The sequence below is a fragment of the Protomyctophum bolini genome (genome assembly GCF_963924005.1).
Source record: "Protomyctophum bolini genome assembly, chromosome: 12".
Classification (NCBI taxonomy): Eukaryota; Metazoa; Chordata; class Actinopteri; order Myctophiformes; family Myctophidae; genus Protomyctophum; species Protomyctophum bolini.
Genome location: NC_137873.1, coordinates 43,103,275 through 43,247,453, shown reverse-complemented (window position 1 = coordinate 43,247,453; position 144,179 = coordinate 43,103,275). Strand labels below are relative to the sequence as shown.

General features: G+C 41.9%; 6 protein-coding genes across 10 annotated transcripts in view; 2 read left to right on the top strand and 4 right to left on the bottom strand.

The window, feature by feature from the left end:
- Nucleotides 1–4,664: 4,664 nt before the first annotated feature.
- LOC308325369 (uncharacterized protein) lies at nucleotides 4,665–11,879 on the bottom strand. Its single transcript, XM_080777853.1, has 12 exons — nucleotides 11,822–11,879; nucleotides 10,901–11,104; nucleotides 10,198–10,343; nucleotides 9,982–10,100; nucleotides 9,747–9,859; nucleotides 9,427–9,524; nucleotides 9,040–9,182; nucleotides 8,208–8,332; nucleotides 7,949–8,094; nucleotides 6,637–6,739; nucleotides 6,275–6,411; nucleotides 4,665–4,870 (listed from the first exon to the last, which is right to left on the bottom strand). The coding sequence occupies exons 2-12, from the start codon at nucleotides 11,078–11,080 to the stop codon at nucleotides 4,735–4,737; spliced, it is 1,446 nt and encodes a 481-aa protein (XP_080633979.1). The 5' UTR covers nucleotides 11,081–11,104; nucleotides 11,822–11,879; the 3' UTR covers nucleotides 4,665–4,734.
- A 14,101-nt stretch (nucleotides 11,880–25,980) lies between these two features.
- LOC308325508 (E3 ubiquitin/ISG15 ligase TRIM25-like) lies at nucleotides 25,981–53,249 on the bottom strand. The gene is made up of 9 exons (XM_080778026.1): nucleotides 53,044–53,249; nucleotides 51,357–51,545; nucleotides 49,361–49,744; nucleotides 47,816–47,911; nucleotides 46,556–46,789; nucleotides 31,023–31,179; nucleotides 29,700–29,807; nucleotides 28,698–28,805; nucleotides 25,981–27,084 (listed from the first exon to the last, which is right to left on the bottom strand). The coding sequence occupies exons 1-9, from the start codon at nucleotides 53,137–53,139 to the stop codon at nucleotides 27,014–27,016; spliced, it is 1,443 nt and encodes a 480-aa protein (XP_080634152.1). The 5' UTR covers nucleotides 53,140–53,249; the 3' UTR covers nucleotides 25,981–27,013.
- Nucleotides 53,250–54,517: 1,268 nt separating this feature from the next.
- On the top strand, nucleotides 54,518–62,114 carry LOC308325368 (tripartite motif-containing protein 16-like protein; the record flags this gene model as incomplete). Its single annotated transcript, XM_080777852.1, has 8 exons — nucleotides 54,518–54,724; nucleotides 56,843–57,247; nucleotides 59,198–59,284; nucleotides 59,734–59,967; nucleotides 60,908–61,067; nucleotides 61,168–61,218; nucleotides 61,360–61,419; nucleotides 61,558–62,114. 8 exons carry the CDS (start codon nucleotides 54,518–54,520, stop codon nucleotides 62,112–62,114), a joined length of 1,761 nt encoding a protein of 586 aa, XP_080633978.1.
- Nucleotides 62,115–63,819: 1,705 nt separating this feature from the next.
- LOC308325612 (elongation factor 1-delta-like) lies at nucleotides 63,820–81,925 on the bottom strand. 5 transcript variants are annotated; one of them, XM_080778152.1, is made up of 9 exons: nucleotides 81,818–81,905; nucleotides 81,008–81,057; nucleotides 77,466–77,580; nucleotides 72,801–72,845; nucleotides 70,875–70,953; nucleotides 69,264–69,391; nucleotides 67,791–67,991; nucleotides 64,530–64,724; nucleotides 63,820–64,001 (listed from the first exon to the last, which is right to left on the bottom strand). In XM_080778152.1, the coding sequence occupies exons 2-9, from the start codon at nucleotides 81,019–81,021 to the stop codon at nucleotides 63,963–63,965; spliced, it is 816 nt and encodes a 271-aa protein (XP_080634278.1). In that variant the 5' UTR covers nucleotides 81,022–81,057; nucleotides 81,818–81,905; the 3' UTR covers nucleotides 63,820–63,962. The 5 variants fall into 5 exon arrangements, with proteins under 5 accessions (XP_080634278.1, XP_080634280.1, XP_080634281.1 ...); XM_080778154.1 differs by lacking the exon at nucleotides 81,008–81,057 and having other exon boundaries at nucleotides 81,818–81,925; XM_080778155.1 differs by lacking the exon at nucleotides 72,801–72,845 and having other exon boundaries at nucleotides 81,818–81,903.
- An 8,864-nt stretch (nucleotides 81,926–90,789) lies between these two features.
- LOC308325367 (vasoactive intestinal polypeptide receptor 1-like) lies at nucleotides 90,790–139,294 on the top strand (the record flags this gene model as incomplete). The annotated part of the gene is made up of 15 exons (XM_080777851.1): nucleotides 90,790–90,845; nucleotides 93,535–93,641; nucleotides 95,297–95,485; nucleotides 106,679–106,786; nucleotides 113,416–113,519; nucleotides 115,811–115,908; nucleotides 118,571–118,703; nucleotides 127,103–127,256; nucleotides 127,728–127,788; nucleotides 127,941–128,010; nucleotides 128,537–128,631; nucleotides 130,328–130,457; nucleotides 131,756–131,797; nucleotides 132,225–132,395; nucleotides 139,196–139,294. The coding sequence occupies 15 exons, from the start codon at nucleotides 90,790–90,792 to the stop codon at nucleotides 139,292–139,294; spliced, it is 1,617 nt and encodes a 538-aa protein (XP_080633977.1).
- Nucleotides 139,295–144,165: 4,871 nt separating this feature from the next.
- adcyap1r1a (adenylate cyclase activating polypeptide 1a (pituitary) receptor type I) overlaps nucleotides 144,166–144,179 on the bottom strand; it is a gene marked incomplete at its 3' end in the record, with an annotated part of 52,989 nt that continues 52,975 nt past the window's right edge. The window contains exon 14 of the mRNA XM_080777608.1: nucleotides 144,166–144,179. This exon is cut by the window's right edge and continues 193 nt beyond it. Coding sequence (XP_080633734.1) covers nucleotides 144,166–144,179 — 14 coding nt within the window.

The following is a 144,179-nucleotide window of genomic DNA, read 5'->3' as shown; positions in this document are numbered from 1 at the left end:
CCAGCGATTAGGACATACAAGTGAATAATGCAGTAGGAATGAGTGGCACGGCCCTCGGCAGTCGGTAGTGCTGTCGCCTCACAGCTAGAAGGTCCTGGGTTCGATTCCCGCTGGGGGGCGTGTTCTCTCCTCCGCGTCATCAGTGCCCATACCCGAGGCGGGGTTTGCATGTTCTCCCGGTGTCTCCTAGGGTAGGTACCTTCACAAAAAACATGCAGTAAAGCTGGTCTCTAAACTACCTCCCCATGGCCAGCCGGGGCGCCTGATGGAGGGGAAAGGAACTGGTCGGAATTACGTGTTCCTTCCACGCGCTACGTCCAGCCGGGGAAACGCCCCCCTGTCAGGGAAAAGAAGAAATTCAACTTTATAGTGGATAGAGGGACCAATCCTCGCCCTCTGCAGTATGACATCATGCGACTGCTCAGGGCATAAGTCAGGCCAAATGTCATCATGAGCAAAAAGTTATGAAATCTTGCACTCTGGAAACTGGAGGTTATTTTGAATTATCGGGAACAGAAAGCAGGCCTGTAGCAGAGGGGAAGTGTGTATGACCTTAACTCTGTATTTATTTATCCCAAATGAATATGTATTTTGGCCACAAATCGTCATTTGAAATGAAGAGATGTGTTGTTAGAAGATATGCAAGATTCAAAAATGTTCCAATTGTTCAAAAATTGTTTAACAAAATATCTGGAATCTCACAATGTATATAGCGAGTGTGTAAGAGATGTTATATTTTCAAATAGCCAACGTTGTCATTAAACAGATTTTGATGCTACGTCATTTCAGCTTGTGGACCCCAATGGTAAAGATGTCAGCTGTGGACCCCCTGGAACCCAATGGAATAAAGATGTCAGCTGTGGACCCCCTGGAATCCAATGGAATAAAGATGTCAGCTGTGGACCCCCTGGAACCCAATGGTATAAAGATGTCAGCTGTGGACCCCCTGGAACCCAATGGAATAAAGATGTCAGCTGTGGACCCCCTGGAACCCAATGGAATAAAGATGTCAGCTGTGGACCCCCTGGAACCCAATGGTATAAAGATGTCAGCTGTGGACCCCCTGGAACCCAATGGAATAAAGATGTCAGCTGTGGACCCCCTGGAACCCAATGGTATAAAGATGTCAGCTGTGGACCCCCTGGGACCCAATGGAATAAAGATGTCAGCTGTGGACCCCCTGGAACCCAATGGAATAAAGATGTCAGCTGTGGACCCCCTGGGACCCAATGGTATAAAGATGTCAGCACAACCTGCTTCAAATCCGGGGAAGAAGAGGAAAAGTACAGTTACAATTACAGTGCAGTTTTAAGACTATGATTTAGGCAGCAATGCTCAAATTGTTCTTCATTACGAATGTCAAGGCTGTGACATCATCATCCGGGTGCATGTTTAACAGCAGCATGTTGCAATGCATCTGTGACTCTTCCAGTCAGGGAGGGAGGGAGGGCTCATCCATTCATATTTTCATGTCACAAGTGACTCAGATAGTTGCCCTGGAGATGACAAAACATTATGAAGCCCACAAGAGCCCCCTACTGGTTGTTTATAGTACTACTATAGCTCAGGGCGATACACACGCACGCACACACACACACACACACACACACACACCTTCTTTGATACAGGGATTTTCACAGTTAAAGAACAAGAAAACCATATGGGAACATTATTACAGGTAAACATTAGTAGTAGATGGAACATACTTTGTACATTGAATTGCTTTTAGGAATAAATTTATTTTTTTTCTTTACTAAATATACTAAAAAAAACAAAAAAGGTACACTAAAGGAACTGTAGTCGTTTATTTTTTAATCAAAAGATTTGGTACATGTCTTCTTCAGAAAGAACGATGCATGCCAACTCAACACTACTGAAAACATTCAGATCAAAGAACCACAGCAGCTTTCAAATATAAATTTCACACAAAACAAAAAGAATAATGGTAATTGAACAGCATTGAACAGGTCTGAAAATGATCGGACATTTAACAAAATCCATACTTGAAAGAACCAAATAATTAAAATACAAAGCAAACCCAATGCAATAATTGTTATACAGAGTGCAAAAGCATTTTTACATACATGCATCATAAAAAGACTAAACATGTACAGTACTGTTAGTTAGAATGACATGCTTGCTCTGTCAGCACTTGCTCTTCAAAAAAGGGCTTGTTAATTTAACCCATTCTGACCTGAGATCAGATTCATACGAGGTTTCCACTGGACCCACACTGGTCTGATGAACCCATTCTGACCTGAGATCAGATTGTAAAAATGTCAGTCGTTCTTCGATTTTTCAAAAATAGCAGACCTACAAGCTCGTAGCGCGCCACTCGGTGGCGCGCTACGAGCTTGTAGATCTGCTATTTTTCAATAGCTAAAGCATGACATGATGCTAACACCAAAATGTGTTCCCGTTCAGAATGGGTTAATTACAGGCAGCTTTACCCCATTATGACACATCTAGTGTACAATAAAAAAATAACGTTTGTGGTTTGTTCCACATTCCTGTACTTTGGGGAGCCGCCCTACACCAACCCTATAGAGCGTCGCAGTCCCGCCCCCTTTCAGAACGACGAGTGGCCCCAGGAGATGATTCTCCGTTCATTTTATCCATAGGCTTTCCAAAAAGGTATTTATTTAAAGACGGTTAAGCCGCGGTTACAAAGCCAACTCGGATCGTGAACAAATCACGACAATAATTACAATGTTTTGGGGCCGATCAAATAATTAGTAAGAAGAAAAACAAAACAAATAGAGTTGTATATCCTGCCTTTATTTTCTTCTTTCAAAGTATTTGATCGGCACAAAATATTGTGTTTGTTGTAATGATTTGTCACGATCCGAGTTGGCTTTGTCCGCGGCGTAACCGTCTTTATATAAATACTTTTTTGGAAAGCCTACGGAGAAAATGAACGGAGAATTATTTCCCGGGCCACTCGTCGTTCTGAAAGGGGGCGGGACTGACTGCGACGCTCTATAAGAGTGCAAATCATGCATGTGAGCCATGACAATGTTTAACTGAAGAGGTGCACAGGTTTATTACAACAATCCAAAAACAGTGCTAAAGCCATGAGGCGTTATCAATCCGTTTTTATCAGCGTGCCAGCAGACATTATGAGTGGTTGGTTGAACTTGAGACACTGGACATGTTTAATCAAAAGGACTTGATGACAGAGGAACCAAGAAGACTCGCAGAGAGTAACATCGTGTATTGGTAATAAGGCCAATTAATGTCATTGGGTGCAATGGAAACCTTGTATGTCCAAAACAGTTACTTTTCAAGGAAATGTAAAAACTAAAAAAGTCACGAAATAAATAAACACACACACACACAATTAAACACTATTACTACTTTTGTGCGACACAGTTACACAAACAAGTAGGGCATACATTTACAATAAAACATTAAAACGTTGACATACTGTATAGATATACAAGGTTTCTATCTGCCCAACAGTGACGACAGGAGATCTTCCTCCAAACTGTACAGAAGAACCAGATGTTACCGACCCCAAGCCCCTTTGGGGCTGGACGGTGGTGGTCTTCACACCACCGTCCCATCTCTCCTTTCTTACAGCACCAACCAATCTTCCCGTGTGGTTGGCTAAGGCTTCAGCCATGTTTCCCTCGTTTAGGTTTAACAATATGCAACACATGCATAAAGCATTCATCCCCCCCATCCGCTGACCCAACACACCTCATAGCTTTAGAATGCATGTTTTGTTGGGTTATTGTACGTTACATATTATCCTTCTACTTGCAGCACAAAGCAGGCAGCGATAGTTTGGCATCTTCTTGGGTTTGTTTGAAACTTCTTTCCCTTTTTAAATTATTTGTATGAGTCATAACTTTAAACTTAAAGAAGAGGTAACTAAAAAGAGACGGATATTAATCCATTCTGAACGGGAACCCATTTTGGTGTTAGCATCATGTTATGCTTTAGCTATTGAAAAATAGCAGATCTACAAGCTCATAGCGCGCCACCGAGTGGCGCGCTACGAGCTTGTAGGTCTGCTATTTTTGAAAAATCGAAGAACGACTGACATTTTTTTAGAATCTGATCTCAGGTCAGAATGGGTTCATCAGACCAGTGTGTGTCCAGTGGAAACCTCGTATGAATCTGATCTCAGGTCAGAATGGGTTAACACCTCAACAGAAAGAACACAAGACATAAACAGGCAAGTATGGCTGCATATATTCAGAAAGCAAAACATAACCTCCAGGCGATTTACACTGCAATTAGCAAAGGATTCTTTACATTGGATCAAACGCCAGAAGCAAACATCAATGAACTGGACAGCGTCGAAGAATGAACGACCCGACGGTACAAACATGCCTACCTACCTACCTAAACATGGAGGTGAGATTATGCCACATATATATATATATATATATATATATATCTCTACTAGCTGTGGATATAAACCATTACACACCGACGACAACGACTGGGAAATGTTATTCCCCACTAAATGGAATTATTTTAAACCGTCACGTTTGAATGCCATATCGTGTGACAATGCACATTTAAAATCAAGAAACTCAACATGTTAACATTTACAAAAGAGCCTAATGATGGCTCACCTGGATTATCTGTAGCATCAGGTACAGTATGTCTTCCAGTTTGTCATGACTTAGGGGCAGCTTACCCACAAAACCTCTCTGCCCAAGAGGTTGCATGTACCATGAAATAAGAGAGAGTGAACAAAGATTTGGCCCCAATCCCGTTCTAAACGAGTGGTTCCTCCTTGACCTTGATTTGATTCGAACGGTATTCCTTCACCATTCGCTTCATGTCTCGGTCTGGTCTGAGGTCAGTGAGTCCGAGGGGGTGCTTCACACCGAAATGAGGATCATGCTCTGACCTGAAACAGTGGTCAGTCACTGTGAGAATACATGAACCAAGTCCCTCCCCAACAGGCACGTTTAGCAACGGTTACTTCTCCTTCTCACCCAGTGAGATGCATGTTAAAGGACGGGATTTCTCCACAAACAAATCGATAATTTCAGTAGCAAGAGCTTGAAAATGTCTTCTAAATCTAGTCAACCAGGCCTGCAGTAGGCTAGTATGCACTGGACAAATGTCTTCTGAATCTAGTCAACCAGGCCTGCAGTAGGCTAGTATGCACTGGACAAATGTCTTCTGAATCTAGTCAACCAGGCCTGCAGTAGGCTAGTATGCACTGGACAAATGTCTTCTGAATCTAGTCAACCAGGCCTGCAGTAGGCTAGTATGCACTGTAGGACAAATGAGCATGACATTATTTCGATGAACTAGAAATATGAGAAAATGTGTTGGGGCGAAACGGTATCCAACTCAATCGTCTCATAAGAACTGTGGTCCAAAATAAACTGTCTCGATATTGCGATATTGTCAGGGAGGCGTCTCTGTATCGTTATATTGTCAGGGAGGTGTCTCTGTATCGTTATATTGTCAGGGAGGTGTCTCTGTATCGTTATATTGTCAGGGAGGTGTCTCTGTATCGTTATATTGTCAGGGAGGTGTCTCTGTATCGTTATATTGTCAGGGAGGTGTCTCTGTATCGTTTACGACAGTCAAGCCCAACGCGGCAACGCCTGGAAAATAGAACAGCGGCGTATCGGAGCGTCAGGCGAGGCGTATCGGAGCGTCAGGCGAGGCGTATCGGAGCGTCAGGCGAGGCGTGAACACACGTCGGACGCCGCCGGTGTGGGATAGATTCATTGAAAATAACGGAGGCGGCTGTTTTGACGCGCGGCGTTCGCAGACGGTGTGTGTTGGGCTTCAGTCAGTCATATTTCATACATTCCGTTTCTAGCGAAACTGTAACTAATTCAGCAGCAGTGACATTAGTGTTTTCCCTCAGTCAGTTGATTCTTCATATGAGTGAAACGACCGGGATAACAATGCAAATAAAAAGTACATGAACCTGTGGACTTGGCGCCCTCTACCGATATTGACGTCAGACTTCGGTGCTCTATTGAGAAGCTATTTGGACTTGTTTCAGTCAGCAGGTCAAAACAACCTGTGGTGATATTCAGGGTTGGATTTGCTGAGGGTGGGAGAGGTCGATGATTTGATGTTTTTTGGGAAATCTACACTGCCCGAGTGATACATTAGATATTTATGTTTGAAAATATATTTTTTTGTACTAATTTTTGTTATTCGTCATACAAAGTCTATACTGTAGGGTAAGTACTAAGTAGTACTGTACTGTATGTGCCCTGCAGTATGGCTGGCTCCCACAGTATGGAAGCCAGCCGAATGTGATTAACTGTTGTGTACTCACGTTTTGAGGTGATTCTCGATGGCCTTGCGCTCGTACACCGTTCCATGGGTTGTTTTAACGGGGTCGACAAACATCCTCCTGCTCAGTGGACACATCAGATGTGGGGGTGGAGCGCCGGGAGCCTGACCCACCAGTTTCTATGAACGAGAACAGAATCAAAATGTGCAACTAATTGGTCATTTTAACCCATTCTGACCTGAGATCAGATTCATACGAGGTTTCCACTGGACACACACTGGTCTGATTAACCCATTCTGACCTGAGATCAGATTCATACGAGGTTTCCACTGGACACACACTGGTCTGATTAAACAGGCTCAGTTGCTCAGTGACCTACAACGCAAAAGGAAATAACTCCTCACCTTCTCCACGTCATCGATTGAGGTCGCTGCATTGTTCTCGGTGTTGTCCTTGGCTGCTTGATCGTAGCGATCACGGCTGGTCAAGAAGTCCTCCGCCAAAATGCTTCCAAAGAGATACATATTCAAGATAAATGGCGTATTCAATTAATATAACAATTTTTAAAAGCATTGGGTTTCCTTAAAACGAGGCCACATTTAAATAGCCTTTTTAATATAAAGCACTGTCAAATGACTTTGTATAAAATGTGCTAGATACCAGTGGTTCTCAACCAGTGGTCCGGGGACCAGCAGTGGTCCTTGAGGGGGTTCCAGGTGGTCCCCAGCTAAATGATGCAGAGTTGGTAAACAAATGGACCCTTATATAGATCTTTAACTCTTGAGAGCATAAAATGAAACCAAATTGGTTTAATTTTACGCTCTCAAGGAGTTGAACATCTGCGTTACTTAATTTACAAGAAGTCTACACGATTCATCTAGAAGAAGAAGAGTCATTTTGATCAACATTTGCCTGTTCTCTATAGCCCACCACACACCGTCTGCGACCGTGTGCGGCGCGGCGCGTTGCTGCGCGGCGCCGCCTGGAAAATAGAACTGTGTTCTATCGGCGCGCCGGGCGGCGCGCCGGGCGGCGCGGCTCCGCGCGGCGGACGGAGCCGGTGTGCGTTAGGTTAATTGAAAATAATGGAGGCGGCTGTGCGCGCCGCGCGGGGGACGCAGCCGGTGTGTGTCGGGCTTATCTCTCCTAATGCTACGACGTCAATACGGCATGGAATTGTAGACAAAATCTGATCCAACGACAACAAAATATTGTTTCGTTTTGGGTCTGAGAGGCTAAATGTCATCAAATGGTGGTTCCGTGGCTCAAACGGCGAATGAATAATGGAACTTGATATGAAAAGGGTTGGAAACCACTGTGCTATTTGCTATATACATCATTTGCCTTATATGACAAACATTTTGAGGTGATGCAATGGAAAAGTGGCTAAAATAAATGTGTCTTAACCCATTCTGAAAGGGAACCCATTTTGGTGTTGGCACTATGTTATGCTTTAGCTATTGAAAAATAGCAGATCTACAAGCTCGTAGCGCGCCACCGAGTGGCGCGCTACGAGCTTGTAGGTCTGCTATTTTTGAAAAATCGAAGAGCGACTGACATTCTTTTAATCTGATCTCAGTACAGAATGCGTTAATCAGACCAGTGTGTGTGTCCAGTGGAAACCTCGTATGAATCTGATCTCAGGTCAGAATGGGTTAAAGGAACATCGATTGGTTCCGATTACATTTTGTTTTAAATCAAAGCCTTGAAAACAACCTGTCCAGGGGGTCTTCAGGCTCGGGGGCGATGAGCAGTCCATATATGGCGTCCAAGATTTCTCTCATGGTGATTTGGGCGTTGTAGTTACGGTCAAATATATTGTGGCAGATTCGGCCCACGCTGTTGATGTTGCAGTGATGTATCTATGCTTAGGTTAAGAAAGCCTTTGTCATAATAATGCTATCAACTTTAACAACTGTACTTTCAATATAATATCAGTGTGCGTTCATGACTGATGTAATGATGAGGAGGATACACGTGTGACGAAGCGGACCAGAGGAGGTTTCACAGGATAGTCAGGACCAAACTGGCAGTAGAGCTCAAAGACTCCTGTCTCATACGGCGTGTCAGGAGGACCTTCCATGGCCAGCTTCCAGAAGGCTGAAACGTTTTGAAAAGGAACATTCACACATTTGATCCGTAAGACAAGTATACCCGTCCTATAGAGCACCGCAGTCCCGCCCCCTTTCAGAAAAGCGAGTGGCCCAGGAAATGAAGCCCAATGCATTCTCCCATCGGCACTTCTAATATAATTTATTTAAAGACGGTTACGCGCGCGGACAAAGTCAACTCGGATCGTGACGAATCATGACAATGAACACAATGTTTTGGGGCCGATCAAATCATTAGAAAGAAGAAAAGAAAGTCAGGAGACAACACTATTTGTTTTATTTTTCGTCTTATAAATTATTTGATCGGCCCAAAACATTGTGTTCATTGTCATGATTTGTCACAATCCGAGTTGGCTTTGTCCGCGGCGTAACCGTCTTTAAATAAATTATATTAGAAGTGCCGATGGGAGAATGCATTGGGGTTTCATTTCCTGGGCCACTCGCTTTTCTGAAAGGGGGCGGGACTGAGGCGCTCTATACCTACCTACCTACCTGACGCTGGGTACAGATGACGGGCAGGCTCGTCTTCATTTGCATAGTGAAAGTGGAAGGCGCATGTGGCCCTAGGGCCGCCAGTTGCCCATGTATGGCCGTAGAAGATCAATTCATTTCAATGAAATTAACCACAATTTTAAACGCCGTGGAGAACCAAAGCAGTTACTGTACAAAGTCACATGACAGACTACTCTCTCGAACCACTTACTGAAGTCGACTCTGACGGAAAGATGGAGAAAAATGGATGGGGGTCACAGTGCAGACTCTTCAACTCCTCCAGGATGCGTGTGTCCTTCTCCATGAACCGCCCACTCTTACACTCCTGAATCCTCTCTTTCAGAGCACTACACGGAAACAACAATACACTTGTTAGAATGTAATGGTTGGGAGGGAGAGGGCTGTGCTTTGGGGGAGGTTACATATACACTATGTTTAAGATAATAATGTATTGTATCTGTAAAATGAATACAGAAGCAAAACATCTGTAACACTAATAAAATAAAAATAATTTGAATTAGAGTCAAATCATTTAAAATTGTAATCGATATGTAGATCGAGTTCTTTGATGAGATTGCTTCCATTATTTACTTCTCTGTTGTTGTCGCTTTGTTCTTAAACTCCTTTGGCAGTGAAGCTTCTGGAAATTCATCATAGCCATGAATGCGAAAGAGGCTCGTGAAAACCCTCTGTAAATGATAATCAATAGCATCATTATTATAATGTGATCGATCACCTGAGCTGACAAATCATCCCCACAATTGTATCCCCCCTTTTTTTTAATGCACAGAATTTAGTGAATGTTCCGAACTGAGACAAAATGTAAATGGTCCGTTCCAATTTAAGCAAGTCCCAAGATTTATCGGCCCCCTCCTCTCCCCAGCCCTGTGTAGTAGTATAGTGTAACAAACTTGATTGAGGTATTTTGTGACTTTGGGTTTCCTCATCTCCAGAGAAAGAACAGTCTCAATCTCAAAGAGCTTCAGGCCGTCGATGCCCGTCTTTGGTTTGAAACAGCAACCACCTGAAACCACACGTGCGTTCAGATCATCAGATGTGAGATAGGCTCCAAAAGAGACAATTTGACAGTAATGCTTTACCCTACAGTACTGACCAGATAATCCAAGCAGAAATACTCAAAAGTACCTGTAGCGATGCTAATTCCATGCAGCATGTTATTCTCCACGTCTCCGAGAAGGATTGCATCCACGATGATGTTGGCGTCGATCAGCTTGGCAGCGACCGGAAATGGTTTTCCGCTTGATCTACGGGGCAGACGATCACGTCGTGATTATTATTACAATAGATTTGACTCAGTATTTTCAGTAAGGAGTACAGTACAGTACAGTACAGTAAATTTACCCAGTATCATGTCCATCTGTAAGACATATGATGCGAAGTCTGCAATCTGGGAACTCCATCTTGACCTTTTCCAACTCATTCACTCCATGGTGAAGAGCATCATAGAGCTTGGTGAATCCCGTCGCCTCCAGATTCTGAATGTGATCCTGTAAATGTATGCCATAATCTATTGTTTTCAACATCTTTTTAATGTTCTAGATATTTTTTTCTCCTGTGTACTGTACAGTTCCTCTGCTAACTCCCCCTGCTGGGCTTGGGAGGTACAGACAACCACACGTCTCCTAAAATAAATAAATCGCCAGCCAGGAGCTTCACAAGAAGGGCATAAACAAGGGGTTCACACTACCTTCATGGGAATGATCAATTCAATCATTAATTGAATGAAGTTTTTGGGGGGGGGGGGGGGAAAGAGTTAACGGCGATTAACGATTAACATCCCTAGTTCCTAGCTGACCAAACACTAGGAGTCATTGAGTTCTCAAGCTCACAATCCCCTGCCACAAATTAAACTCAACAATTACAGTGAAAAGTATTTTTGTTAGAAAATAATACTGCTCGGCAATCGATTGCACCATTATCGTAGCTTTATGTACACTACAATACAGTTCTTCCAGGAGTGCCAGAATAAGGCTGATATTGCTTGTGTATCGTTTATGACGAAAAAAGGGCATATGAAAGACAATAATGGGATTGGGATTATTACCTTGAACTTTTCCAGGTTTTCTGTGAACGTGTGGACGGTTTCCACTTCCGAGTCGAACTTCACAAGGCCGATCACATGATGGAAGTCATAAGCCATGGTCCGTGTGGCGAAGTTATCGAAGAGCACTTTGACTGCATCGATCTTCCTGATATCCACACTTCCATAACATTTCTCCCGCATGGAGGTGCTTGCATCCACTAGTACCTATAGTGAAATGAGATGAATAGAACATGGACAAAAAACATTATGAGGATACACGTGAAGCTAGTTCCATCCACCAGTACCTAGTGAAATGAGATGAATAGAACATGGACAAAAACCATTATGAGGATACACGTGAAGCTAGTTCCATCCACCAGTACCTAGTGAAATGAGATGAATAGAACATGGACAAAAACCATTATGAGGATACACGTGAAGCTAGTTCCATCCACCAGTACCTAGTGAAATGAGATGAATAGAACATGGACAAAAACCATTATGAGGATACACGTGAAGCTAGTTCCATCCACCAGTACCTAGTGAAATGAGATGAATAGAACATGGACAAAAACCATTATGAGGATAAACGTGAAGCTTCCATCCACCAGTACCTAGTGAAATGAGATGAATAGAACATGGACAAAAACCATTATGAGGATAAACGTGAAGCTTCCATCCACTAGTACCTAATGAAAGTGAGATATTAAAAAGAACACGGGTTCTACTGTTATGAGAGGATAAATGTGACATCATCAACAAATAACTAAAGTTTTCTTGTAAATGTGGTAGCCTTGCCTTATTGTCATTTTGACATGGTACTGATGACCTTTGAGTAATGGGCACGCATTAAAGGTGTACGAGTGGCGCTGATTTCTTTAAAAATCCTTTTTTCAAGGACATTTGTTATATCACACCGACCCAATAAAAAATAATATTTACCAGAATCGCCTCTTTTGGTGTCCTGCTTGTGACAAATGTATGGTCCCCTCGGCTGTCTCCAGTTCTATGCGTAAAAGTTGACAAAGTATATAGATCAAACATCGTGTGTGTCTGTGTGTGTGTGTGTGTGTCTGTGTGTGCATGTGGGGGGGGGGGGGAATTAAAGATGGTCATATTATATAGCTTTCTCCAGGTTGCAGGGGTTTTCCTGGCAAGACTAAAACGAGATGCACAAACTACAGTAAAGCAAACACAGATTCATCTCTACATAACTAGGGCTGACCTTCGATCGTGTTTGTACGAAGCAAAGCTTCTAGCTCTAAAAACTAGCCGAATTCGAAGCTTCGACAAACAGGGGCCAGGGTGTAAGATATTTTTATATCTTTACTTTTATTGTTGTCGTTATTGTGATGTTTTATTGTATGGTGTTTGAAACAAATAAAAAAATAAAATGAAAGAAAGAAAGTGTGTTGGGAGAGGGGGGTGTCATCAGTGATCAGTGATTCATGAATCGTGGAGCTCAAGCACATGGGTACAGATCAATAAGCTCTCAACATGTCATGCTGCAATGCATTGTGGGCTTGTAAATCAGCTATTGTGATATAAAATAGAATATTACAATTTTGGTCAGCCAGCCCTAAACTCTAGTAGTATGGATCATGTAAATGAAGACCCTGTACTGTAGTATTAGATGCATCTAGTTAAATCTTATACAATACATTGCCATTTACAGCAGCAGTCATCTATAAAGAATCAAACTAGTTTCAGTTATTCTCTAGTAATCTTAAATTGAACGGTAGCAAAAGTGTCGCTCTCTTTAGTGACGTTGCTTGCAGGTTCCTCTCAGTGCAGTTAGGAAGTCTCTGTCCATCTGAACACAAAATAGAAATGCAGGTGGGGAAAAACAACCATGCCGTTTTCGTGCTCAGACGCAGCCACCCACCCACCCACCCACCCACCCACCCACCCACCCACCCACCCACCCACCCACCCACCCACACACACACACACACACACACACACACACACACACACACACACACACACACACACACACACACACACACACACACACACACACACACACACACACACACACACACACACACACACACACACACACACACACACACACAGTAGCTCCGTAAGGGAGTGGGTTGCACCACTCAAAAATGTGGGTGGGGTCTATTTCTTAGCAAAGAAACGCTATGAACGCAACATTCAATCTCATTAAATGGCCATGTTATACAGTTGAATTTACCTTTGATTTTCTGGAGGACACATGACCTTTCAAAGACACATGGTAATCCAGGCACTCGGACTGGGTCACTGAAACGTACGTCTTCATCCGACCTGAGATGAATCGGCGCGTAGTTCTCAAAATCGTCTGTTTCTTTCTGCCATAACAAGAGTGAAAAAAAAGAAAACAATATCAGAAGGGTGAGGGCTACCGTAATTAGGATTTTTAGCTTTATTGTTGGATAAACCAGTAAGACCCTGAGAGGGAGAAGTGACCTCGCCACTAAAGGGGCTGGCATTGGCATGAGGGGTCAGATCAACATATGGAATGAATTCTGTACTGGCCATAATAATATATGGAGTGTCTTGAGTGTACAGGGTTTGATGAGGTCAGATCAACATAATGGAATGTCAGAACCGGTCAGCTCCATATATGAAGATGGGCTGACGACCATATATGGTGGCATGACATGTCACGAGGCGTGAGGAACCGACGGCCATATATGGTGGCGTGACGGATGTAGCGACGGACTTGACAGCTTTTGCAGGTTTTCATAGTAATCTGCGACCTACGTAAGGTCGCAATAACAAGTCTGAGTCCGTTACAATTCCACTAGGTTAATAGAAATACTGAGAAATATGAACATACCTCTGCTTCAGTGAAAATATAGAAATATGAACATACCTCTGCTTCAGTGAAAATATAGAAATATGAACATACCTCTGCTTCAGTGAAAATATAGAAATATGAACATACCTCTGCTTCAGTGAAAATATAAACATAGAAATATGAACATACCTCTGCTTCAGTGAAAATATAGAAATATGAACATACCTCTGCTTCAGCGAAAATATAATATGAACATACCTCTGCTTCAGTGAAAATATAGAAATATGAACATACTTCTGCTTCAGTGAAAATATAATATGAACATACCTCTGCTTCAGTGAAAATATAGAAATATGAACATACCTCTGCTTCAGTGAAAATATAGAAATATGAACATACCTCTGCTTCAGTGAAAATATAGAAATATGAACACACCTCTGCTTCAGTGAAAATATAGAAATATGAACACACCTCTGCTTCAGTGAAAATATAATATGAACATACCTCTGCTTCAGTGAAAATATAATATGAACATACCTCTGCTTCAGTGAAAATATAATATGAACATACCTCTGCTTCAGTGAAAATATAATATGAACATACCTCTGCTTCAGTGAAAATATAATATGAACATACCTCTGCTTCAGTGAAATATAGAAATATGAACATACCTCTGCTTCAGTGAAAATATAATATGAACATACCTCTGCTTCAGTGAAAATATAATATGAACATACCTCTGCTTCAGTGAAAATATAGAAATATGAACATACCTCTGCTTCAGTGAAAATATAGAAATATGAACATACCTCTGCTTCAGTGAAAATATAATATGAACATACCTCTGCTTCAGTGAAAATATAATATAAACATACCTCTGCTTCAGTGAAAATATAGAAATATGAACATACCTCTGCTTCAGTGAAATATAGAAATATGAACATACCTCTGCTTCAGTGAAAATATAATATGAACATACCTCTGCTTCAGTGAAAATATAATATGAACATACCTCTGCTTCAGTGAAAATATAATATGAACATACCTCTGCTTCAGTGAAAATATGAACATACCTCTGCTTCAGTGAGAATATAATATGAACATACCTCTGCTTCAGTGAAAATATAATATGAACATACCTCTGCTTCAGTGAAAATATAATATGAACATACCTCTGCTTCAGTGAAAATATGAACATACCTCTGCTTCAGTGAGAATATAATATGAACATACCTCTGCTTCAGTGAAAATATAATATGAACATACCTCTGCTTCAGTGAAAATATAATATGAACATACCTCTGCTTCAGTGAAATATAGAAATATGAACATACCTCTGCTTCAGTGAAAATATAATATGAACATACCTCTGCTTCAGTGAAATATAGAAATATGAACATACCTCTGCTTCAGTGAAAATATAATATGAACATACCTCTGCTTCAGTGAAAATATAGAAATATGAACATACCTCTGCTTCAGTGAAAATATAATATGAACATACCTCTGCTTCAGTGAAAATATAGAAATATGAACATACCTCTGCTTCAGTGAAAATATAATATGAACATACCTCTGCTTCAGTGAAAATATAGAAATATGAACATACCTCTGCTTCAGTGAAAATATAATATGAACATACCTCTGCTTCAGTGAAAATATAGAAATATGAACATACCTCTGCTTCAGTGCAAATATAATATGAACATACCTCTGCTTCAGTGAAAATATAGAAATATGAACATACCTCTGCTTCAGTGAAAATATAGAAATATGAACATACCTCTGCTTCAGTGCAAATATAATATGAACATACCTCTGCTTCAGTGAAAATATAATATGAACATACCTCTGCTTCAGTGAAAATATAGAAATATGAACATACCTCTGCTTCAGTGCAAATATAATATGAACATACCTCTGCTTCAGTGAAAATATAATATGAACATACCTCTGCTTCAGTGAAAATATAGAAATATGAACATACCTCTGCTTCAGTGCAAATATAATATGAACATACCTCTGCTTCAGTGCAAATATAGAAATATGAACATACCTCTGCTTCAGTGAAAATATAGAAATATGAACATACCTCTGCTTCAGTGCAAATATAATATGAACATACCTCTGCTTCAGTGAAAATATAATATGAACATACCTCTGCTTCAGTGAAAATATAGAAATATGAACATACCTCTGCTTCAGTGAAAATATAATATGAACATACCTCTGCTTCAGTGAAAATATAGAAATATGAACATACCTCTGCTTCAGTGAAAATATAATATGAACATACCTCTGCTTCAGTGAAAATATAGAAATATGAACATACCTCTGCTTCAGTGAAAATATAATATGAACATACCTCTGCTTCAGTGCAAATATAATATGAACATACCTCTGCTTCAGTGAAAATATAATATGAACATACCTCTGCTTCAGTGAAACTATAATATGAACATACCTCTGCTTCAGTGAAAATATAATATGAACATACCTCTGCTTCAGTGAAAATATAATATGAACATACCTCTGCTTCAGTGAAAATATAATATGAACATACCTCTGCTTCAGTGAAATATGAACATACCTCTGCTTCAGTGAAAATATAATATGAACATACCTCTGCTTCAGTGAAAATATAATATAAACATACCTCTGCTTCAGTGAAAATATAATATGAACATACCTCTGCTTCAGTGAAATATGAACATACCTCTGCTTCAGTGAAAATATAATATGAACATACCTCTGCTTCAGTGAAATATGAACATACCTCTGCTTCAGTGAAAATATAATATGAACATACCTCTGCTTCAGTGAAATATGAACATACCTCTGCTTCAGTGAAAATATAATATGAACATACCTCTGCTTCAGTGAAAATATAATATGAACATACCTCTGCTTCAGTGAAAATATAATATGAACATACCTCTGCTTCAGTGAAAATATAGAAATATGAACATACCTCTGCTTCAGTGAAAATATAGAACTATGAACATACCTCTGCTTCAGTGAAAATATAGAAATATGAACATACCTCTGCTTCAGTGAAAATATAGAAATATGAACATACCTCTGCTTCAGTGAAAATATAATATGAACATACCTCTGCTTCAGTGAAAATATAATATGAACATACCTCTGCTTCAGTGAAAATATAATATGAACATACCTCTGCTTCAGTGAAAATATAGAAATATGAACATACCTCTGCTTCAGTGAAAATATAATATGAACATACCTCTGCTTCAGTGAAAATATAGAAATATGAACATACCTCTGCTTCAGTGAAAATATAATATGAACATACCTCTGCTTCAGTGAAAATATAGAAATATGAACATACCTCTGCTTCAGTGAAAATATAATATGAACATACCTCTGCTTCAGTGAAAATATAGAAATATGAACATACCTCTGCTTCAGTGAAAATATAGAAATATGAACATACCTCTGCTTCAGTGAAAATATAATATGAACATACCTCTGCTTCAGTGCAAATATAATATGAACATACCTCTGCTTCAGTGAAAATATAATATGAACATACCTCTGCTTCAGTGAAAATATAATATGAACATACCTCTGCTTCAGTGAAAATATAATATGAACATACCTCTGCTTCAGTGAAAATATAATATGAACATACCTCTGCTTCAGTGAAAATATAATATGAACATACCTCTGCTTCAGTGAAAATATAATATGAACATACCTCTGCTTCAGTGAAAATATAATATGAACATACCTCTGCTTCAGTGAAAATATAATATGAACATACCTCTGCTTCAGTGCAAATATAATATGAACATACCTCTGCTTCAGTGAAAATATAATATGAACATACCTCTGCTTCAGTGAAAATATAATATGAACATACCTCTGCTTCAGTGAAAATATAGAAATATGAACATACCTCTGCTTCAGTGAAAATATAATATGAACATACCTCTGCTTCAGTGAAAATATAATATGAACATACCTCTGCTTCAGTGAAAATATAGGCCCAGCAGTATGTGGAATTCGCAAAGACATCAAGGTCCTCAATGGTCTTTTCACCTCTTTTTCCCCCCAGTCTCGGCAAAAGTTCTCTAAAGAGTGCGTACAGGCCTTCAACGATGGCAATCTAAAAGGAGAGTAAATACATTCCGCAAGATAATGAAAGGAGTGAACCACTGGAAATTAATTATTCAGAGCCCTACATCCAAAAGTACAGTGAATCAATCAGTAATTTAACGTTGCGCAAGATTATAACCACGTCATACGATTTACCTTCTGAGTCCTCGTCACAGTCCAGGTGTCGTTCCTGTAGCGTAACTGGTACAAGGCTTGGGCCAGAGGGTTGCATCCAGTCAGTCTTCGTATGTATGCAATCACGTTCAGAAATCCATCTCCTGATTCCGCTCTTTTCTGAAGTTTGATGAAAACAATGAGTTTTATGTATCATGTTAAATACTGAATTGCATTTTTATAGCGCTTTTCGAAGTGCTCAAAGAGCTTTACAATGGTTCATTCATTCATACATTGGGAGGTGAAGCGGCGAACAGTCGACTCCAGCACTTACCAGTCGATTCCTCACTTACCACATTCACACACCAATAGTAGCAAGCTCAAACCGACCGACTCATTGGAGCCGGGATTTGAACCGCCGACCCAGGGATCAGTGGACGACCTGCTCTACCTACTGAGCCACAGCCGCCCTATAATGCTCCTATGGGATCTCTAGGGATCTCCTATGGATTCCTAGATCCACATAATATAAATCCATACATACTCCAGCTTTACTTTTATTTCACATTTTTAGGAAGGACCTGATAGTAATGACAGGAATAAGACATAAAATATAAATAAGACACTAAACACAGAGAATGGTACTCTTACAATGGCATAAAGTGCGGAGAAGAACACACTCAGTCCTTTGGGTGTTTGCTGGACTGACGGCACCACGTCATTGATGAAGACTTCATTAGTCGATGGGGCCGGTCCGCAAAATGAGGACAAAGTAAAGTACACCGTCGACTCCTCAGAGACGCCACAACTTTGCAGTGTCTCTCCACTGGTATGCTCACCACTGGAAACAAATAGAAATAAAATAAAATATATTATATATACATACAGTATATATGTGACTAAATTTGACTGAGGGACTGCCATTGGATTTTTTTGAATTTTCGTTTGTTCATGTCATATGAAAGCAGGGAATCATAATTCCCTGTGTTCAAATTGACATATTGGTTGTTCAGTTTGGCCCAACAGTTTTGGAGATATGGCTTATAGAGTAATGTCTTGCAGAAAACAGCGAGTTGAGATGAGAAAACAGGCTTGAAAGGTTCACTTCTGTGGTCTCTAACATTACACCTAGCATGTTATTTCATATTTACATGTCGATTTCAGCTCTGACACTTATTTCAAACATGCTCTAGTATGTGACGAGTCTGCCTGTGCTATTTTGGGAGAAAAAATAAATAAAAAAGTGTTTCTCCTCTGGTGAAAAGCTGTAATTTGCGCGATGGCAGTTTCTCAGTCAAATCTGGTCACATATATATATTAGTGTCTATTTATAAAAAAAATCATTCAGAGTCAGACACTGGTCTGCAGCAACGTTTGTGTGATTTTTATGGGAAAGCGTTGCTATGGAGAAACCACATCCAATATAAACAGCTGAATGTGAATCGGCCATTTGACCTCATACTGTGATCTGGTCGATTTGTCTACTCACTATATATGTATGGTACAAGACACTGAAGTCCTTAAACCAGAAACCTAACCTCCCACGGGGCAGCACACCTAAACCTAACCTTAACCCATGTCTAACCAATGACTAGTCTAAACTAAGTATGCACCCCCTCAGGACAGAGATTCATAAAAGGACGGATATTTATAGCGATCGCATCGCTAAATGTGCTCCGTTGGTGCAAATCGCTGGGCTCTCAGATTTAACCCATTCTGACCTGAGATCAGATTCATACGAGGTTTCCACTGGACACACACTGGTCTGATTAACCCATTCTGACCTGAGATCAGATTCTAAAAATGTCAGTCGTTCTTCGATTTTTCGAAAATAGCAGACCTACAAGCTCGTAGCGCGCCACTCGGTGGCGCGCTATGAGCTTGTAGATCTGCTATTTTTCAATAGCTAAAGCACGACATGATGCTAACACCAAAACGGGTTCCCGGTCAGAATGGGTTAATGGTCCTAAATACCCCCGGGTGTTCAGGGTGTCAAGTGTGTGACATTGCTTTACGTTTACGGCAATGATTTTAAAAATTACCTGTAATGGAGAACATGTTTTGGGATTGCACTTTCATTTGCAAGCTTCAGTCTCAAGGTGTTGATTGTGTCAGTTGCCAAGTCCACTTTGACTTCAAAGTTTCCCTATGGAGAAATGTGGTGGGTTAAATAAAACAAACATTCATTGGATTTGAGATTCAATTTCAAGCCTTGAATAATTCATCACACTGTAAGTGATAATTGTTTGGCGCTGTAAGGAATTGCAAAATAATACTGGAAAGAAGACAGTGCTGCTGATGCTCTATTTGAACCACAGTCCAAGTGCTGCCCATGAATCATGATGAAAAGGCACAATTAATTTTCTACTCAGTCTGTGTCTCATAGGAGGCACAGGCAGTTCAGAAACCTGTCCACCAGTGACATCATTGTTAGGGGCAGATTTATTTTTACAAAAATGTTTAGATTTGTATTATCGTGAGAACGATGGCTTCCATGTTCGCATTGCAACTTTTCAGTACTAGAAAGCCTTCGGTTTCTATTAGATTCCCCATCGGTGATGGCACTGGTGGACAGGTTTCTGAACTGCCCCACAGCCCTCCTATGAGACACAAGACTGAGTAGGAAGAAAATTGTGCCATTTTATTATTGAGGATGCTATTATAATTATGAAATTAATATAGGTTGAAAAGTGCTGAAGTGATCCTTTTAAGAATGTACCAATCAGCAGGTTCACAAAAACCCTTCAAAGTTTTCTCATTTAACATTGAAATACATTCTTCCATTTCCACTTTTCCTCACCCATCCCCTGTAGTACCTTCGTGTACCCCATTTGAGAAACAATGATGTTTAACCCATTCTGACCGGGAACCCGTTTTGGTGTTAGCATCATGTTATGCTTTAGCTATTGAAAAATAGCAGATCTACAAGCTCGTAGCGCGCCACCGAGTGGCGCGCTACGAGCTTCTAGGTCTGCTATTTTTGAAAAGTTGAGGAACGACTGACATTTTTAGAATCTGATCTCAGGTCAGAATGGGTTAATCAGACCAGTGTGTGTCCAGTGAAAACCTCGTATGAATCTGATCTCAGGTCAGAATTGGTTAAACAGAGTGGAATTTGCATTAGTCACGTCATCATCCTGATCATTCATTCAGCTCACCCTCAGCATGATGTGACATCGAACAGTATCTTCTCCCGAGACATCTGGAGCCTGTTGCCGTTGCATTGCAGGGACTTGCTTCAGGTTCTCCACTGGTGTAAATATGGCATACAATTCTGCTCCATTTTCGATGTGTCGGTCTCTTAAAGACCCTGTAGTGTAGATTATACAGTAAATAAAAATGAGCACAAAAAATAATTAGATCAAACAAACCAGGCAGGGTATCCGTGAAGCCCGATTCATACTACCATGGCTCAACACAGAAATAGCAGACCGGGTCAATAGACTAAACAGACCAGACGACTGATGTTATCATGTTAGTCTTTTTGATTGACTAGATAGTTACAGACATACAGTTACTCTACCAGGGCAGTGGATAATACACCGTAGAATGTGAGATTCTTACATGTGTTGAAGAAAGGGTCATCAGTCAATGGCATTCCATCAACTGTGTATAGGCAGACACGTTTGGAATTCCCAACGTTTTCCAGGTAGCAGATCCTTAACATCAGATCTTCAACTGTGTTTCGTGCAGGGTCCATATCTACAAGCAGAAGTGAACCTCAATGTAACCATGGTGACTTGAGGACAGTTCCACAACAAATTAAAACATATACTCACTGTAACAAAGTGCTCAAAGACAGTATATTCTAATCAGGAGGAGATGAAAAATATGAACATGCAAATTGATGATTTACTCACCCCCGATACATTTCAGTTCAGGACAATGGGGGTATCTGTACTGGATGCAAAATGGCTCCATTGATTTTTCCATTTTCAAGATTTTTTTCGGCGGCGCTCTGAATGTTTCAATTTCGTCTTTCATTTTGGAAAAACGGTTTTTCTCCACTTGGGTAAAGCCTGGAAATGGGATGAAAATGTTAAAAGTGAATAAAAGGACATTTGTTTCACTGTGATGGGGCCGGTAGTGCGAGTAGTAGGCATGCATGTAGCCTAGAGTTAAGCAATCCTATTTATAATATCTGGAAACTAGAGTTGCAATACCAACCAATCATATCTGATTGTATAGAGTACAACATTGTAGCTGTACGGAAAGCTTGAATTATCTGCAAAGTTTTTGTTTCATAAAAAGACGTGTTATGAGCTACTTTGTCAAGAACGTCTGTGACTGTGATTATTGGAGTGTTGGAACTGCGTTTCACCCATTTCGAAATAGCACATAATGCTGGAGGCAGCAGGACGTTGTGTTGTTAATCCGATTGCAAGGAGTAACTCATAATAATATTATGTCCAGGGGTCATCAATATGTCCGTAGTCGTACACTACACGGACATTTTGTCCGTGGCAAGACTTGGTCTTGCCCATGGCACATTTTAGATTCTGTTTTACACACCATTATAATGTTTTGATCATGACACTCAATTACTGAATGTCAAGTCTCGAGTTGACACTTATTTACTATGACTCAATGGCACATTATGAGTCCAACTTGTAGACTACTAGTACTCAAATGTTTTATTTACAAGGACCTCAATAACCCTGAGTGTACAAATGGGTCCACTCCATCTGGTTCCATTTGTACTCTTTCAGAGTTATGTACTACAGACCTGTCCTACAGCTACAGGCCAACTCTGAACAGGTCTATGGTGGAGTTTTAGGAAACAAAAACTTTGCTGATTAAAGAGCATAATTCAAGCTTTCCATACAGCTGCAATGTTGGTGAGTTTACATAAAGTATGTTTGCAGTAGCAGTAACTTAGCAGTCATTTCTAATGTTCTGCTAGTAGATGAGATTTATTTGTTGCCACTTGGTGGCAGCATTAAACCTGTTTTGCAGTTTAGTTACAGAAAATGTTGTGGATTTTATGCTATATTTGCCGTTTCTATTTTCACTTTGTCCCAATTATCCTTACTTTGACTTTGGTTATAGATAGTCAGCAACAGCTAGACTATTATTTGACAATACATTTACAACTTTAAACAATCATTTCTGTTTAGCACAACAGAAGAAAAACAACAATTGCCCATGATGAGTATATTGGTGACTGATGAATGATTGTCAAATATGTGCCGTTTAATGTCAATTTGAGTTTACTATCTGGCCAAAATCACAAGCAATTGGGAATTGCAAGGCATTCAATTTAATCCACAATCTCTTACCCATGCTGTTCACGTCTTCATCTGTAACACCATCAATGAAATCTCTCTCATCTTTCACACCGAACTGAATGAATTGATTGTAGTAAGACTCCAGCCTATGCTTTTCCAGTAGGTTGTAGATTGTTGAACCCATCTGAAGAAAATTACAAACAATTAATCGTTATATTTGTGTCAGCCTTTGGATCTAGACCATGCAGATGTAGTTTTACCACTGAGGGAGTCGAGGGACTCGATAAAAAAATGCATTGTGTAAACAAGACAAGTAGCCCTGAAAACATGACTGTCAACGGTCATAAATAATCGTGACGGTTGACTTGGCCTCCTCTTAGCATTATAATTAACGTCAAACACTCAAAGTATTAAAATAACATGAATTAACAGACTCACCTTGCTCTGGGCCTGCTGCGCCATGCCGATTCCTGACAAAACTTCAACTTACAGGTTCCTGGCTGTAAACCTCTTCATGTGGTGGATCATGGATGCCACTGCCATGGGGGTGGGTGGAGCTGTTTACGAGCATATGTTCGTTTTGATCGGTGGATGGGACTGAATTGAAGGGATGTGTTGAGACTTGACACTGTCCAAGCAAGAAAACAATAATGTGTTGGTTTGTTTTGTTCGTGTACAGTGGGGTGTACAGTACACTAGAGGAGGGGATGTTGAGCAGTCACATCTCACATGTGGCCTGAGTCAAACCTAACTAATTAGAGGCGTGTCCACCTCGCGTCACCATTCAACCACACTGCATGGAGGAACACTTAATTTGCCCATTTTCTAATATCTAATCTTCATGTAATTGGCCCAGATTATGCACAGTATAAAATGGCACAACTTTACTCGCTCTGCATCACATTGGTGGGCTGAAAGTGTAACCTGTCAAAATGACATCATCAATGGGGATTCAAAGAAAACTACAACAGCCTTTTAAAACAATAATAATATCTTGTTGAATTGAAATGACCAAACCAATGTTCTTCCTTCCTGCTTAAGCTTGGCATCTCGTCCTGCCCTGCGCTGCCTCCCCTCCGGTGCACATAGGGTCAGCTGGAGGCACCATTCAGGGATGTGTCACCCCCTACCCTACCCAGTACATCTCCTGCCAGGTGGGTAGGTAGGGTATAGGCAGTGGCTGAATGGGGCAGTATATCACCACTACCCCCTACCGCTGCCCCTCCTTGTGTTGTTGAACCCCAAACTCTATCCCTCCTTGTGTTGTTGAACCCCAAACTCTATCCCTACTTGTGTTGTTGAACCCCAAACTCTATCCCTACTTGCGTTCTCTGCCTCCTCTGTCAGCTCCTTGATAGCCGTACCCACACGATGCCCCTCAGCCCTGCATCACTTACGCCCATTGGCAGGGCTGTTGTTGTGGGCCGGGTCTGGGCTGGGTCTGGGTGCTACACTGGGCTGGATCTGGGTGCTACACTGGCATTGCCTTCTTCCAGATGAAGACTCCTCTTGGCAGCTGTGGACCACGTCACAACGTCTGGGCTTATCTCTGCGTGATCTCTGTTGGAAAGACTAGCTGCTTGCCCAGACCAACTCTCGTCTCCCATCACTTTCCAGGAGCAAGCAGATCTGTTGTTGTTCCGGCTGCTATACGGACTTCTGCCGGGCCAGGCCTCTCCTGGTCTGATGAAGGGAATCTGACTCACAGCTCTGCCGGCTTCCTCAGAAGCTGTGCCACCCACTACTGCCAGTGCAACATTACCCATGGTATGCTGCTGGACACAGCTGGAGGCCCGAGTTGTCTTTGCTGCATACTAGAGAACATTTGGCCTTGCTTGGAGACAGAGGGATTCGCCAGATGTTTGCCCAGCTTATGACCTGGCAATGCATTGATCACTGGTGGGCAGGATTCTGAAATGTCCACACAGACCTCCGAGACACAGAAGTAGACATAAATGGTGGCATCTTACGAGCATTAGTGATAGTGAGGACCAAATACTTGGCTGAAAATGGCTGAAGTGGTCTGCTCTCCTCTGCAACAATTCCCTCAGCTATGCAGTATTTTATATATTGTATAATAATAGCATGAAAAGCAACGTAGGCCTACTGTATGTGATCCAGTATGAGATTATCTCCATCCTTAAAAGAGGATTTCCAACCTAAATTGCAATTCACTCCATTGACAGTCCCACTCCTGAAAAGGAAATGTCCCATCTGATTGTATTAGACATTAGACAAGCATTAATGAAAGCCTGGGTGTCGAGGCTACCTCCCAGTGGGACGTGGTCCTTGGTCTGCCCCGGGGTCTCCTCCCAGTGGGACGTGATCCTCGGTCTGCCCCGGGGTCTCCTCCCAGTGGGACGTGATCCTTGGTCTGCCCCGGGGTCTCCTCCCAGTGGGACGTGGTCCTTGGTCTGCCCCGGGGTCTCCTCCCAGTGGGACGTGGTCCTTGGTCTGCCCCGGGGGTCTTCTCTCAGTGGGACGTGCCTCGAGGACCTCCCTAGGGAGACGTCCGAGAGGCATCCTAACCAGATGCTCGAACCACCCAAGCTGGCTTCTTTCCAAGCGAAAAAAGCAGCATCTCTACTTATTTGTGTAGTTTATTTATTTGAAATGTATGGTTTTTATTTGCAGTTGTGTGTGTATATTTTTAACTTTTTATGTGAACCCAAGAACGACTTGTTGCCGTCATGCCGATACTTGTAGTTAATGGCGATCCTAAATACAAAATACAAATCTTATCAAGAGGCCATAACCAACCATAACCCTATTTGCTCAAACTACAATGAGAAATGTCCAAGCAGAGAAACCACAAACCAAGTTTTTTTTGTTTTATTTCGTTTTTTATAGGCAATAGGCATGTCACAAATCACGATTATGTAACACTTGTCATTAAAGACAAATTATTGTTACTTTATCTAAAAAAAAGTAAGAGGAAATGAAAATGTAAAAGATTTTGTTAAAAAAAAATTAACTTAACTTAAAAACGCAAAACTAAATTGTAATATTACAAACTAAATGTAATATTCAAATGCGGAAATGTGATTTGCCACAGCTTATGTGATGCTTGGTTACACTTACTTTTGGTCTTTTAGACTAAGACTGAGCCCATCTTCACCATCATTTATTCATTGTCACCACTCACTCACATCCCTCTACCTCTCTTTACCTCCCACATGTGAAGACACAGGAGGACTAAACGCAAGACAACTGAACCACTCAAGCATTTAACAGCAAGTGAGTCAGACCTAAGGCAGTAAAGGCCTATTCATGCTCAGGTTTTAGGTGATAAGGTGACCACGGTGGTTAAGTAAAAAGTGAAAGTAAAGTAAGGTGGTGAGCCGCTTAACACATGATTTTTGTAGTCACCTTATCACCTAAATCTGGAGTATGAATAGGCCTTTAAGGCTCATACATAGTCTGGATTTACGGTGGTGGGGTGACCACCGAACTACAACATGACGTCACAAGCCACGGTGAAGAGCAAACCACCGCCACCGCTCCAGCCCTTCTCTCTGTTTTTACTCCCCACCGCTTAACGTTATTTCAGCTCCGGTGGTCAGTTTACCACCAGAGCGGTGGTCACCTCACCACCTAAAATCTGGAGTATGAATAGGCCTTAAGGCACACCAAAAATAACCGAAGCTCACCACGTAAATGCGTTGTTGTGAGCTTGTAGATGGGCCATTCTTATTGGCACGCGAGACCGAGATGATAAACGGTATAAATCAATCAGGGCTCAACGCGTTGTTGAGCCAAAGGAACCCTGGCCAAAGGAAACGAGAGGAGTGCACGTTAGCGTATTGATGATGTGTAACACATGCGTTTGGAAATGTCCTATTCAAAAACGTGTTGGATTTTCTTTTTGCTTCAAGGCTGCTACTTCCTTCTGGAGTACGAGCGTCTCTGGTGGGACCTCTGTCTGGAGCCGGAGGAGGAGAGCTTGGAGCCTGAGAGCAGACAGAATGGAAGTTAGCAACAAAAAAAAAAGAATATATCAAAAATGTATGAAGTACTGCAAGATATCAAACCCCCTTCATTTGATAACACTAAATTGGCTTGGGAAACAGATCTGAAACAGACGTGACGTTTTCGGACGAGTCTTGGCTTAACTGTCTAAGAAGAATTCACACCACCTCCTTGTGTATGAGACACGGCCTCATCCAATTCAAGGTTGTACATAGACTCCGCTCCACTACTCCAATGAAAAGCCAAGATTTACCCTGGTTTTGATGCTGGCTGTCCGAGATGCCAGCACAAGCCTGCCACGCTGGGTCACATGTTCTGGTCATGCCAATCATTAGTCGAGGCAGTGTCTTATGTATGTGGTGGAACGGTGGATCCCTGCCCGGTGATTTGCTGTTTTTGGGGTGTCTCCAATCGAGGAACGGCTCCACGGGTCTTCAGGCAAACGCTGTGGCATTCACAACGCTTTTGGCTCGTAGATTGATACTTCGACAATGGAAGTCGGGGAAACCTCCCTCGTTCAGACAGTGGGTCAAAGAGGTTCTCTCCATGATTCCCCCCTAGAGAAACTAAGGTACAACCGTAGTGGTTCTAAAGATAGATATACATTGTGACTTGGACCCCTTTCATGGAGTTTGTGGAAAGTATACCTTTCACTTAAACCCATATTCCCCTGTACAATCTGATACCTCACACCAAACCTGACGTTGGGCGACCTCTGGTTAGAGGCCCTCAGTAAGTAGACAGTTGGATATAGAGCAATTTACTATCTAAACTGAAAATGCTGTTTTACCCTTTTTTATTTTTTATTGATTTATTGATTTATTTTTACTATGTTCATTAGTACTTTCAATACTAGTTTACTGATTACTTTTACTGTCTTGTACTGTCTGTCTTTGTTTTATTTGTCTTGTTGATTGGGGGGGGGGATATTTACATGTCGGATACAACAAAATGTACACATATGTTTATTCATTGCTGCATCAATAAAAAATAGAAATAAAGTGTTTAAAAAAAGAATGGCAGTTAGCCAGGAGGAGGAGCAGCCTAGACAAACTGGCATCGAGAGTAGAGGAGCTCAGATATCTCAGCTATGCTACATACAGTATATGACATGCATGGTGTAGTAGTTATATGTCTGCTGTCGAGAGGAAACCTCATAACTCCAAAATGTTCATTTATCAGGAAATGAAAAATAAATAAAAATCTGGATATATATATATTTTTTTAAACAAAGCAATACAGTCTCATCAGAGTTGGTGGTGTAACTTTATCTATTGTCAATTGCTTCCATGAGAGGGGGAGAGGTGGTGGAGCTAGTTGCTTTAGCAGACATTTTGAGGGTCCAATGGAAACAGAGGTTTTGTCCAAAGCACTTTTTACTACTTTCCATTGGTTCAATATTTTCGAAACAACACACAGACATAAGGGTGTTCAATAGCACTGATTTATGCCAAGGTATCTCAAACTTCAGGTCAAAAGGGAAAAAAAATCCACTTTTTTTATTTGGCAACTTTCAAACAGTTTGAAGTCGATTGTAGAAAAATTGCATTGTGTGTGATGATACCTTTTCTGCATTAGCAAGGCTCTGACTTACCAAATGGCGAGAAGACAAAGCCACCGAATGTAGTCGTAGCAGGTCCTGGAGTGAGGAAGGGGTTGAGAGGGTTGACAGGGCTTTGGTCTAGTCCAGGTGCAGGAATCACTGCAAAGGCACAGAAGATGGACAATGTTAAACGGCAGTGAATCTTCTGGTCAAACCGTTGAAGAGACACTTCACCCTCATTTTCACCCTTTTCGCAAAAAAAAAGATATGTTAATGACGTTTAGAAGATTTAAAACACTTTCCTGGGGGTCTTTATGTGTGTAATATGTGGTTTTAGATATTTTAGATTTTAGCAGTGTACATGATAATAATAATAATATCTCAAACGTATATAGCGCTTTTCTGAGTACCCAAAGACGCTTTACATGGGGGGTCTTTACAGAGAACAACAATAAAATAATAATAATTTAATAGAAAAAAGAAATAATCACTAGAAGCTAAAAATCATTAAAAGACAGTGAAAAGGGAAGGCAATGTTGAAGAGGTGGTTCTTGAGGTGTGTTTTGAAGGTTTGGAGGCATCTCTGAGTGCTAACTCTGAGAGTGTACAAATGGACCCGATACATTAACATTGATTTCACAATATAAATGGGGATCTCAGAGATAGAAATGCCATTAAATGGGGGTCCGTAGACCAATTAATGCATGTCAAACTGGGGGTCCTTGAAATTTAATTAAATTAAATTTAATCACTGCTAGAGCCGTAAAAATCTTCTCGTATGGGGGTCCCTGCCTGGCATATCTCTTCAAATAGGGGTCCGCAAGCTAATTAGTGTCAATTTGGGGGGTCCTTGACCTTGGCATGAAAACATTTGGGAACCACTGGACTACACTTGATGAAATGTTGTTTGCTAAAACACACAACCTGGACACCCCTGGCATGCCAATACTTCAAGTTTTACAGTCTGAAAACGGATATAACTACAATCCCAGTGAAATCACTCACTTGAAAACCAGACAAAGTAAAAGACAAAACATATCAGAGAAAACTCGCCTTGAGTTGAGTCCATTTGGACAATTGTTTGTTCGGCGGGCTGTGTCGATTCTGGCTGTTCTTGCTGTGTGCTCGGAGTCGGGCAATCAATGATTGTCACCTCTCTCACTAGAAAAACAAACAAACAAACAAGCAGATCAACATGAAGAAGACAGAGTGAGTTATTTGTCAGTGTTCAGTGTAGTGTTGAAGAAGACACAGTGAGTTATTTGTCAGTGTTCAGTGTAGTGTTGAAGAAGACAGAGTGAGTTATTTGTCAGTGTTCAGTGTAGTGTTGAAGAAGAAGACAGAGTGAGTTATTTGTCAGTGTTCAGTGTAGTGTTGAAGAAGACAGAGTGAGTTATTTGTCAGTGTTCAGTGTAGTGTTGAAGAAGACAGAGTGAGTTATTTGTCAGTGTTCAGTGTAGTGTTGAAGAAGACAGAGTGAGTTACTGTATTTGTCAGTGTTCAGTGTAGTGTTGAAGAAGACAGAGTGAGTTATTTGTCAGTGTTCGGAGTAGTGTTGAAGAAGACAGAGTGAGTTATTTGTCAGTGTTCAGTGTAGTGTTGAAGAAGACAGAGTGAGTTATTTGTCAGTGTTCAGTGTAGCGTTGAAGAAGACAGAGTGAGTTGTTTGTCAGTGTTCAGTGTAGTGTTGAAGAAGACAGAGTGAGTTATTTGTCAGTGTTCAGTGTAGTGTTGAAGAAGACAGAGTGAGTTATTTGTCAGTGTTCAGTGTAGTGTTGAAGAAGACAGAGTGAGTTATTTGTCAGTGTTCAGTGTAGTGTTGAAGAAGACAGAGTGAGTTATTTGTCAGTGTTCAGTGTAGTGTTGAAGAAGACAGATTGAGTTATTTGTCAGTGTTCAGTGTAGTGTTCTTCAGCTAGTGATCTGTACCTTTCTCTAGTGTTCTTCAGCCAGTGACCTGTACCTTTCTCTAGTGTTCTTCAGCCAGTGACCTGTACCTTTCTCTAGTGTTCTTCAGCCAGTGACCTGTACCTTTCTCTAGTGTTCTTCAGCCAGTGACCTGTAGCTTTCTCTAGTGTTCTTCAGCCAGTGACCTGTACCTTTCTCTAGTGTTCTTCATCAGCTAGTGACCTGTACCTTTCTCTAGTGTTCTTCAGCCAGTGACCTGTTACCTTTCTCTAGTGTTCTTCAGCTAGTGACCTGTACCTTTCTCTAGTGTTCTTCAGCCAGTGACCTGTACCTTTCTCTAGTGTTCTTCAGCCAGTGATCTGTTACCTTTCTCTAGTGTTCTTCAGCTAGTGACCTGTACCTTTCTCTAGTGTTCTTCAGCCAGTGACCTGTACCTTTCTCTAGTGTTCTTCAGCTAGTGACCTGTACCTGTCTCGTAGATGCTGCCGAATCCACCTTGACAGACTTCCTGCAGCAGGTCTTTAAAGCTGGAGACCGCCGTCATCACGGGGCCGAAGGTGAAGCTGGTGTCAGCGCTGACCGACGGTAAGGCTTCCACTTCCAGAGGATGAAGGGACTGGCAGCTCTAGTGGAACAAAGATGGACCCAAAGACAACGACCAACGCATGGGTTTAAAGTGACTTTATCTTAGCATCAAGTAAAAAAGCAATCACACGACGCTGGTAACAAACAGGACCCACCAACGAAAGATCAATGGATGGACATTATCGAGGAACTGCATTCTATGGAAAAACTAACATTCATACTGAGACTACAAGAGGATAAATTCTATAAAAAAATGGGAAAAGTGGAATCTCTTCTCTCAGCCTAGCGATATTGCAATAGGATTTCATTGAATGTTTATTGTATGAAAAATGCAATTTACTTTTTGTCCTTTTTCTTTCCCGTATTGTCTTGTTAGTTGAGTTTTCTGTTTGTGTCTGTTCTTCCTTCAATAAAAATGAAGTGAAAAAAAGTTTATCTTAATCCATTCTGGGCGGGAACCCCTTTTTGGTGTTTTTAAGCATCATGTTATACTTTAGCTATTGAAAAATAGCAGATCTAGATCTGCTATTTTTTGATAAAATCGTGAAAATGTGGCGCACATTTCGAATATATATTCTTTCAGAGCGAACGTTTTAAACTCAAATCCTTGCTTCTTCTGGGGGTACCTGGAACAACATATTTTCAGATGGGGGTCAGTGGCCAATTACATTAGAAACATGGGGTTTTTCTGTAAACGGGGTTAATCGAAACCTCTGCGGTTCTATCATTGGGCGGCTTTCTGTTAACCCATTTTGGGCGGGCACCCCTTTTGGTGTTAGCATCATGTCATGCTTTAGCTATTGAAAAATAGCAGATCTACAAGCTCATAGCGCGCCACCGAGTGGCGCGCTACGAGCTTGTAGGTCTGCTATTTTAGAAAAATCGAAGAACGACTGACATTTTTAGAATCTGATCTCAGGTCAGAATGGATTAATCAGACCAGTGTGTGTCCAGTGGAAACCTTGTATGAATCTGATCTCAGGTCAGAATGTAAAAAATGTAATGCTGTCTGCGAGCACATGTGGCCGAGGAACGCACATGTGGGCCGGTCCCCCCCCCCCCACCTAGCCACAGAAACATCTCTGCTTTTGCATGTGACGTGACAGACAGAGACAGTGGACCTTTCATTTCCTTTTATTCCTCATAACAAAGATGCCATTGCCTGGCCCTGTATCTCAAATGGTCAAATAAATATTTGATTAAGGTAACATAATATGCATTTTGTATTCTTTCTGTACATCAGCAAGATGTAGATTTTTATGTTAAGACAGAAATGAAGATTCTCAGATCCTTTTTTTTACACCCGCCGCTTATCAACTAACCGGTTAATGGATCGATAAGGTTATCAAAACGTATCAATTATCAATTAATTAATTAACCCATTCTGGGCGAGAACCCCTTTTGGTGTTTTAAGCATTAGGTTATGCAGGTCTGATATTTTTGAAAAATCGTGAAAATGTGGCTTAAATTTTGAATATATATTCTTTCAGAGCGAACGTTTTTATTAACAAATGTTTTTGCTTCTGGGGGGGGGTCACTGGAACAACATATTTTCAGATGGGGGTCGGCGGCCGATTACATATATTTCTGGGGGTCCTTGACATGAAAATGTTTGAGAACCACTGACAGAAACATGGGTTTAACTGGCATTTGTAGAATCGTCCTCAGGTCTAAATGAATTAATTGATAATTCCCATCCCTACTCCCAAGATTCAAGATTTTTCAAGATTCAAGATTCAATGATTTATTTGCCATGTCAACAAGTTGATAGGAATTTGTCTTGGTTCATATACTCAACATATACAGACAACCATAGATACACAAACAAGAAGGACAGTACAATACAAAAACAAAAACCAGCAGCATAGGAAATTACATTCAGTTTTTTTAAAGTGCTATAATTATGCATATACTATGAGTTCAGATGTCTAATGGCTACGGGGTAAGTGAGTGCTATCCCTGAAGCGACATGTTGAGCTCTGGATACTTCTATATCTCCTGCCTGATGGGAGGAGATTGAAGAGGTGATGTGCAGGATGATGGGAGTTGTCTGGAATGTTTATATGTGCCTTCCTAATTATTCTGGTGGAATGGAGTGAGGAAAGTGTAGGGAGGCTGCATCCTATGTTTTTTGATGCGCGACGTACCACTCATCAGCATCAACAGCTAGAGCATACAGGTACTTCCATGATGAGTCTCATACTACTCAGAGTGAGTAGTATAATAGTGTGGGGGATCACTACCAATTCTGACCACTAGTGGCGCTAGTGAGCAATTTAATGCATAAATTATGCAAATGAGTAATTAAAATTCTCGACATTCCATGAATTCCATATATATAATTAGCATAATCATAAATCATAAATATCCATAAATATAAATATCCATAAATATAATTAGCATATAATAGTTTATAATTAAATAATAATAAATAATAAAAACTAATAATAGGTTATTTATAAATCTATAAAATGCATGATGTGGGGTATGTGTGTGTGTGTGTGTGATTAGCTGATCTCATCTCTCTCTCTCCCTCCATGTGCTATGCCTCCCGCATACAGAGATGCTGACTCGAAGGTGTGAAAAACAAACAAATGTAAATTTGTTTGTTTGTCCCTGGGGGTGAGGTGGGGGGATGGGCTCCCAGTCTTTGTGGATTGCCATGGGCCAGACATGCAAATTAAATGAAGCGGGGGTGGGGTGGGGGGATGGGTTCTAACCAGGTGCCAGGTGCGACATGCAAATTAAATGAAAGCGCGGGGGTGGGGTGGGGGGGGTGGGGCCCCCCTCTTTGTGGAATGCTAGGTGCCAGACATGCAAATTAAATGAAGCGGGGGGGTGAGGTGGGGGGGTGGTATCTAAACAGGTGCAAGTTAGATAAACAAGGGGGTGGGGTGGGCTCTAACCAGGTGCTAGTAGTAAAATGCAAATTAGATAATCACAAAGGTGGGGGTCCTTATCTTTGAAGTGAATTGTATGCATAAATTAATCAAGGTAGTATTTAAATTCCGTACATACATTGACAGTGGGTGTGTGATTCCACCTAGTGGTCAATATCTATATAAATATTTACACTGCAATACCATTTATGCCCTGATGTGATCTCAGTCATCTAGGGAAATGTTTTTCAATCATTGGTCTGGGGACCACCAGTGGTCCTTGAATGTAATTATTGTGTAAGTCAAGGATATCCCCCTAGTGGTCAATTTCTATAAATATATTTACAACTGCAATACCATTTATGCCCTGATGTGATTTCAATCACCTAGGGAAATGTTTTCAAGCAATGGTCTGTGGGCTACCGATGGTCTTTGAGAGGGTTCAGGTGACCCTCCCCAGCTAAATCATGGAGAGTTGGTAACCAAATAGTCTCCTTATAGATCTTTAACTCTATACTGTTCAAAATGTTGGGTCTTTGAATATTGTATGCTTCATGTGGTACTAATGTGTTGGGGTTATTGTCTGTCTTGTATTATTTTTGGTGTTTTGTGTTGTCTCTTTGAATTTTTATGGTTCATGTTGTCCAAAGGTGTTTGGGTTATTGTCTGTCTTGTATTATTTTTGGTGTTTTGTGTTGGGATCTTTGCATTTTTTATGTTTCATGTTGTCCAAATGGGTTGGGTATTGTAAATCTTGTATTATTTTTTGTGTTTTGTGTTGTGTCTTTGAATTTTGCATACTTCATGTGGTACTAGGTGTTTGGGTTATTGGCTGTCTTGTATTATTTTTGGTGTTTTGTGTTGGGATCTTTGAATTTTTTATGTTTCATGTTGTCCAAATGGTTTGGGTATTGTAAATCTTGTATTATTTTTTTGTGTTTTGTGTGGTGTCTTTGAATTTTGCATGCTTCATGTGGTACTAGGTGTTTGGGTTATTGTCTGTCTTGTATTATTTTTGGTGTTTTGTGTTGGGATCTTTGAATTTTTTATGTTTCATGGTGTCCAAATGGGGTTGGGTATTGTAAATCTTGTATTATTTTTGGTGTTTTGGGTTGTGTCTTTGAATTTTGCATGCTTCATGTGGTACTAGGTGTTTGGGTTATTGTCTGTCTTGTATTATTTTTGGTGTTTTGTGTTGGGATCTTTGAATTTTTTATGTTTCATGTTGTCCAAATGGGTTGGGTATTGTAAATCTTGTATTATTTTTGTGTTTTGTGTTGTGTCTTTGAATTTTGCATGCTTCATGTGGTACTAGGTGTTTGGGTTATTGTCTGTCTTGTATTATTTTTGGTGTTTTGTGTTGGGATCTTTGAATTTTTTATGTTTCATGTTGTCCAAATGGGGTTGGGTATTGTAAATCTTGTATTATTTCTTGTGTTTTGTGTTGTGTCTTTGAATTTTGCATGCTTCATGTGGTACTAGGTGTTTGGGTTATTGTCTGTCTTGTATTATTTTTGGTGTTTTGTGTTGGGATCTTTGAATTTTTTATGTTTCATGTTGTCCAAATGGGGTTGGGTATTGTAAATCTTGTATTATTTTTTGTGTTTTGTGTTGTGTCTTTGAATTTTGCATGCTTCATGTGGTACTAGGTGTTTGGGTTATTGTCTGTCTTGTATTATTTTTGGTGTTTTGTGTTGGGATCTTTGAATTTTTTATGTTTCATGTTGTCCAAATGGGGTTGGGTATTGTAAATCTTGTATTATTTTTGGTGTTTTTGGGTTGTGTCTTTGAATTTTGCATGCTTCATGTGGTACTAGGTGTTTGGGTTATTGTCTGTCTTGTATTATTTTTGGTGTTTTGTGTTGGGATCTTTGAATTTTTTATGTTTCATGTTGTCCAAATGGGTTGGGTATTGTAAATCTTGTATTATTTTTTGTGTTTTGTGCTGTGTCTTTGAATTTTGCATGCTTCATGTGGTACTAGGTGTTTGGGTTTATTGTCTGTCTTGTATTATTTTTGGTGTTTTGTGTTGGGATCTTTGAATTTTTTATGTTTCATGTTGTCCAAATGGGGTTGGGTATTGTAAATCTTGCATTATTTTTTGTGTTTTGTGTTGTGTCTTTGAATTTTGCATGCTTCATGTGGTACTAGGTGTTTGGGTTATTGTCTGTCTTGTATTATTTTTGGTGTTTTGTGTTGGGATCTTTGAATTTTTTATGTTTCATGTTGTCCAAATGGGGTTGGGTATTGTAAATCTTGTATTATTTTTTGTGTTTTGTGTTGTGTCTTTGAATTTTGCATGCTTCATGTGGTACTAGGTGTTTGGGTTATTGTCTGTCTTGTATTATTTTTGGTGTTTTGTGTTGGGATCTTTGAATTTTTTATGTTTCATGTTGTCCAAATGGGGTTGGGTATTGTAAATCTTGTATTATTTTTGGTGTTTTTGGGTTGTGTCTTTGAATTTTGCATGCTTCATGTGGTACTAGGTGTTTGGGTTATTGTCTGTCTTGTATTATTTTTGGTGTTTTGTGTTGGGATCTTTGAATTTTTTATGTTTCATGTTGTCCAAATGGGTTGGGTATTGTAAATCTTGTATTATTTTTTGTGTTTTGTGTTGTGTCTTTGAATTTTGCATGCTTCATGTGGTACTAGGTGTTTGGGTTATTGTCTGTCTTGTATTATTTTTGGTGTTTTGTGTTGGGATCTTTGAATTTTTTATGTTTCATGTTGTCCAAATGGGTTGGGTATTGTAAATCTTGTATTATTTTTTGTGTTTTGTGTTGTGTCTTTGAATTTTGCATGCTTCATGTGGTACTAGGTGTTTGGGTTATTGTCTGTCTTGTATTATTTTTGGTGTTTTGTGTTGGGATCTTTGAATTTTTTATGTTTCATGTTGTCCAAATGGGTTGGGTATTGTAAATCTTGTATTATTTTTTGTGTTTTGTGTTGTGTCTTTGAATTTTGCATGCTTCATGTGGTACTAGGTGTTTGGGTTATTGTCTGTCTTGTATTATTTTTGGTGTTTTGTGTTGGGATCTTTGAATTTTTTATGTTTCATGTTGTCCAAATGGGGTTGGGTATTGTAAATCTTGTATTATTTTTTGTGTTTTGTGTTGTGTCTTTGAATTTTGCATGCTTCATGTGGTACTAGGTGTTTGGGTTATTGTCTGTCTTGTATTATTTTTGGTGTTTTGTGTTGGGATCTTTGAATTTTTTATGTTTCATGTTGTCCAAATGGGGGTGGGTATTGTAAATCTTGTATTATTTTTTGTGTTTTGTGTTGTGTCTTTGAATTTTGCATGCTTCATGTGGTACTAGGTGTATGGGTTATTGTCTGTCTTGTATTATTTTTGGTGTTTTGTGTTGGGATCTTTGAATTTTTTATGTTTCATGTTGTCCAAATGGGGTTGGGTATTGTAAATCTTGTATTATTTTTTGTGTTTTGTGTTGTGTCTTTGAATTTTGCATGCTTCATGTGGTACTAGGTGTTTGGGTTATTGTCTGTCTTGTATTATTTTTGGTGTTTTGTGTTGGGATCTTTGAATTTTTTATGTTTCATGGTGTCCAAAGGGGGTTGGGTATTGTAAATCTTGTATTATTTTTGGTGTTTTGTGTTGTGTCTTTGAATTTTGCATGCTTCATGTGGTACTAGGTGTTTGGGTTATTGTCTGTCTTGTATTATTTTTGGTGTTTTGTGTTGGGATCTTTGAATTTTTTATGGTTCATGTTGTCCAAATGGGTTGGGTATTGTAAATCTTGTATTATTTTTTGTGTTTTGTGTTGTGTCTTTGAATTTTGCATGCTTCATGTGGTACTAGGTGTTTGGGTTATTGTCTGTCTTGTATTATTTTTGGTGTTTTGTGTTGGGATCTTTGAATTTTTTATGTTTCATGTTGTCCAAATGGGGTTGGGTATTGTAAATCTTGTATTATTTTTTGTGTTTTGTGTTGTGTCTTTGAATTTTGCATGCTTCATGTGGTACTAGGTGTTTGGGTTATTGTCTGTCTTGTATTATTTTTGGTGTTTTGTGTTGGGATCTTTGAATTTTTTATGTTTCATGTTGTCCAAATGGGGTTGGGTATTGTAAATCTTGTATTATTTTTGGTGTTTTGGGTTGTGTCTTTGAATTTTGCATGCTTCATGTGGTACTAGGTGTTTGGGTTATTGTCTGTCTTGTATTATTTTTGGTGTTTTGTGTTGGGATCTTTGAATTTTTTATGTTTCATGTTGTCCAAATGGGGTTGGGTATTGTAAATCTTGTATTATTTTTTGTGTTTTGTGTTGTGTCTTTGAATTTTGCATGCTTCATGTGGTACTAGGTGTTTGGGTTATTGTCTGGCTTGTATTATTTTTGGTGTTTTGTGTTGGGATCTTTGAATTTTTTATGTTTCATGTTGTCCAAATGGGGTTGGGTATTGTAAATCTTGTATTATTTTTTGTGTTTTGTGTTGTGTCTTTGAATTTTGCATGCTTCATGTGGTACTAGGTGTTTGGGTTATTGTCTGTCTTGTATTATTTTTGGTGTTTTGTGTTGGGATCTTTGAATTTTTTATGTTTCATGGTGTCCAAAGGGGGTTGGGTATTGTAAATCTTGTATTATTTTTGGTGTTTTGTGTTGTGTCTTTGAATTTTGCATGCTTCATGTGGTACTAGGTGTTTGGGTTATTGTCTGTCTTGTATTATTTTTGGTGTTTTGTGTTGGGATCTTTGAATTTTTTATGGTTCATGTTGTCCAAATGGGTTGGGTATTGTAAATCTTGTATTATTTTTTGTGTTTTGTGTTGTGTCTTTGAATTTTGCATGCTTCATGTGGTACTAGGTGTTTGGGTTATTGTCTGTCTTGTATTATTTTTGGTGTTTTGTGTTGGGATCTTTGAATTTTTTATGTTTCATGTTGTCCAAATGGGGTTGGGTATTGTAAATCTTGTATTATTTTTTGTGTTTTGTGTTGTGTCTTTGAATTTTGCATGCTTCATGTGGTACTAGGTGTTTGGGTTATTGTCTGTCTTGTATTATTTTTGGTGTTTTGTGTTGGGATCTTTGAATTTTTTATGTTTCATGTTGTCCAAATGGGGTTGGGTATTGTAAATCTTGTATTATTTTTGGTGTTTTGGGTTGTGTCTTTGAATTTTGCATGCTTCATGTGGTACTAGGTGTTTGGGTTATTGTCTGTCTTGTATTATTTTTGGTGTTTTGTGTTGGGATCTTTGAATTTTTTATGTTTCATGTTGTCCAAATGGGGTTGGGTATTGTAAATCTTGTATTATTTTTTGTGTTTTGTGTGGTGTCTTTGAATTTTGCATGCTTCATGTGGTACTAGGTGTTTGGGTTATTGTCTGGCTTGTATTATTTTTGGTGTTTTGTGTTGGGATCTTTGAATTTTTTATGTTTCATGTTGTCCAAATGGGGTTGGGTATTGTAAATCTTGTATTATTTTTGGTGTTTTGGGTTGTGTCTTTGAATTTTGCATGCTTCATGTGGTACTAGGTGTTTGGGTTATTGTCTGTCTTGTATTATTTTTGGTGTTTTGTGTTGGGATCTTTGAATTTTTTATGTTTCATGTTGTCCTAATGGGTTGGGTATTATAAATCTTGTATTATTTTTGGTGTTTTGGGTTGTGTCTTTGAATTTTGCATGCTTCATGTGGTACTAGGTGTTTGGGTTATTGTCTGTCTTGTATTATTTTTGGTGTTTTGTGTTGTGTCTTTGAATTTTGTATGCTTCATGTGGTACTTCAAAATATTATTAATACAAACAGGCGGCCTGTTGTATTAATATAATATTTTGAAGTACCACATGAAGCATACAAAATTCAAAGACACAACACAAAACACAAAAAATAATACAAGACAGACAATAACCCAAACACCTAGTACCACATGAAGCATGCAAAATTCAAAGACACAACCCAAAACACCAAAAATAATACAAGATTTATAATACCCAACCCATTAGGACAACATGAAACATAAAAAATTCAAAGATCCCAACACAAAACACCAAAAATAATACAAGACAGACAATAACCCAAACACCTAGTACCACATGAAGCATGCAAAATTCAAAGACACAACCCAAAACACCAAAAATAATACAAGATTTACAATACCCAACCCCATTTGGACAACATGAAACATAAAAAATTCAAAGATCCCAACACAAAACACCAAAAATAATACAAGCCAGACAATAACCCAAACACCTAGTACCACATGAAGCATGCAAAATTCAAAGACACCACACAAAACACAAAAAATAATACAAGATTTACAATACCCAACCCCATTTGGACAACATGAAACATAAAAAATTCAAAGATCCCAACACAAAACACCAAAAATAATACAAGACAGACAATAACCCAAACACCTAGTACCACATGAAGCATGCAAAATTCAAAGACACAACCCAAAACACCAAAAATAATACAAGATTTACAATACCCAACCCCATTTGGACAACATGAAACATAAAAAATTCAAAGATCCCAACACAAAACACCAAAAATAATACAAGACAGACAATAACCCAAACACCTAGTACCACATGAAGCATGCAAAATTCAAAGACACAACACAAAACACAAAAAATAATACAAGATTTACAATACCCAACCCATTTGGACAACATGAACCATAAAAAATTCAAAGATCCCAACACAAAACACCAAAAATAATACAAGACAGACAATAACCCAAACACCTAGTACCACATGAAGCATGCAAAATTCAAAGACACAACACAAAACACCAAAAATAATACAAGATTTACAATACCCAACCCCCTTTGGACACCATGAAACATAAAAAATTCAAAGATCCCAACACAAAACACCAAAAATAATACAAGACAGACAATAACCCAAACACCTAGTACCACATGAAGCATGCAAAATTCAAAGACACAACACAAAACACAAAAAATAATACAAGATTTACAATACCCAACCCCATTTGGACAACATGAAACATAAAAAATTCAAAGATCCCAACACAAAACACCAAAAATAATACAAGCCAGACAATAACCCAAACACCTAGTACCACATGAAGCATGCAAAATTCAAAGACACAACACAAAACACAAAAAATAATACAAGATTTACAATACCCAACCCCATTTGGACAACATGAAACATAAAAAATTCAAAGATCCCAACACAAAACACCAAAAATAATACAAGACAGACAATAACCCAAACACCTAGTACCACATGAAGCATGCAAAATTCAAAGACACAACCCAAAACACCAAAAATAATACAAGATTTACAATACCCAACCCCATTTGGACAACATGAAACATAAAAAATTCAAAGATCCCAACACAAAACACCAAAAATAATACAAGACAGACAATAACCCAAACACCTAGTACCACATGAAGCATGCAAAATTCAAAGACACAACACAAAACACAAAAAATAATACAAGATTTACAATACCCAACCCCATTTGGACAACATGAAACATAAAAAATTCAAAGATCCCAACACAAAACACCAAAAATAATACAAGACAGACAATAACCCAAACACCTAGTACCACATGAAGCATGCAAAATTCAAAGACACAACACAAAACACAAAAAATAATACAAGATTTACAATACCCAACCCATTTGGACAACATGAACCATAAAAAATTCAAAGATCCCAACACAAAACACCAAAAATAATACAAGACAGACAATAACCCAAACACCTAGTACCACATGAAGCATGCAAAATTCAAAGACACAACACAAAACACCAAAAATAATACAAGATTTACAATACCCAACCCCCTTTGGACACCATGAAACATAAAAAATTCAAAGATCCCAACACAAAACACCAAAAATAATACAAGACAGACAATAACCCAAACACCTAGTACCACATGAAGCATGCAAAATTCAAAGACACAACACAAAACACAAAAAATAATACAAGATTTACAATACCCAACCCCATTTGGACAACATGAAACATAAAAAATTCAAAGATCCCAACACAAAACACCAAAAATAATACAAGACAGACAATAACCCATACACCTAGTACCACATGAAGCATGCAAAATTCAAAGACACAACACAAAACACAAAAAATAATACAAGATTTACAATACCCACCCCCATTTGGACAACATGAAACATAAAAAATTCAAAGATCCCAACACAAAACACCAAAAATAATACAAGACAGACAATAACCCAAACACCTAGTACCACATGAAGCATGCAAAATTCAAAGACACAACACAAAACACAAAAAATAATACAAGATTTACAATACCCAACCCCATTTGGACAACATGAAACATAAAAAATTCAAAGATCCCAACACAAAACACCAAAAATAATACAAGACAGACAATAACCCAAACACCTAGTACCACATGAAGCATGCAAAATTCAAAGACACAACACAAAACACAAAAAATAATACAAGATTTACAATACCCAACCCATTTGGACAACATGAAACATAAAAAATTCAAAGATCCCAACACAAAACACCAAAAATAATACAAGACAGACAATAACCCAAACACCTAGTACCACATGAAGCATGCAAAATTCAAAGACACAACACAAAACACAAAAAATAATACAAGATTTACAATACCCAACCCATTTGGACAACATGAAACATAAAAAATTCAAAGATCCCAACACAAAACACCAAAAATAATACAAGACAGACAATAACCCAAACACCTAGTACCACATGAAGCATGCAAAATTCAAAGACACAACACAAAACACAAAAAATAATACAAGATTTACAATACCCAACCCATTTGGACAACATGAAACATAAAAAATTCAAAGATCCCAACACAAAACACCAAAAATAATACAAGACAGACAATAACCCAAACACCTAGTACCACATGAAGCATGCAAAATTCAAAGACACAACCCAAAAACACCAAAAATAATACAAGATTTACAATACCCAACCCCATTTGGACAACATGAAACATAAAAAATTCAAAGATCCCAACACAAAACACCAAAAATAATACAAGACAGACAATAACCCAAACACCTAGTACCACATGAAGCATGCAAAATTCAAAGACACAACACAAAACACAAAAAATAATACAAGATTTACAATACCCAACCCCATTTGGACAACATGAAACATAAAAAATTCAAAGATCCCAACACAAAACACCAAAAATAATACAAGACAGACAATAACCCAAACACCTAGTACCACATGAAGCATGCAAAATTCAAAGACACAACACAAAACACAAAAAATAATGCAAGATTTACAATACCCAACCCCATTTGGACAACATGAAACATAAAAAATTCAAAGATCCCAACACAAAACACCAAAAATAATACAAGACAGACAATAAACCCAAACACCTAGTACCACATGAAGCATGCAAAATTCAAAGACACAGCACAAAACACAAAAAATAATACAAGATTTACAATACCCAACCCATTTGGACAACATGAAACATAAAAAATTCAAAGATCCCAACACAAAACACCAAAAATAATACAAGACAGACAATAACCCAAACACCTAGTACCACATGAAGCATGCAAAATTCAAAGACACAACCCAAAAACACCAAAAATAATACAAGATTTACAATACCCAACCCCATTTGGACAACATGAAACATAAAAAATTCAAAGATCCCAACACAAAACACCAAAAATAATACAAGACAGACAATAACCCAAACACCTAGTACCACATGAAGCATGCAAAATTCAAAGACACAACACAAAACACAAAAAATAATACAAGATTTACAATACCCAACCCCATTTGGACAACATGAAACATAAAAAATTCAAAGATCCCAACACAAAACACCAAAAATAATACAAGACAGACAATAACCCAAACACCTAGTACCACATGAAGCATGCAAAATTCAAAGACACAACACAAAACACAAAAAATAATACAAGATTTACAATACCCAACCCCATTTGGACAACATGAAACATAAAAAATTCAAAGATCCCAACACAAAACACCAAAAATAATACAAGACAGACAATAAACCCAAACACCTAGTACCACATGAAGCATGCAAAATTCAAAGACACAACACAAAACACAAAAAATAATACAAGATTTACAATACCCAACCCATTTGGACAACATGAAACATAAAAAATTCAAAGATCCCAACACAAAACACCAAAAATAATACAAGACAGACAATAACCCAAACACATAGTACCACATGAAGCATGCAAAATTCAAAGACACAACCCAAAACACCAAAAATAATACAAGATTTACAATACCCAACCCCATTTGGACAACATGAAACATAAAAAATTCAAAGATCCCAACACAAAACACCAAAAATAATACAAGACAGACAATAACCCAAACACCTAGTACCACATGAAGCATGCAAAATTCAAAGACACAACACAAAACACAAGAAATAATACAAGATTTACAATACCCAACCCCATTTGGACAACATGAAACATAAAAAATTCAAAGATCCCAACACAAAACACCAAAAATAATACAAGACAGACAATAACCCAAACACCTAGTACCACATGAAGCATGCAAAATTCAAAGACACAACACAAAACACAAAAATAATACAAGATTTACAATACCCAACCCATTTGGACAACATGAAACATAAAAAATTCAAAGATCCCAACACAAAACACCAAAAATAATACAAGACAGACAATAACCCAAACACCTAGTACCACATGAAGCATGCAAAATTCAAAGACACAACCCAAAACACCAAAAATAATACAAGATTTACAATACCCAACCCCATTTGGACACCATGAAACATAAAAAATTCAAAGATCCCAACACAAAACACCAAAAATAATACAAGACAGACAATAACCCAAACACCTAGTACCACATGAAGCATGCAAAATTCAAAGACACCACACAAAACACAAAAAAATAATACAAGATTTACAATACCCAAACCATTTGGACAACATGAAACATAAAAAATTCAAAGATCCCAACACAAAACACCAAAAATAATACAAGACAGCCAATAACCCAAACACCTAGTACCACATGAAGTATGCAAAATTCAAAGACACAACACAAAACACAAAAAATAATACAAGATTTACAATACCCAACCCATTTGGACAACATGAAACATAAAAAATGCAAAGATCCCAACACAAAACACCAAAAATAATACAAGACAGACAATAACCCAAACACCTTTGGACAACATGAACCATAAAAATTCAAAGAGACAACACAAAACACCAAAAATAATACAAGACAGACAATAACCCCAACACATTAGTACCACATGAAGCATACAATATTCAAAGACCCAACATTTTGAACAGTATAGAGTTAAAGATCTATAAGGAGACTATTTGGTTACCAACTCTCCATGATTTAGCTGGGGAGGGTCACCTGAACCCTCTCAAAGACCATCGGTAGCCCACAGACCATTGCTTGAAAACATTTCCCTAGGTGATTGAAATCACATCAGGGCATAAATGGTATTGCAGTTGTAAATATATTTATAGAAATTGACCACTAGGGGGATATCCTTGACTTACACAATAATTACATTCAAGGACCACTGGTGGTCCCCAGACCAATGATTGAAAAACATTTCCCTAGATGACTGAGATCACATCAGGGCATAAATGGTATTGCAGTGTAAATATTTATATAGATATTGACCACTAGGTGGAATCACACACCCACTGTCAATGTATGTACGGAATTTAAATACTACCTTGATTAATTTATGCATACAATTCACTTCAAAGATAAGGACCCCCACCTTTGTGATTATCTAATTTGCATTTTACTACTAGCACCTGGTTAGAGCCCACCCCACCCCCTTGTTTATCTAACTTGCACCTGTTTAGATACCACCCCCCCACCTCACCCCCCCGCTTCATTTAATTTGCATGTCTGGCACCTAGCATTCCACAAAGAGGGGGGCCCCACCCCCCCCACCCCACCCCCGCGCTTTCATTTAATTTGCATGTCGCACCTGGCACCTGGTTAGAACCCATCCCCCCACCCCACCCCCGCTTCATTTAATTTGCATGTCTGGCCCATGGCAATCCACAAAGACTGGGAGCCCATCCCCCCACCTCACCCCCAGGGACAAACAAACAAATTTACATTTGTTTGTTTTTCACACCTTCGAGTCAGCATCTCTGTATGCGGGAGGCATAGCACATGGAGGGAGAGAGAGAGATGAGATCAGCTAATCACACACACACACACACATACCCCACATCATGCATTTTATAGATTTATAAATAACCTATTATTAGTTTTTATTATTTATTATTATTTAATTATAAACTATTATATGCTAATTATATTTATGGATATTTATATTTATGGATATTTATGATTTATGATTATGCTAATTATATATATGGAATTCATGGAATGTCGAGAATTTTAATTACTCATTTGCATAATTTATGCATTAAATTGCTCACTAGCGCCACTAGTGGTCAGAATTGGTAGTGATCCCCCACACTATTATACTACTAGAGTGGCGTCGTTACCTGAAGGAACTGAATGTGGTCCTCGGTTTGTGAAAGCTTCTCCAGTTCATCGTCTCTCGTCTTCAGCTCCATCATCCCCTTGTGGAGCTTCTTCAGCACCTTCTCGGCCTGGCCCACGGCGGTCTTCTGCTGGGCTCGGATCATCTCCCTCACCTCGAACCGCTTCAGCTCGATGTTATGGATGAGGGCGGTGAACAGCCGGTCACACTCCTCAATGGTGGTCCGCGTGGAGCGCTGGGTCGAGAAACATACGGCATCCATACGGTCATTACATAAAAAGACTTGCTCGTAAATAGATAGATAGATAGATTTCTTTATTGTTGTGTCATGCACCAAAGGCGCCCAGCCCACATGGACTTACAGGACACACCATAACATTGCTTCAATATTGCATTGTGTACAATAAACAGATTTGTTTTGTTGATATTCCATTTTTTTTTTTACACTCTTACACTCTACACTTTTTTAAAACATTCTGCCTTATTTCCCACGCCCTGCATAAAAAGTCAGCCAAATAAATCTATTATACTTTAGACATTGTGATGTTTATGTTGTGGAATAGTAGTGCTCTGTGTGGGGCTTACTTCAGAATATTGGCCTGAAAGGTGGACGTATGTATTAACCCATTTAGACATTAGGCATTATTCTACAAAAGTCTTCTAAATCCTGAGCTTTTTCTGAAAAACCCATCTTTCTATGTTAGTCGTTCTCAAACATTTTCATGTCAAGGACCCCCAAAAATATATGTAATTGGGCCGCCGACCCCCATCTGAAAATATGTTGTTCTAGGGACCCCCCAGAAGGACCCCCCAGAAGCAAAGATTTGAGTAAAAAAAGTTCGCTCAGAAAGAATATATATTCAAAGATTTGCGACACATTTTCACAATTTTTCAAAAATAGCAGACCTACAAGCTCGTAGATCTGATATATTTCACTAGCTAAAGTATAAAATAATGCTTAAAACACCAAAAGGGGCTCCCGCCCCAAAATGGGTTAAACCATTGAGACCAGATTCTACAGATGCCTTCTAAATCATGGCAGTTTTCAGATGCTTCTATGTCAGTGGTTCTCAAACTATTTCATGTCAAGGAAACCCAGAATAATATGCATTTGGCCGTCTGAAAATATTTTATTCCAGGGACCCCCCCCCCCCCCAAAAAAAGCAAAGATCTACAACCTCGGCTTGTAGATCTGCTATTTTTCAATAGATAAAGTGGTAAAAAGCTAAAGTGACACAGATGGATATTGGGAACTACTCACAGTCAGAGACATGATGGCTTGTTGCAGCTCCTTCACCTCATGGTCCATTCTCTGGATTCTGTGCTGAGAGCTTCGCTTCATTTCCACCAGCTGAGCCTAATAACAACAATATTGAACTATACCGATTAGGATGAAAACATGCTTTCGGTTCAGTCTTGCTTCTTTGTACAAGACCAGTCTGAAGTGAGTGGTGAAACAGTGCCCCCTGCTGGTACTCTAAACATAGGGACATTGCTGTTCCTTGGAGTGGTTGCACTTGCACCACTCAAAAAAAGGAACATAGAAGCAAAGTGCGGGGGAAAAAAGCAAAGCAAAATGACTTTAATTAGTAAGTTAGAAAATAGTAAATAAATGTGTTAATATATAAATGTGTACTCTGTGTAGGTGTGGGGGCAATGTCAAAATATCGTTTTATATAAATAATCCAAAGAATAGCCCATCTACAAGCTCACAACACATTGTGTACATCTATTACCATTTTCTAAATATGTTTTTGCTGCATCCCCTGGATGGACACCAGTCACAGCATAGTATAGTAAGGGCCAGAAGTACCACAATACAACAATGATCTGGTACCACCCACCTACGTATAGAACAAACATGGGTAATAATGCTAAATGCTCCGTCTACTGCACAGTGTGGAATGGCATGACACCATCCCCCATGGATTAAAGCAAAAATAACATCTCACTCAATATTTGTACTGTAGGCCTTATACACGGATCATTATATTATAATGCAGTAGGCTTTATTCTCATCAGCAGCAGTAGGTGTTTTATTCTTACTGTAGGCCTTACACGGATCATTGCGAACGCAGTGAGCACTTACTATGAGACCTAGCAGATCATGTCTGTCTGTCTGTGTGTGTGTCTGTGTGTCTGTCTGTCCCGCTATCCAAATATGGAGTGTGTTGCATCAGCAATCACTCAGCTCCATATATGGGCACAAAAGGGGCCAGGTCCACTCAGCTCCATATATGGGCACAAAAGGGACCAGGTCCACATATACAGTAACAGCGGGACAGACACACAGACACTCAGCTGCGTTCGCTTCCCGCGTTTGCGCGTCTTACTGGTTATATTATAATGCAGTAGGCTTTATTCTCATCAGCAGCAGGAGGTGTTTTATTCTTACTGTAGGCCTTACAGGGATCATTATATTATAATGCAGTAGGCTTTATTCTCATCAGCAGCAGGAGGTGTTTTGACACTCTTTATTCCCATTATTACCGATTATGAGCATTCCAATGATTGCACCAATTGTGATCTTTTCCTAAGGCAGTAAAATATAGCGCATTTTAACCCATTTTGGGGCGGGAACCCCTTTTGGTGTTGGCATGTCGTTATGATTTAGCTATTGAAAAATAGCAGATCTACAAGCTCATAGCGTGCCACCGAGTGGCGCGCTACGAGCTTGTAGGTCTGCTATTTTTTGAAAAATCGAAAAACAGAAAACTGTCAGGTTTTTTCAAAATCTGATCTCAGGTCAAAATGGGTTAAATATACAGTATCACGACATCGACGGTACACACAAAAAACGTCATACCCGTTTCTCCTGCACTTCCGTCTCCGCCAGCACGGTGTCGTGGCCCTTGTGTTCGTGCGTCAGGCACAGGTAGCAGATGCACTGCCGGTCGGTGCGACAGTACACCTCCAGCAGCTTGTCGTGGAGGTGGCAGATGGTGTCCTGGAGGTTCCCGGAGGCCGGCACCAGCTTGTGCTTCTTGAAGGCGGCCGACTCGTAGTGGGGCTGGAGGTGCGCGTCGCAGTAGCTCGCCAGGCACACCAGGCACGACTTGACGGCCTGGTTCTTCGGGGCGGTGCAGACGTCGCACGCCACGTCGTCGGGTCCCGCTACGCTCGGTGGCGCGGCCGCCGCTGTTGATGTCGTCGCTCGATCGCCTGGCACCGCCGCAGAGGAGGAAGTGTCCTGGAGATGGTGTTGATTTTTTTTACAGCAAAATTTTAGTTTTAGTCATAGTCTTTTTCCAATACATTTTTATTTAGTTTTAGTCATATTTTAGTCACCCGCAATGTTGTTTTTTTTTTGTCAAATATGTTTTTATTGAACAGATAAATTATTACAAACATTATGATATGAAATACTTTTTTTATGAAACAAAATGAAATAAAAAATAAAAAATAAAGACAAAGAAATGCCTTAACCCTCCCACCCATACTGCTCATTGACACTGCATACTATATAATAAGATGATAGAAAGCTCATGGAAAACATCTGAAAAGAAAATGGCGTACAGTCAACCATATCAATGGTATCCTGTCTATTAATCGTTTCTACTCAGGTAATGGACAGGGCGCAGCCAAATCTTATCAAACTGTCTCTCCCTGTTTCTCAGGAAATACCTTATTCTCTCAAGATGAAGTGTACTAGTCATTTCATTTAACCAGTGTCACCCGCAATGTTTTAGTGTTAGTCTAGGTTTAGGTCTCAATGTTCAAGGTTGTATTTTATTGGTACATCTTGGGTACAGGTACATAAGAGTAAAGCTCCAGGTGGTCCCCAGTTAAATGATGGAAGACTTGGTAACTAAATGGACCCTCGAAGATCTTTAACTCTGGAGTCTAAAAGTTGAGTTCATTTTACACTCTCTAAAGTTAAATAATTGTTAAACATCTGCATTAGTTAATTTACAAGAAGTCTACAATTAGAGAATGTTAAATAATTGTTATTTAGATTTTGCCTGTACCTAATGGTACCGACTACAAGCTCACAAGACATTGTACATCATGGAAATGTGGACAAAATCTTATCCAACGATAACAAAATATTCTCTAGTTTTGGGTCTGAGAGGCTAAATGTCAGCAAAGTGGTTCCGTGGCTCAACATAATGCTGATAATAATGGCCCTTGATATGGAAAAAGGTTGAAAACGACTGCTTTATTTGGTTTTTGTATTCAGTTTTCTGGGCGGGAACCCTTTTTGGTGTTTTAAGCATTACGTTATACTTTAGTTGTTGAAAGAATAGCAGATCTATACAAGCTCATAGCACGGCACCGAGTGCCGCGCTATGAGCTTGTAGATCTGCTAAAAAAAAAAAAATCGTGAAAATGTATCGCAAATATCTTAACATATATTCTTTCATTTTCGTTTTTTTAACTGAAATCTTTGCTTCTGGAGGGTGCCTGGAACAACATATTTTCAAATGGGGGTCGGCGGCCAATTACATATAATTTTTGGAGTCCTTGACATGAAATAAGTTTGAGCACCACTGCTATAGAAACAGGTATGTCGGAAAACTGTCAGGATTTCGACGTCAGGTCTAAAACCATCTCAGAGTTGCTCCCTCTCTCCTCTCTTTCAAAACCTCACTCAAAACCCACCTCTTCAAAATAGCTTTCCCCAGTTGACGTCTCGTTTATCCTTTTATCTTTTTAACCCTGTATCTGTTATGTTTTACTTTGTTTTTTTTCTCTTAATAAAGTCTGTTCCTAGTGTTCCCTTGTAAAGCGCTTTGGGTATTTAGAAAAGCGCTATATAAATCTGAGCCATTATTATTATTATTTAAATGGGTCGACAATACCTGGAGATTGGTCCTCCTGACCCGGTCCACCACGTCAGCCAGCATGGTGTTCCTCCCGGGCAGCGGCCTGGGGTTGAAGGTCTGCCGGCACTGAGGACAGCCGTACAGGCCCAGGTAGTCGTCCTGGTCCCAGTAGCGCTGGATGCAGCCCGAGCAGTAGCTGTGGCCGCACGGGATGGTCACCGGCTCCTGGATTTATAACAACGTAGGGCATTTAGCAGACGCTCTTATACTCCAGAGCCACTTTACATTAACCCATCGTGGGCGGGAACCCGTTTTGGTGTTTCAAGCATTATGTTACACTTATACTTTAGCTATTGAAAAATAGCAGATCTACAAGCTCATAGTAGATGTGCCGAGTGCCGCGCTATGAGCTTGTAGGTCTGCTATTTTTGAATATTTTTGTGAAAATGTGGAACACATCTTTGAATATATATTCTTTCAGAGTGAATGTTTTTAACTGCTTTTTTAATTGCTTCTTGGGGGGGGGGGGGGGGGGGGGTCCCTGGAACAACACATTTTCAGATGGGGGTCAGCGGCCAAATACAGATAATTCTGGGGTTCCTTGACATGAAAATGTTTGAGAACCACTGACAGAAACATAGGGTTTTTGTCAGTATTTAGAAGGCATTTGTAGAATCGTCCTCAGGTCTAAATGGGTTGCAAGAACAAAAACATGGCAAATACAACAACATCAGAGTTCACTTCAAGGGAAAAGGCTGGCTCATCTCAGGCAGTCTTTTAAAGGTTCAGGCGTGCGCTGCATGGGTGCAGATTCAAATATATAGAAAGAGAATAAAATCTGCACTCTCAGTCGTAGTAAGAGTCTTGTTTACTAAAGTAGATGATCCACAGCAGCAGTCAAACAAGACAAACGCGTTTCGGCTCCGCAGGCCTTCTGACAAATCTCTACTTTATTAAACAAGACTCTTACTACTATTCTCTTTCAATACAACAACATATAATAAAAAATAGTTATCATGAATCATACGTTATTACGTAAACTAAGCAATTAAGTAACAGTAGGAATATCTATATAATTAAACTATGCATTATACTAGTGCAGTAGTGCTATGTCTACATAAAATGCTATCTAAGTTACATAAGTTGAGCCTCTGCATAAGCCTGTAAGGTCGTCACGTTGAACGTACATTCTGTACATATAGAGATGTATTTTAATCGATTCTGACATTTTCAACCTTCGATTCTGCCCTGCAGTATCGAAGCAGTAGAAGGCTATTAGCCTTGGACCAGAGCTATATTAGCCCCTTTCGGGAACCTCGGTTACCTTTTATGTATTTTGCCGTCCAAAATACAACCCGAAAGGGGTCCTACAACTACAACCTATCTCAAACCCTCACCCTAAACCTAACCTCCCACGGGGGGGGCGTGAAAAGGGTTGCAAACCACGGTCTTGGAGAGTATAGTACAATCTTAGGCTATAGAATTAGCTATCAGCTGGTCCATAGCATTGGAGCATTAGATACAGGGTGCCGTCGTTCAAACGAATTCAAGCACAAGTCAATACAAAAACTGCTATGAAAAGCACTAAGACTATGTTTACATCAGGGTCCTCCATGGAAAAGTTGAACCTTTTCTGTATTTGGGACGTCGGTCGGTACAAAGTACAATAGGGTCCTCCATTTTCAATTCAGATCGGGACATTTAAAGACCACCACGCACATACCTTCAGCACGTCCAGACATATGGAGCAGTTGAACTGGTCCCGGTCCAGGACCACTCCTCCACCACCACCACCACCACCACCACCACCTTGGGCCATTATTATCTTGGGTTTGGGGTTGTTGTTGTTGTTGCTTTCTGTACCAAATAAGATAAAACGTCGAGGTGGAAAACAACAAATAGTGACAGCTGCTTTTCGCTTTGTTTACACCTCTGTGCACAGGAAGTGACGGTAGTGACGGACACCGAGGGGCGTGGTGGTCAGCACTTGCGCCTGCGTGGAAGCACTGGCCCCGTTTATATTTTATTTCTAACAAAATAATAATAACACGAGTTTAGAATTAGAAAAGTACAATATTATTTGGATCAGAGGTGCCGTGTCGTGGAGTAGAAGTAAAAGTTTTGGAAATTGGAAATACTCACTACAAATATCTCACATTTGTACTTATTTCCTGTGTGTGTGTGTGTGTGTGTGTGTGTGTGTGTGTGTGTGTGTGTGTGTGTGTGTGCGTGCGTGTGTGCACGCGTGCGTGCGTGTGTGTGTGTGTGTGTTTTTGTCACACCCCACGTGACATAATACCCCATATATGGAGTCACCCAAGCCTCCATCTATGGTCACGTATTGTGACATCACATCTCCATATATATGGTCACGTATGCCAGTCTGACTAGGCCCTGGGCCCTCATCAAACTCTGCCAAAACTGCCACCCTTAGATCTCCATATCATATGGACAGATCTGATCAGCTATGCATATGGACCATATCTATGCATAGCTGATCAGATCTGTTCTGACATTATGTTGATCTGACCGACCTCATCAAACCCTGTACACTCAAGACACGCTCCATATATGGCCAGTAGGCTACTAGACGGATTCAGTTTTTTCTCTTTGTTTACTTTGTTTTTGTTTTCTTTGTTTGTCATATCATTTGTAGTTGGTGAGGGTAGGCAAAATAAGCTAATTAGCTTCAGCCTACAACTTTTTTGGTCGTATCTTTATATACTGTTTCATTCTGTAGTGTACATGAATGAACTGAAGACCAAAATAAAACAGTGAAAGTGAAGTGACAATAGAAAGTGTGCTGAGCTGAGGATGTTCTGTCATCCATATCATCCAGGACACTGATTTGGGTCAAATTGTGAGTGTTAACGTATCACCATGGCGATGAAAACAATAAGACCTGTTTGTTTACATAGTATCAGTCACAACAACCTCTCCCTGGTCACTGCCTTTGATTGGATGACCCGAACGAACTGCCTGAATTTGAAACCTGAGAGAACCAACCCGCAGGTACTAGGTGTAGAAAACAAAAGCCCCGTGTTGTAGGTGTGTGCAGTGGTGGTGACGCAACGTCAAATATACTATCACCTGGCTGTGGAACGCCCATGTTGTTCTGTGTCTGTCTCACGTTATTTTCCACTTGTAGCCTATAGTATTTGGTGTGTCGGTCGGTGCGACTGCATGGGGAAATGGAAATGGCAGCGCCACCGGCTCCGACGACTAGTATCTCCATCGAGCAGGATCAGTTCAGCTGTCCAGTGTGTCTGGACGTCCTCCGGGACCCGGTGACCATTCCCTGTGGACACAGCTACTGCCTGGACTGCGTGGAGGACTACTGGAACAGGAACAACAGGCGCAACAGCAACAACAAGGGACACTACAGCTGCCCACAGTGCAGGCAGGTGGTGCAGATAGTTGCAGACAGACTGCCAGATGCAACAATAATGAGCTATTATGGTTTCTAGTACAGAACAACAAAATATCTGCAAAGCTCACAAAGCTTCGCGATGTGACGCGTTGTGAGCTTGTAGATTTGCTATATTTTCACTATTTTTTTGAGTGGTGCCAACGACTCCAAGGAACAGCATAGCAATGTCCGTGTTCACCTATGTGTTGGTTCACCTACCTATGTGACGTTAATGAGCACCAGTATGACTGAGTACCAGTAGGGGCGCTGTTGTGCCAGAAACAGAGAGAGAGAGACAGTGCTGCACTGTTGCCTGCTAATTTTAGAGAGGGGGGGGGGGGGGGGGGGAGTTGCACCACTCAGTTCACACGGGTGTGATTTTAAGTAGGCCTATCAATTAAGTTATTCAATATGCCAGTAATCTTGTTACGTTATTTGCCATATCTGCACAGTGGATTTGTTTTCGTTTAAGAAGCCTTTAAGGCGAACAGAATTCCAGAAATGTAGATTAAAACATATTTAAAAAAAAACCTTTGTTGTGCAAAGTAATTATACTAGCCTATAAGTACTCAAGTATACATGCTTTTGAGGAATGTTTTACTTTACTGGAGCATTTACAATTTACAATATACTTTAACTTCTCCACTGCATATCAGAGGAAAACTTTTACTCCACTACTAAACTTGTACAAACTTTAGTTACTATTTACTTTATAGATTTAGCTTATTATTACAAAACATAGCCTACATCAATATGATATATACATTCTGGCCATTTCACAATGCGTCACATCTGCTATTTTCCAAAATATTTTTAGACATTTGAAAACTTGTGAAATGCTACATGTTCTGCATAATGAGCATAGGCTATACTTTTGGTACTTTAAAAGTACATTTTAATGGCAATACTTTTGTACATTACTCAAGACAACTGCAGTTGCAACAGAGTATATTTCTACATAGCAGTTTTGATACTTTTAAGTAGAACATTTGAGTACTTTTTCCACCACTGGTGGTGGCAATGAATCGTCATGGTCGTGACATTAAGACCTGTAAGCTGTAATGTATCTGTGTCACCTTAGACTTTAACGTTTAACCACTTTCATTATTTTAAACTTTAGCGGTTGAAAAATAGCAGATCTACCATGGTAGATCTGCTATTTGTGCCACGCTATATGAACTGCAGTTCATATAGCGTGGCACAAACTGGTGAGTTTGTAGATATTATACTATTTTTGAAATAGCTTTCACAGCGAACATTTTTAACTCCAATATTTGCTTCTGCATGGGGGGGTCCCTGCATGGGGGGTCCCTGCATGGGGGGTCCCTGCATGGGGGGTCCCTGCATGGGGGGGTCCCTGCATGGGGGGTCCCTGCCTGTAACAACATATTTTCAGACGGGGGTCGGCGGCCGAATACATAGTCTATAATTTTGGAGGACATGAAAAAGGTTTGAGCACCACGCACTGACTGACATGATAGAAACAGGGTTTGTTTTTCCAGAAAACTGTCATGGCTTAGAACAGTGCTTCCCAAAATGTCAAGGACCCCCAAATTGATACTAATTAGCCCGCGGACCCCCATTTGAAAATCTATGCCATGGACCTCTATGAGAAGATTGTTTTGACTAGCAGTGATTCTCAACCCGTTTAATTTGTCACACCCCCAGGTGTGACATGCATTTACGGACCCCCATTTCATGGCATTTCTATCTCTGGGACACCCAATTTATATTGTAAAATCAATGTTAATTTAACTCAGAGTGTACACATTTGTACACTCTTTTGTATACTCTTTTAGTCACAGACCCATAACGCCAGGGCTCCACTGGGCGCGTTTGGGCGTGTTGCGTCTCCGACGCGTGCGTCAAAAAACGAACCGGTTCAATTTTAATGGTGATTTTTTAATTTTAATGGCGCCCAGTGGAGCCCTGGCGTAAGGGTCCATACGGTTCCAAACTATCATTTAGCTGGGGGACCCCCTGGAACTCCCTCAAGGACTCCTGGGGGTCCCCGGCCGGACCCCACTTTGGGAACCACTGTGTTTTAGAAGACATTCTGTAGAATCTGCTCTCTCATGGTCATCTCGCTGTGTTGGTTAACTCCTCCAGGCAGGTGTTCAACCCCCGGCCGGCCCTCAGCAGGAACACCGTTCTGGCCGAGGTGGTGGCCCAGTTCCAGGGCAGCGTGGCCCTGCTCCGGGCCAAGGCAGAGGAGGCCAAGTGTGGCCCCTGTGGCCCCGCGGGCCAAAAGGCCAGAGCCGTCAAGTCCTGCCTGGTGTGCCTGGAGTCGTACTGCGACGCTCACCTGAGGGCCCACGAGGGACGCTTCCGCGGGAACAGGGCCCACAGGCTGATCACGGCCCTGCCCCAGCTGAGGGACAAGCTGTGTCCTCGCCACGACAAGCTGATGAGGCTGTACTGTCGCACGGACCAGCAGTGCGTGTGTTCCCAGTGCGAGAGGGACGCGCACAGGGGACACGACACCGTCTCTGTGGTGGACGAGAGGGCAGGGCAACAGGTTTGTTCAGTTTGACGACATTGTTCACTTGAGCCAAATTCCGATAACCCCAAAATATCGGCCACTCGCTCACTCCAGCATGCAGTGGTGTTACGGTGGAATTGGTGAGCTGCAGAAATATGTGACCATCTTGTGGACTTCACATGACTTACATGGAGGTCTTTAAATAAATACTTGGCCTAAATACAGCTAGGTTGAACTCTGCTAATAAACAAAACAGCAATGATTTACATTCGGACACTGACGTTATGTGATGCCTGTATGAGTCACGAGTCCTGTCACATATTTCAGCAGGTCACCAATTTCACTGTTTTGACTGATTGAAGTATTTAACAGTTTGGAGAATTACAGTACATTTCTTTTTATATATATATATATAGTTTTTTTTATTGGGGACAGTTAAGCAGCACATCTGCCAAGAGGATCTTTGCACATAGTCACCCATTTAAAAAAAGAAAATGATCACAGAAACACAAACATCAGCAAACAAATGTACACCCCCCCCCCCCCCCACCCAACAACACATGGACAAACAGGACAAAAGTAAATAAAAATAAAATAAAACACAGGTCACATCATGGGTCACAGTCAGAGTATTGTACACTTGTGAGAGAGGCACTGTTAATTCTGAAATCCACAGTCCGCTATATTTGGGTCACACCGAGCAGTCTAATCCAGGCAGGTATGAATATTGAAGTATTCTATAAAGGGTCTCCATGCCTTAGTGAAGCCTTCGGAGGTTCCTCTGAGAGAGAATTTTTGATTTTTTTCTAAGCTTAAGAAGTACATCACATCGCTGAGCCAGATTGAGTGAGAGGGTGGATTTGGCGACTTCCAAGATAGTAATATTCTTCTTCTAGCTAACTGTGTTGCAAAAGCAATAATCTCTAACTTCTGATTTGTGTACAGTGAGGACAGGGTTGTAGTGCAGTTTCTAGCACGTCTGACTGTGTGACAAACACAAGTGACCAGAATCACTGTAGCTGGGGACAAGACCAATACATGTGTGTGAGATGTGCTTGTGTCTGGGCACAGCGGTCGCACTTCGAGTCTGCCTCAATACAAGAAACTGTGGCCGACACCATAACCAATGTAACACTGCCATGCTGATGCTGGAGTGAGTGTGAGTGAGCGAGTGGCCGAGATTTGGGGTTTTATTGGAATTCATCTTTTATGATAGGATGCGTTTTGCTTTTGTACTGTATATGACCTGACCTCTAACCTAACCTGATGCCCGTGGATACACTTGCTTCACTATCAAGGCTGTATTGGGAACTTGTGAATCAATACCGCCCCCATCTGGCAGAGTCAGGTTATGACCTCACCTAGCATCCATTGTAGAAGGATGTTGTGCTTTGTCTTGTTTTTAGACCATTCTCTTAGCACATAATTACTAATGAGCTAAATTTATATTCTACAGTATACGCCTACAGTACAGGTCTGACTCTGCTTTAACCCATTCTGAACGGGAACCCATTTTCGTGTTGGCATCATGTTATGCTTTAGCTATTGAAAAATAGCAGACCTACAAGCTCGTAGCGCGCCACCAAGTGGCGCGCTACGAGCTTGTAGGTCTGCTATTTTTTTGAAAAATCGAAGAACAACTGACATTTTTTTAGAATCTGATCTCAGGTCAGAATGGGTTAATCAGACTATAGTGTGTGTCCCAGTGGAAACCTGGTATTAATCTGATCTCAGGTCAGAATGGGTTAAGTGTGATAAAGACATCATGTCTTTTTTGCATATATGGAGCCGGCCAGCAACTCTACTGTACATCTGACCTCAAATATAATAACTCAAATCTTGCATGGGGGTCCCTGCCTGGCACAACATATTTTCAGATGGGGATACATACTGTACTGTATTTAATTTTGGAGTTTGAGAACCGCATGCTTTAAGCAGATCATGGTGTTGGAAAGAAACAAAAGAAATTATTTTGTGCACCCTCAGAAAAAGCTGGAAGAGGCCTCGTCGAGATCTATGCAGAGACTGAAGGACGCAGAGAAGGAGCTTCGATATGTGGTCAGATACATCAAGGCGAGTCCTGACAGACAGAGTTACTCATGAAGTGTCAATGCTGCACACACCACTAAAAGCCTCATTGCCTCATGCAACTCATTGCATCGTATATGACCAAAAATTATGAAATTGGCGGAAGGATCAGTCTGGGGGTTGAAATATTTGTTAAGGTTTGCTATGCATTCCATGTCTGTTATAAACATAGGATCCTTATAATTTGCTTATAACGCGATGCGTTGTGAGCTTGTAGATCGGCTATTTTCAGCATGCAACCAAGTGTAAAACCAGGCATTATGACGCCTTTTGTCGACAAAATCAACTGTAGATTTAGTCGACTAAAACTAGACTAACACTAAAACATTTCAGGTGACTAAAATATGACTGAAACTAAATTACAGTTTGTAGGCTACATAAATAAATAAATAAAACTAATTCAAAATGTGCCGTCACTGCCTCCACCACCACAGCACTCCACGGAAGCGGCCGTGGAGGAGAGTGACAGGATCTTCTCCAAGCTGATCCGCGCCATCGAGAAGCAGCGTGCCGACGCCAGGGAGCAGATCCTGGCTCAGGAGAAGACGGCTGTCAGTCAGGCTGAGGAGCTGCTGGAGAAGATCGAGAAAGAGGCGGCCGAGCTCAAGAGGAGGGAAATTGAGCTGGAAAAGCTGTCGCAAACGCAGGACCATATAGAGTTTCTCCAGGTACATGAAATGATGTTTGTGGATCAGAGGATCAGTACTGAGACTGGATAGAGGTCTGCCACGCTTTAACCTGTTTAGGCCTGACTTCGAAATTTAAAGAAAAATCTTCTAAATGTTCTGAAATGCTATGTTTCTATATCAGTGGTGCTCAATATTTCATGTCAAGGACTGCAAACTTTGAACATGTAATTGGCCGCCAACCCCCATCTGAAAAGCAAAGAAGCAAAGATGTGAGTTAAGCTCTGAAAGAATATATATTCGAAGATTTGCGCCACATTTTCAAAAAAATTCAAAAATAGCAGACCTATACAAGCTCGTAGTTGGTGCCGCGCTACGAGCTTGTAGATCTATTTTTCAACAGCTAAAGTGTAACATAATGCTTTAAAACACCAAAAGGGGTTCCCGCCCAGAATGGGTTAAACCGGTCTATACAGAGGGCATCCGCATGCGGCTTGCATAAAGTGAGTGGCAAAGTGAGTTAACTGTCATTTAATGCAATCAGAATCTATTAGGACGTACGGGGCTGTCAAGGCCAGAAAGTAGTTTTTCGCCACTCAGTTTCTGCACGACTTCCGGATAATGTTGATGTCACGCGCATACCTTCTATTGATCAAATTTGAATAGTGGGCCAGTGGGCCACATTTACATAAGTAGATAGGATGGAGCCCGGCTCAGCCCGCACACCACAGGTAAAGGTAAGACGTTCTTTATTTAAATGCTGACAACGTTTCGATCTGTGTTGATCTTCAACAGGGATCTTCATTCATGAACGTCTTACCTTTACCTGTGGTGTGCGGGCTCCATCCTATCTACATGAAGTTTTTTAGCCCAGCACCCAGCCTGTCGATGTGCGTATTCTACGTCTGCCCCACATTTACCAACAGAATGCATTCTCGTATTTTTTTTTCCTCCTTCTCACAATTATCTTCCATGCATGTAGAAGTGCAAGGCCCTCCGTTTCCCTACCAGAACCCTGGACGTTCCGTTCCCCGACGCTCTCCCATATTTCATGTACAAAACCATCAGAGGGTCTCTGGCTGACCTCAGAGACCGACTGGAGGAGGCTTTAGAGAAAGAACTCGTGAGGGTCGCTGACAAGGGTACGCAACTACGCATGTCTGCTTCATTCACTCGTATACATTGAATTGTAGCAATTATTGTCTTGTGTTAATCATAAATATTATCTCTGGATATTTCCAGTGACGTCCCTGAAAGAGACATGCCAAAGCACACCTGTGAAAACTCCTAAAGGTAATTAATTAACCCTGGTCATTAATTAAGACACATCTCGATGTGATTTAACACCAGTGTAATATCATGCGCCGGTCATTCTACTTTGCATCTGTATTTATTAAAGAGTTAAAGTGTTTATGCTCTCTTTCTTCATGGCAGTAAAACACGTTGATGCATCATACAGCGCCGAGCCAAGTACAAGGTCTGATTTCCAACAATGTGAGTACAATCATAGATATGAAAACGGTTGAAAACCACTGTCATAGACTAGTGCACAGTCTTAAGGTTCCAAACGTCCACTGGTTGGAATCTGACAGTGTTTTTTTGTCGTGTGTCGTTGTGCTGCTTGTGCCCCAGATTACAACGACATAGCCCTGGACCCCTACACAGCCAACCCCTATCTGTCCCTCTCCAACGGCCGACGGGTGGTGACCACGCAATCTGCACCCCATCCCTACCCGGAGCACCCCGACCGCTTCAGCAGCTGGGCCCAGGTGCTGTGCCGGGCCGGCACGGCAGGCCGCTGCTACTGGGAGGTGGAATGGGGCGGCGGCGGCGGAGCCGGGGTCTCCATCGGAGTGTGCTACAAGAGCATGGACAGGAAGGGAGGAGGGAGCGACTGCAAACTGGGGCACAACGCCAAGTCCTGGAGCTTGGACTGTTCGCCGTCCGCCTGCTCCTTTCAGCACAACAAGGAGACGGTGGCCGTGGCGCCCGGACACTGTTCCAGCAGGATAGGAGTGTATCTGGACTACCGGGGCGGAACGCTGGCCTTCTACAGCGTCTGTGAGGACGACCACGCCATGGTTCTGCTTCACAGAGTCAAGTCCACGTTCACGCAGCCACTGTACCCGGGGTTCTGGGTGGGGCTGGGCTCTACGCTGAAACTGTGCTCTTACAAAGGTCCAGGTTGATAATGGGGGCTCTATCTATGCACACATGTATCGCCATTTTGGGAAAGAGCTTGCATGGGCAAGCCCCCCTTTTCCCTACTTCCGTCACAGGTGTTACCGCTGATGCTAATTGTTCTGGTCAAACAGAGTCAGGATGCTGCTATTCAGTATTTAAGTCAGACGTCATTTTGTACAGTGCTACGTTACGTCCGGGTCCAAGTGGCACCGGCTCCCGTCCGCATCTCATTGTAAATAGAATATCTAAACGCGTGAATCTTGACGTTATTTTTCAGAAAGGAAGGCCATTGAGGGTCTTTAATGCTTCCAACTCGAGTAGAATTATTAATGTTTTGTACAAGTGTCCATGACAAATAAAATATGATGTGAAGATAATAAAGACTTTTTATTCATTATTATTGAAGGTGGTAACAGTCCATTTGCTCAGCACAATATTTCGGGGGCATATTTACAATGTTTGCAGGCTTGAGTTGAATCTAGTTTGCAATTAACTCATCCATCGCTTTTAAGAAGTGCCAAAAAGTCCCTAAGCGCCAGTCTCTATACATTTTTTTATTTAATTTTCATTTTCATTTTTTTGTTTTTTTTTGGTCCAATGTTATACCCGTCTGAAAAAGACGATAAAGACGTCGTTGGCGCTGTGGGAGTTGCTAAAAAAGCAGTCAATTAAGTCGTTGGCAGACATTGAGTTAATGAGGATTTAGTTGACACAATGAAATAAAATGGCGATAGTATTCCGTGTGGGGCAGACGGCCTGTCACAGCCAGAATTGGGAGAGCAGCGCAGCTTTGTTGTTGCGAGGAAAGGAAAGCGGTAAAATGAGACTTTCGTGGTCGTTTTCGTCTCAGATTTAGTCCGACGGAGCGTCACACTCAGTGTAACTCTATGGGGACACAAAAGCGACACAAAAGTAGGACCCGGAAGTATCTCTGGAGGGGGCGCTCACGTCACGGTTAGAATACTGAATGTCATGTTGGCTCACTGGAAACACTCTGCTACAATACTAGTGTCCTTGAGGGGGTTGTAAATATGGGTCCATAATTATGCATATCAAGGACCCCCAGAATTATCTGTATTTGGCCACGGACCCCCCCCCCCCCCCCATCTGAAAATATGTTTTTCCAGTGACCCCCCCACCCCGTAGCGCGGTGAGCTTGTAGTTCTGCTATTTTTCAATAGCTAAAGTATAACATAATGCTTAAAACACAAAGGGGTTGAGCAGTAAGAGCATGCATGTACAAGTAGGCAAAGAATTAGGAGGCATTTCAAGTAGGGATGCACCAAAATTGAAATTCTTGGCCGAAACGAATACCGAATATAGGAAACAGTTGGCCGAAAACCGAATATTTTACATCTTTTTTCCTACCATTGCCGTCATGGCCGTACCTTAAAGCTACCTGATTTATGGCAAAACTTAACTTAAATAATAATCACTATTATGGGTCCATAAAACATTTATTCAGCCCTTTTGAATGCATTAACTGCATACACTATTCGGTGATATATTTTCTGCCTATTTGGGCCGAAACCGAATAGGCCGAAAATGCATTTTTAGCAATTTTCTGCCGAATATTTTCTGCGGCCGAATATTCGGTGCATCACTAATTTCAAGGTCTAATCACGTAATAGAAATGTGGGTTTCACGACGCACAGGATATTTAATTTGAGCAATAAATTGGAATTCGAACAAGAAGAAAATGGACAGATGTTTGTGCTCAAAGCGTGGCATTTTCTTTTATTAATAACCGTAAAAACTGAGAGCGGCAGCAACACTTTGGTGAGCGGGCAGGGAGAGGATAACGTGAGTGCTGGTATGTTTTCCTTCGGGCAGGGATCTGATCTGGGATCAGCTCAGATCTTGTTGAAAGCAGCAACATCTACACTCTGGACCTGAAACAGAAGAACAACAATAATGTAATGGCATTTTTGTGAGAGTCCATTTTGAATTCAACTTAACGATTCAACATCGCAGGGTGACCCCACCCCCGACTGTTCCAATAGCTTTTCTAATGCAATGTATTCATTCTTTTTTTCAATAACAGAAATCTCAAGAGCTCACTCACAGGGAGGGGCAGGCAAATAATGAAGAGTATGTTGTCGAGCAACATTTTCTCCCCTTCATATCGCAGTTTATTCTATGCCAAGAATAAAACATTTCATTATAGAATAGCTGTTGACTCCCCATCTGAAAATATGTTGTTCCAGGGACCCCATGATCTACAAGCTCACAGCGCGCCACCGAGTGGCGCGCTACGAGCTTGTAGGTCTGCTATTTTTGAAAAATCGAAGAACGACTGACTTTTTTTAGAATCTGATCTCAGGTCAGAATGGGTTAATCAGACCAGTGTGTGTCCAGTGGAAACCTCGTATGAATCTGATCTCAGGTCAGAACGGCATTAATTAACAGAGTTTACTTACAAAGTCCTCGAACTTGGTGATCTCCTCCTCCAGCAGGTCCGTGCCCACCTTGTCGTCCTCCACCACGCACCCGATCTGCAGCTTCTTGATGCCGTAGCCCACGGCCACCAGCTTGGAGGCGCCCCACAGCAGGCCGTCGGCCGTCACCGAGCGCACGCACTTCTCCAGCTCCGCCATGTCCGTCTCGTCGTCCCACTGGCAGAGAGAGAGAGAGAGAGAAGACGGTGCTCAGTCTGTCAAATAGAGTGTCGTCTGATCCTTCACATAATTATATTATCTTCAGAGTATGAGCCGTTACCCTCTGGTAGACGCTACAGAGCGTGTCGTTGCAAGAGCAACCGCTTCAAACTTTCTTTTCTTCCCACTTCAATTGTTCTACTAAACAACCGCCACATAGTTCACAGTTCTTAGTGGGGAAGGGACTTCTTGACCTTCTTCAGTTATTTATTGCACTTTACTGTGATTGTGATACTATAAACTGTGAATACTCTAGCACTTTTCTTATACATTATATACCTTCCCTTATTGCATTCTCTTGTGATACTCTTGTGACTTGTACTTTGCTGCTACTGTGTATTGTCTTGTGTGTATTGTCTGTCTGTTTTAAAAAGCGTTGATGTACTAATGCACTTTTGCCCAAGACAAATTTCCCCTTGTGGGACAATAAAGTATATCTCATCTCATCTCAAGACCAGAATACGGCTTTCACAGCGTCGTTGTTTTTGGCAGCAAATTTTGATTTGAACCCATTTAGGCCCAACGTCAAAAAAAAAAAAAAGAAAGTTCGCTCTGAAATAATATATATTCAAAATGTTGTGCCGCATTTTTCCGATTTTTCAAAAAAATAGCAGACCTAGACAAGCTATGAGCTTGTAGATCTGCTATTTTTGAGTGGTGCAACCACTCCTACAAGCAGCAATGTCCGTGTACCTGTGTACCTGTGTGTGTGCACGTGAGCACGAGTATGTTATGTATTTATACCAGTAGGGGGCACCAGAAACAGAGAGAGGGGTATTGCTGTGGCTGCTAATGAGAGAGAGAGAGAGAGAGAGAGAGAGAGAGAGAGAGAGAGAGAGAGAGAGACAGAGAGAGAGGGGGGTGTGGGGGAATTGCACCACTCAGTTCACACAGGTGTGATTTTTCAATAGCTAAAGCATAACGTAATGCTAACGCCAAAAAGGGTTCCTGCCCAAAATGGGTTAAGTTTTAGTCATTAGTCTCTTGAATAGTTCTCATTTAGTCTAGGGCCTTGATGCCGTCGTAATGACTGTTTTTAGCCAAATCCACAAGCTCACAGCGCGTCGCACAAGCTTGTAGATCGGCTATTTTCAGCATGCGACCAAGTGTAAAATAACTTATACTGGATCCGTTGTCCACTAGTCCCTTGCTAACATTTTAGTTTTTATTTGTTGACAAAATTGACAGTATATTTTAGTCATCGTAGCTTAGCTTTCATTTAGTTTGTCAGTAAATTATTTTTAATTTGTTTTAGTAGACAAAATTTAAGGTGTTACTGGACGGTGAAACTAATGAAGACTTATTATTTATAAGAATCATTTGTATTTATTAAAATCACCAGTTCTGCAACACAGACTCCTTTTTCTTTATAGCATAATAAAGAAAGCACAAGGATGAACTCCGGAGAGGAGAGACACGGTGGTTACAGTGCTGCTATATTGAGGAGGCTCACTGGAAACTCTGCTACACCAGTGGGTCTTAACCCATTCTGACCTGAGATCAGATTCATACGAGGTTTCCACCGGACACACACTGGTCTGATTAAAGTGGTCCTTGAGTGGGTTCCAAATGGCCCCACACGGCTGGGTAACTCTGAGAGCGAGTTATGGTGGTACTTACAGTAGGTGTTATGGTGGTACACTAAAAAGGAACAGAGCCTTTGGGGGCCGATTCATACTCCTATTTTAGAGCCGAATAAAAGTCGGTTCGGCTTACGAGCCAGGTAGTAGCCCCATCATCATCTTTCAATTTCCAACCCCCCGAAATTCCATTTGTCAAATAAAATACATTCCGAGTTCCGACTTAAGCTCAGAAAAACTAATACATATACTGCAAGTGTGTAAGCTCTTTAACACATTCTGGGCGGGAACCCCTTTTGGTGTTTTACCCACTCAGGCCGGGAACCCATTTTTGGGTAAATAAATAAAATTGATGCTGCTATATAAATATTTGAAGTTTTTCAGAAAACTTAGGTCAGGCTTTAGAAGGCGTTTTTTTTTTTTTTTTTTTAGAATCGGCCTTAGAAAGCTTAGAAAACCACATTCTATAAGTGTGTAATCAATATACTAAAGCCAGATTCATACAATATTTGTGCAGCTTCAGCTAGTTTTACTATAGATCGGCTATTTTCAGCATGCAACTAATTGTAAAATGACTTATATTGGATCTCTTGTCCACTAGAGTCCCTTCCTAACATTTTAGTCTAGTTTTACTTTGTTGACGAAATTGTCAGTATATTTTTAGTCTTAGTTTTAGTCATCATAGCTTAATTTGTATTTAGTTTCCATTTAGCTTTCTTCGGTTGGAAAAAGGTAAGTCGGAACATTTTTCGTCTTAGTTCTAGTCGACAAAAACAACACTGCTCCACCAATGAGCCATCCCTCCCTCTCTTTCTACAGCTGATTTGAACCACACAGTTTGCACTGCAACTGTCGGAATCAGTGGGACTAATATAGTGGACATTAACACAGACTTTGCACTACAGGAGCTGGCTCTGTAAAGTCTGTTAAATGTCAGATTGACCGTGTTCAAATAGAGCAGGGTTTGGCCATTTCAAACAGCTTAAGTCTACAATGAGAAAATAAATAAATTAAGTGAAATGTCATTCACCCATCCGTAATCCTTCAATTTTTTGTACCCTGCTGGAACACACTACATCTAAACTTTGACTTAAAAAAATAAATATTTTGAAAAAAAGTTTACGGATGAGACGTAAGGCACTGACGAAAATATATGGTGCTTCATTCCAAACCCATCTCGTAAACACTCTTGTTTGTTAAATCTTTTCGTTTTCTGTGCACTCGGCTAGAGTGCACAGAATCGGCTAGATCGGCTATTTTCAGCAAGTGTAAAATGACTGGATCTCTTGTCCACTAGTGCCTTCCATAATATTTTAGCCTAGTTTTTATTTGTTGACGAAATTGTCCTAGTCATCGTAGCTTAGTTTGTCAGTGAAAAAAAGGTTAGCGCCGAACATTCTTCGTCTTAGATTTAGTCGAGGAAAACAACACCGGTGCTACGTACAGGCTTGACGTCCAGCAGGATGGAGGACTTGGCGATGAGGGCGGGTTTCTTAGACTTCTTGGCGGTGTACGCGTCGATGCGCTCCTGCTTCAGGCGCTCCGCCTCCAGGTCCTCTTCCTCGTCGCTGCCGAACAGGTCCAGGTCGTCATCGTCGTCACCGTTCTCTTCCACTACCTTCACGTGGCCTTTCGCCGCCGCAACCTGCACGTGTGAGAAGAACGAGAGGAACTTTAACTCGTGTTCACTTTTTACTTCATCATCATCATAATTTATTTAACTCACGACCATGATCACATGGTTTGGAGCACAGATTCATAAAAGTATACAATCGGAAGTATACGATACATTACAGATTACACAAGATACATAGACATATCGGAAGGCTTTCCCTATTTGTACAGTGGAAGAACATGTTTCAGAAAAGCACCCAATTTATAGATTACTTTTTGTTTTTCAGATTTTAGTAATGCAATTAATTTAAACATAGAAGGGTGGGTAAAAAAATACAGTGGCAGGTATTTTTGCCTGGAATTCATAATGTCAGTATTCTTGCATTCCAACAGAACATGATACTCATCTCCAATTCTGGCTTCATTACATATAGGTTACAAATCCTCTGACTTCTTTCCAATCCTTTATATCTACCGATGACCTTTGGGATTCTTGTGTTGTTTAGCCTAAGGTTGCAAATAGCCTGTCTATACTTACGGTTTTCACATAGAAGGTATTTTTCTAGTTTGAACTCTACCTTCACCTGGTGAGGTCCATGAAAAAAAGGCTTCTAAATCGTAAAAAAAAATCTGAAAAACCCATGTTTCTGTGGGGTGCAGGTCTTTTTCCCCTACAGCATATTGATCCGAAACCTCAATCCTAACATAACCCTATAACCGCAAGCACGGCAGCAGCGCATGTCGGACCATCACTTTTTCGCATCGCAGCGAATGTCCCCCCGCTGCGGATCGGATCGTTGCCCCGTCGGCTAGAATGCTGTCGGGAAAAAAGGCCGCCTCCCGTTTCTGTGTCAGTGGTGCTCAACCTTTTTCATGTCAAGGACCCCCAGAATGATCTCAAAATATGTAGTTCCAGGGACCCCCCACAAGCCAATATTTTAGTTAAAAAGAAGCAATCATTAGTTGATTTGACCCCCAATCCAACCCAGTGCCAAGCAGGGAGGCATCAGGGGGTCCCACTTTTTACAGTCTTTGGTATGACCCGGCCGGGGATCGAACCCCCGACCTCCCAGTTTCAGGGCGGACCAAGTTGGGCCCACCCCCCCCCCACCTCCCCGAAGCAAAGATTTGGGCCACATTTTCAACAATGCATAAAACACCAAAAGGGGTTCCACGCCCTGAATGGGAACCCCAACCGTAAACCAAGAACAAAGTGATAAAAGGTGTTTTCCTCTCTCTCTCTCTCTGTGACCAACCTTGGTGCTGCACGGTGACATCATTGCAGGTGAGTGACATCACTAACCTTGGTGCTGCACGGTGACATCATTGCAGGCGACATCACTGCAGGTGTGGTCCTCCCGGCCGGGCTCCTCTCCAGCATGCCGACTCTGGCCTCCAGTTTCTGCATGCAGGCCCTCATCTCCTCCACAACTGGCAACCAACACAGACACCACAGTTTAACAACATTTCTGACCCGAGATCAGATTCATACGAGGTTTCCACTGGACACACACTGGTCTGATTAACCCATTCTGACCCGAGATCAGATTCTAAAAATGTCAGTAGTTCTTCGATTTTTCAAAAAAATAGCAGACCTACAAGCTCGTAGCGCGCCACTCGGTGGCGCGCTATGAGCTTGTAGATCTGCTATTTTTCAATAGCTAAAGCATAACATGATGCTGACACCAAAACGGGTTCCCGTTCAGAATGGGTTAAGACAGCTTCTGCATGCACAACCTCATCTCCTCCACAACTGGTAACCGTCACAGACACCCCGGTTTAAGACGAGTACAGTATGACACTTGACAAATACACAAGTGGTCACTGATGGGGATGCAATTATCGATTGAATCGAATAATACGAAGGGCTTTACTGTATATTCCGTAATCAAATATTTTTGACCATTTCAGATACAGAGCATGGCAAAGGCATACCTTTATGAGGAATGAAATGTGCACCGTCTTATCTGTCACATCACGTGCAAAAGCAGAGATGTTTCTGTGGCTACCAGGGTGGTGGGGTACTTTTAGTTTAATCGGCCCACATGTGCGTTCCTTGGCCAAAACAGCCCAATGATAGAACCGCAGAATTCTCAGTTATTTTTTAACTGTTACGTTTAAAGGGACACTTCACCATTTTTGCAAAAAAATATATGTTAATGACGTTTAGAAGCTTTAGATCACTTTCCTGGGGGTATTTATGTGTGTAATATGTGGTTTTAGATATTTTAGATTGTAGCAGTGAGCCTGTTGTCTCCGATGTCATGGACACTGGTCTCACTACCTTCCTGGACTACAATTCCCATAATTCTTTGGTGCACTGCTCCTCCTTGTGGATAGGGGGAGAGCTGTCTTACTGAGACATGTAGTCCAGGAAGGAAGTGAGCCCAGTGTACATGACAGAGACAACAGGCTCACTGCTACAATCTAAAATATCTAAAACCACATATTACACACAAAGACCCCCAGGAAAGTGTTCTAAAGCTTCTAAACGTCATTAACATATATCTTTTTGCAAAAAGGGTGAAGTGTCCCTTTAATTGAAGAATCTCTTAAAGCTGCTATAAGCAATATGTCAATGTTAATGACCTTTTTGTTCTTTTGGTATTCAGACAGCCAGCAATGGGTAGAACGCTCCCAAAAAAGAATTGGTCTCTGTGACACATCTAGAATTGTCATTGGTCCATTTGCTTGTCTACTTCCTGATTGGTTAGTCATTGCGACCGGGTTTTTTTTCCGACCAATGACAAAGCTTCTAGGAACTTCTTTGAATGCAGATTGCCCCTATAGATGTGTCAGAGACTACATTTTTGGGAGCGTTGTACCCATTGCTGGCTGTCGATTAGATTAATCGATTAGTTGATAACTTCCCTATAGTCACTGACCGGCCTAGTAGAGGTAGATTATGATTTACCTTTGTGCAGACCGTTGTTCTCAATCTCCAGGCTTTTCATGCGAGAGTTCAACTCTGGGTCTCCTCCATGTGAGGACGACTGTGGACACACACACACACACACTAAGTGTCAAGCATAAAGGCCAGGGTTGGCCCAACAGCGAGCAGTGTCGTTTTTGGCAGCGAATTTCGATTTGAGTTAATAGTCTATAGTCTTTGGAATGAAACTTCATTTAGTTTTAGTCACATTTTAGTCACCTGGAATGTATCAGTGTTACCGGTAGTCTAGTTTTAGTTGACTGAATATAAGATTTTAGTCGACTAAATCTACAGTTGAGTTAGTTGACTAAAAATGTATTTTGGCGGGCCTTGATGCCGTCGTAATGGCTGATTTTACACTAATAGACGATCTACAAGCTGCGACGCGTTGTGAGCTTGTAGATCGTCTAATTTCAGCATGCAACAGAGTGTAAAATAACTTGTACTGGATCTCTTGTCCACTAGTCCCTTCCTAACATTTTAGTCTAGTTTATTATTTGTTGACAGAATTGTCAGTATATTTAGTCTTAGTTTTAGTCACCGTAGCTTAGTTTTAATTTAGCTTCCATTTAGTTTTCGTCAGTGAAAAGAGGTAGTCGACGAACATCTTCCGTCTTAAGTTTTAGTCGAGGAAATTAACAACACTGACAATGAGCCATGTTGTTTCCAGGTTCAGGTCCAGTCCGAGTCCGAGAGAAGATGTGAGGAAACGACACACGTTTTGCTCTGAAATATATACCGGTATTCAAAAGATTTGCGGCACATTTTCAAGGGGTTCCCCGCCCCAAAATGGATTAACGACAGGTGTTTTCGGCGTTGGCGGAAGAAGAGTCACACACAGGAAGTAGGAGCTTTAACACGCCATGCAGGGCTCAGGATGTGCAACACACAGCATGGATGACTGACATATACCGAGCAGAAATTACTGAACTCCAGTGACGTGCACAGATAAGACACTAGGGGGTGCTAAAGAACCACCTGCCCATGCCCTCTGGACAGCAATGTGCCATTTTGGGGGAAAAAACTTTTTTTATATACATTGTACAGTATGTGGACCATGGTGTCATTGATCAATTCTCGATTAAAAAGAAGAAAAAAAGCTTCTAATATATTATTTATGCCCCAAAATCTATAAATCTCACACTATTAAGGCAACCGGCCGGTTCCACGCACTGCCCTTTTTTCACTTGAGCACCTGCCCCTCTAAAAGTCTGTGCACACCACTGGAAATCAAACAATTAACCACTTAAGCCCCTATACAGGTGTACTTTGTCGTACAACAAAAGTCAAAAAACAGCTGATGTACAAGAAGCTCATGTGAGCTAAATGTGTTTTCACAAATTGAAATTTTCGGAAAGAATTTTGCCAATACTATCACACTCCAAATAGGGATTCAATGTCAAAAGTGGTTAATGGAGAGAGAAAAAAAATCTACACAAACCCCAAATAATAAATAAATAATCTTGCATTCACAAATCCAGCATGCAAATTAACAACATCTTCCAGCGTCAATTGTTTGAGGAGCATACACAATCATAATCATCACGATCACAATGCACATATTGACATATTGGGACGAAATGAGCTAGTAGTGACCACCATACCAGCGTATGAAGCCCATTTTATGTAAGACCATTGGGATTCGTTCCAGGCAAGCAGCAGACACAGACCAGACCAAACCAATGCCAAGAGCTGCCAAGCAGCGCGCCCAGGCATGCCCACACACCGAGGAGCGCGCCCAGGCATGCCCACACACTGAGGAGCGCGCCCAGGTATGCCCACACACCGAGGTCGGAGCGCGCCCAGGTATGCCCACACACCGAGGTCGGAGCGCGCCCAGGCAGGCCCACACACAGAGGTCGGAGCGCGCCCAGGGCAGGCCCGTGTGTGCTCCAGGATAAGACTTACGTTTCTGTGCGTGCGTTTGGGACGCCCTTTGGGAGCCGTCTTCCCCTGCACCCGTTCAGGCACAGCAGAGCACAGGGTTCAGGTGAAGGGAGAGGATGTGTGAGGATTGCAGGGCGAAGACACACAAAAAATACAAAAAAACTGATGCCTTGTGCCATCGATGCCAACTAGACATTTAAGCCTAATTTGCACTTTGTCGTACAGCACTGCCACTGTGACTTTCAAAGTGATTTTAAACAATTAACAATTATAATCTTGTAATTGTTGTTTTCCGTTAGTGACACCACTGTGCAATCAAGTATGAATTTGGCTTTGCAATTAGCTTCAGGGATACAGGCAGAGAAACAGGAAACAGTGTAAACACAGTCAACTGTCACAGATTGTTTTTTTAAACAATAAAATCATGATAGCAGCCTTTGACAGTTTTGAACAAATAAAGCTTTCACCTGAGATGGCTCAATCAGGGACACCATGATCCAGGACTTACTAATTTTTATTATTTTTGCTGGATGAATACAGAATACTATACCAGCCAAAAATAGTGAATGCTTTTGCGTTACAAACAAACAGCAGCAGTGCAAATCAATGCGATGATGACCAGTGTTGGGGGGGGGGTATCGGTATAACGTTGCGACGCGTTGTGAGCTTGTAGATCAGCTATTTTCAGCATGCAAACCAAGTGTAAAATGACTTCCTAACATTTTAGTCTAGTTTTGTCGACGGAATTGTCAGTATATTTAGTCTTCATAGCTTAGTTTTCATTTAGTTTCCATTTGTTTTTGTCAGTGAAAATAGGTAGTCGAACATTTTTTGTCTTAGTTTTAGTCGACGAAAACAACACTGACAGGAAGCAGGTACAGTAAGTAATCATCTGTGACATTTTCGGAGTGGTGTGGCTAGACTACAGGCAGCGTAACATATTTACATAAATACATCAATGGAGCCCGACTTGGACAACAAGGACATAAATCTCCGGCCGTCTGGCCTGGTGGAGAGAGATAACAAAAGGCAATATAAAATCATCTTTAAAAACACACCAACTGTAATCATCAATTCCTATTGCCTAATCGTGATTGCCATATCATTGATGAAAATAATGAATTCGAAGTTGAATATGATTTCATAATCGTGACCAAGTTTCTATAGCTATATATATACACACACACACACACACACACACACACACTGCACAGTGCACACTGTTTTCTCACACACGCAAACAAATGCCAGCTGTGGCCTTATGCCGTTGTGAAATACAAGTCTGCACATGAACGGTGAGAAATGAGCCAGAGTGACGGCACGTTACACAAACTACGCCCCTCTGATCCCAGGCGACACTTTGGCCTCTGTGTGGTCCGACCGGGGTCCACGCACACATACAAATGTAACCGCTCTGTATTCATTTTAATTACAACCCCCCAATATTATACATATGACAGTTTTGGGGACAGCTTTCTTCAATATATATAATGCACCATTAGTGGTGGGGGGGGGCAAGGCAATATGACAATCATATTCCACACAGTAGTGTATCATTACATCCATGACAAAGGATGCAGTACAGTGTGAAAAGACAGCAGCCATAGACGTAGAGTGGTTTGGAAGTGGACGGCCCAAAACATTCTTTTACATTTCTTCATGCCCATGGCAGCCCCGACAGACAGACGAGCGCATGGAAGAGTTTAACCCATTCTGACCTGAGATCAGATTCATACGAGGTTTCCACGGGACACATGCACACTGGTCTGATTAACCCATTCTGACCTGAGATCAGATTCTAAAAATGTCAGTCGTTCTTCGAATTTTTCAAAAATAGCAGACCTACAAGCTCGTATCGCGCCACTCGGTGGCGCGATATGAGCTTGTAGATCTGCTATTTTTCAATAGCTAAAGCATAACATGATGCCAACACCAAAATGGGTGCCCGGTCAGAATGGGTTAAAAAGCAGGGACAGCTGCCAAATCACCTGACCGCACTCCTCCTCTCACCCCAACTCAGCTGAGCTCCTTAAATTAAGCGTCTGAAATGTCACACAGGCAGCTGCTAGGTGACTGACCAGTGAGCGTACAGACAGGCCATGATGTAACTACTGCTAAAAAGCCTAGCCACTGCCTAAGGGACCGCGACGGGTGCTTACACTGGTGAGTGGTGACGATGGGACATAGAAGCATGGAGCAGTGCCATGCACGCAGACAAGCGCGTCGTGTCCGAGATGTCCCTTAATGCTAATGACAGCCTCGAAGTACAATCTCAAATTGAGTTTGACCCATTTAGACCTGAGGCCGAATACTAAATACTAAAGACGAAATCAATAAATAAAAATATAATTAATTAACGTTGGTACATGGGACACATAAAACACCATATAGGTTGGTATATCAGGTTAGAGTGATGGGAGAAATCTTTCCAATTACACAAAACCAACTTTTTGGAACAATTGGAATTGGAACAATAGACCTAAACAATAAGGCCGATGTAAATTTCATATAAATAAATAGAAGTCCACTCCACTGAGCTCCAAAATCCTATTAAAAGTCCCAGAGCTGTAGGCCTATACTACTGTTGCTTTGGTCCATGTAATCCATCATTGCGACGAACTAGAACACATTTACAAGCAATGGCAAATCCTTTTAATCGATCACTGTCCCCAGGCAGGCGCGTTGCTGCGGTTTACAACGCATTCCACCCTCCCTTCATGAAGTTGTTCCAGGAAGAAATAATTAACCCATTCTGACCTGAGATCAGATTCTAAAAATGTCTTCTACGTCAGTCGCTCTTAGATTTTTCAAAAATAGCAGACCTACAAGCTCGTAGCGCGCCACTCGGTGGCGCGCTATGAGCTTGTAGATCTGCTATTTTTCAATAGCTAAAGCATAACATGATGCCAACACCAAAACGGGTTCCCGTTCAGAATGGGTTAAGCATGCCCAAGTTCATCACAATGATTAATTACACCAGGGGTCCGGGGACCACCAGTGGTCCTTGAAGGGGGCTACAGGTGGTCCCCATGCTAAATGATGGAGAGTTTGGTAACCAAATGGAGTAATGGGGCCATTATTAGATCTTTAACTCGAGGGTGAAAAATGAAATTTGGTTTCATTTAATGCTCTCAAAAGAGTTACATTGTTATTAAAACACCTGCATTAGGCTATACAACAAGTCTACACAGAAATAATTCTTATTTCGATCAACGTCTGCCTGTTCTCTCCCCTGTGGTACCACCATCAATACAGCATGGAATTGTGGACAAAGTCTTATCCAACAAGTTCAACAACAAAATATATTCTTTAATTTTGGGTATGCTGAGTCAAAATGTCATCAAATGGTGATTCTGTGGCTCAAAGGCTGAAGAAATAACGGGCCTCGATATGAAAAGGGTTGAAAACCCACTGAATTACACCAACTCTCAGATTGAACACGACAGCACTGCCGCTCTGGGACTAGTGACCGCTCTGGGACTAGTGACCGGACCTCTCTGGGACTAGTGACCGCTCTGGGACTAGTGACCGCTCTGGGACTAGTGACCGGACCTCTCTGGGACTAGTGACCGCTCTGGGACTAGTGACCGGACCTCTCTGGGACTAGTGACCGCTCTGGGACTAGTGACCGCTCTGGGACTAGTGACCGCTCTGGGACTAGTGACGGGCGTTACGTTTGTGGGGAAAAGAAATGTGATCAACACCCTGAAGTGGCATAAACGGAGGTCTCATTCAATCCTATCAAAGAGTAACGCTCGACGCTTAATCGAGATTAATCACAGGACGGAACTTTATTGATATCATAACGGAGCGCATCGCTCCACAGGCTGGGAGCGCCTGTTGGGGAACAGTCCATGTCATTTCCGGTTGGGACGTCATCCATTTCGGGAAAAAATCTTAAAAACGATCGCCTCAGGGGTGTTTTGGCTTACATCTAGCTACATCCAAGATGGCGCCTGGTGGACCTTGAAAAGCGCTCTGATTTAATGGTCCTAAATACCCCCGGGCGTTCGGGGTGTTAAAGAAAGATGTTATTGTGATAATCAAAATAGGCTTTAGTTAAAATGCCACCACTTGAACCCCCAGCATACCTATTCATAGCTGATCTCCAAGCTCGTACAAGGCAAGCTTGGAGATGTGCCATTCTTTGTGAATAGATTTGTGTAATGTAGAATGAAAAAAAGCATGTAGCAAACTAAATTGGACTAAATTAGCAACAAACAGCTAATTAATACTATTGTATGGCAGACAATTTCACACTAAATAAAATCTCGATTGCGAGTGGTATTTTTTAATCACAATAAACTATCCCTGTCTGGGACTAGTTTAAAAAAGTTTTGAGCTGTATATGCAGGGCTTAAAGCCAAAAAAAATCCCAAGACTGAAAAAGGTTTTTGCAAATCTGCACTGATCTCATTAAATGACCCCTATAAAATCCTCAGGACTGAAATCAGTCCCCAGGACTGAGAACTTTAAGCCCCGTGTATACGTTTTGCCAAATAATCCATATTTATAATTTGTAACTAGGAGAAAGGCAATGACTTCGACTATTATTAGGCCGCATTGACAATCAGAAAATAAAAAATATTACTCGGACCATAATATTATGCTTTAAATGAATAAAACCACTGCTTTGAAACAAACTGAGATTGAGGAATGAGGATATATTTCCGGAGCATGGCGTACCTGTGGGGAGGATCCGTTGTCGCCCTCGTAGAAGCGCCTCTCGGCGTCATCGTAGCGACTCTTGTCGAACCAGATGGTCTCTGCGGCGAGGCACTGCAGTCCGCTCATGTTGGTACTGAGACGAAGGGAAGACGCAGTGAGCAACCGGCATTATTATTATTATTATTATTATAAGAAAACGCATTCAGATGCTATTGCATATTAAATAATCCATTAATATATATATATTGACATTCAAACTCAATTACGAGCCAGAGCAACAACCACCAACCACAGCACAGAGGGAGGCAAGGCGTAGCTTAATTAGATGCTGGCACCATGATGACCATTATTATAATTATATTACAGCTTTACTATCCAAACAGCCATGCAGAGCCAACAACAGACAGGATTGCGGTGGGAATAGGGAGACAAATCAAAGCATGATGCACGACATGAATCCAAATTAAACATTTCCAAAAGCAAGCATCACATTGAACTGTTGTTTTTTTTTTGCTTGCAGTGACAACGGATTGAACACATTGTGAAATATATCATTGAATTGTTGGTGAGCGGAGTCCCATTCCCAATGATAATGTTGTAATAACTACAGTACCACACACTGACAACACCATGCATGCACACATACAGTATTTAGACCGTAAAAACCGAGGCATATTTACTGTTAAACAGTTAAAAAGAATCGGAAAGGGCCTTGAAAAACAGGCGCTCTTCTTTACACACTTATTTTATTTCATTATTTTTCTCTTTTTTATTCGTTTGATTACTGCAGCAGACAGGAATCTATCTCACTGAAACAGAGTTGCCGTCTCTGCAAACTCTGGATTATGTAGAACAAAAGGCTGGTCGTCACGAACCAACTGTCCAGCGCCCCAGATAATCACAGAGGGTTACTCAACTGTATAGACATCAAACCCAGCAACAGGACACACTCTACACATTACACAATAAGTTACATGGCCTCGTGTTGTATCCTGAATGATCAGAGCCAAACTAAATAGAATGGGACTATCACTATGGAACGAGTCGAGACTATAGGAAACTTTCCTGCAAATAGAAATGTCTGTTCGTAACAAACACAAATGTGAATTAAAAAATAAAATCAATGATCAAACCCAACAAACAATCGTTAGCATGGATTAAAAGAAGGAGCCAACAGGAGTGCAGACGGACAAAAAATAAAATGGTTAACATTATCACCACAGTAACGAAAAATATATAAATCACAACGGAAAACCAAAAACCAGACAGAATTCAAACGGGTCTCTTCCATTCTCTGTTTTTTTTTTCCATACTTGTCCCATCTGGGTTTGGGTCTGAACTCCGTCTCGGAGTGGCCCCTCTTCCTCCGGTACGGGCCCCTGCTCCCCTTGCCCCCCTCCGTTTCAGAGGACGAGCGGTTGCGTCCGCGGTAGGGCTGGCGGCGTTGGCTGCTAGGGGACTTCTTGCCGGCGACGGTGGTCCGGGCTGGGTTCTCCTGGTTCTCCCCGGCGGCGGCGGCCTCAGGCTGTCTGGAGCGCTGGAAGGTCATGGAGCGGTTATAGGAGCCCCGGTGTCCCGGGCTCTTGGCGTGGGGCGAGGACGACGGCGGCGCTGCCCCGTTGTTGGCCGCCAGCCTGCGCTGGTAGTTGCTCTCGGCCTGGTCGTAGGTGCTGCGGTTGTACCAGCCCAGGTCCGCCTGCCTCAGGCCCGCCGGGCTGCCGTAGGAGCCGGCGCCCGCCTCCATGGAGCTCCCCAGCCTCTCCTCCTCGGCCCCGGAGCCCTGGCTCTCCGAGTGGTTGGCGGAGCGCGGCGCGTGGTTTCTTCTCCTGCCGAAATGGAGGTCGTCGCCGTTCAGGCTGCCCCTCTCCAGAGCGGGGCCGTTGTTGCCCTCCCTGGCCCTGATCGGTATGGCGTTCTGGGGGGCGGCTCCTCCGAGCGGGCGGTTTGGCCAAGTTTGATCCATTTGCTCTTTACTCAGAGGGATCTCTTCTCTACTCAAGCTTGTGTCACATACAAGGGCAGAGAGAAGGAATGAAGCAACAGGTAGAAGCTAGAGGCCATTATTAGCACAACGTGAAGTTAGTGTCACGGTTAAGCGCCTAGAGGGGAAATGAGATGTGATCTCTGAAAGAAGAGAATTTCTATAGGTGACCTCAGTGTGGGCTTGAATGGTAAAGACATTTTGTACCTAGGGCTGGGCAATAGATCAATATATCGATAGTGATATAATATACTAGTCTAGATATCTTCTGAGATTTTCAATCTTGTATCATAATATGGAATACATGTCGACTTTAACTGGTTGCCTTATTTTATACAAAAAAGGAAATAAATGGAACGTAGCCAATCTACAAGCTCACACAATTACTGCATTTGTGAGCTTGTAGATTGTAGAGGAAAATTAGCCGCAATTTGCAACTCCACTTCCTATTCATGTTTTTTGGTTTGTGATCTGCTGGTCTTAAATGACGTTAAACTCACCAACATTGCAGCTGCAGTCCAAGCTTGAATTATCCTCTTTCAATCTGCTGAGCTTGTTTTTCATAAAACTCCCCCGTAGAGATGTTATGAGCTACTTTCTGTCCAATTTCCAAGAGTGACAATATCGAGCCGCCATTTTGATGTTTGCAACGTGCCGTAAAACAAGACGTGAGGGGGAGTGCTTGTTTAATAGCGTCCCTCCCTCCCTAGGGCGTCGGCCTCTTCTTTGGGTGTCTTACCTGCGCAGGTAAGATTCTATTAAACAAGCGCTCCCCCTCACGTCTTGTTTTACGGCACGTTGCAAAAATCAAAATGGCGGCTCGATATTGTCACTCTTGGAATATTTTGGACAGAAAGTAGCTCATAACATCTCTACGGGGGAGTTTTATGAAAAACAAGCTCAGCAGATTGAGAGGATAATTCAAGCTTGGACTGCAGCTGCAATGTTGGTGAGTTTAACGTCATTTAAGACCAGCAGATCACAAACCAAAAAACATGAATAGGAAGTGGATGGAGGGTATTGCAAAAAAATCTAGAGTTGCAAATTGCGGCTAGAGGAAAATGTGTCATTATCGCCAATATGATATATGATCATATGATATCATATGATGATAATAATATATCGATAGTATATATTTGGTCAAAGATATTGTGATACCGGAAAATTCATTTTTGTCCATATTGCCCAGACCCATCTCAATGTTTGTTTTTTCAATTCAATTAGCTTTGTAGAAGGAAGATTTCTAATTTAGCATAGCCCATTATATTGAGGATCGCAGAGGGAGAAAAAGGATTAAAATTAAGCATTTAAAAATGATCTCATTATTCTCCAGGCTTCCAATGCCGATGACGCTTCATGAGATCTGTGAGAAATCTCAGCATCTCACACACTTCCCAAAGCAAAAATAAAATGCAATGGCAAACATGGCTTTGTATTAATCACACGGCCCGAGGAAAGACTTTAGGTTATAGACAGTGTGTAAAAAATAAATAAAAACTAGTTTGACCAGGGGTTGTGTTATCTTTGGAGCCACCATAAAGCGCAACCTTTCCACAACAATGAAAACTGTTGGGCTCACCTTTTCTTTGGCATGTTGTTGTTGGGATTATGTAAAGTTGGAATGAGATACTGAAATCCAAAAATATGCATTTGTGCAATTCATATATATTTTACATTATCAAGAACACCACCAATAAGCACCCTGAGTGGAAACGGTCGTGTACGTACAAAACAATACGAGATTAGATATAACTTTACTTACTAAAGTCACATTTAGTGTTATAATGTCGCCCGGGTAAATGATAGATATAAGGAATCAAATGGATCCTTAAGTGTACAAATGGAACCAAATTGACCCTAACTGGTCCATTTGTACACTCTCAAATTGTTAAATTAACAGTGATTTTACAATATAAATTAGGGTCCCAGAGATAGAAATGCAATTGCATGGGTTTAAAATGCATGTACATTTGGGGGTCATTTCCTTGACATGAAAAGGTTTGAGAAACAAAGGGAAGCTTTTTTTTAAACCCCCCCATTTGTCAGATAGCCTGCCGGCCGGTAAAACGTAAAAACCGATTTGAAAAGTTTATCAACATATCAAAGTCCGTTATATTTACAGAGAGATGCATTTGCCATGCATTCCATTCCCGTCTGTATTAAAGCTATTCGTAGAAAGACAGCCAGTCATGGGAACAACTTCTCTCAATAAGTTGTTTGACAGCTTATTATGTTACACCACGAACTTCTTCTTGTTGTTCAGAATAAGCCACGTGGCGCAAAAAACACCCCGCACATACATTTCAAAAGCACTTTTCGGGTTTTAAAAGTGACACATGTGTGTTTCATGTACCTCGTGTTGGTAAAAATGTAAGTTTACTTGACTTACTGTTGGTTAACTTGGTTTTAATCGACGTTTTACAGTTGTGTATGCCTGTCGGGTTGCTCTCAGCTTTAATCCGATGGTCGAAGAGAACGAGCACCGGTGTTGCCAGATTCTCTTACAGAAATGAGCGACCTGATGATTTCCTTGTTTTTGGCTATAGAAGTTACTCTATTTATACGTCTCTAAAATGTTTTGATTAATTGAAAATGGTGGGCAAGTGTAATGCTTTATGGTGTCGTCCGTCCACTCACAGTTAACAGTTTTTGTATCGAGTTGTACTTGAAATGTACTGTAGCCTAATTCTGCAAACTGTTATAATAACAAACAACACGTATATACAAATATTTACAAGCAACTTTACAGTAAAAGAAGCTCAAGGTCGCTTATAACAAGCGGACATGGCAACACTGACCAGCACAGACGGCTCAGCATAATATCTCCCTAAACGAGAGGGGGTGGAGGACTTGTTATTTTTTCAGATTTAATATCTGTAGCTAGCAATACTAGTTAAGTGTAAAATTGTTGAATAAAACACGGGGAAAAAATACATTATTAGTTATGAATTAGTGAAACATGTAAAAGGGTCACGTATATTTGCTGGCTTGCTGCCGAAATAGAAAAATGGTATGGTCCGGTTTTGACAGAAAACTACTTTTCCCATAATTCTAGCAGAAGTGAGAAGCGTCTGGCTGGTGAGAAGAGTTTTGGCTAACCTTGTGGCCTAATATGAAATGATATGACAACATTATAGTTGTGTGCGTGATGTCCCACAATATCACTTTGTGTGTTTAATCATAATCAGTATTATTTATTATGCCCTAACATGATGTTATTCAATTATTACAGTGAACATTTTTGTAACTGCAGTTGTTGAAGCCTAGCGTCTAGCCTACTGTTTTGACTTGATCGCTGAGGTTTGAATTAAATTATTTTGCCCCATTGGCCCGTAGAGGGCAGTGTTCGCGCCCTTATTGACCTGTTCAGACCCAGATCATATATTCCAGTGGTTCCCAAACTTTTGTCAAGGACCCCCGTCTGGTGGCCAACTGTCGTAACCAACACCGCCGCCGACCCACAGGAGAATACCATCGCACAGTGGTATCAGACCAACCACAATCAGCCAACCCTCAAACCAAACCCTTCGACCTAGAAGAACTCGAATATATTATACTATAATAATAGTATATAATATACTATAGTATGCCGTACGATATGGGCTATAGCCCATGGTCCAAAATGTCTGTCTGTCTGTCTATGAGTAGCTGTCTGCCTTCCTGCCTGTCCAATTGTCCATGAGTAGCTGTCTGTCTGTCTATGAGTAGCTGTCTGCCTTCCTGCCTGTCCAATTGTCCATGAGTAGCTGTCTGTCTGTCTATGAGTAGCTGTCTTCCTGCCTGTCCAATTGTCCATGAGTAGCTGTCTGTCTGTCTATGAGTATAGCTGTCTGCCTTCCTGCCTGTCCAATTGTCCATGAGTAGCTGTCTGCCTGCCTGTCCAATTCTCCATGAGTAGCTGTCTGTCTGCCTGTCTATGAGTAGCTGTCTGACTGCCTGCCTGTCCAATTCTCCATGAGTAGCTGTCTGTCTGTCTGCCTGTCTATGAGTAGCTGTCTGCCTGCCTGCCAGCCAGCAAGTTGGTTAACAGAAAATAAATTGTTATGGCTGAGTAAAATAAAATACAATAAACACAATTTGCCTGAAAATAGATTACCCAGCTATGACCTTTTTCATGAAAATAAAATAGAATTCTGTCCGTTTAGCTATAAAATTATGTCAGGGAATAGGGATACACAGTATATGTCTTTCATTTGCATTGCATCTCCCCCCCCCCAAGCTTTCCGCAATTTTCAATTTCCAATTTCCGCAATTACAACCATGTAAATACAACACATTGAGCAGGGCACTGCAGGGAGTTGAACCCCGTTCCGGTAAACCAGAAGTCCGACACCAGTGCCTTAGTTTTTGTGTTGTTAATTTACCGGTCCAGGTGTGCATACGCATGTGCGCCTGTGCGTGTAGGTGCATATGTGCATTTGTGTGTGCACGCTTCAATGACCACTGTTGGACCCCATGGGGATCAAGGACCTCTGGGAGCCACCCATAACGGTCACAGCGAACTCTGTTGCATCACAACTGGGGCCCCACCACATTGACAGTAATTAGCCCACGGACCCCCATTTGAAAAGATATGCCAGGGACCCACCCCCTATAAGAGAATATTTGATTCTCAACCCGTTTTATTTGAAGGACCCCCAGTTTGACATGCATTTGTCTGTGAACCACCATGGCATTTCTATCTCTGGGATTTCTATTGTAAAATCAATGTTAATTTAACTCTGAACGGATATGAGAAATGACCAGAATCAATTAATTCATCTATCATTTCTATTGACACACTTTCGATTCAGATGCAATGTATTCTATTCTCTCAGTATACAAAACAGACTGATTGATTGATTGATTGATTGATTGACAGTTTGCAGAATGGGTACAGTTCAAGGAAAGTATACAGATCAAGACTATGAAGAATATAATAATATAATATAATGTCTATGTATTGCATAATTAACTTTAAAACTAAGTACAGGCTCATTAACTAAATATGTCACGACCACATAACATCTCACAACAGATTTATTTAATTGAATGGGTTCACAGCTAGATTATCCCATTCTGACCGGGCACCCATTTTGGTGTTAGCATCATGTTATGCTTTACCTATTGAAAAATAGCAGATCTACAAGCTCATATCGCGCCACCGAGTGGCGCGCTACGAGCTTGTAGGTCTGCTATTTTTGAAAAATCAAAGAACGACTGACATTTTTAGAATCTGATCTCAGGTCAGAATGGGTTCATCAGACCAGTGTGTGTCCAGTGGAAACCTCGTATGAATCTGATCTCAGGTCAGAATGGGTTATACAGTCCATTACATTTTCAAAAATAGCTACATTGGCACCGTCACACATGTCGGCTAGGTATAATTACTGGCGACCTATAGGTCACCATGTAATTAACAGCTCTGCTGCTGTATGCGAGATCGGGATGATATGTCAAGAAAAGCAGAGAAGTTATATAATTTGCACAGCTTAAAAATGTGTTATTGTTCAACCACATATTATGCACTGAATCATTTTCATAGACACTGGCTATATTTTTGTTGAACTGCAAAATGTGATAACGGTACAGAGTAGAGACAGATCGTTGGTTATAAGAATATGTCATGAAAAATAATAAATTATCACTAATTAGCCATTGAGGTAAGCAGAAGCTGATGAGTGAAGGCCGGGACACAAAGAGTTTGGTGTTGTTGTTACAACTTTAATCCATCCACACTTCTTTTTTACGTCATCCTGGATGCAGGGAAAATGTAATATTAATGATGACAAATGTTGATCACTGTTGGAATTGAGTTGTTTTTGACTGATGAACTGGTCATGATGACTAGAAGCTTGCTTTAGCTATCCCCTTGCCAATAAGGACATGCCTGCAACTGTGTGTCGTGTGTGTGTGTGTGTGTGTGTGTGTGTGTGTGTGTGTGTGTGTGTGTGTGTGTGTGTGTGTGTGTGTGTGTGTGTGTGTGTGTGTGTGTATTGGAGCATTGCTCCCACATGAAATATTTAGAAGAAGATTTTCTGGAGCATAGTTGAGGTTGTGTTTGACACCATTTGAATAGACATACTGTAGACTAGTGTAGACTAGACACTAGTAGAGCACTGGTCCTCAGAGTGTAGTCCAGGCCTGGAGAACCCTTGAATGGGTTCAGTCCGGGCCTGGAGACCCACAGGGGTCCTTGAATGGGTTCAGTCCGGGCCTGGAGACGCCCAGGGGTCCTTGAATGGGTTCAGTCCGGGCCTGGAGACGCCCAGGGGTCCTTGAATGGGTTCAGTCCGGGCCTGGAGACGCCCAGGGGTCCTTGAATAAAATACTCACTCCTGCTGCATTTTTGTTGACACATCTTTCAAAATCTTGACAAAACCTTCACTTATGCGGGTCCCTTCCTGGTAGAAAGTCTTTTGAAATGGGGGCCCACAGCCAAATACATGTCAGTCTGGTGATCTTGACATGTACAAGTCATAGTCCAAGGGGCAGGGTAGACTGAAGGTCAATAATGTGTGGTGTGCGGCTAGAGTCCAATCTGTCTGGTAGAGAGCTGTCTGGCTAAAGTTGCTGTGTAAAAGCATAAGAAAATCCCGTAACAGCTTCTGCAAATTAATCCCTGCCACCTTTCCTCAAAAGGACCACAATGGAAACAAGCCTGCCGGCTTCCTCTTTTGTATCCTTTTGAATTAATTGTCAATAAACTAATCAATGAAAGAGCTAACCTCCAGTGAGGTGGTGGTGGTTTGTGATTTACCCTTCTGCAAGCAAGCACCTGCACGGGCTCAGAGAACAAGACGACAACAGGATTGTCACACAGCAGCATGTTCCGAAATGTACTGTATACGTATATGAACCTACCAGTGGCACATACTGTACATGTCACCAGAAGATATGAGTCATGACTCGTGACTGATAGCACTAACATAGACAATAAGGACAGGAACAGACTTGTGATAAAGAGAAAGATACTGCATGGACATTATACAGTATCTACAGTATATGATGATGTTGTTTAAGCAGATGAGTAAAACACTCACGTCATGGACACGCTCACTCATACACTCACAATCATTGTTGTGTTTCATTGTTAACTAAGGGACTGCAATGGAAATAAGCCATCGGCTTTCTTGCATTTATCCTTTTGATAGTGATACATATAACTACCGGTATGTGCATTTTTCTGTACGTTGTCAATAAACATATCAATCAAAGTTTTACTTATCAACAGTGACTTCCCGTAATGATCAGGGAATATGAACAGAACATTGTCCACTCTGGGAATAAATTCTCCCTAGGAGAATCTGTGACAACTCCTTGTGCTAAAAACAGCCACAGCCGTCATCACATTAATGTGACGAGGTCATCACAAATGTGACATTTTGAAGCTGTCACAGATTCTATAGGGAAACTGAACTGTGTGAAATGTCTTAGTAGACACCTTTGCAAAACACAATGGTGAAGAAATGTATAGGTAAGAAATGTATTCCCAGATTGTATTAATATCCCCTGACTACAGTACATGCGGGCCTGCAGTGCATGTATCTGAAATAAAGTAGAGTGCATGGTGTCACAACAAGCATCTACAGTACAGTTATTCAGTGTAGTTCAGGCATCTGGCATTTGTATAGCAAACCAAACCTCATGACAATCTGCTGAATATTCAGTGAGTTGTGATGGAGAGGCCTACGTAGCTGTCCCTCTACATGTCCCACTTCAACAGACATGGAACACGCATGCACGCACCAGGAGGCACGTCTCTCTCTCTCTCTCTCTAAAAGAAACCACGTATCGTTCCAATGAACAGCGGCTGGCTACCAATGTGGTATCTAATAGGTTTATGGTCGCTGAAACCGCCAAGGCGTGTTGCCACCATATTTCACACTATCAGTCACTTTGATTGATATGGGTTTGATAAGCAACACACACAGACAGACACAGGGAAGCTATTATAACTGAATTGGTTGAGACTATAGAGGTCGCCTGCAGGGAAACAAAAGGTCTGCGGTTTGTGTCCCCCGATCTATACGTGTGGAAGTGTCCCTGAGCAAGGCACTTAACCCCTAAACTGCTCCCTGGGTGCTGCTCCCGTAGCGCCCATGTTTGCTCCTGAGTCCTGATATTTACAATGTGTTAAATGCAGAGGATGTGTTTTATTGTATAATGCAAATATACAAATACCCCAAAGAAGTGAAAAAATAAATTATTATTACCATTATACTATAATAGCTGATCAAGAGCAAACAAACCACATGTCAGGAAATGTAACTAGAAATTCTTTACCCATAAGATATTTCAATAATAGGGCATGTGAAACTTTGCTGCTCTTCTTTGTGAAATGATAATCCTTGAGAATCAACAAGCGGTGCAGAAGGCGTACAATTCTGAATACTGAAAAGAAGTACCATCAGAGGACCTCAGGCTGAGCTCCCCCACCAGACTTGAACTACACACCTCCAGACAGCCCATTGTTCAATGTAAAAGACAGCGGCTGGGGGGTTGGGGGGGTCCTTTTGACCTGAATTCAGCTTGTGTGGTACCTGGCCTTACTCCATTCCTGGTGAACACCCGATAGGATCGAAAAGGTTTTGACAGTTAGGTGGACAGTTTTCTGAAAAAGCTATGTTTATGTCAGTGGTTCTTCGATAGCAGACCTATACAAGCTCGTAGCGCGCCACTCCAAAATGGGTTAAGAGCGGTGTGCGGACATCCTACCTTCTTTCTGTACCTGGCCTTATACTGTCGTGCGAGTTTTGAGAGCTTTAAAAGTTAACAAAGAAATCAATTAAAATCAATTCTTAAAGTTACTGGCAGCCAGTGCAGTGCATAGTGCCGGGGTCAATGTGCTCTGACCTCGTCCTATAGTCCCAGCAATGAGTCTGGCAGCACATTAGAACATGGGCCGTTACAGTAGTAAGTTCATTTTTTATTCATCTTCCATATTATTCATAATCCCTTTTGTCTTTGGGTGTTGCTGATCATCATCCAGTCTTAAATATAAGCTAGCAATAATGCCTTACTGTACTGTAGGGATTTGCTGCTATTTTACTCTTGACAAACTACTTGGATTGTAAGACATTCTCCATAGTCATTTGAAAAGTTTTGGCTTTCTTTACTAAGAATTAGGCCAACAGCGTTCTCCACAGGAGAGTCCACACACGTGGTTTGCAGCTGGAAAAGTGGAAAATAGATGTTCTATTTATTTTGTTAAGTTAAGTTTAACATTAAAGGACCCCTGGCTAATAAGACAAATACTGTATGCCTGAAAGCATTACACTTGCCCTCTACAACTGAACTAAAAACTAAAAAATGATGCATATGCTAATTGTAGAAGCCATTTAACTGTTTTTTGTATGTTGTAATTATGATTTCTGTTTATTATTTAGTCTATTCAGTTTTTAGATAATTTAATTTAATTGATACTTTTCACTGAATTATTGGCTGATGGACTCCAAGGGCATGCCTCCCCAGGCCTAATTGACAGAGCAGAGAGAGCATATCAAGGCTGGGGTCATTAAGGGAATGGAAATAAGGCTTTTACCAGGCCAGCCAGGAGAATGCCACAGAGAGAAGCTGTTTGTCCTGTAGTGCACTTTAATGGCAAAGTAAATATGCAAACAAACAAAAATAATTCAAGCTGACAGAGCCATTATACAAAGTAAAAGCCTATTCCATTGAACTTGGAACAAGAGGACTAGTCGAGCCAGGAACTGGACATTCTGGATGAAAATAATTGTAAAAGGCCAAAGGATGGAGAATTGGAATTTGCAACGACAAGACGACAAACTCAACTGAACAACAATTGGACACGCAGCACAAAAAGTGCACAACTCCAGAAGTACTGTAGTACCACCTGGTATGGATGTTTGTCTGCAGCCCTAAAGTCACAACTGCTGCAACAACTGAACATTTGTTCAAAGATTGTTGGACAACAACTTCAGAAACTTTATACATCCACATATGATAACAGCATCCTAAGGTTAGCAAGGAATATCACCTCTAATACTAAGCATGTGTTGTATAGAGAATATAGGTTGCTACCTTCAGGAAGGAGATATGGTGTACCAGCATACAACAAGGTCAGACTAAAGAGGTCCTTTGTCTACCAGTCGACCTTGAAGCTTAATCAGGAGATGTAGTAGCCACAGGATAATCTAAGCGGTGGATATTGCTCATGTCTTTATGTATGTAAATTGTCTTGTTCTTTGTGTTTTGTATATGTTCTGCATACTTGGCTGCTGTGTCGCAAGACAAATTTCAGTGTGAACTGACAATAAAGTACTATATCATATCATATCATATCATACACTGGAAGGGCCTGTCATTCATTAAGCTCCATAATTTGCTATTGAGGGCACCAGAGAGAACAGACTAATAACTTTGATTTTTCTTTTCTCTAGTCTCTCTTTATTTATTTTGCAGTGACAAAAGATAGATAGATAGATCTTTATTATCATTGCTAGCATGAAAACAACGAAATTCAGTTTAAAGCGATCACCACTGGCATACAAATAAATAACCATACTGTACAATAACCCAAAGTGCAATATAGTGCTGGTGCAATGTAATAGTAGAAGATTCAGTCAAGATTAAATACATGACACATACCATTGGTATGTGTCATACCACACACCCAATGTTTATTTTGTGTAATGGCTTCTTTAAAAATGTATTTTGTAATAGTGTTTAATTATGCACAATTAGGGGCCGGAGTGTAGAAGCCATTTCACCGTTTTTTGTATGTCTATTCAGTTTTGAGATAATTGAATTTAATTGATACGTTCACTGAATTATGCTGGGGGTGATTGGGAATGGTTATGCACCTGGGTGGAAATACGGCTTTTACCAGGCCAGCCAGGAGAATGCCACAGAGAGAAGCTGTTTGTTCTGTAGTGCACTTTAATGCCGAAGTAAATATGCAAACAAAAAACAATTCAACTTGTTGGACAATGGTTTCTTCTTGCCTGCGTACAGCCCAAGTCTGGGTGCGTCAGTGAGTTTTGTCTGTTTGTTTGAAAGCTGACATTACACTAATAAAAACAACTTGATACTCGACCATCAAAGCAATATTTTAAATACTTTCTGTCTGGAGCTCTCTGGTGGAGCTGTTGCCCCCGCGACCCGACTACGGATAAGCAGTTGAAGATGGATGGATGAATATAGCAGAATCCATTGGAAAATCTCTTCTTTCAATTATTTGGGGTTTCAACCATATACTGACGTGTCTAATATTGGATTCATTGCAAATAGGGGACGACGGGAGCCCAACTTGTTTGCGATGGTTGTGCACAATCTTGTGCACAATCTTGATGATTTTGGACAAATACCCTCCCAGCTAAAGCCTATTACTGACACGAAATAAAGTGCCAGCAGTTGATCATGTCACGGGAAAATGCAGGTGTCATAGCAACAGCAGTTCCCATGGCACACATAAGGTAAAGTGTAAGGTATAGGCTACAATAAGATGCGTTTAAAAAGTAATAGACTTAATGATGACTGACATGAATTTCGGCTATATATATCACTAACAAACATCACTAACAAGCATCAGGTTTAAACTGTAAAGCATGTATCCCACATTATTATTTTACTATTTATTTGGATTTGTAAGACAGTCAAACTAAAGAAGCCCATGTGCCCTCTTTTTTCAGTTTTTTGTTATACTTAATTCAACCTAAATACAACAACGTTTCGCCCCTCCGGGCTTTCTCAAGTTCCTTCATTCTTAATTAATCAAGCTTCTTAATTATAGCCATATGTATGACCTAGAGAGCATTATCCCCAAGAGAGAGAGCAGAGCATTCACACGAGACCCCATGCGAGCTGTCGCACACAGTATACTGACTGAACTGGACGTAACTTGTATGTCTAGACTATAACGCAGCACAATTAGCACCACGGACAGCTCCCTTTAAGCTACAGTGCGTGCAGTTGCTTTGACTTCATTCAAATAAAGGATAGGCTATAGGCCTACTACTACCTCATATCCCCGAACTATACTGGCTGGATTTAAGAAATCACTAATCACACCTCAATCACATTCTAGACCTATAGGCTACAGAGTAGACTGCAGTACTGTAGGTTACAGTTGGATTAGTTCGTCGTCGTCTCCTCCTGGCTCGCATACCCTGACTGTCACTCTGGATGACAGTGAGAGAGGAGGAGGAGGAGGGGGGGGGGGGGGGGGGGGGAGGAGGAGGAGGGAGGGGCGAGGGGGAGGAGGAGGGGCGAGTCGACTCGAGTTTGCGGTTTGCAATGAATTCACCTATTTCTGGGCAGTCCAGCGGAACCGTAACACGTGTGACTTTAACTGTGAGTCACAGTTGGAAGTCTGTGACTGAATTGGATTTAAGCAGCAGTCCTGGAAAAGAAGCCGGTGTTCAAGAAGGTAGGCGTAACAAAGCACCCAGCAATCAAGATTTGACATTTGATCATCTGAAGAGGAGACTAAAGAAAAAAAAGAAGAAAAGAAAGGCGGATAAAAGGAAAGAAAGAAAAGAAGAAAAAAAAAAAAAGAAAAGAAGATTTGGATATGTATTGTGCGGGACCGTCAAGAAGAAACAAAAAATTCATACTCTTCATATTTTACATAATGTTTTGGGAACTGGTGAGTATAGCTGCTTTAACACTTTCCATATATAATGTTTCCCCGTCAGATGTAATGGCATGCAGTGTACTTTGGGACTATCATTAATATACTATCATTAATAGTAATAATAATAATGATGATAATAATAATTACAAACAAATATTCTTGAATATTGTTCTCTAGCAATCTGTATTCCTACAGATTGCCCTCATGCTATACTGACTCTAAAACATATACTTATACGTAGGCCACTTAATTGCTCAACAACATAATCAATCAAAGCTATATAGTTGGGAAATATAGCAGAATGTCTGTGTATAGTTGCATTGCATGCCGCAAATCTTCTGCTTGCATCTGATGTGTTTGAACTCGGCTTTGCCATGGCTATAAATAAACACCCAAATAGTGATAAATGAGTTTGACACTATATCTACAAAGTAAATAAGTGCAGTAACTCACTGTTCAAAAGAAACACAGACATGGTTTACCGTCCAAAAAAAATACATTTTTAAAAAAGGGAAAAAAATGAATATATATTTTTAAACAATTAAATAAAAAATAAAAAATACAAAATAATAGATTAAAAAAATAAGTATACAGTTAGACCACAAATGTTTCCGTGCCAATAAGGACCAACACATTCGTATTTGACCATGAAAGTGTCCCAGAAGAGAAGATTTATGTAAAATAAAAAATAAATAAAAAAGAGCTTACATCCGGCATGAAGTGATGTGCTGCGAGCTTGTAGATCTGCTGTTTTTATAGTATAAATGGAGAAAGTGGTTCAAATGATTGAGATGCTATAGTAGGCTACAATAACAGACACACATGTCCATGGTTAGAATTCATGATTGAGGCAATTGAAATATCAGATATACAGTACATGAGCTACAGCAATAGAATAGCATGCAACAGAGAACATAAATCTTTGTGTGTATAATTTCTCATTCATTTATCTTCATTTATCAGCATATATCAGGCTTGTCAGGTAAATGTCTAGAATTCAGTCAGATTATGTCACATTTTATTCTTTGAATAATAACGTTTTGGAACCCAAGAATGTTCAACATAAAACTTGTTTTCACTCAACATCCATCCATGCATTCTTCTGGTGACATTACCACGTCATTCATTAAAAACAGGCAAACTCACAAATAAAGGGCGCAATGTATCATTTAAACTTTGGCGAATCAAAAAAAGAGTGCAAATCTGGGCAAATCTTTGAACGTTATTAAAACAAACACATCGCAATATATGTTTTGAGAAAATGTTTGAGAACCACTGACATAGAAGCATGGGGTTTTAACCCTGTGAGAACCACTGACATAGAAGCATGGGGTTTTAACCCTGTGAGAACCACTGACATAGAAGCATGGGGTTTTAACCCTGTGAGAACCACTGACATAGAAGCATGGGGTTTTAACCCTGTGAGAACCACTGACATAGAAGCATGGGGTTTTCAGTCAACTTGTCAGGATTTAGAAGACATTTTTAGAATCGTCCTCATGGTCTAATTGAACCGTCTCTGTTCACAGACCGAGGCCATCCATCCAGACTGTGCCATCATCGGTCATCTCCGGAGAGCTCGGCAGACCTGTGACCAGACCCGAGGAGGGAGCGCGTAATCTCACCGGTGACACCGGTACGTATACGTAATCTCACCGGTGACACCGGTACGTAATCTCACCGGCTGACCGTGCTGCTTTGTGTCAATGTGTTTGACTTGCAGGGTATTGTAAGGTCCACAATCTCCACATTTACTTTATTTACACACAAACACACCATGTGCACACAAATACATGCGCTCACTCACTCACATCAACATTATTGCAACCACTGACTGTCATGAACTAATGATTGCCTACACCCTTTCTGTGGTGCATGTGTTTGTGCGTCCGCGCGCACACACACACACACACACACACACACACACACACACACACACACACACACACACACACACACACACACACACACACACACACACACACACACACACACACACACACACACACACACACACACACACACACACACACACACACACACACACAGAGAGAGAGTGCAATCTTTACTCTCACAATGCAATCTTTACTGTCACACATGTGCATTCATAACAAGAAGCCTATACTTGAAAGAGAATAGGCTACAATACATAAAATTAGGTCATATAGGATACTATTTATAGGTGAAGCCAAGTACAACGATGATGTGACCGAGATTAAAAGCTTAGGTTAAAAATGAAGAGGGGCAATCATTATTAGTACAATACAGTATAGGTTATCATCCTGTCATGCTTATTTCTGCTTATTTATCCTCATCCTGCAGATGGAAATATAGTGGTGTTTTGACAAGACGTTGAAGACATGAACATTAATTTCTTACTTTACGTTTTCTGTGTGATTGTACATCACGGCAGAAACATAGGAATATTTAGGGCAGCTATCAGGTCCTGATTTGGCAGGTTTAATGACATTCTAATACAATAGCCTCTGGGAGGCTAAATAAGAACACCGAACTTCTGTTTCAAAATCAATAATACATTTATTTCACATCAGTGGTGAAGCCATGCAGTAGTTATTCAATCTGAGAGGCCTCGGAGAACTCGAAACATACTGTAAGGTCTACAGTAACGATGCAAAATAATAGAATTCATTATAATTCCAATCACTGAGACTGATGACTCCTAAAACAAACAATACAATAGGCTCATTAAGTAACAGATCAGATCAATGTGTCTGTCTTTTCTTTCTCTCTCTACCCATCCTCTCTCTCAGCTCTGCACTGGTCCCTCAGTGACACACACCGCACATCCATGATCCTCCTCTCTCTCAGCTCTGCACTGGTCCCTCAGTGACACACACCGCACATCCATGATCCTCCTCTCTCTCAGCTCTGCACTGGTCCCTCAGTGACACACATCCGCACATCCATGATCCTCCTCATCTCTGCTCTGCACTGGTCCCTCAGTGACACACACCGCACATCCATGATCCTCCTCATCTCTGCTCTGCACTGGTCCCTCAGTGACACACACCGCACATCCATGATCATCCTCTCTCTCAGCTCTGCACTGGTCCCTCAGTGATACACACCGCACATCCATGATCCTCCTCATCTCTGCTCTGCACTGGTCCCTCAGTGACACACACCGCACATCCATGATCCTCCTCATCTCAGCTCTGCACTGGTCCCTCAGTGACACACACCGCACATCCATGATCATCCTCTCTCTCAGCTCTGCACTGGTCCCTCAGTGATACACACCGCACATCCATGATCCTCCTCATCTCTCAGCTCTGCACTGGTCCCTCAGTGATACACACCACACATCCATGATCCTCCTCATCTCTGCTCTGCACTGGTCCCTCAGTGATACACACCGCACATCCATGATCCTCCTCATCTCTGCTCTGCACTGGTCCCTCAGTGACACACACCGCACATCCATGATCCTCCTCATCTCTGCTCTGCACTGGTCCCTCAGTGACACACACCACACATATCCATGATCATCCTCTCTCTCTCAGCTCTGCACTGGTCCCTCAGTGACACACACCACACATCCATGATCCTCCTCTCTCTCAGCTCTGCACTGGTCCCTCAGTGATACACACCACACATCCATGATCCTCCTCTCTCTCAGCTCTGCACTGGTCCCTCAGTGACACACACCACACATCCATGATCATCCTCTCTCTCTCAGCTCTGCACTGGTCCCTCAGTGATACACACCGCACATACATCCATGATCCTCCTCATCTCTGCTCTGTTCAGCTTCTCTCCATGCTGCACCCTCAGTCCTCACAATCCTGAAAAACCTTTTTTTAAATAGCTGATCTACAAGCTCACAACCTGTCAATGTAGATCGGCTATAGAGCGTCGCAGTCCGCCCCCCTCGAGAGACCCGTAAAAGAAATCCCCTTTCATTTTCCTCATAGACTTTTCAGAAAGTATTTAAAGACATTTACGCCGCGGACAAAGCAACTCTTGTCGTGACCAAGAAACACAATTTTTCGGGCCAAACAAGAATTAGAAAGTAGAAGAAAAAAAACGGCAGGTTACAACACTTTTTTTGTTGTTATTCTTCTTTGTAATTATTTGTTTGGTACAAAATATTGTGTTTGTTGTCATGATTTGTCACAACAAGAGTTGGCTTCGTACGACGCTTAAAAGGTCTTTAAATAAATACGTTTTGAAATGCCAATGCCTTGACACTCAGCGTCAACGGGTTGGATTGGGGGGTCAAATCAACTAATCAAATGATCCCAGAGCGTGCCACGGCTGCTCCAAGAGGTGGGTGAAATGCGGAGAACAAGTTTCACTTTGGTAACTAACGTCGTACCACTTTGACTCCATTACCACATCCAATCACAATAGCAACAGCAATGGGCTGAGTACTGATTGCCGTTTGATATTGTGTTGATTGCTGATTGCGACAATGCGGGGGGGGGGGGGGAAATGAAATGGATGATGGATCTATTTATAACCACACAAAGCACCTTTGATATTAGTATTAAGTGATGAGGCGTTCTGTGTCTCTTCTTCTCTGCTCCAGTCAGTAATGGCCGAGGCGCTGCATGTGGAAGCCTCAATGTGTCCGTCTCGGACTTTTTGCTTTGGCAATGTATATGTTTTGTCATGCCAATAAAGCACTTTGAATTGAAAATGTAATTGTCTGTCTCCGACGTGCCAAACCAGCCGTGCATGGTGCAAAGTAGGCCTTCAAGTACTTCTGTACTAATTAGTACTTTTACTCCACTACAAGTATTTGAAAACTTTATAGTTACTAGTTACTTTGTAGATTTTGATTATTACTACAATACATACATTAACCACTTCAACCCTATACATTTTGGCCATTGATTTGATTTTTTTTTTAGAAATGAGAGTACTTTCCCCAACACTGCAAACCAGCAGAAAGATAAACTGTAAAGACTGGGTCAGATAACAAGCTTCAAATATTCTATGTGGGGACTTCTAAGAAGATTTTGCATTATCTCCATGACATGATCTCGGCCAATATGTTTTGTTGCATTTGCTATTTTCTATATAGGGAACATACAATACTATGTTACTAGGGAGTACAATACTATACATACAATACTATACATACACTACTATGCTACTAGGGAGTACAACACCATACATACAATACTATGCTACTAGGGAGTACAACACTATACATACAATACTATTCTACTAGGGAGTACAACGCTATACATACAATACTATGCTACTATAGGGAGTACAATACTATAATTAGGGAGTATAGAAACTACAATTTCCCACTCATGGCGTTGGGTGCACTTTTTAGCTATAGATCTACTTGAGTTTTTACTGACAAAGCCCATCTTTAATTTTGGCTTGAAATGAACCCAGGCCAGTAACCCACTATGGTTGGAATAGTGTGTGTGTGTGTACGTGTGTGTACGTGTGTGTGTGTGTGTGTGTGTGTGCGCGCGCTGCGCTGCGAACAGTTTGGTGTACATTGTGCTGAGTGACGGATTCAGTCAGCTATATAAACAAAAAGCAATCTTGGTTAAATCCAGGTGTGCTGAGTGACTCTGAGCTCAGAGCAGATTCAGTGGGGAAGGACAAAGGCACAGCATGTCCCCGTCAGTCAGTGCACCACCAAACGTTGGTGGTAAAAGTACTCACATTTTCTACTTAACACTCGCATGACTGAGGTCATTATGACACATTTTAGAATAAGGTTCCCCTTCCATGACCATCATCATTCCATCATCTCAGAAATGTTTTTATATATCTGAAACGTTTTCTAAATACGAATTTAAATTTGGTATATATAGTCTGTGTTTTTTCTGGCCCAATTCCCGCCCCCTCAAAGAGTCCCGAACACTTTCAGTAGGCTCTTGAGCTTACATGAATGGCAAAAAGCCTTCTGTATGAATAATTGAATTTAGGCAATTTTGACAGCTACCATAGCAAACTTACACTCCACTGACCATAAGCATCTCCCTTCGGGTCATGCTGACTCCATTTCCTGCCCTCTGTCTATTCCTGTTCTTATTATGACTAGCCCATTCTGACCTGAGATCAGATTCGTACGAGGTTTCCACTGGACACACACTGGTCTGATGAACCCATTCTGACCTGAGATCAGATTCTAAAAATGTCAGTCGCTCTTCGATTTTTCAAAAATAGCAGACCTACAAGCTCGTAGCGCGCCACTCGGTGGCGCGCTATGAGCTTGTAGATCTGCTATTTTTCAATAGCTAAAGCATAACATAATGCTAACACCAAAATGGGTTCCCGGTCAGAATGGACTAGACACCCTACACTCATTTTCACCCCTCGTCCAGTAAACCCAAACCTCAGTCACATTTGTTTGTCTCATTTAAAATGGCCTTAATTAAGGTCAGGTCAGCCTGTAAAACAAGCCCTTTGTTATAAGGGACTTTTTTTTCAATCTCAACATCTTGATTTTTTTGTTCTTGACAGAGACATTGGTTGAAAGAAAAAGACAACATTATACAGTGAACAAATTGTGTCCCGCTGCCTGTAGTATATGGTAAATTCTCCTAGGATACTGTATGTCCAGCCGTGGAGGTGGTCTTGCTGCTGTGTTTTCCCAAACAGCTCACCTGCCGCTCTGTGGACATCATTTTAACACTTTTGAAGCACTCCTGCTTAGGATTTGGAGCTGCTAAACCTCTTTTTATCCTATTGTGCTACCGCCCACCTGCAGGTTACATTTGAGAAAAAAACCTTGCAGCTGCATTCAATACAAGCTGAGGGCAAGAAAATACGAAATAATGAAGACATGAATGACGGTATAGTTATTTACTTTTTGTATATATTTTTTTTAATTTCAGGAAGAAAATGTTTAATTTTATCTTCATAGGTTGAATAAAAAAAAATAAGCACAATAGCACAACACCCACATTTCTACACATGCTGGGTGAGTGGCATAATCATAATGATTAAAAATGTGTCAGGGCAAGGAAGAGGAAGAACAGGTGTCACCTGTCAAGACGTCTACTTCCCCTTCGCACCCTTTCCATTCTATTAGGTGCTAATATTGTTATGTCGTGTCCCACATGGAGCCTGCTATTTGTCATCTTAATGGGCCGTGTCACCACCATTGCTCATCCCCGCGTCGCCTCAACGTGCCCCTGCAATCTCTCCCTCCTGACTTCCAAACTAACCCATTTAGGCCTGACCTCGAAATTAAAAAAAAAAATCTTCGAAACCCTCCAGTTTTCTGAAATAAATATTTTCACGATTTTTGAAAAATAGCAGACCTACAACCTCGTAGCTCGTAGCTCTATGAGCTTGTATATCTGCTATTTTTCAATAGCTACATTATAACAATGTTTAAAACACCAAAAGGGGTTTCCACCCAAAATGGGCTAACGCAGCTCCTCTATCTCAGCGTAAGAGTGATGAACTTTAACATTCACAGACTCATTCCATTTTAATTTCCCTCGATGACTTTGACCTGCACTGCGAAGGCGACAACAAGACGTACGAGCTGCGTGGCACAGTGACATCTTGGCGCAAAAGTCAGATCTGCTGCTCATTATTACGCAGGTGATGACATCTGTTGACATCTCTGCCATGCAGCAGAACTTCTGCCGACTTCTTTCCCTATAGTCCATAAATGCGGCTATACCGGCTGTGTCTGTATGTTATGTAATGATGCAGTCATGCAGAGTTGGACCTATAGTGTTTAGTTCTTTGTTGCAAAACAGCTGGTCACGTACAGTCTTGTCCATTTCCTATATGTCTTTGTGGGCTATTTGTAGAGCCTATATAGACAGTAGAACATATACTGTATCACCTCAACTCACCCTGTGGCTGTGAGGACGTTTCTGTTGCTTCATTTATAATAAACCATCATCATCATCATCATCCAGTTCACCCTGCAGCAGCAATGCTCTAAAAGCAGCCACTGCACATTAATCTCCAAAAGGAATTCCCCCCAAATCACTGTTAATGTTAAATGAGTTGATCCCCTGTGGCTGTATATTCCTTAGCTCCAGCTGCATTTGTGAATAATGGTCTAATGGATGGGAAGAGAACACACTGTGGCAGTCAAGACAGATGGAAGGAATTGTAAGTGGTCGAGTCTGGAGTGGAGACTATGAATTATGACTGCGTTGACTCGACTGTTAATTGTTAATCGTGTGCGTGTGCTTTATCATAATAGCGTAGTAGTGGAAGGAGACAAGAAATGAATGCACATTTCAGATAGGTAGCCCTACTATAGGTCATTAACAGGATTCTGGATGCTGGACAGACATCACAGTTATGTGGAATTGATTGATTGAAGTACAGCCAAAGGTTATGCTAAAAGGATAACAAAGAAATCCCCATGCACGGGGGCTTGTTTCCATTGTTGTACGTACAGTACATGCGCTGGGGTTCCTCAAAAGTGTTCATTCACATTCCCACCGTGACTCCTTTAAGACTCAAAGACATTAAGTCTTATAGCATAACAAACGGACACCTTAAAGGGACACTTCACCCTTTTTGCAAAAAAATCTCACTACCTTCCTGGACTACAATTCCCATAATTTTTTGGCGCACTGCTCCTCCTTGTGGATAGGGGGGAGAGCTGTCTTACTGAGACAACATGTAGTCCAGGAAGGAAGTGAGCCCAGTGTCCATGACATCAGAGACAACAGGCTCACTGCTACAATCAAAAATATCTAAACCACATATTACATACATAAATACCCCCAGGAAAGTGTTCTAAAGCTTCTAAATGTCATTAACATATATTTTTTTGCAAAAAGGGTGAAGTGTCCCTTTAACAAAATCGCTTCAACTCAAGTATATTCTGGAGGATATACCGTACCGACAATAAACCACTCCCAACCGGAGTGGTTTATTGTCTGTGTATCCTCCAGAACCTAGACATCGACGATGGTCCCGTCACAACCGGTGAGCTTGCCAGGGCGAAATCCACAGTGAGAGAGAGGGCAAACGTACTCCCAGAGGTCTCATAGAACTGTGAGCTCACCTCGATGACCTCATCCTAGAGTTTTGCAACCTGGCGCTAATGAACAACAAGCAGCCTGAAATATGGTCTCTCTCTCTAACATCTAACAGCTGGAGACCTTTCAAAGCCAGACAACTATACCGAGGCATCAGCCAAAACAACCAAGAGTGCAAGAGTGTACATGCATGTTACCAACAAGAGGGAATACCAAGGGTGAGGCGGTGAACCAGAAAATAGCAGCCAGGAGAATGAGACTATAGCAGGACACTGCCAAAGACATCAATGCTGTGAAACCAACCAACACACGGGCATCGATCACGAGGACGTCCCATACTAACATACGTGGATGTACTCAAGAACGATGCAGGGGCGCAAAGTACCAACAAACTGGTCAGATGTATGGAGAACCGGGGATGACTGGAAGCGACGATGGAGGGCTCGTCTGGGACGATCTAGACTATAGAGATCAGCCGAGAACCTATATCCCCGTTTCACAATGCACTGCATGGACCCCTGGGAGATGGGTTGCTGTTGTCTCCTCCTGAGACAACAGGCAAATAGCACAAACCAGGGCAAATCTCTGAGCCACAAATAAAGCGACCCCCCCCTGGAGCAACAGCCACTCGTGACAGTGTGTCAACCTGGAAAAGACCGACGCCAATAAATTGATTAATCCAGAACGAGAGATGCAATATCCTGCCTTCAATAATCCCACATCCCTCGACTATTATTCCAGCGCATGTTACACTGGAGGGGCGATTACACGGCAGAGGGCTTTCATAATGCATTTGATACGGTGGCTTTGTACAAAATGAATTAAGGCAGGCAGAGAGATTGGATAATTCCACTAGACAGATTGCAGCCATAAGTCATTGTCACTGTCAGAGATGAATGTCACCAAACTAAAGTGGATGGCTTCAAGGAAACACCAGGCAGCATGATATATATTTCACTGTGTACACCCAAGGGAGACCCCATCTGAGTATGTGATACATTATATTTGTTAATTTAATTCAAAGAGAGGTTTGGACACATTACTATAAAACATGAATGTGCCAAAGAAAGAAAGAAAGAAACAAAAACTATTGCTCTCTACTAAGTATGTTTGTTGCACTCATTGCTGCCCAACTGTACGCTTCTTTTTGTTTGTAAAACAATCATAATGAATCCAGACACAAATAATACTGTATATGAATGAACCATGTGCCAGACAGACTAATGCATGATAAACATGTCATAGTTTTGGTGTCCCCAGGAAATCCAAAATATGAAAGTCCTTTAATTGTGCCACATTATCATCCTTGATGATGATAATTGAGAACGTCTGTTCCTCTTATCCAAAAACAGTATATCCCAGACAGTGTAAAAAACCCTGTCTATTCCCTCGACATGTCACCACCCACTTGCATACCCACCCCCTCTCACCAATGTTAGTGGGCGGCGAAAACAAATAAATAAATATTTTTCTAAGACGTGTACAGACGTCTTGGGTACACCATGGGATAATTCCCATGAGGACGTCTGGAATTCTGGATACATCTTGGGCACAAATTGGGTTTAAAACATTAGCTGAAAGAATTAATACAATACTTTTTACAGTGGCTGACATAAATGAAATTCTCATGAAGTTCCAAATTCTCTGTCCTGATTGTTGAAGTGCATTAATCACATCAGGAGGGGCATGATTCTTTTGAGGAATGTGAGGAATACCTAACACTTAAACTCCATCATTTATGTTGTATGCATGCCTCAGGGCTCAATACTAGTTACTTTTGTGTTTTATACGTATATCTTTGCTGAAACGCGGTGTGAGCTTGTCGATCTGCTATTTTCTGCAAAGGTTTTCCCAGTATAAGTATATGCTGTGGTTTATCTGGTTAAGTCAATGCGATGGGAGTCTGATACGCAGGGCGTCCAGTCTGTTACTGAGAGCTTATTATAATGGGAAAGCAAAAATACAGAAGCAAGATATACTTGTGCATTTTAACCCATTCTGACCTGAGATCAGATTCATACGAGGTTTCCACTGGACACACACTGGTCTGATTATAACCCATTCTGACCTGAGATCAGATTCTAAAAATGTCAGTCGTTCTTCGATTTTTCAAAAATAGCAGACCTACAAGCTCATAGCGCGCCACTCGGTGGCGCGCTATGAGCTTGTAGATCTGCTATTTTTCAATAGCTAAAGCATAACATGATGCTGACACCAAAATGGGTTCCCGTTCAGAATGGGTTAATCACATCAAGTGGGCTAGACTAGAGAATGCCTTAGAGACACGTGAAAAACAGAAGACGTACAAAAATCATGGCACTTGGTCTTTGAGTGACACAATTAAGTATAAGTATAATTTCCAGCTCATTAGCCAGGCCCTCAACATATTTTCAACATACCAAAATGCTCTCTTTTGCCACAGGCCAATGAAAATGTCAGTGTACGGATGGGTAGACACAAGAAAGAAAACAGAGGCGGGCATAAAAATTGAAAATTTGGCAAAGTGACATCCTTGCAAAGACTATTTTAAATTCATGTCAGGGCAAGGGCAAAACTTTTTTTTATGTACTTGAAGTCTATTGTCTGTTATCACTTCTGGTCCCACATCAGTTTGCTATGAAATTTGACTCCCTCCTCAATAGACATTGAGGCCCATTGACGTCACATGACTGAAGTTAATTCATCGAAGCCCTTAAATCACATTCACAGCACATTAACAGCGGGCAGAGTGCAATCTGTCACAGTGTTTAAAGCAATTATAAAACCAATCTGTATGGTAGAGTAAATACAGTGTTTGTGTAATACAAGATAACACATCTGCAGGTGTTGGACATGTAAGGGTCTCCGTGCACTTCCATTGAGATTGTAGACCCCTGGTGTCTGGGAAGGAAGGACACCTACTGTTTGACAACATGAATGAAGTTCTTTGAAGAATAATGTAATTGTAGTTCAGACATGAGTGCAATTATACACTTATCTCAGTCGGAGGAGAGACACCGTGAAGGCATTATTTTCCTTTTTTATATTTCTGCATTGTAGCACTTTGAGATGCTATGTTTATGTTATAAATCAAATGTATCATCTCCTGCTGTGAAAGTGAAAGCTTTTACAGAATGGCTAGAATGTGCTAGTCGTCATCCCTTCCACAAAGTTCACCGACTGTAAAAGGTTGAAAGCTGATTTTATTTTTTAATTAAACGCTGCACTATATATGTAACGGTCCTCTTCTACCCCGGATTTGAACCCGGTTTCTTGTGCACATGCTGAGATTTTTTTTTACCATTGAGCTAATAGAGCCTGCCTGCTTGCTCAGGGGATAATTGAAGCTTGACCACCAGGTCAGAATTCGTGTCAGATCCTGTGTTTAGGCGAGACACGTGGGCGGCGGTGGCTCAGAGGTAGAGTGGGCCGGATGGTAATCAGACCCAGAGATGAACTAAGATGGTTTCATCTTAGTTCTTCACTGACGTGCGTCTGTGCGTCAGAAAATCAGACACACATTGTGTTTCTCACTTTGCGCGTCCAAGTTGATATTGTGGGGTGTTAGGGTAACACCCACGGTGTTCGGTGTGTGATATCTGACCAACAGCACGACGCATCATCCACCGTCCACAGCCTGTTGTTGTTGTTGTTACATGTACATTATTAATTTGCGACAGTTCCCTTACATATATTAACTTTTGGCTGTTGTCATACGAACGTTTTTTTTATGTGGAAAAGGGATTGGGTACAGATCTCCTTGTGTGCTGCAGGGAGCGCTGAGCCTGTGTGAATGGTCTGTGAATGGTCTTTGTATTGAGTGTGTGCTTGAAATGTACTGTAATTCTACAAACTGTTAATAAATATTTCAATCAATCAATCAATCAAAGTCTCTGCCTGTTCTTCTCCCTCGTTTTATTATGATTTATTATTATTATTATTATTATTAATATTTTTTTCCCCTCTTCAAATAACGCAGCAAATAACGCTGCTATACGAGGGTACAGATCGACTGCTGCGCCTGTTTTGCAGGTTTCTCTCTGCAGTAACGAAGCGTTGCAGATGCCGCTGCAACGTTTATGCAGCGCTGCTTGTCTCATATGCTGCCTCTAGTCCTGAAACCGTCCCGGCTGAGATTAATTTAAGTCCCACCCAAATAGATATGCTATAGTCCCCGCCGGAACGTATTATTGGGACCCCCTTAGTCTGGAGCCCTGCGGTCTCCGCGGTTCCTAATGGAAGCCACTCAGCTCCAGGTGAACCTGCTAGCTGGCTCGATTGCATTTGAGTGATATTATATAAGTAACCTACTGGGGATCATCATATCAGTCGATTCATTCTAATCCGCTATGGTTGAGACAAAATGAACAGTCTGTTTAATACGCTACAGATATACACTACAGGTTAGCTCCACCTCTGACCCCTGACGGAGGCCTGGTAATATAATCAGCACCGCGGAGAATTATAGACGATGATGATCCATCTCCATTTGTCTTTATGTTTGCTGCTATATGCATGCATGCTGTCGCCAACAGCTGGAATGGAGACGTATCTCCGTTCCAGCTGTTTGTGACAGCTCTGCAGACAAAGTAACACATTCTATGCTTACGTTGATCTATAGTGAGGACGTTTAACCCGTTAACACCGGGGAAAGAGTCTGTGCCATTTTCAGATTTTAACCACTTTAACCATTATCTCATACTTTTGTTTGGCTTCCTTCAGACAATGCAGCAAAACATAGATAACATGACATCAAACAGCAATCACAGCAAACAAAGAGATGCAGTAAAGAGTGAAAGAAAGAGAAAACGAGTTAAAAAACAAAAACACGTGCAATGCTTGTTTTCCCTGTAGTAGCACAGTAGGTATTATGTTCCATAAATACAAAAGTAGTTTAGAAAAGGTGCAATTCGAGGATAATAGTGCGAGAAGAGAGTGAAGGTACGTGTGTGTGTGTGTGTGTGTGTGTGTGTGAGTGTGTGTGTGTGTGTGTGGGTGTGTGTGTGTGTGTGTGTGTGTGTGTGGGTGTGTGTGTGTGTGTGTGTGTGTGTGTGTGGCAGTTCATTGGCAGTTTGAATATGGCATCAAAGACGGAGTGGATGACTCACTGACTGACAGAAAGCACCTGTGTCTTTGTTCTAGGCTGCCGAACCGAGTGGGATCAGATCCGATGTTGGCCGAGAGCAGACAGAAACCACCTGTGTCTTTGTTCTAGGCTGCCGAACCGAGTGGGACCAGATCCGATGTTGTTTCTTTGTTCTAGGCTGCCGAACCGAGTGGGACCAGATCCGATGTTGTTTCTTTGTTCTAGGCTGCCGAACTGAGTGGGATCAGATCCGATGTTGGCCGAGAGCAGAAACCACCTGTGTCTTTGTTCTAGGCTGCCGAACCAAGTGGGATCAGATCCGATGTTGGCCGAGAGCAGACAGAAACCACCTGTGTCTTTGTTCTAGGCTGCCGAACCGAGTGGGATCAGATCCGATGTTGGCCGAGAGCAGACAGAAACCACCTGTGTCTTTGTTCTAGGCTGCCGAACCGAGTGGGATCAGATCCGATGTTGGCCGAGAGCAGACAGAAACCACCTGTGTCTTTGTTCTAGGCTGCCGAACCGAGTGGGATCAGATCCGATGTTGGCCGAGAGCAGACAGAAACCACCTGTGTCTTTGTTCTAGGCTGCCGAACCGAGTGGGATCAGATCCGATGTTGACAGAAACCACCTGTGTCTTTGTTCTAGGCTGCCGAACCGAGTGGGATCAGATCCGATGTTGGCCGAGAGCAGACATCGGCCAGGTGGTGAACGCATCCTGCTCGGAAATATTCCAGCATTTCTACAGCAATCAAGGTTTGTTTGCGTCTCAATTCTTGGAAACTCCAAATGGAGTTAAAAAAATGACGTAAAATAGACACTATGCCTATTTGCTCAGACACTATGACGGAAACTTGTCCTTTCATTGTCAATGGACAACATACGTGTAGGACAAAAATAGACACTAAGCCGATTTGCTGCTTTTTAAATACCGGTATATTTTTTTTATCCCATTTTTCACCCCTGTGTCAATCATCTAATGTGATCCTGGGCTCTACACACCCTCCACCAACCTAGTCCCCATATATGGGGGACAAGGGGAGACCAACCTAGTCCCCATATATGGGGGACAAGGGGAGACCAACCTAGTCCCCATATATGGGGGACAAGGGGAGAGCAACGGACTTGAACTCATGCTTCCTTCATGCCCGAGTGTCCAAGTTGCTCCTTTACACCTGACAGGGGCGGGTTTCCCTGGTTGGACGTAGCGCGTGGAAGGAACACGTTATTCCAACCAGTTCCTTTCCCCTCCATCAGGCGCCCCGGCTGGCCAGGGGGAGGCATGTTTTTTGGGTACCTATACCCTAGGGGACACGGGGAGAACATGCAAACTCCACACACTCCCGAGCGGGAATCAAACCCAGGACCTTCTAGCTGTGAGGCGACAGCACTACCAACTGTGCCACCGTGCCCCCGATTTGCTGCTTTTAATGTTATACTACGAGGCCTTCACAGCTAATTCCCATTTTGCCTCTTCAGGCTTGAAATCAGGGAACCATTAATGTTCTCATTTAAGTTCTTGGTATTAATTAAACATCACTGAGTAATGAAATGAGTCGACGTGCATCCTTTGGGAGAAAAAGAGTAAACATATTACTGAAACATTTTTTTGATGTTTGTTTTTCCTCATCCTGGAGACTTCTTTGCCGTATATTAATAAGCCCATGTTTGTCTCTGAGGTAGTGTTCTCATTCATGCGTGCGGCTGTATATGCTTGTTCGCTTTGCGTGCACAATCAAAAAGAAAGGCGTAGGATGATTTAATTAGAAATATACTTTGGCTGCGATAGTGCTCGGGTCGGTCGGTCGACCCCGGGGGAAATGTGACTGCATGGTCAAGTGTTTGATCCGACAGCTGTGATGTGACGGCCACAGAGAACTGTGTGAGATGATCAGGGTCACATATTCACAGCACGGAACAGCTGTTCCTTCTCATCGCCTGTCACAAACGCCACAGCCGCTGGACAAACATGTGGATGAGAATGTAAGGGGGATTGTTTAACCCATTCTGACCTGAGATCAGATTCATACGAGGTTTCCACTGGACACACACTGGTCTGATGAACCCATTCTGACCTGAGATCAGATTCTAAAAATGTCAGTCGTTTGTAGATCTGCTATTTTTCAATGGCTAAAGCATAACATGATGCTAACACCAAAATGGGTTCCCGTTCAGAATGGGTTAACAGAGTTTAGGGCTATACGCACACAAAGGATCAGAAACATAACTTATACAGCAACTATATTACAAATTACAATATCTATATCATTCACCATTGTACTCTGCACGCACGCACACACGCACCACAACAATACCGTTGTTGTGGTGCGTGTGTGCGTGCAGAGTTCTGCGGACTCTGCCATGCACTTGACGTCGAACAATTTGTAAAACTATATTGTAAAGTTGCCCGAACGGCCAAGGCTCCAAGAATCGACAGGCCAAGAATGTAGATCTTTTCTGGTATTTTATTTACCTCAAAACACAGAGTGAACGACCCATGCTGGATTTGACTGCGCAGGCAAAAATAATACTTCCCGAATAAAGACTTACAATACACTTTCAAATAACAGAAAGTAAGACATGAACACTTGACAACTCAACTAAGGAAAAACCACAAACCAAGAACTTAAGAAACTGAAAACAGGCTATGCCTTCCTGGCCCTGCCATGCAGCTCTCCCCTGGAGTTGTCTCCTTTGTTAGTCTCAAGCAAAACTGAACATTTTCCACTCAGGATTCCCTCGCAAACATTTCCACAAGCCTCCCTTATATACCAGGTGAGACCCACCCACATTGGACCAATCTACTCAAACAAGGTAAACCATGACCCATGAGTTAGACCAACTATATACAATTACATATTTAGAGTCTGACTGTTTTCCAAGGCATCACATCAAACACAAAACAATTATGATAGCATTATAGGCAACACAGATAAGTAGTATAAGATGCTACACATAGCCACACCTCCAAGGAGCTTGATGACAGTCAATTAATGGAAGCAGCTGTGCAGTGTGCGTTTGTAATGTTCAGTTTCACATTGTGGAGTCTTCTAGTGTCTATAGGGCACGGGTTGCCCCGTGACATATATATTTATGGCTATATTTATGAGAGGCTACGAAGGCATTCACATCACTTCACGTAGAACGTAGTTAAAATTAGATAAATGTTATACAGATGGGCTCGGAGCACAGATCTCTGCCAGGTCGGTTCGCTGAACCCCAGAAAAGAGGACACTGATCGGCCCGGCCGGCCGGCCTCTGGGAGATACTAAAATAAAATTATGTATTTTAATCTGGCTCCACTGAGTTGTCAGTACCTCTTCCTCTGTTACTTATACTCATGGGAGAAAGCATCAGAATAGCTGTGGATCCCCTGTGGATCACCAAACGTATTAGTAGCAGCAGGAAGCTTCTCTACCCAATGTATTTGCTATGTTTGAAGAATTCATTAAATCTACATCTGATCTGCCATCACTGCCAAAGAGACTGTCACTCACGTGGTGGGCTGCTCAGACACACAAAGTACTGTTCCCTCAGCACCACCTGATCCAATCCAAGTGTGCTTGTGCCATAAGGTCTCTCGAGACTGAAGGCCGCTACTACTACAGTACTACTAGACCCATTTACATCAAAGCCTATACTACTTTGTTTCAGTTTGGGATTTTTTCGGATCTGGTACCACCCATTTTCAAAACAAATATGGGTATAAACCCTCCTTCTGCAGCAGCGCCATCCAAGCGTGGGATGCTCTGACCACCTCCCTCAAAAAGATGCAAATCACTTGCATCTTTTAAAACAGACCTGAATAAATCCACCTTTCAGCATGAGGCCCAGCTGGGCGAGGAGAGGAAATGATCAGACCTAATCCCAGACCGAGTGCTTTGCTGCTGCCCAGGTTGTCGCGGGGGCAGTTTGATGCTCCTAGCAGCGACACACACACACACACACACACACACACACACACACACACACACACACACACACACACACACACACACACACACACACACACACACACACACACACACACACACACACACACACACACACACACACACACACACACACACACACACACACACACACACACACACACACACACACACACACACACGCTGAAGCTATGAAATCTCAATTATACAACAGGTCGTTTGAGGAACTAATCCGATTGGTTGAAACAGCTTTCTAGCCGTGCTTAAACCACGATTATGGAACGGCTAATCAAAACAAACAGTTCACAGCCGTGCTTTCCTCTCAGAGCGCAGCAGACTCGGTGGCTATAGGCCACCCCCTCTCGTGTGATATTGCTTAAATGTAGCCTACATTTACTCAAGTACCAGTGGTTGGGAAACTCTGCCGTAGAGAGAGAGAGAAAGAAAGAGAGGGGGGGGGGAGAGAGAGAGAGAGAGGGGGGGGGGGGGGGGGTGTTATCGCCCATCTGAAAAATGTCTTGTCTCACAGTCCTTACATATGTTGCACTAACGTATATGAGCATCAGGGTCATGTGTAATTATGACCATTTTTACTGAGCATATTATTATGCGAATTGCTTAATTGCATCAAGCAGTCCATGCACCTGCATGGGAGCAGCTGCATGTGTTGCTTCTCCAGTCTCAGACACATTTTGTCTGTATTCATGAAATAAAGTTGAATTGACTTGTTATTACGAATTTTTATAATAAGTTATTTTTTCCTTGACTCTGAAGGGCATTATGATTAGAGTTTGATTAGAGCAGACTACAGTTAATTAACCTTCAACAGATGCAGGCAGCTGGTAGACCTCTGCGCACGCACGCGCACACGCACGCACGAACGAACACACACCTTCCAAATGGATAAATGTCAATGTGAAATTGGAAAATGCATGGACAGAGTGACGAATATTTAATGGCCGAACGCACAGAACAGAGGCAGACAGAAGGGAGAGAATGGGGAAAATGGGGGCTAAATTGTTGTCGTTACGCAGCACTGAGTATCTGCACAATATACAAAATATAACAACTCCTGGTGTATGAGAAAGGAACATGGAGAGCTATGGTGTGTACTACTAGACCACGTTGTAAGTCGGGCGGGAGGACAGACAAACCAACCGACCAACAAGCAAACAAAAAGTTGTTTTACTTGAGGTTGTACAGTAGTGTAATTTGTGTTGAGTTTTTGCTGTAATCTCTGACTTTTGCCCTTTTGCTACTATTGTAAAACACATAAATGCAATAACCATCTCAATGGGACTCACCTAAAGCATTGACTCAGACTGAATTGAATGTTATATACAATAATACACCACCAACAAAACCTTCCTTTGATATTAGAATAGAGCTACTGCACATGTAAAGGTATAACGGAACAGCACATCATGGGCTCGGGCCATATTCATATAGTAGGATTCAAGAAGTGAGAAATGAAAGAGGGAACATTCATTGCATTCTATTCACCTGCAGTCATTAATTCGCTCCAGTTAACTTGAAGAAGACATTTGCATATCAATGTATATATATGAGAACATGAGCCGCCCTTTCATTTAACCCATTCTGAACGGGAACCCGTTTTGGTGTTGGCATCATGTTATGCTTTAGCTATTGAAAAATAGCAGATCTACAAGCTCATAGCGCGCCACCGAGTGGCGCGCTATGAGCTTGTAGATCTACTATTTTTTGAAAAATCGAAGAACGACTGACATTTTTAGAATCTGATCTCGGGTCAGAATGGGTTCATCAGACCAGTGTGTGTGTCCAGTGGAAACCTCGTATGAATCTGATCTCAGGTCAGAATGGGTTAATGATAGACAGGGCGGAGGTGCAGGAGACAGGTCTTTTTTTTCTTCTTTTTATCCCCCCTGGCAGAGAAGATTCTGGAACGCACAGAATCTGATATATTGAGGCCGAATGTAACCGAGTCTAAGCAGCTTTGGTATTTGTCCACCCCCACATTCTACCAGTGGTATTAGAAAGGTACATTTACTGTACTGTACTGTACTGTACTGTACTGTACTGTACTGTACTGTACTGTACTGTACTGTACTGTACTTAACCTATATAGACACGATGCCAATTTTAAAAGAATGAATGGCTTCTAAATCACGACAGTTTTTTGAAAAACCTCATGTTTCTATGTCAGTGGTGCTCAACCTGTTAAAACCTATGTTTCTATGTCAGTGGTGCTCAACCTGTTAAAACCTATGTTTCTATGTCAGTGGTGCTCAACCTGTTAAAACCTATGTTTCTATGTCAGTGGTGCTCAACCTGTTAAAACCTATGTTTCTATGTCAGTGGTGCTCAACCTGTTAAAACCTATGTTTCTATGTCAGTGGTGCTCAACCTGTTAAAACCTATGTTTCTATGTCAGTTGGTGCTCAACCTGTTAAAACCCATGTTTCTATGTCAGTGGTGCTCAACCTGTTAAAACCTATGTCTCTATGTCAGTGGTGCTCAACCTGTTAAAACCTATGTTTCTATGTCAGTGGTGCTCAACCTGTTAAAACCTATGTTTCTATGTCAGTGGTGCTCAACCTGTTAAAACCTATGTTTCTATGTCAGTGGTGCTCAACCTGTTAAAACCTATGTTTCTATGTCAGTGGTGCTCAACCTGTTAAAACCTATGTTTCTATGTCAGTGGTGCTCAGCCTGTTAAAACCTATGTTTCTATGTCAGTGGTGCTCAGCCTGTTAAAACCTATGTTTCTATGTCAGTTGGTGCTCAGCCTTTGTCATGTCAAGGACCCACAGAATTATCTGTATTTGGCCGCGGACCCCCATCTGAAAATATGATGTTCCACATTGAACACTTTAGTTACTATAGTGACTTTGTAGATTTTGATTATCATTACAAAACATATATAGGCTACATTAACCACTTTATCCCTATGTACATTTCGGCCTTTCGAAAATTGTGAGAGCTTGTACAGATCAGCTATTTTCGAAAGATGTTTATACATTTAAAAGCGTGAAATGGGACATTCAAGCACAATTAGTACTTTTACTTTTGGTACTTATAAGTACATTTTGATGGCAATACTTTTGTACTTTTACTCAAGTACATTGTGAATTCCGGACTTTTACTTGTAACAGAGTAATTCTACATTGCAGTATTGATACTTTTACTTAACCCATTTTGGGGCGGAACGCCTTTTGGTGTTATAGCATCATGTTATGCTTTAGCTATTGAAAAATAGCAGATCTACAAGCTCATAGCGCGCCACCGAGTGGCGCGCTATGAGCTTGTAGGTCTGCTATTTTTTTTTTAATCGAAGAAAGACTGACATAGAAACACAGCTTTTTCAGAAAACTGTCACGATGTAGAAGAAGACATTTTTAGAATCTGATCTCAGGTCAGAATGGGTTGTTAAGTAAACCATGTACGCACTTTTCCCCACATATATATCTCTAGGGTACGTGGTGAGGAACTGTACTGTGGACGGATGGACGGAGCCGTCTCCATCCTATGAAGAGGCCTGCACTTTCATCGATGACAGCAGCGGGCCAGAATCTGAGGTACCGGTACTGCTTTTTATTGACCCGTTTCTTCCTGTACTATCGCTCCGGTTCAGTCTCTATTAGGGATGCACCGAAAGGGAAATTCTTGGCCGAAACCGAATACCGAATATAGGAAACAGTTGGCCGAAAACCGAATACCGAATATCCGAATATGATTAATATTATACATCTTTTTTTCCTACCATTGCACGGCTGTATACTTAAAGCTACCTGATTTATGGCAAAATAAATGGTTATGGCAAAACTTAACTTAAATATTAATCACTATTATGGGTCCATAAAACATTTATTGAGCTCTTTTGAATGCATTAATTGCATACACTATTCGGCATTTTTAGCCATTTTCTGCCGAATATTTTCTGCGGCCGAATATTCGGTGCATCACTAGTCTCTATCCTTGTATTATTCTATGGCCGAAACAGGTGAATAAATTAAAAGCCACTTGCATTATTCTCCTTCATACAATGGTGCTGCACATACTGTATATGCTGGAAATAGCAGACCTATACATCTCCATCTCAACGAATTAGAATATTGTGTAAAAGTAAATCCCCCCCCCCTAATATAATTCAAAAAGTGAAACTTTCATATATTCTCAATTCATTGTGCATAAAGTGTAAAGTATTTAAAACCTTCTTTTGTTTTAATCTTGACGACTATATGGCGTACAGCTAATGGAAATAAAATAATCCGATCTCAAATTAGAATATTTTTACGAGACCATCTGAAAAGTATATCCACGCCAGTATACACTACTAATAGAAACGCAGACCAGTGGCCAGCGTTTCTATTGTTTAAAAAAAAGAAAAGAAAGAAAGTTTTGAAAAGTGCTTAAAGCGTAACCTGTCGTTCCTTGGCTTGAGTTGAGTTGTTAACATACTTTTCAGATGGTTGACATTTATCGTTTAAAAAAAAGAGCTGTATGCCATAATCATCAGGATTTAAAAAATAAAAATAAAAAGGGTTTTAAATACTTCACTTTGTGCTCAATGAATTGAGAATATATGAAAGTTTCACTTTTTGAATTATATTACGGAAGAAAATGATCTTTTACACAATATTCTAATTCATTGAGATGGAGCTATATTATATAAAGCTTATGCCACAGCCATGGTCGGCTATTTTTCGCCTCCCACGCACAACTCAGTCCTATAATCTGTCATTGCTATACAGTATACAGTCATAATGCCACAGTACAGTAAATCGTTATGTATGGTTCCTGTTCATCCCCTCTCTCTCTCCTACTTTCCTTTCTTTCTCTTTGCCCTCCATCCTCTCCTATATCTGCACAGCACCTGGTCTTGTTGGCTTTCAACAACAAATTCTATTATGACTAATTGAGCCAGTCTTTGCTGTAGCATGTGTTGTAAAAGACAGTTATCCCAGGCCTGACTGATTAATGTGCTGAACATGGTATAGCCTATACTACGTATGTTTGCTGAAAATTACCATTCCAAAGCAGGGCTTGATTATTGATCGTCTAGAATTAACAAATGTACACAAGCGTTATATATGCTTGCCGACTATCTGTCTTTTGCAGGCACGAGCACACAGACATCAAAAGGGGGCTTCAGCCCCTGCCCTTTTACCCGCCTGTAAAACAAACAAACAGCATTTACTATGGTGAAAGAAATACAAATGCGCCCCTTTCCTTTCCATGCCATAATATACCCAAAAGGCAGCAACCTTTTTCAGAACTCTCCTGAACTTGGAACAAACGCAGCGTTTTGGTTTGAACGAATGTGTCCTCGCTCTGTGTAGAAATCCATGTCGTAGCCTACGGGCCGATTCATACTCCTATTTTAGAGCCGAATAAAAGTCGGTTCGGCGCTGTAGAGCCTACAATGTGACGTCATTTGAGGTTCGGGGGGGGCGGCCGGGTACCGTCCTAAAGTCGGCTCTTCGGTGCTACTGAAAATTTCTGACGAGCCGAAATAATTTCGGCACTACAGCGCCGAAACAGCGGTAAAATAGGAGTATGAATCGGCCCTACACCGCACCTTCGGTATAGCCTATAGCTAAAGAGTCGAGCCCCGGAAATAGCTGATCTATAAACTCTCAAAAACGTGTACGTCGCATGAGCGTGACACGTTGTGCACTTGTAGAGCAGCTTTTCTGTGTGCCAAAAGTGCCCTTTTAGGATTTATTTTTTGTCTCTCCAACATGCTCTGCACGTCCCTGGTCTTTTGACAGATCTCTCCCCTCCCTCACCCCGGGTTCCTTCCTTTGTGCTCTGTGCCCCTCTGTGTTCCGCTCACCTCTTTTGTGTGTCCTTCCTTCCCTCCCAGACGATGTACCTATCTACATTTAGACAGGTCTACACCGTGGGCTACGCCACCTCTCTCATCTCCCTCATAACAGCCATTGTGGTGTTTACAGCATTCAGGTAATCGTAATGTGCTCTCTCTCTCTCTCTCTCTATCTATCTGTCTGCCAGGCAGCCATATAAGGCCCCGGGGCCAGTTATTGTACTCAGACAGAGATATAAGGCCCCGGGGCCAGTTATTGTACTCAGACAGAGATATAACAAGCCACCAATTTTCTTATCTTTGTCGGACTGAATTGAAATTGAACATTTTCGTGTCTCTTTTGAGTCTTTTAATAAATGACAGGCATAAAAGAGTGTTTGGTACAATGGTATAGTGAGATAGCTGTACTGCATGTTGGTCTGTACTGCATGGGGTCTGTACTGCATGGGGTCTGTCTGTACTGCATGGGGTCTGTACTGCATGGGGTCTGTCTGTACTGCATGGGGTCTGTACTGCATGGGGTCTGTCTGTACTGCATGGGGTCTGTACTGCATGGGGTCTGTCTGTACTGCATGGGGTCTGTACTGCATGGGGTCTGTCTGTACTGCATGGGGTCTGTACTGCATGGGGTCTGTCTGTACTGCATGGGGTCTGTCTGTACTGCATGGGGTCTGTCTGTACTGCATGGGGTCTGTACTGCATGGGGTCTGTCTGTACTGCATGGGGTCTGTACTGCATGGGGTCTGTACTGCATGGGGTCTGTACTGCATGGGGTCTGTACTGCATGGGGTCTGTACTGCATGGGGTCTGTCTGTACTGCATGGGGTCTGTCTGTACTGCATGGGGTCTGTCTGTACTGCATGGGGTCGGTCTGTACTGCATGGGGTCTGTCTGTACTGCATGGGGTCTGTACTGCATGGGGTCTGTACTGCATGGGGTCTGTACTGCATGGGGTCTGTCTGTACTGCATGGGGTCTGTCTGTACTGCATGGGGTCTGTCTGTACTGCATGGGGTCTGTACTGCATGGGGTCTGTCTGTACTGCATGGGGTCTGTACTGCATGGGGTCTGTCTGTACTGCATGGGGTCTGTCTGTACTGCATGGGGTCTGTCTGTACTGCATGGGGTCTGTCTGTACTGCATGGGGTCTGTCTGTACTGCATGGGGTCTGTCTGTACTGCATGGGGTCTGTCTGTACTGCATGGGGTCTGTACTGCATGGGGTCTGTCTGTACTGCATGGGGTCTGTCTGTACTGCATGGGGTCTGTCTGTACTGCATGGGGTCTGTACTGCATGGGGTCTGTCTGTACTGCATGGGGTCTGTACTGCATGGGGTCTGTCTGTACTGCATGGGGTCTGTACTGCATGGGGTCTGTCTGTACTGCATGGGGTCTGTACTGCATGGGGTCTGTCTGTACTGCATGGGGTCTGTACTGCATGGGGTCTGTACTGCATGGGGTCTGTACTGCATGGGGTCTGTACTGCATGGGGTCTGTACTGCATGGGGTCTGTCTGTACTGCATGGGGTCTGTCTGTACTGCATGGGGTCTGTCTGTACTGCATGGGGTCTGTACTGCATGGGGTCTGTACTGCATGTAGGTCTGTACTGCATGGGGTCTGTACTGCATGTAGGTCTGTACTGCATGGGGTCTGTACTGCATGTAGGTCTGTACTGCATGGGGTCTGTACTGCATGTAGGTCTGTACTGCATGGGGTCTGTACTGCATGTAGGTCTGTACTGCATGGGGTCTGTACTGCATGTAGGTCTGTACTGCATGGGGTCTGTACTGCATGTAGGTCTGTACTGCATGGGGTCTGTACTGCATGTAGGTCTGTACTGCATGGGGTCTGTACTGCATGTAGGTCTGTACTGCATGGGGTCTGTACTGCATGTAGGTCTGTACTGCATGGGGTCTGTACTGCATGTAGGTCTGTACTGCATGGGGTCTGTACTGCATGTAGGTCTGTACTGCATGGGGTCTGTACTGCATGTAGGTCTGTACTGCATGGGGTCTGTACTGCATGTAGGTCTGTACTGCATGGGGTCTGTACTGCATGTAGGTCTGTACTGCATGGGGTCTGTACTGCATGTAGGTCTGTACTGCATGGGGTCTGTACTGCATGTAGGTCTGTACTGCATGGGGTCTGTACTGCATGTAGGTCTGTACTGCATGGGCTCCACCACTAATGTTCTGAATGTGATGACAAGACCTTTGCCTTTGTACCACCTCTACTGTACATTAAATCTTTACTTTCGACACAATTGCATGATTTTCAACTTATTGTCTAATTAATACAGCTTGGCTACAATGGCCAGGCACCTGTACAGTTTCTTCTGTTATCAAAGACTCAACTCAAAGATGCAATTCAACAAGTTTAGGCATTGTATCATTATTTCATCATTATGGAATGTTAGAAAGATATTACCCATGCCCTACACTACAGTATAGCTACTGTGATGCGCCTCATCGTGACCATTGTGAGCTTGTATTGTATATCTACGTGCATGCGTCCGTGCATATTTACTGTGGTTTATTAAAAGGTATAAAGCTAAATCCACTGTGTGTGTAACACAGTAACTGTGTATGCTGTGTTACGTTATACATCTGCCTTGTCCCCTTCTGCTCCTGGCAGAAAGTTCCATACTGCACCAGGAACTATATACATCCACATCAATGTGTTCTCATTGCAGGAAGTTCCACTGCACCAGGAACTACACATCCACATTAACGTGTTCTCATTGCAGGAAGTTCCACTGCACCAGGAACTATACATCCACATTAACGTGTTCTCATTGCAGGAAGTTCCACTGCACCAGGAACTACATCCACATCAACCTGTTCTCCTCCTTCGTGCTGAGAGCCAGCGCCGTGTTCATCAAAGACACGGTTCTGTTCGCCGACGAGACGCTGGACCACTGCTCCATGTCCACGGTGGGTGAGATGGACGTACCGTTACTCTGTATTGGCTCCTATAGCTGGGATCACACTTTTCTAGTTTAAAATGTAACGGGGCAGACTGCCATTTAGCTTGCAGCGTGCTCTCAGGACTGCTCCCTGGAGATAAACCATAACTATCCTATACTAGCAACCCCATGACGGTCATGACGTTGGTCAGAGGTGCAACAGTCCAACACAAGCGTGGCCGGTTTAAACTAACCTGTGGCTCCCGTGGAGGATAACAGATTTTAAATATATATATATCTGAACTACCATGTACCAAATCGACTTATAAGCGCCCACACCCAGGGTGACAGGGCTTTCTCACTTTCTCAATTGAACCCAACATCAAAGCTGCCGCACACCTTTGGTGTCACTTCAAAGTAAAGTTAAGTATGCCTGGCAGAGCCCCGTGGCCCCCCCATGCCCCCCCCCCCACCCCCGTGGCCAATGTAACAGGGCAGGAGCCTATACTCCTTTATGAGTGGTGCAACCACTCCAAGGAACAGCAATGTCCGTGTTCACCTATGTACCTATGTGGCCATGAGCACCAGTATAATTATGACTATTAGTACCAGTAGGGGCGCTGTTTGCCAGAAACAGAGAGAGAGAGAGAGATAGTATTAGTGCTGCACTGTTGCCTGCTAATGAGAGAGAGAGAGAGGAGAGGAGGGGGGGAGTTGCACCACTCAGTTCACACGGGTGTGATTTTTCCTTAGCATGATGCAGCAGCTTGATCTACAGTGGGGTAACAACCAGTAGATCCCAGAGTGACAGGCAGCCAGTCCATCCCTACCAACACTGACAGGCAGCCAGTCCATCCCTACCAACACTGACAGGCAGCCAGTCCATCCCTACCAACACTGACAGGCAGCCAGTCCATCCCTACCAACACTGACAGGCAGCCAGTCCATCCCTACCAACACTGACAGGCAGCCAGTCCATCCCTACCAACACTGACAGGCAGCCAGTCCATCCCTACCAACACTGACAGGCAGCCAGTCCATCCCTACCAACACTGACAAGCAGCCAGTCCATCCCTACCAACACTGACAAGCAGCCAGTCCATCACTATAGCAACACTGACAGGCAGCCAGTCCATCACTATACCAACCACTGACAGGCAGCCAGTCCATCCCTACCAACACTGACAGGCAGCCAGTCCATCCCTACCAACACTGACAGGCAGCCAGTCCATCCCTACCAACACTGACAGGCAGCCAGTCCATCCCTACCAACACTGACAGGCAGCCAGTCCATCCCTACCAACACTGACAAGCAGCCAGTCCATCCCTACCAACACTGACAAGCAGCCAGTCCATCACTATAGCAACACTGACAGGCAGCCAGTCCATCACTATACCAACACTGACAGGCAGCCAGTCCATCACTATAGCAACACTGACAGGCAGCCAGTCCATCACTACCAACACTGACAGGCAGCCAGTCCATCACTATACCAACACTGACAGGCAGCCAGTCCATCACTATACCAACACTGACAGGCAGCCAGTCCATCACTATACCAACACTGACAAGCAGCCAGTCCATCCCTACCAACACTGACAAGCAGCCAGTCCATCACTATACCAACACTGACAGGCAGCCAGTCCATCACTATACCAACACTGACAGGCAGCCAGTCCATCACTATACCAACACTGACAGGCAGCCAGTCCATCCCTACCAACACTGACAGGCAGCCAGTCCATCACTATACCAACACTGACAGGCAGCCAGTCCATCCCTACCAACACTGACAAGCAGCCAGTCCATCACTATACCAACACTGACAGGCAGCCAGTCCATCACTACCAACACTGACAGGCAGCCAGTCCATCACTACCAACACTGACAGCCAGTCAGTCCATCCCTACCAACACTGACAGGCAGCCAGTCCATCACTACCAACACTGACAAGCAGCCAGTCCATCACTATACCAACACTGACAGGCAGCCAGTCCATCCCTACCAACACTGACAGGCAGCCAGTCCATCACTATACCAACACTGACAGGCAGCCAGTCCATCACTATACCAACACTGACAGGCAGCCAGTCCATCACTATACCAACACTGACAGGCAGCCAGTCCATCACTACCAACACTGACAGGCAGCCAGTCCATCACTACCAAACACTGACAGGCAGTCAGTCCATCACTACCAACACTGACAGGCAGCCAGTCCATCACTACCAACACTGACAGGCAGCCAGTCCATCACTACCAACACTGACAGGCAGCCAGTCCATCCCTACCAACACTGACAGGCAGCCATGAGTCCATCACTATACCAACACTGACAGGCAGCCAGTCCATCACTATACCAACACTGACAGGCAGCCAGTCCATCACTATACCAACACTGACAGGCAGCCAGTCCATCCCTACCAACACTGACAGGCAGCCAGTCCATCCCTACCAACACTGACAGGCAGCCAGTCCATCCCTACCAACACTGACAGGCAGCCAGTTCATCCCTACCAACACTGACAGGCAGCCAGTCCATCCCTACCAACACTGACAGGCAGTCAGTCCATCCCTACCAACACTGACAGGCAGCCAGTCCATCACTATACCAACACTGACAGGCAGCCAGTCCATCACTATACCAACACTGACAGGCAGCCAGTCCATCCCTACCAACACTGACAGGCAGCCAGTCCATCACTATACCAACACTGACAAGCAGCCAGTCCATCCCTACCAACACTGACAGGCAGCCAGTCCATCCCTACCAACACTGACAGGCAGCCAGTCCATCCCTACCAACACTGACAGGCAGCCAGTCCATCCATACCAACACTGACAGGCAGCCAGTCCATCCCTACCAACACTGACAGGCAGCCAGTCCATCACTATACCAACACTGACAAGCAGCCAGTCCATCACTATACCAACACTGACAAGCAGCCAGTCCATCACTATACCAACACTGACAGGCAGCCAGTCCATCCCTACCAACACTGACAGGCAGCCAGTCCATCACTATACCAACACTGACAAGCAGCCAGTCCATCACTATACCAACACTGACAGGCAGCCAGTCCATCACTATACCAACACTGACAAGCAGCCAGTCCATCACTACCAACACTGACAAGCAGCCAGTCCATCCCTACCAACACTGACAAGCAGCCAGTCCATCACTATACCAACACTGACAAGCAGCCAGTCCATCACTACCAACACACAGAAGGTGTATTTAGAATAGCTCAGCAGCGACGGCCCCAGACATGTGTTGGGCCATCATCAACTACGGAGTTCGTTTTGTTCTATTGTCTGACCGCTATCTCTGGTAACCCCCATGTTGTGATGCATAATAATAGTCATGCATATCAGAACAGAACAGTATAAAAACACACAGCCTCTCACTCAATACTGTACCTACACAGGCAAGCAGTGACTACTCTACTTCCACTATGGAAGAAAATAAATCATAATCATCAATAATCATTTCCACCATGAATGGGAGCATGCGTCCTTCCCGACTTGGCCATGTTTTGGCTCGGACGGGGACACGGTTAAAGAATTGCTGAATGTCACGGCAGACATTCTGCTTGTTTTCCAACCATAAAAACAAGGAGGAATTTAAAGCATTGATACAAACGTATTCAAACACTTCATCAAAATGTGAATACTTAATCAACTATAAGTTTAGAACTCGTATGACTGACTCGCATCTTAACCCATTCTGACCTGAGATCAGATTCATACAAGGTTTCCACTGGACACACACTGGTCTGATTAACCCATTCTGACCTGTGATCAGATTCTAAAAATGTCAGTCGCTCTTCGACTTTTCAAAAATAGCAGACCTACAAGCTCGTAGCGCGCCACTCGGTGGCGCGCTACGAGCTTGTAGATCTGCTATTTTTCAATAGCTAAAGCATAACATAGTGCTAACACCAAAATGTGTTCCCGCACAGAATGGATTAATGACATCTTAATTAGCCTCAGACTGGCAATCACCGACTATGAACCAGATAATCAAAACGCTCGCAGATAATGTGCAGTCACAGCAGTCTCATTAAAAGGTGGGCTGACCCTGAGATTATTGTCACCATAACTGTTCAAATGTATGCATAATTTGTCATTTGAACATCTGTGTGAATGTGAATATTCATCGAACTGAGAAACTAAATATTGTGCTATATTATAAGCAATTCATTTCATGTCCTTTGCGTTTTGTTTTATTTAAAAAAAAAACAAATAAGATAATAATAATATCTATATTTCTAATACATTCGTCTTAATATTTAGGCATTAATTATATAATTTTATATATTTATTCTTAAACTATAGTCTCTGGATGTGTGCACATGCATTGAGCCTGTCAGAAATCGCAAAAAAACAAATGTTTGTGGTATAGATCATGGCTTACAATTGGGAATAAAATGGGCTCTTGGGCTTGAAAAGGTCGGTAACCACTGACTACATCCCCTTGATGCTAGTATATTGACAATGGAGTGCCAAGCAGGCAGGCGGGCATTACTGGGTATGACCGGAATGACTGGGCATCAAACCCCAAACTCCCTCCCCGGGGGAGGGGATTAATGTGCTCTGAGAAATGTTTTTCATCCTGCTTGTCCTGGCCTTAACGCTCCTAGAGCTCTTCTGAACAGTGGTCAGTGCCGCACTGTGAGCCTTTTACAGTATTATGTGCCATTTCTGAACATCTTCAAGAGTTTTGATTCGTTTTGGGATCCGCAAGCTATAAAGGACAAATACATTTTTTTTATTTTAGAAGGCCTCATGCTCGTCTTAATCTGTTAAACTGTTGCCAAGACATTTTATTGGATTTATAGAACCCAGTTGTTCCTGCATAATTAAGCTCTGCAAAAACAAAAGTATGCCTTCTCTGCACGTCAACTTTCCCTTTCATAAAATGCCAATCTTTTTGTAGATTTTTGCTCAGCATCAGTTTCGTACATTTCATATACTTGATATGGCCTTGAGCAGTGGTAACCAACCTTTTCAAGCCCAAGAGCCCATTTTATTCCCAATTGTAAGCCAAGATCTACCACTAAAACGTGTTAGAAAAAACACTTGTTTTTTTGCTATTTCTGACAGGCTCAATGCATGTGCACACACACATCCACACAAAGACTAAAGCTTAAATTAGAATGAATACTTATAGTAAGTTATATTATCAATGTCAATTAATATTAAGACAAATGTATTAGAAATAAAAAATATTAGGACAAAAATACAAATACATTTCTTTGTTGAGTTTCTTTTAAATAAAACAAAATGCAAAGGACATGAATTGCTCAAGGCCCTTGAGCAACAACAGACCCAATTTCCCCTATATACCACCTGTGGTGCTTTTGATGACATTTCTGCTTTCTCTTAGACATTATTCAGTAGAGACAGCAAACATGGGAATTCAGTGACAAGTGAGTCAGATTGATTTGAACCTATACATTACACACTGTATATATTAAATTAACCCATTCTGAACGGGAACCCATTTTCGTGTTAGCATCATGTTGTGCTTTTAGCTATTGAAAAATAGCAGATCTACAAGCTCATAGCGCGCCACTACGAGCTTGTAGGTCTGCTATTTTTTGAAAAATCGAAGAACGACTGACATTTTTAGAATCTGATCTCAGGTCAGAATGGGTTAATCAGACCAGTGTGTGTCCAGTGGAAACCTCGTATGAATCTGATCTCAGGTCAGAATGAGTTAAAAACATTGCCCCCATATACCCTTCACTCACTCCAGCAGCGCCCCAGCCCAGCTCCCCCCTAGCTCACAAAACATCACACCTGTCAAAAGTTTGTAAATACAATACAAAATGTCACTAATTAAAATATAACCCCATATGATCAAAATCAATTATCAAAGCATCAACATTAGTTTGAGGTTTTCTTACCAGGTACTAGGCTTATAGGTTCCGCATGCCTCCATAGTTCCACTGTACACCTCCCTCATGCCTCCATAGTTCCACTGTACACCTCCCTCATGCCTCCATAGTTCCACTGTACACCTCCCTCATGCCTCCATAGTTCCACTGGACACCTCCCTCATGCCTCCATAGTTCCGCTGTGCACCTCCCTCATGCCTCCATAGTTCCACTGTATACACCTCCCTCATGCCTCCATAGTTCCACTGTACACCTCCCTCATGCCTCCATAGTTCCACTGTACACCTCCCTCATGCCTCCATAGTTCTGTACACCTCCCTCATGCCTCCATAGTTCCACTGGACACCTCCCTCATGCCTCCATAGTTCCACTGTACACCTCCCTCATGCCTCCATAGTTCCACTGTACACCTCCCTCATGCCTCCATAGTTCCACTGTACACCTCCCTCATGCCTCCATAGCTCCCAAACAAACACTCAAATCAGGCTTCTGGACAAACAGCAGGCCTCAAACCTGGCCACCCTTTTTAAGCACTTCTCTTAAAGGGCCAGTGCAACACAAGCAAACATAATGAACACAGGGTTAGGGTTATCGACTATTAACACATACAGTAGCGTAAGTAGGCTAATATAATTAACACAATTAACACGACTAATACATAGACAATTAACACAATTGCCAATGTGACACATTTACATAAATGGTGGAAGAAATCATGCACATGGCAATCCATGTGGCATTTGCGGTTTGATTGATTGATTGAAAAAAAACTGTATTAACAGTTTCAGTTTGTAGAAGTTGGAGGAAAGCACAGTTCAATACAAAGTCTGCTACGAGGATTGAGATACCCAGAAAAGTACAAAGGGCTTGTTTACGTTGTGGTCCTCCATTTTCAATTCATCCGAATATTTAATGACATACGGTACAAATATGTACATGAGTACTATGCAAAAGTTAAAACTAAACTAAACATAATTATGAACAGTTAGAAATCAATGCTGCTAGGTGGTAAGTATTTTACCTCATTTTAGACACCCGCAAATCACAGTGTCCTTTTATTCTACCATTTTTAAATTATTCATTTCAAACCGATATAAGTCTTTGTAAAACCTGAAATATATGCATATGTATTCAAAGCCTTCAATTTGTTTTTGAATGTTGGACAGTCAGAGGCCCTGAAGCATCAGCGTCCAAAAGCTGGGATGAAGAACGTGGGGAAATGTAAAGTTGTTTTCCGAGCGGCCAAAAGGCCGCCAGGCAAAGTGATCCAGGAATACCATCCCCCCCCCATCCATCCCCCCCCCCAAAGTGATCCAGGAATACCCCCCCCCCCCCCCCCATGCAGCAGTATTTACAGTGGAAGGCCTAACAAACAAAAAACACCAACGATGAAACTAATTGAACGCAAATTAGGAAACCAAACACAGAACATAAGAAAGTATATTAGGCTATAATCAACAAATGTGTTTTTTGAAAAGTCTGCCTCCTGGTGGCGCTATAACAGACTGTTCTGGACAATTTGGGGCAGAGGTTCTTCATCCAGCTAGTGTGTGTGTGCAAAATTTGGCATCGACCGGATTAACCAGAGATTAGCTGTTCACAGACGGACGGACGGACCCACACACACACACACGGATGGAGTGCAAAACATACTCTCTCCCCATGCCTTCGGCCTGGTGGAGACAACAAACAGGCATACTGTACAGTACCACTACAACCTGACCTGCCCTGGTGGAGACCTGTGCCCCGAGGGCCACTTTATCTAGTTCCTCTGGACTATGGACACACACACACGTCCGTCCGTGTGTGTGTCCATCTGTGGACAGCTAATCTCTGCCACCGTTGCCTTGATCGCAGACACAGTCTCTGCACACACACACACACTCCCTGGATGCCAGAGCTGAAACTCTGCCTCAACATTGTCTACTTGTTAGTCTGCTGTACTTCCATTGAGAGAGGGACTTTTTTTTCTTTTCATGCTTAGATCAATAATTTCCATCTAAACCCAACAGCATTGGGCACAAGATAATGACCTAAAATCCAAAAAGTAAAGTAATGCCACATGCATGCATAACAGATGAAAAGTCTCCCCCCTGCAATGCTGTGTTAATAGACAGAAATGTCTTTGATGTGTGGCAGTCACAGTGTGGGCCATAGATAAGAAAGTAGGCACAAAGAATGCAGTCATAATAATATATGCACGTAAAGGCACGTAATGATAAGTCTGGCTTGGCCATACCACACTGCGTCCGCCGACGGCAATTAATTTTTTGTTATTTTGCACCGGCAGATTTGCGTCTGACCAGTGAGTTGGGCCACGCAAAGGCTAACTTAATGATGTGTCTGTGGAGCAGACAGCAGGCCTCGCCTTTGACCAAACCACAAGATAATAATGACACATACTGTTAAAGTATTTACAGAATACCAACCAACCCCCGTGTCTGATGCTTCTTCTGTCTGAACCTAATCCTTTAGACTTTCCTTTTCCTCTCTTTGCTTTGCTTTTGCTTTGTCGTCATCCAGGTGTCGTGCAAGTTGGCGGTCGCTTTCTTCCAGTTCAGCATTCTGGCTAATTATTTCTGGTTGCTGGTGGAGGGTATGTACCTGCAGACCCTGCTGGCCCTCACCTTTGTCTCTCAGAAGAAGTACTTCTGGTGGTACATCCTAATTGGATGGGGTGAGTTATTAGGGCGACAGACGGGGTACTTTTAACCATGATGTAATCCAATGCAGTTGCTTGCTGAAAATCTACATAATTGAATATTAAGGCTGACATGATACTGATGATGTCAGTAACATCATAAACATGTTCAGTATCGTTTCACCGTCATGGTCAGTATCACGGTCAGTATCATGTCAGTAGCGTCATGGTCAGTATCATGTCAGTAGCATGTCAGTAGTGTCATGGTCAGTATCATGTAAGTAGCATGTCAGTAGTGTCATGGTCAGTATCACGGTCAGTATCATGTCAGTAGCATGTCAGTAGTGTCATGGTCAGTATCATGTCAGTAGTGTCATGGTCAGTATCATGGTCAGTACAAGAGATGCGATAATGGATAGGGGGCAATATATGGCCCAAAAATAGTTAAGAAAAACGTCCTTATTACCGCATGTACAAATAACCTTAACTTGTGATTTTACATTCCAGGGCTGCCATCAACAGTTCTTATAATATGGGTGCTGGCCAGATACTTCTTTGATAACAGAGGGTATGTTACTTTCTACTTTCTACCCCCCCCCCCCCCCCCCCCCTCGATATATTTGCCGAAAGCTCACAATGCATTACAACACTTTTCCCCCAAAAAATGCCAAACGTTCACAACCAGAATCTGGATTCTTGGGTGGCTGATTTTAATTGCAGTTGCTGGGATGACACGGACAATGTGGGCTATTGGTGGATCATCAAAGGACCGATAACAGCCTCGTTGCTGGTAAGCATTATCAAAGGACCGATAACAGCCTCATTGCTGGTAAGATAACAGCCTCATTGCTGGTAAGATAACAGCCTCTGAGAACAGCTTCTAGCTTGCATCATTTTCTAATTAGGATGTATTTATGCCATGGACTTTAATATTCAAATGTTTGCTTTGTCAGGGTGAGAATTACTGTCGGAGGAGATTAGACGGTTTTGTGTGTGCGATGTCATGTGTGTGTGTGTGTGTGTGTGTGTGTGTGTGTGTGTGTGTGTGTGTGACTGTGTGTGTGTGTGTGTGTGTGTGTGTGTGTGTGTGTGTGTGTGTGTGTGTGTGTGTGACTGTGTGTGTGTGTGTGTGTGTGTGACTGTGTGTGTGTGTGTGTGTGTGTGTGTGTGTGTGTGTGTGACTGTGTGTGTGTGTGTGTGTGTGTGTGTGTGTGTGTGACTGTGTGTGTGTGTGTGTGTGTTTGTGTGTGTGTGTGTGTGTGTGTGTGTGTGTGTGTGTGTGTGTGTGTGTGTGTGTGTGTGTGTGTCCTTGCCAGGTCAATATTGTCATCTTCGTCAATGTTATCCGGATTCTCGTCCAGAAACTCAACTCCCCGGCCATGGGGGGAAGTAACGACACTGGACACTTCATGTAAGCAGTGCATGATACAATAATATAGGACTATAGGCTTACTGTATATACTGTATGTGAGAAGTGCAACGAAAGAGCTGAGCTGTTCTCACTGAGCTCATGAGAACACAGCATGTTGACGTGATACTGATACAGAGGAGCCAGTGGCGTTTCCAGGAATGACATTTTGGGGCAGGAAAGAATTACATTTTGGGCGGGCAAGATGTGTTAATTGTCGTCTCCCCGGACCCCGTGCACAATCAGTAGCACTAAATTAGGCCTATTCATAGTCTGGATTTTAGGTGGTGAGGTGACCACCGCTCCGGTGGTGAGCTGACCACCGGAGCTGAAATAACGTTGAGCAGTGGTGAGTAAAAACAGAGAGAAGGGCTGGGGCTCTTCACCGCGGCTCAGTGACGTCATGTTGTAGTTCGGTGGTCACCCCACCACCGTAAATCCAGAATATGTATGAGCCTTTAAAGGTTTTCAAAGAAATATACCTGCCAGACATTAGGATACAAAGGCTGAAAGTCAAGCATTTGCATTAGAATGAGTGCCAATCCGCTGTCCACTGTGACACTGTCTTGTTTTTGTCTATTGTGTATGGACTTTGGCCAGGCAGAAAATGGATTTGGACAGGCCTGTCCTCGCCTTATTGTAGATACGCCTCTGAGAGGAGAAAATAAAATACATTTACAATGTATTTACAATAAAAAAAACTTATATTTCAAATGAAATATGTATTTCAAACACTTGCCGAGGAAGATGCATGAAACTATATCTTGACTTCAAGTATACAGGCTATAAATATCTTCACCGTGTGTCGGCGAGTTGACTCTGAATGTGTCACGAAAGAAAGTTAACATTTGCCAGGCTTAGCTTTATACAAATAGTGTCTCAGCGAGTCACGTATCATCAATATCGTGTGTATTTATAGATGTTCCTTTCAGTGTGACAGCCTGGTGGACTGGAGTCACGAAGGCAGTGGTGGAAAACATGTTTTACTTAACCCATTCTGACCCGAGATCAGATTCATACGAGGTTTCCACTGGACACACACTGGTCTGATTAACCCATTCTGACCTGAGATCAGATTAAAAAAAATGTCAGTCGTTCTTCGATTTTTCAAAAATAGCAGACCTACAAGCTCGTAGCGCGCCACTCGGTGGCGCGCTACGAGCTTGTAGATCTGCTATTTTTCAATAGCTAACACCAAAATGGATTCCCGTTCAGAATGGGTTAAGTGAAAGTATACTGCAATAGAGAAATACTCCGTTGCAAGTAAAAGTCCGGAATTCAAAATGTACTTGGGGTAAAAGTGCAAAAGTATTGGCATCAAAATGTACTTAAAAGTATACCAAAAGCTAAAGTAATCACTATGCAGAATGTCCCATTTCCCAAGTTTTCTTTTGAAAATAGCAGATCTACATTCCATTCCACATTTAGTTACTTTAAGTTTACAGTCCACTGCATGACGACGGTTGCAGACGATATTATAGCCGGCATGCTGAAACATTAAAAGATAACTTACCTTTCGTTCAACATTCACAATATTTTAATCTTTTGTCTTCTCTTTGCCCTTCTGTTCCTTTCTTATTTCTACCTTTGTATCTACCTATACTGTACCCCCCCACCCCCCCCCCCCCCCACCTCCTCTCTCTCTCTCCCATTCTCCCAAAACCCCATTCTGTGGAATCCCTTATCTCCTGCCCCCCAGGAGGCTGGCTAAATCCACGCTGTTCCTCATCCCGCTGTTTGGGATGCACTACACTGTGTTTGCCTTCCTGCCAGAGAACACTGGCGTGGCTGCCAGACTGTCCATTGAGTTGGGCCTCGGCTCCTTTCAGGTACCGTACCGGTACCGACCCGGGGACATGGAGTCGGTGGGCACAATGGATGGAAAACTATACACCCTATCTGTATTTACACAGGCAAACCCACAGCATTACGTTATGTCCACGTTGTAAGGTCTCATATAAGGGCCCTGTCTTGCGCACCACCTTACCCCTTATGCCATTATTTGAGTGGTGCAACCACACCAAGGAACAGCAATGTCCGTGTCCGACCTAGCTATGTGACGTTAACACACCTATGTGACTATGAGCACGAGTATGACTATCAGTACCAGTAGGGGCACTGTTGTGCCAGAAACAGAGAGAGAGAGAGAGAGAGAGAGAGAGAGTGCTGCACTGTTGCCTGCTAATGAGAGAGAGAGAGAGAGAGAGAGAGGGGGGGGGGGGGGGAGTTGCAACACTCAGTTCACATGGGTGTGATTTTGTTTTACTATTTTGAAAAACCGATCTACCAATAGACGATCTCATAACGTGTGCATGTACTGTAGATCAGCTATAGTTGAACCATTTCAAAATGTTTTTCAAAATAGTAAATGGTAGTAAAAGTCGTTTGGGGATAATATAAGGGGAAAGGCGGCACGCAAGACCGGGCACTGGCCTAGCGTAAAAAATGAACACTGAGGATCATCATACGATGCTGTGTATAGAAGTTACTGTCTGCTACCATGAATGAATGGGTACTGCTGTTTGTATACTGTAGGTGTTATAGCCTGTTGCTATCGTACTGCTGTTTGTATAGCTGTTATTCTATGGATGGAGCTCGTTAACTTTTATTGATAAAGAGCACCTTATCGATCAGGCTTATCGAGCCGGTGTCTTATCGAGCCGGGGTCTTATCGAGCCGGGGTCTTATCGAGCCGGGGTCTTCGAGCATTTTCTATTATTTTGTGGAAAGACGAGAGACGACAATAAATTCTGTACAGAACCAGTATCTGCAGTTGTGAGTGACTGTGAGTCAATCAAAAATTAAATGATGACAAAAGCATTAAACATGACGTAATGGACCGCTATATGCTCGATAATAACAGGCTTGATAAGCCAAAAGCATATTGATACCGGGTACTCAATAAGCTTGTTATCGAGTTTTTCCCGGGTATCGTGTTTCGAGCTCCATCTATATTGCTATCGTGAATGGGTACTGCTGATTGTACAGTGTAGGACCTACACTGTAGGTGTTATTGCTATGGTGAATGGGTACTGCTGATTGTACACTGTAGGTGTTATTGCTATCGTGAATGGGCACTGCCGATTTAAAAACCGCCAGCTCACCAGCTCAACCTTCTGTGTTGCAGGGCTTTGTGGTTGCGTTCCTGTACTGTTTCATGAATGGAGAGGTCAGTGCTACGCATATCATTTTCATAATTAATAATAACCCCCTGCAGTCTTTATGATGCGAGAGATGTCAATGCGAGAGCATAATGTACAATACATTACACATACGCATTTATTATAATACATTAAGTGTCAATATGTTATATCCAGAGTCACAGACGTCTGTCTTCATGATGCATTTCGTGATGCATTTCTGAGCGGTGCACACAGCTCCAATGACTCCAAACACTGGCTTTGTGTGTCCCCTGTCTACGGGGCAGCTAAAATGAATATAAAAAATATCTAACTATTGAATCGAGCAACTTCAAAACTTCTGCGGTGTTCACATAAGCCCGAGAAGACAATAAAATGACCAAAAACATAGTTTTAAAGTGACATATCCATAACTTGTTTTGTGTATGTATTGTATGTATATGCACACACACACAGGTCCAAACAGAGCTACGGCGGTGGCTGTGGAGGTGTTACTCACAGAGCCACCTGACCCGAGGCAAGCAACGCGTCTCCCTCACCCAGGTCACCATGCTGGACCGCGGGGGGTCCCGGAGACCCCCCTCCACCAGCAACCTCACCACTGACTGTGTGACTCCAGAGCCTATAGTAACACCCACCCAGTGCACCCACGCACCCACCCCTCTGTGAGGAGGGTCCAGGTAGAGTGACCACAACAAAAACATCATCGTCGTGGTTGGTCAGAACTGACATTTTTTTTCTTACCGTCGTGAGTCCTCTCGATCTGAAACGGCTCTTCTCTGTTCCAGAAAAGAAAAGAAAAACCACAACACACATTAGTTTCAGGTCGGAGGCCATGCAGTGTTGTTGTCAAAGTTTACTTTCAAACTGGGTGGGGTAGCCTGTATACCTCCACATGCGTCACAACCCCGCCAACCACGCCTCCCCCCCCCCTTCATTGTCGGGTGAAAAGAAGATGGTGGCTTAAGCCCCGGGTATGGGAGGAGACCCGAGGCTATCTTCACCCTCCCAATGACTTACTGTGGGGGTAAATATGGACCGATTCTCAATTTGTCGCAGCCTACGTATAATGCTTATGAAACAGAAAGATTGGGTTTTGGGTAAGACTGACGTTATGCATCTTTCAGGACCTTTCACTGCTTTGTCTCAACCATTATACTCAATGGCTCTGGTCTCAGCCACCGCCCACCGCGGTAGATATTTTGACATTCCGTTTTTTTGTTTTTTTTATGTTGCCACTACTGTTGGAGCAGCCATATCCCGATGTTCTGGAGCATCTTTGTAATGTTAGTGTTAGTAAAAAGCAGGTAAAAGAGTAACGTTTGAGGCAGACTAACATCAGTCACTTTTCCATTCACTGTAGTAGAAGCTTGGTGCGGGGAAACCAGATGTGTCGTCTCCGCCTACAGGAAATACGTAGGCTGCGACCATGAGACCCGTTACGGAATCGGTCCATTGGGGTATAGCAGAGATGGAGTACCCGTAGAGAGGCGGGGGACGTGGGAATTACTTTTGAAATTGGGACTTGAAGGGGAGAAAATGTTTTTATTTATTTTTCTTTTGTCTTGGAGGGGCATGTGTTGCTCAACAACATAGCCTTTTCATAATCTGCCTGCCCTGAGATCTCTGTTATTGGAAAAACTTAAATAAAAAGATTTTTCTGGCTCTACAAGCCAGAAAGGTTGGAGAAAATGGTGGTCGTTGAAAAATAAAAATAAATGTTGACACTGCAGAGAATTGTGCAGCATGAATTCACCAATGCTTGAGCTGGTGTTCAGTTCCATCCACCCCAAGGTTTATTTTAATGACAGATCGAGAGTGAAGTGAAAGACTCATTAGTTTGGTTCTGGTCTAACATATGATATACTGCTTCTGATAGGTCATCAACCATCATGATATACTGTAGTGTAATACACCGGTGTTGCAAGCCTGCTCACACGGGCTGCTCATTTGTGCAGGAGCTGACATGAAGAAGCCAGGGGGAAGACTTTCATGTCCATTAAACACCAGCTCATGGTATGCTTTTCAACGGTCACAGCTGGTGCAAACTGGATTTATTTACAGACTGTGTGTCGTATCTGCGTTATCCAGTGGTGGTACTCATACTTGAGTATCAATACTGCAATGCAGTAAATACTAAATATTACTTAGTATACTTAAAGGACAACTTTAGTTTTTTTCAACCAAGGTTCATGTTTTAAGTTATTAGAGAAAGTAAAAGATGAGTGTTACTTTTTTTTTCATTTGCTGCTTTGTTTCGTTTTAGGGATTTCAGCTGTTTTTGACAGGGGGGCGGGAATATTTAACACCAACGTCAAGTCAGTTCTCCTCTATAGATCAGAGACATGGAGAGTGACAAATACTACCACCAACAGACATTTGTCAACAGATGCCTGAGGCGCATTCTGAACATCAGGTGGCCCGATGAAATCTCAAATGCCAGCCTGTTGGGAGAAAACCAACCAAAACTCCATCAGCCAGGATGTGAAGAAGAGAAAGTGGGCGTGGATTGGTCGGACATACCCTCCGAAAACCCACTGACTACTACTACACTACTCGTTACTGGGAAAAGTAATACTATTACAGTAATACATTACTAGTAACTAGTTACTGCCCAACACTGGTCAGTGGTCACTTATACTGGTATACGTGTTGCTGCTCATTTCTCTCCCGGGATCAATAAAGGACTTCCCCTTCAGAAACCACTCCCCCACATCAGAATGCCAAACTGACTATTATTGCAATGCAAGAAACCTTATAGTCTCCAGAAAGTAATTCAGTAAAGGTCCAGTATTCAAAGTTTACTTGCGTAAAAGTGTTAGCTTAAAGTACCAAAAGTAGAGTAGTAGTGGAGTAGAAGTAAATTTAAAAAGAAAAAAATGCTCCAGTAAAGTTTGTAGCCTACTTAAGCACTACTTATCACTGAGAACCAGAGAGGCGAGACCCCGAGGGACTTGTCTGAGACACACACACACACACACACACACACAGTGCTCAATCTTCCATACAGCACAATTGGCATGTCATCTCATCACCGAATGTCATATATTTCGTGAAGCTACTACTGTATCCTGAAGCTTGCCTGCGAGGGAGAAGTCTTTGAACTTTTGAAGTGCTGTATTTTATAAATATTCATTGGGTTTTTTCTCGTCGTCTGTCATTGGACTCCTGCTGGTTCTGACAACCCGATCATAATTCTCCTCTACTGTACGCGACACCAGCAAAGGAACAGAGAGACGAGCGGGTTCTCACACGTCTGCGCTACAGTATATGCAGTAAACCTGGCTCAAAAACATAACTGCGTGAGGCATAATAATAATAATATGTAACTCAAAACAGTGTAAACTTCCGGTTCAGGCCAGGGCTTTGTCACTATTCGCCAATAGAAGAAAAAATACAAAAATGTTAAAAAGAAATACATGCACTTAAAACATCTCTGCTTACTCGTGTCACTTCACTTATACTGGTTACTTGTTGCTGCTCATTTCTCTCCCAGGGATCAATGGACCATAATGCAGACCACGGCCATCTTACCATAAAAGTTAATGGCAAGGTGCTAACAAGGTGCAACTTCCCATAGACAGCCCCTTCATCCAAACAGTCCTATCTGATTGTATTACATAAAGTCAAACTCACCAACATTCAACAGCTGTACGAAAAGCTTGCGTTACTTTCTGTCCTGGCAGGTTTTTTTTTCTTTTCTAAGTGTTGCAGTTTGGAAGTGCTCGTTAGATATCACTCAACTGCCCTGCATGCGTACCACCTGTTTTGAATTTGCACATGCAATGCAGGAGGCAGCAGGACGTTTTGCTTTACTGAGAACGAGTGCTTCCAAACTCTGGCAACATGGCCGCAGTCTGCAAACGGTCAATAAAAGGATAATCTTATCTTCAGAAACATCAGAATGCCAAACTGACCATTATTGCAATGCCTGGCCGGGTGAAAAGAAACCGTAGTCTCCAGAAGGTAATTATTCACCACAGACGAAGATTTATTTTGCAGTCAGCTTTTACAACATGATCATTTTGGACATGATTTTTTCGGGACACCAGAACACATGTGACACATGACACACTGTATATCATCATCTTACAGTCATGACACACTGTATATCATCATCTTACACATGACACACTGTATATCATCATCTTACAGTCTTGGTCGTTGGTTACATGACACACTGTATATCATCAACTTACAGTCTTGGTCGTTGGTTATGCACAATAATTGCACATATTGGACATTATCTTTTATATCCTCATCACATGTTTTCATACACACATGCACTTAGATTCTCGCTCTTTGACACACACACACACACACACACACGCACACGCACGCACACACGCACACGCACGCACACACGCACGCGCATATTATGTATACATATAGTTTGTCACACACAAAGTACACAAAAAGGAATATATTACAAAATCACAGTCACAAATATTACAGGTCTTCATCATATAATATATCAAGATCATATGTACAGTATATAGACACACACACACACACACTCACACACACTCACATCGCACGCGCACACACAAACATGTACAAGAATAGACATCATTTGTACACAATGGCAACCGATAGCAGGCGAAGATTAAGAGCAGCTGAGCAACAATGGTACATTCAGAATTCCATGGAGGTCAATGGAATTCATCCACACTGAACACTCATAGTAATACACACACACACACACCACAGACTGAACAGGCCAAAGTAGCCAAAGAAATAAATATCCATGTAACAACCAGGAGAAAACTAAAGATATATGCTTACATTTAAGCAAAACATCTCAACATGTCAAAAAATTATAATCATTGTATGTGTGTATCATTTAGGGGGAAAAAATGTTTTTTTTTACCAAACGATATGAATGTTTGTTGTCCCTTATCACTATCAGTAACACAAAAATAAGCCTGCGTTCTTTTCAGGTCAGAATGCAAATATTCTGACCTAAATAACTTAACCTTGTTGACAATAAATCGATATACCGGGGGGGAAAAGTAAAAGAAAATGAAACTGTTGGACGATGCAAATCTAACTCTTCAACTCCCCATCCCCCCAAGACAGCAACGAGTGGCACGACATGAGAGTCACGACGCCCAAATCTACATCAGTCAAAACGGCTCCCTTATCTCCCTGTATCACCTCACCTCAGGACTTTCATTTTCACCACTCACACAGCTATAAGAACAAAACAAATCTAACAATTAGCTGCCACCTTGTGGCGAACAGAGGCGACGCACGCACGCTCACGCACACGCCCGAGGAGGGAGCTCCTAATGTTATTTTCACAGACAGTAACAGCTTTGAGACATGGTCGTTTTCCATCTGAGCCACTTAGTAATGGACCCAGAGTGACGGCTGGTGATAGAACACATTACAGTAACAAGCAGCAGCAGCGACTAGGGTTTTCTTTTTTTTTCCCTCATCATGTCATCACGTGCAGGAACACAGCACCATTTCTTTTTAAGCAATGGCTCACGCCAGTATGGAGGCCAATCTATTCTTCATTGTGTATGAGATGCGTGGGATATTTCCTAAACAATGTACTGTACATGGTTATCTGAAGCCAGGGCACAAGAGGTGCAGATTCTCACCAAGTGTTGTGGGTTGTGGCATCTGAACATTTCTCTGTTTTTGTGGTAATCAAATTATTCGGTGGCCACTACAGTATGTAACCCTCCACTCACATATGCTTCCCTTATCCTCGCAACTACACTAACATCTGCTGCCTATTCGAATTCCGAGCACTAAAATGTCGCATGCTCTTTCTTCGCCTTTCTTCTACTACACTACTAAAACTTTTTGAGACATTATGTGTGCTCGGTTGGGTGTGACCATAGACTGTAAAAAAATATATGGGCGAAGGGAGGCCCATTGGTTTCTACAGGCCGTTGGCAAATTGAAACACTCCATCTTTGAACTTCCGCGGCCCCCGAAATGAAACCAGAAACGACTGCTTTTGGCCGAAATTAAACCGGATTAAAACGGTTAAGAACAGTGACATTCACTATAGTGTGTCTTGTTGTTAACACCATTATGTTGCCTTGAGAAGTAACTGCAAGGTGAGCGTTGTCGTCCCAACTTAGAAATACACAGATGGGCTCTTTTCTTTTTCTTGCCATGTCTGCAGAGAGACTGAATTGTCTTGTTTGGTGGTACGTATACTATCTTGCGTAGTTATTATGCCTCATCTCAGCAAGGTGAGAATGACAACATAAATTATTCTCCACACTACAGTACTTGTAGGGGTTGTAGTAACTCTATGTTTCTGTTTCCCAACAGAAACATAGAAATTCTGTTTCCCAACAGAAACAGAGGTGGAATTGTGCCACTTTGCCGACTGTCACCTACATTTGTGGAACTCAAACTCAAAGTGAAGTCAATTGATAATAAAGTCGCCCATCTGTCACAGAATTATCGATATATATATATATACACACACACACACACACACACACACACACACACACACACACACACACACACACACACACACACACACACACACACACACACACACACACACACACACACACACACACACACACACACACAAGCACATGGGTACAAAATGAGTCTTATGAATGGATGATAAATTACGATACATCCTAATTGGCTCAAGAGCATCACCATCTTTTCGGCACATGAAAGACACCGTAATACATTCTTTGTTTACATGAATGGACATGAAATTAAAAAGAAGAGATAAATATCATCATCATGGATAAATAAATACATCTATTCTGTCTGTCTGTTTTCCCTCTTCTGTAATCTGTACAGTTCGCACACATTCTTTCATAAAAAGGAAAAGTAGAAATGGTACAAGGAGAAGTTAGGTGACACCCCACGATTGTCGAGAGCTATTACATTAAAGCATTTAGTGTGAATTGTACAACATGCAATGTTTGTGTTTCTATTTTATTTCTTTGTTTCGTTGATGTGTTTTGTGTTCAGCTCCACGCTTAATTTGCCAAATCAAATTGGTTTAGCTTGTTTTTTCTTTTATGAATACATCTCGTAGGAATTGGTTATATTGGGTGTATGTGAGAGTGAGACACAACATGTCTAAAGAGAAAGAAAGTGTGAAAGAAAAGAACATTTCTAATAAAGCATAAATGAGCACAATCTCTCCATTATTAGAATACTTTCGCTACAGAATACCTGTACATTAGGCCAAATTGAGGAAACATATATTATATATTATAAATTTTTTTTTAATAATAATTGTACATAATTACTCTATTCAAGCATGCTTTGCAGAAAAGGGAAAAAGTAGCTCATTCTTTGCAGAAGAATGCTCAAACTGCCTCTTTATTGTCGCCATGAATCTACGTGATATTCTACTGTGACCGACTACTATTGACCAGGCACTTTGGAATGTGAATGTGAGACAATGTGGGTGTTACAACCAGGCAGCGGGCCTGGCTGAGACTCACAGAGGAAACAGAACCAGGCCGCGGGCCTGGCTGAGACTCACAGAGGAAACAGAACCAGCCAGCGGGCCTGGCTGAGACTCAGAGAGGAAACAGAACCAGGCAGCGCGCCTGGCTGAGACTCAGAGGAAACAGAACCAGGCAGCGCGCCTGGTTCTGACTCACAGAGGAAACAGAACCAGGCAGTGGGCCTGGCTGAGACTCACAGAGGAAACAGAACCAGGCAGCGGGCCTGGCTGAGACTCACAGAGGAAACAGAACCAGGCAGTGGGCCTGGCTGAGACTCACAGAGGAAACAGAACCAGGCAGCGGGCCTGGCTGAGACTCACAGAGGAAACAGAACCAGGCCGCGGGCCTGGCTGAGACTCACAGAGGAAACAGAACCAGGCAGCGGGCCGGGCCTGGCTGAGACTCACAGAGGAAACAGAACCAGTCAGCGGGCCTGGCTGAGACTCACAGAGGAAACAGAACCAGTCAGCGGGCCTGGCTGAGACTCAGAGAGGAAACAGAACCAGGCAGTGGGCCTGGCTGAGACTCACAGAGGAAACAGAACCAGGCAGCGGGCCTGGCTGAGACTCAGAGAGGAAACAGAACCAGGCAGCGGGCCTGGCTGAGACTCAGAGAGGAAACAGAACCAGGCAGCGGGCCTGGCTGAGACTCACAGAGGAAACAGAACCAGGCTGCGGGCCTGGCTGAGACTCACAGAGGAAACAGAACCAGGCAGCGGGCCTGGCTGAGACTCACAGAGGAAACAGAGGGTGCAGGGTTATCTAGGGCAGTGGTTCTCAAACATTTTCATGTCAAGGACCCCTAAATCGACATTTTATTAACCTGCGGACCCCCATTTGAAAAGATATTCCAGGGACCCCCATAAGAGAAGATTTGTATAACGGGTTCTCAACCATTTTCACTACACAAGGACCCCCATTTAACGGATTTATTTTTAATCTCTAGGACCCCAATTTATATTTATATTGTAAAATCAATGTTAGTTTAACTCTGAGAGTGTACAAATGGAACCAAATTTCCAATGCTTGACAAAGTTTTCTAGTAGGCTATAGTTTGTCGATTACTTTTGATGCATTGATAGTATTTGTTTTAATTTTATTTCTTTTTTCCATGTATTAAAAAGGTCATAAAGGTCCTTAAATTGTAACTTCACTGTCATCTGCATGGGGACCCCCCCTCAAAATCACCTGGGGACCCCCGACATGCACACAGGTTGAGAACCAACTGATCTAGGTGTATATGTGTGTGTGTGCACAGCTCGGACAGACCGGACAGGTGGGGTATGATTCACGTGGGGCCATTTCTTGTACAAACGCATGTACGAGCTATTCCTGTCGGGGGCCCATCAACGTTTCTGTAGTACACGGACAAATGTTTTACACATTATAATGTTCTTATTTTGATAATAAGACCCGATTACCAAGTGCCAAGTCTCCAAGTTTTCTTCAGAATAATGTATGACACTGCTTTACTATGAAACTATGGCATATTAGGAGTCCAACTAGTACTAGTGGTTCTCAAATGTTTTATTTTGCCTTAACTTTCGAGCGTACAAATGTAACCAAACCAACCTTATGGTCCATTTGGTTCCATTTGTACACTCTCTGAGTTACAGACCTGTTATGGTCATTCAGGGCTAGCTCTTTATGTGTTTCCAGTGTTATTATTGCCCTCTCATTTTGTATGTCTGTGGCAAAAATAGAATTCTGACAAAAATGTCTCCACCACAACATGCCAGTGTGGCGAGGACCCCCTGCTCATGTTGTTATGGATTAAAAGCACGTCTGTCTATCTCTTTAAACGCACGTCTGTCCATCTCTTTAAACGCACGTCTGTCTATCTCTTTAAACGCACGTCTGTCTATCTCTTTAAACGCACGTCTGTCCATCTCTTTAAAGGGGAGAGAGAGCCCTGGGAATGTAAAGGCCGTACTGTAGCTATAAATGCTCCTCAGCACTGAAGAACAAACCCGAAATTATTGTTTGTCGTTTCATGTTCTTTTGGTTTATATTTCTGTAGTTGTACCCTGCACTGCTGCAAATGTATTAAACGTTATATATTTACAATGACACAGGTCGTAATATTACTATTCTATTATTGAAGTGGTTTTTTTTTTCTTCGTTTTTTTTTGGCACTGCTATGAAGTTTAGGGAAAGTGGTTCATTTTGTGAGGAGCATGACTTTTGAAATCTATAGGCAATTATTATTATGTTTTGCCAAACAAATACTTCAGAATAGACTGGGTAGGAGTCCATAGGATATTAGTCTATATAGACAGTCCTATAGGGTAGGAAATAATGTCCACAGGATATTATAAATCCTCAGGATATTATAAATCCTCAGGATATGGGGTGAGAAGTCTACAGATTTGGGCTCCAGTTCCTTTCTTTGAAAAAGGCCATTACAATATACCGCTTTATGCAAAACCAAGGAAATCCTACCTAGACACATTTTATTTGACTATTTACAAGATATCAACCGATGACTCGTCATAATATCTCTTGACATACTCTGTACTTATGGCTGATTGTAGAATATATATATATTTTAATCTAACAAGAACCGTTGAAACATTTGGCAATTTGTATAAGCAAGGCAAAGATTGATTTGCTGTTCAACGTTAGATCCCCAGATCTGTCAGATTAGATCCTGTATGGCACTTTGAGCACACTTTGAAACCCTTTCGGTGTTAGCATTATGTTATGCTTTAGCTATTGAAAAATAGCAGATCTACAAGCTCAGAATCATAGACTGTAAAGGGAACGGTTAGCGTTAAGACGAAGGGACCATTACGTCACCCATTGGTTTCTATACAGACTCATTTTGAAGCCTCGGAAAAATGGCCGCGGAGCGAAGGGTGGGTCTTCTTCACTCAGTGGAATCCAATCACATCACAAGCCCCCGAATTTTTGATTAAAAGAAAATAATAATACTGGGACCATAATTTACAAAAACCCATAATCACGCTGTGTGAAAGGAGACTTGAAAATAAGCGATTGAAAACATAAAGTCTTTATGAAAAGGTTTACTAAAGAAAATAAGAAAAATCGGAGTGAAGGTTTTTCCGCAGCCATCGACGGGAACTGTAGCGTTTTCATGACTTCCGCTTTGGCTTCAAAATGAACAGAAACCCTTGTCGGCGCCTGCTCAGAATCAGTGTTGTTTTTGGCAGCAAATTTCTGTTTTAGTTTTAGTCATAATATAGTCTCTTGAATAGCTTTCATTTAGTTTTAGTCACCTGGAATGTTTTAGTGTTAGTCTAGTTTATGTCGACTAAATGTCATAAGATTTTAGTCGACTAAATCTACAGTTGATTTAGTCGACTAAAATGTATTTTGGCGGGCCTTGATGCCGTCGTATATAATGACTGTTTTTACACTTGCTGAAAATAGCCGATCTCAGCTATTTTCAGCATGCAACCAAGTGTAAAATGACTTAATACTGATCTCTTGTCCACTAGTCCCTCCCTAACATTTTACTCTAGTTTTTATTTGTTGACGAAATTGTCAATATATTTAGTCATAATTTTAGTCATCATAGCTTAGTTTTCGTTTAGTTTCCATTTAGTTTTCGTCAGTGGAAAAAGGTAGTCGACGAAAATTTTCGTCTTAGGGCCGATTCATGCTCCTATTTTACCGCTGTAGTGCCGAATTGATTTCGGCTTGTCAGAAATTTTCAGTAGCACCGAAGAGCCCCCCCCCCCCGAACCTCATATGACGTCACATTGTAGGCTCTACAGAGCCGAACCGACTTTTATCCGGCTCTAAAATAGGAGTATGAATCGCGCCTCAGTTTTAGTCAATGGAAACAACACTACCCAGAATGCACTGCATCCTGACACAGGCGCGCAACTAAGTATAGATCAAGCATTACTATTCACAGCAAAAGTCAAATGTTTTACCGCCACTACATTTGAAAACCCATTGATTTTCTTTTTTTTTCTTCTTTTTTTTTTTACTCCATTTCATTTTCTTAGCCGTCATACTTTGGCAACTATACTGCACATTAATTAACTCACGAATGAGTAATACATACTTTAGTAAAAAAAAAAGAAATGTCTTCATTGCAAAAACATTTAGAGATAATTATGGAAGTATTAATAATGAAAACACACACAAAAAGAAAAACAACATTGTACCATTGTACCATAAATTACATTAATTATTTAGCCGACAAAATCACAAAACAAAGAGAGCCAGCCAGGCTGTGTTCATTATGATCTTCTATCTTCAATAAATGCTTTCTGAATTGCCTCAGTTTGCTGATGGCCAAATTGACCCTATGGGAGCCAACCAACCCAGGGCAAAGCCAGGAGGCGATGCGGCGCGACAGCTGTGCTGACAACACTGAAGAGCTCAAGAACCTGATGTTGGATTATAGGAAATCGTGGAGGGCAGCAATCCACGAATCCCGAGTTGGTGTTGGCTAGACCTCACTTCTCACTAGCCTGGTTAATAAACCAGACTAATATCGCACGGACCGCGGGATATTAGTCTGGGGAGGCTCAGCTTGGATTTCATTTCCAGGGCTGCGGGTTGAAACATTTTCTCTTTGACGCAATTGGTCAGAGCTACTGTCAGTCAAAGGTCTCAAGCATTGAAAGTCACTGTACCAAAGCCCGCCCATATTGCATACCGTGTCCCGATTGGCCGCCCCATTTCTCTGGTGTAGGAAATGGGCGTACAATTGAGCCTCTCCAGACCGTAATCCGCCGGCAGGCACATTCTTTTTTGCCAACGGCTGATTCGGTCTGGTTTATTAACCAGGCTAACTTCTCGCAGCAACTAACTAACTAACAGGCCGGTAACTCTGAGAGTTACGAGGAGGAACATGACATTAAAACGTTTTACTTTGTTTTTTTAAACCACTGGTCCAGATATAATGTAATAATGGGGGGTGTTGGCACCTTGCAGTTGACTTTGACCCCGCTCAGACGAGGCTCAGGTGGGGAGGC

Coding starts and splice junctions, on each gene's coding strand:
- LOC308325369 (XM_080777853.1), bottom strand. CDS start 11,080: ATGCGGGAGAAATGTTATGGAAGTGTGGATATCAGGAAGATCGATGCA. Junction 9,183..9,426: donor AAAGCGACAACAACAGAGAA/GTAAATAATGGA, acceptor GTTTCCGTGTAG/TGCTCTGAAAGAGAGGATTC. Junction 6,740..7,948: donor CCTGAAGACCCCCTGGACAG/GTTGTTTTCAAG, acceptor TCTCTTTGGAAG/CATTTTGGCGGAGGACTTCT.
- LOC308325508 (XM_080778026.1), bottom strand. CDS start 53,139: ATGGCCCAAGGTGGTGGTGGTGGTGGTGGTGGTGGTGGAGGAGTGGTC. Junction 47,912..49,360: donor CGGAAGTGCAGGAGAAACGG/GTATGACGTTTT, acceptor TGTTGTTATTAG/GCTCAGCTGGTGGAAATGAA. Junction 46,790..47,815: donor AAGCCATCATGTCTCTGACT/GTGAGTAGTTCC, acceptor TTCTCGACCCAG/CGCTCCACGCGGACCACCAT.
- LOC308325612 (XM_080778152.1), bottom strand. Junction 69,392..70,874: donor GAACAACGGTCTGCACAAAG/GTAAATCATAAT, acceptor GTTGGTTGCCAG/TTGTGGAGGAGATGAGGGCC. Junction 67,992..69,263: donor TGTCACCGTGCAGCACCAAG/GTTAGTGATGTC, acceptor TCACACGTGCAG/GTTGCGGCGGCGAAAGGCCA.